Source organism: Camelus dromedarius, chromosome 9 (genome assembly GCF_036321535.1).
Source record: "Camelus dromedarius isolate mCamDro1 chromosome 9, mCamDro1.pat, whole genome shotgun sequence".
Lineage (NCBI taxonomy): Eukaryota > Metazoa > Chordata > Mammalia > Artiodactyla > Camelidae > Camelus > Camelus dromedarius.
In genome coordinates, this window is record NC_087444.1 from 5,465,660 (window position 1) to 5,609,838 (window position 144,179).

The 144,179-nt window shown below is 37.7% G+C and overlaps 1 protein-coding gene and 1 non-coding gene across 8 annotated transcripts; one reads left to right on the top strand and one right to left on the bottom strand.

The window, feature by feature from the left end:
- The first annotated feature begins 31,974 nt into the window (after positions 1-31,974).
- On the top strand, positions 31,975-102,265 carry PTBP2 (polypyrimidine tract binding protein 2). 7 transcript variants are annotated; one of them, XM_031457653.2, is made up of 15 exons: positions 31,975-32,097; positions 33,757-33,787; positions 55,821-55,896; positions 63,766-63,938; positions 64,929-65,072; positions 70,103-70,267; positions 70,359-70,469; positions 78,587-78,782; positions 79,388-79,432; positions 92,663-92,817; positions 94,286-94,319; positions 94,737-94,829; positions 100,218-100,434; positions 100,536-100,613; positions 100,783-102,265. In XM_031457653.2, the coding sequence occupies exons 1-15, from the start codon at positions 32,090-32,092 to the stop codon at positions 100,913-100,915; spliced, it is 1,659 nt and encodes a 552-aa protein (XP_031313513.1). In that variant the 5' UTR covers positions 31,975-32,089; the 3' UTR covers positions 100,916-102,265. The 7 variants fall into 7 exon arrangements, with proteins under 7 accessions (XP_031313513.1, XP_031313514.1, XP_031313515.1 ...); XM_031457654.2 differs by having other exon boundaries at positions 100,786-102,265; XM_031457655.2 differs by having other exon boundaries at positions 92,678-92,817.
- Positions 68,933-69,039, bottom strand: LOC116155055 (U6 spliceosomal RNA). Its single transcript, XR_004139084.1, has one exon. It is a non-coding gene; the product is annotated as a U6 spliceosomal RNA (small nuclear RNA).
- Positions 102,266-144,179: the final 41,914 nt, after the last annotated feature.

A 144,179-nucleotide genomic window follows, 5' to 3' on the forward strand; every position in this document is an offset into this window, starting at 1 on the left:
ATACTCTGATCTCTTGTTCTCTGCCCTCCTAACATTGGTCCTTTGGTTCTTTCTCAAAAACTCCAAGCTTGTTTCTGCCACAGGGCCATAAGGTGGCTCTAGTCACCCATGACCTTGTGTCACACGTGTTTATTGAGGACCAGTCAGAGGATAGGCTGTTTTATGACTCCAGCACCTGCTCTTGAGGAGTTTACATTCAAGTGCGTAAAGAAATGTTCTATCATCCCCCATCACGACTCCTGAAACCGCCTCCCAACCCTTCTCTCTGCTTCTTGTCTTGCTTCCTTTAAATCCCATGCCTCATGTGGCAGTCAGAGGGTGCCACACTCCAGAGAGAGGCTCTTTCTGAAGATTCTGTATGAAGCAGTGCTCCTCTCTCCATCCCAATTCCCTATCACTTTCTGTTCTTTATTTTCTTCATGGCCATTATAGCCATCTGAAATGGTATTACGAACTTATTTGCTTATTTCTTAATTACCTGTTTGCCCCATTAGACTATAAACTTTGTAGTGGCGGGGAGTTTGTTTTTTATCCCTGTTTCCCCAACTTCTTAAACAGTACCTGATACACAGTACAGTTCAGTAGATACTTGCAAGGTGAGTACATTAAGAAGGATGTCGCAATACACCACATGCCCAGGAAAGAGCCTCAGCCAGGTGGAGGTCATGTCTCCTGGAAGTGCAAACGAAAAGGTTCCAAACTTGGAGTTATCAAGTATGTGGAGCGGAAGGGGCCTTGGAAGGAAGCAGAGTTATTTACTAAAGGACCATCTATAAAACACCTGGGACAGTGGATCCCCACCCTTTCAGTGCCCCATACAAAATAACTTGCATAGCGTTTGTCCTCCAATTAGAATCAGCTATCCTCTGAAGAAAGTGAAAACTCCTTTTAAAAGTGTATCCAGAATTGTAAATAGAGCTGGTAACACTACAGAGACAGGAGAGTAGAGACAGGAGTCAACACAGACCTATAGGACAAAGGGGGAAAAGACACAGGGAAGGAAGGCAGCTCGGCCTCAGGAAAATACCCTCAGTGAAGCAAGCTTGTTCATTCCTGCACACACATCTCCAGCCTGCCTGCTCCTGTCCTCGCTCTCCTAAACTGAAGCTTGTTCATCTGCAGGACATAATTATTTACACAGAGCCAGAAATCTGCGATCCAAGTCAGGGAAGAAAACATTCAAATATAGACCTGCACAATTGTAATTAGAATTAACGTTCACAATAGCATTTGCCATGTGCTAGGCCCTGTTATATGTGCTTTAAGTATGTTAATTTATTTGATTCTTACAACTACCCCATGAGATAGGAACAATTGCCATTCTTCCCATTTTACAGATGATGTACAGAAATAGTGAACTGGCCACCCCAAGCCCTCAAAGCTCTTAGGCGGCTTAGCTGGAACTCTAACCAGGAAGTCCTGCTCCATGGTCAACACACTTAACCGCTACTGTCTTTGTAGAAGAAACTCACATCATTGTCCTGGTAACCAACTTCATTCCCAACTTATTAATAGAAATGAAAACTAAGGAAAACAATACACAACACCAAAAACAGAACCAAAGGAGCAAAGAGAACGATTAACACTGTGGGAAACAAAATTAATTCAAGATGCTAGTAAAATCCTAATAGTATCCTTAGAAAAGTGTCAAGGAGCTCTTGCATCCATAAAATATGAACAGAATGTCTTGACAAAAGGACAATCAGGGGGAAAATGTTCTTGGAAGTGTAAAATATCATTGCTGAAAAGAAACTTTGATAGTATATCTAAAGAATATAATGAACACCATATAAGACCAAACGATATAGAAGATAAAGGTAAAGAAATTTCAAGGAACATAATGTAAAAAGATAAGTAGACTAAAAAGATGATAAAAGTAGTTACCAAACATGAAAAATTGATCTCGGACACCCAACATCCGACTATTAAGAGCTCAGGGAAGAAAGAGATCAAGAGGGAAAGTGACAGTAAGAGAGTGAGAGAGAGAAAGAAGGAGGAGAGAGAAGGAGGGAAGAGAGAGGGGAAAGAGGGAATGAAAGAAATTATGAAGGAAAATGGAAGAGAAGATGTATTGTTGATAAAAGACAATGGAAGAAATGGCATGATTAAGCAATAATAGAATAAACTGAGGCATGAGCCTGTTTTGAAAGGGTGTGAGTTTCAGCAGGGGAAATTTTTTAAAAGACATATGTGGAGGAAAACTCATGAGATATAAAAATACCAAAAATTAAGAGAAAAATTCTAAAATCTTAAAGACAGAAAGAGTAAGTGCCTTACAAAGAAACAGGAAGCAGAATTGTATCAGTAACTCTGGATATTAGGAAACAATAGAAGAAGGCTTGACAGTCTAAAATTGGAAACTAGAATTTGAAATGTAATCAGGGACTGGATGCATGCAAGAACTCAAAATGTTTACTTCCTATGTATGTTTTGGTAAAACTACTGGAAAATACATTCCATAAAACAAAAAAAAAGAGAAATTTTATAAAGAATTGGAAATGGGTTTTGAGGAGTTATGAAATTAATACAAAATATAAAACTAAGAAAATTACAAGCTGACATCTATATACTAAGACTGGAAACTACTAGTCTAAATTAATACAGAAGTCAAGAGGGCTCTGTGAAGCATCACTTCAAAAAGATAGTAGTTCCTTCAACAAAAATGTGAATACAAAATGTGAATTTCTTCTGTCAATAAGGAAAAGAAAAGGCAATTGGAAACTCAGGAAAACACAAAAAGCTGTATAAGAGAGCCATGTTTCTAGAATGAGAATAAAAAATGTGGCATGATTTTCGATAATTAACTTATGTTCTGTTACAACGTCCATTTAGCTTAATCTTAAAATATTGCATTTTGAGCAGCACAGTTTTTATCACCTATGATTATATTTTTTCTCTACAGTAAATCATACAATTTGAGTATTGGTGAATGATGCTTTATAATTATTATAAATGCTGTTCTTGGTTTATAAGATTCAGATTTAACTTACTGTCAAAGGTCACAAAACCTTTGATTATAGTCATAGAATGATTTAAGTTAAATAACCCTTTAGAATGTGAGAGAAATGATAAAAATGACAGCATTTGGAAGATGGCATGAGGAGAGGTGAAGGAACACGTAAGGGATATAAAGGGAATTCTATACATTCCACCTAAATTTGATGAATTAAGACATGTAACTTTAAATATTTAAAATTATAGTAACAACCACTAGAGTAATTAAAATCATGAACTTGGTGGTGGAGGAAGAGAGGGAGGAATTAGATGGTGTAACTGTGGTCAATTTCTACTTGAAACACTGATGCAGCCAATATTGTCTCAATGAAAAAGTACTGGTACATGCATATCACTTAGAGATACAATAGTAACCTGCAGGAGAACCAATTTTTATCACTTTTATCATAAGTAAATAGTCTTATGAAAATTATGAAATTCTTGGTGTCAAGGTAACACCCTGGCTAAAATGAAGTTAATTAGCCTTCCTGTCATCTGGCAGGAAAAATGATAAACTGCTATTACAAAGTAAATATATATATATTCCTACAAATAAAAGTGTGTGAGCTGGGTAAGTTGATTTTTAATGTGAATTATGACCATTCCTTAATTCAGCTCAAGAGGAAGAAATTTGAGATACACAAAGATGAATAAATAAAATATAAAATGTGTTTAAACAGAAAGATAAGTTTTTGCTGCAAAACAACCAACATGTCTCCGCAGCATTCAACAGTCAGCTTTTATTACTATTATTATAATTGCTGTTGTTATTTTGCTTCCAGATCTGCTGCTGGTCTAGGACAACTTCAGCTTTTAGGTCCACTGCATTGGTTCAGCTCCGTACGATTCAGGAGCCCAGACTGATTGACACAACAGCCAAAAAAATGCTTTTCTCGTGGTAAAGATCGGATGTTTCTGCAGAGATGAGTGAAAACTTGTTGCCTGTTAAGGCCTAAGTTCAAAATTTACACAGTCACTGATACCTCCATTCCGCTGGGCAAAGCATGTCATTTGCCCAATCTCAACATCAATGGGGCAGAGAATATGATTCTCTTGGGAATTACATAGATATGTGTATATATATATTTAATTAATATATATATATTAATTAATATATATAATTTAAATTATATATTATATATATAATAAATATATAATGGGAGAATATAATCTCCCATTGATAGGGAGAAAATAAACATTTGTTGAACAATAATCTAAGATACCATATACACATAGATGAAATTATTTCTATTGAGCACTGCTGATTTCACAGAAATACATTTTAGGAACTTACTATTCCAACCACAGATTTTACCTATTTTTTTTTCTCAAAAATAAGAAGGCCAGTAAAAGACTTACAAGGCAAGCTGCCAGTAACACTGAGTTAACGGAGTAATATATAACCCAGCCATCATCTATCATCTCACTGTAAGCAGACACTAAAGCAAACTGCATGATAAATTACTCGCAAAAAGGAAAAGGATCATTTGTTCATTGTCTCAACACACACATTTGTGTCTACATTATATTCATTCTAGAAACAGCATTCACCATTTGTGTGAATGAGAATATGTGTAGCATTTGATGGGAAATGATCACTTGGTTGAATAGCAGTATCATTTGCAATATTACAAATCAATTAGCACATTGGACACAACATATTTTGGTGAAGGCTGACTAAGGGCAACAGCATTTCTCAAACAAAATTCTTAGTTGTTTTTCTTTTTTTAAACAATTTGAAAGCTCTTTAAACATATATATTACTTTTAACCAAAACATAGGAAATACTACTTTTAACCAAAACATAGGAAATACTACTTTTAACCAAAAAAGTTATATATATATATATATATATATATATATACACACACATATATATATGTATACATCATACAGTAGCTGAACTTGTTTTTTTATCTCACCTCAAAGAGACATTATAGTCTAAGACAAACGTTGATTTGAATTTCACAAATCAAGTATAGCTAACCATTAAGATTTTTGTACATTATTTAGACTTTGCTAAAAAGAACATTTAATTAGGACTTAGAGACGTATGGCAGTATCACTTGGATTTGGTTGATTGACCATTATGTTCAACAGTCTGAATTCATTTTAGAAGCAATTTAAGCAAATTAGCTGGTAAAACTCAAGCAGGGGCAACAATAGGCAGAATGAGAAGTAGGCCAACCTTCTCCTGATAATTTCTGTTTCTCTTTTTCATCTTCTTTTTTCCTTCTCAGCCCAGGAAATAGAGTCTTCATGCAAACTTAGTGAAAAGCCATTGTTGTCTTGCCCCGCCTTCCTGGACCTCTCAGCTGCCCCCCGCTAATTTCCAAATTGTTGAGTTGATCTCTGTACGCATTTTAATGATTACTATGAATATACGTATCTCTACTGGATAGAGTAAGAGCCCTACAAAAGCTTGCATGATCCGTAAACTCTGGAGAACCTATTTTTTAAAAAATCAATATTTCAACTGAATTGAATAATTCAGCAAAGACTTTTGCTGGGAAAAAATCTATCTGTCTATATCTATAAAATCTATATTTATATAGGTAGAGAGAGAGAGACATGCAAACACACATGTGGGTATCTTTGCACACATACATACACATATGTATTACATACATATGTAACCCAATAAACATATGTAGATGCGGTGCACTATTTTCATGATGTTCTGCATAAAAACATCTAAATAAACATCTAACTAAATGTATTCCTGACTTACACTTTAGTAACAAATCAATAATTTAGAGCAGTAGTGTCAGTGGGACAAAAAAGATTATCCATGAAATATACCTAAGAGTACTTTTATAAATTTTGTTTAATTTTTTGAAGGAATTAAGTGCAGACATTTACTATCTCTTTTGCTAAGTGATCTTTCCAGTGTTTTTGAGTTAAGCTTTTGTCTTTAATGGTCTTTCAGATCTCTACCAGTTAACTCTCTCGCTCCTGTAACTGCAGATTTTCAAATAAGTAAATAATTTGGACTTTTCACTAAATCAAATTGGCCATGTCTTTCAAAACTGGGCCAAATTTGTGATATTTCCTGGTACATAAATAGGGAAAGTAGAATGTTTAGCAAACAATGATGGCACTTAGTAGGTGCTCACTAAATCTTTGTTGAATGATTCAATGAATGACTTCTATAAAACCAGGAACTGAAAGACTAATGTGGCTCATTTTTCTTTATTTCACAAAGTTAAATGGTTAGCCATTTGTGAAATTCAAAGCAAAGTTTACTTTAAAAGATCTTATCAAACTACTCTGTTTTAGTAGCAGTCAGAGAAAGTCAAGATGATTTTTTTTTTGGTCAAAAAAATAGTATTTCTTATACCTAAGGATCTTTCAAATATATGCTATATGTTAGTTAATTTTTAAAACAGCTGCTGACTCCAATTTAACTTTCACTAGGTTGGTAGCAATGGTTTGGATATGCCTTGTCGACCCAATGTAACAATTTTTTTTTCATAATTTTACATCAAGTGTGCTTCATTGAATTGTTTCATTGTTATTTTCTTATTATAAATATTCAAAATAATTTTGAAAGAATGCCTGGAAGAGAAGAGCAGTAAGTTGCAAAACCTGTAAAAACATTAAAACATAACATAAAAACTACAATATATTAATGCTTGAATTGATTGACAAAACAGAAAACATTATTTGAAGTCATTACAATTGTATACCTGCTATCAAAGAAAAATTATCTTAGTGTGAACTGTCAAGGGACACCACTGAGACATCTGTAAGACATCTAGAAAAAGACTAAAATGGTGCTGAGAATACTGAAAGAAGACAAGAGTAAATGAGAGGCTAGTAGTGTTGCTTACAGTGGGTATGGAGTTTGCTGGCTTGTAGGGGGAGCCATTACAAAGACCAGCCAAGGTAACAAGTTCCTTGGTCCCAGCCATATCGTGGTTTCTACTTCACAAATACAAGGCTGCGTTCCCTCATCCCAACAGAAGTGTCCTTTGGAGAATGTGTAGTCATGGCTACATCACATTATGCCTCTTCTTGGCCACAGATGAGTGGAGATGGGTCATAACAGAACCAGCACAGGTGAGGGGGAGTTACGACACAGGCCAGCCATGCTTGTCTCCACAGACTACTGGCAAGGATAAACCCTGGGTTTGAATCAGAAGTTCCATCGTTTACTAATATATTTCCCTGCTTGTAAATCGCCTGTCTTCCTCCATACCACTCCTGAGAGATTATCAGCGCCTTAGGGGCAGTTACCTTTGTAGACTTGTTCACTGTTGTGTGTCCCAAGCACTAAGAATAGTGACTGGCACAGAGCAGACACTCAAAAAAGAACTGAGCGCTGAATGAATAGGCCTCCTTCCCCCAGGAGACTAAAGGACCCTTGGGAGCAAGACCCATATTGAACTAGGCTTCGTATATCCTGCATCCAGTTCACTGACTGAGACCGCTTCACATCAGTGCATACTTGTTGAATTAATTAATTGATTATTTGGAAAAAGAACTAACAGAAAAAAAATGTTGGCTTTCCAATCCAGAGATATCTTTTGTGGCTTTTGTTTATCAGGTGTCCTGCAAGCTCGTCTAGTTAGCCGCGGGGCTCAAGGACAAGGATGAGGATGTAATTCGTTTTTCTACACAATCCTCACAGAAGCTGACGCATTTCTCAGGACAGAGCACGGACTAAGGTGACATTTCCCAGGCCTCAAGCATTTAAATAAAACTTTTAAAGCTGCTGCTTCCCCTACACCTCAGCTGCACTGATATATTTTTCAATTACTTACTATAAAATGATCTTAGATTGACAGAACAGCTGGAAGGATAGCACAGAGAGTTTCTGTGTTCCCCTCACCCAGATTCCCCTAATGCTGACATCTTGCACAACCGTGGTCCGTCTGTTAACACCTGAACATTAACTCTGGGACAACGCCATTAAGTAAGCTACATACTGTATTTGCGTTTCACCAGTTTTTCTCCTAACGTCCTTTTTCTGTTCTAGGATCCAATCCAGAACGCCACATTGCATTTAATCAGAATATCTCCTTAGTCCTGTCGAACCTTTGACAATTTCTCAGGCTTTTCTTGTTTTTCATGATCTCAACTGACAGACACAAAGATTTGTGGTCAGGAATTCTACAGAATCTCTCTTAATTTGAGTATGTCTACTGCATCATGATTAGAGTGAGGTTTAGGGGAAGGACATCCCAGAGGTTAAGTATACTTATTTGTTAATTTTTTTTTTTTAATGGAGGTACCGGGGATTGAACCCAGGACCTCATGCATGCTAAGCATGTGCTCTACCACTGAGCTATACCCTCCCCCCTTACTCATTAATTTTTATATTACGAATGATGTTGCTATTTTGACAAAGCAAAGTCAGCATTTTGTATTACCTGCAACACATGTCAATTTGATGCCAGTTTTGAACTGTGCTAAGCCTAGAAATCTTGGTAGATAGTTCTTTTGTTCACCAGAACAATTTGATGCATATTCTAGACATACAAAGGTAAGCTGGACGCCTAGTCTGCAGTGGTGGTCAAGGCCTAAATTAAATGCTTGGGTGAAAACACCTGCTCCTGTTTTGATTCTTCTAGTGACTAATACCAGCCGCTTTGGGAGAAAAAAAAAAAAAATGAGAAAGAGACTATCTGGTAGGCAAATATCTAAGTTTCTTATATTGATGTCATGATTGATGACACAAAGTTTAATACATGGCACATTGTAAACATAAATTGTTGAATGAGTAAATAAATAAATGGCCAGGCCACAAAAGTACATTTCCTGGTACCAATGACAGAATATTGGGTTCTGGGGACAGTGGATCTGATCTAATATGTCTGGCAATTTTTCTCTTCAGATGTCATAGCAACCTACAAAATCAGCTTTGAAACAGTTGAAGACAAACTGCCGATAAGATCTCATCAAAGGTTACATTAGTTATAAAGGCTAGAAAAACTTAAGTTGAACCACACATATTAAGTTTCTTTCTGCTTTCTTTTTGAACCAGAAAGAAAATTCTAGGAAAAAATACTTTTGTTTCCCTTATTTTAATTATATCAGTATATTCAACAATCTTAAAGCTAAAGCACTTACATTTTTTGCAACATTAAAATGAAGTACATTGTAGGCGGTGCTGATAAGAACTTCCCTTCTCTTGCCAAGCTTAATGTAGTATGTATTATTGGTAATATTTTATTTTCATTATTTTTAAGGGTTTCACCTGGAGAAATCTAAAAATGTACATATCACAAAAAGGCAGTTTTTCTATTTCTGAAATAATTACTCCTTAAAGAATGTCCCTGGCTTAAAGAAAATTTGGGAAAGGTTTTCTCTTTGAAAAAACTCGTATGATTGAAGAGATTTCACCTTCAAAGAGGTTTACTCCAGAGGGAGCCCCCTTTGAGAATTTTAAGCATTGCATGGGAAACGTATTCTTTGAAGATTTTCATGTTAAAAAACAGTTGCATGACTCGGGTATCCTCTTTGAAGTTTTGTTTTAAAACAATATTTAAAGGATTTCCCCCTTTGAATGTTTTCACGTTACTGAGTACTGCTTTTCTGAAAAATGTTACTCTCTATTCAAGTGGTGTGGTTTTCTTTTCATTTTTTCCTTATTGCTACCATACCTTTAATTATTTTATTGTAATAAGAGGAATTGAATTTTACCAGAGTTCCTCCTAAGTACTATAAAACTAGGTTTGAATTTCTCAGCCTCACCCTGCCTCAGATCAGATTCAGAAGTACTATAACAAGTTCCCCATAGAAGGAACCAACACAGAAATGTGACCTAACATAGGAGGTTTTGTAAGAATTGGCAGTGTCTGGATGAGTTACTCACGAGCGTCATAAATTGGTCACAGATAATAGAGAACACCTCAAAGAATAATTTCATCATCATATCCCTAAATCAGATACAGCTAAAGAAGAGACAGACAAATTTTGGAGAGTAGATTAAATGAGGCATATCAAGACTAATAACAGGTTTCTTTCATTTGACTAACTTCCAGGGAGATGCTACTATATCACAGATGCCACATAAGCCAGAAAATAAACAAGATATCAGCCTTACTGTCAAGAAGTTTACCATCTTGCAAGAAGGCATAAAATGCACCCAAATAGCTATATTGTTTGGTTTTGTGTTAGTAAGTGCATCAGGAGTAAAACTAAAAAGCCCTATCAGAGCATAGAGAAGGGAAAGGCCGTTTCTGACTAGGGGGAGAAATGTCTTTGTGCAGGCGGGGACATTGTAGATAAGCACTAGAGCAGTGTTTTCAACTGGAGAACTGTAGCCCATAAATAGGTCAAGACACCAACCTAAGGGGATGAGCTTAGCATTTTCCTTTAATGAAGTAGAATAGAAGAGAATACAGTACAATCCAAAAGAAAATTGTGTGATTCAAAGAAGGAAAAATATGCTTTCATGAAAATTTTGTTCCATTTTATTTTTATGTACATGTTTTTATATGTGTGTTGGGTTGCAAGTAAAACACATTCCTCGCAGTGAGTCTCAGTGAAAAAAATAAATAGATAAGCAAACAAAACAAAACAAGACAAAAAAACATTTGAAAGCCACTAAAAATGGAAAAAATTTCAAGGAGAAAAATGAGCTAGGAGAATGTGTCTACATTCTTGGCAGAGGTCAAAAGCCAGAAAACATATTGAAGGACAAAGTAATTCAATATCAGGAAGATGGAGTTGACTAGAGGAGTGGGATAAGGCTGGAAAAGTAAAATGAGATGAGGAAGGGAGTGAATTTTGGAGGAATTTGAAGTTCAAGCCAGAGACATCAGGTTATTTTTCTAGAGTAGAAGGGAGCCATTGAAGGTTTGGGGACAGGAAGTAGCAGTATCAGAATGTGTACTAGGATTAATCCATCGGTTACAGATAGCAGGAAGTAGAAATTCTAAGTGGGAGAGAGATTAGTGGTATATTGCAATACTGACTGAACAAGAGAGATGTTTGTTATTTTGAAGATAAGAAATACATATATACACATCAAAAATATAAATTTAAAACACTAAAATAGTGTAAAGAATCATTATTATAATCTCAAATAGAGATATGTTTTTCTTATAAAGAAATAAGTTAAAAAAAACTTTCCCTTTAATTGTGTTCTTTTAAATAAGAATGAAAACTTACACTGCAGCGAACTATGACAATGCTACGCGCAAATATCGTATAAACTGGGAACGAATGCAGAGGCCTCTTCTTGTTTTTTTTATTAGTAGCATTATGCTTTTTTCCTCTAATTATTTAAAAATTAAAATTCTGAGACTTCTTTTGAAGTTATATCACTGTTACGTTTAGTATCTTATATATAAAGGTAGAACTCAAATTGCTAATGTAGCTAAGAATTACCGTAACTTAAGAAAACCACTCAAATGCCAGAATCATATCTTTTGCCTCCTATATTTCAGTCACTAGGACAATGTCTGATGAATAGTAGGTAATTTTCTACATTTGGCAAATTAAACTACAGGATTCCCAGTGAGATTTGAATTTTGGATAAACAATGAATAATTTTTTGGTATAAATATGTCCCATTTCAGAAAACAAACAACTTTTTGATATAAGTAGATCCCAAATATTGCATGGTATATATTTACACTAAAAAAAGTATTCATTGTTTTCCTGAAATTCAAATTTCACCCAGTGTCCTGTATTTTATCTGGCAACCCTAATAAGAGACGTTCACTAATGTCAAATAAATAAGTGAATGCTTACATGTGGATTATTTTTAATGTGGTAAAATATATGTAACAAAATTTATCATTTTAACCACTTTAAATGTACAATTCAGTGGCATTTAGTAGATTCACACTGTTGTGCAACCATCACCATGGTCCCCCTCCAGATGTTTTCACCATCCCGAACTGAAACTTTGTATCCATTAAACAATGACTGTCCCTTCTCTGCTCTCCTTGGGCCCTGGTAATCACTATTCTACTTTCTGCCTCTACGCATTTGTCTTTTGGAGGTCTCTCATGTAAGTGGAATCACAAAACATCTGTCCTTTTGTGCCTGGCTTCACTTAGCATAATGTTTTCAAGGCTCATCTATGTTGTATCATGTATCAGAATACCCGTCCTGTTTAAAGCTGAGTGCATGTGTTTCATTAGAGCATCTTGCTAGAGTGCCGACATAAAGACCACCCTGTGGTCCTCATGTAGCCTTTCGAGTTTTACCCCAATCCTAGCACTTTGCAGGCTAGAGCTGTGAGTCCCCATTTCCTTCTTCTGTCCCTGAGCGCTGCTGCTTCCAGCAATCATACTGTCCCCATTTTTTGGATCCTGGAGCTTATCAACCCAATCCTTCCAGAGCCAGGACTTGTGCTTTCTAGCTTGGCTGAATCTTGAGCCTGTGACACACTGTCTGACCATAGATCCCTACCAAAGCCTTTTCCCCAACTGCTACTCTGTGCTGGGGTCATAGCCCATTACAATATGTTCAGTAAGCAATTATAGTAAATATTTACTAGCATGAGTTGAATTCTTTTTTATTATTTTGAAAAATTTGCCATCACTGACACACCATTGGCCATTTTGAAATGATGTATGGGGACTATAAATTTAACTCCATGGTTCAACTTGAAAACATCTTTGGAAATATGTTTGTATAATAATATTTTGATATAGCTGAGATTTGTTTGATTTTCAGCTCTATTAAAGCAATTTTGTACTGTTCTCCATATATATGAGATGGTTGCTAAGGAGCTATTCAATGTAAATATCAAGTAATTCAGGTTTGGGCTTCAAAGGGCGAAGAACTGAATTTGAGATACCAAGGGAAGATAATTTTCTCCCTACTTGAAAATGCAGAGAGGTAGTCTAAAGTTTCCCTTTTGTTTCTGCACAAGATAAATCAACCCTGGCACGCTTGCCTCGCCCATCATGACACTCATCCCATCTTACGGTGACTGTTTAATAGCTCTCCTCTGGGCTAAGCAGCCTGCTGTGTGAGGATTGCCTTGTGTACCTTCCTCAATTCCCTGGGCCTAATAAATTCTTATTCCATCTTGCTTTAAGCAGTCAATCATATTTGAAGAAGTTTTTAAAATGAAAAAAAAAAAAAAAACTCTTAAATATACCACATATATCCCTTTTCCAGCACTTCTCATTCCTTTATTAAGATTCAATTTCCCATCTAATACAATTTTCCTTTTTGCTAAAGAACACTTTTCTTGTAGTACAGACATGCTGATAAATTGCTCAGCTTTGTTTGTCTGGAAAAGAATTTCTTTTTCTTTATCTTTTGAAAGATGTTTTCTCTGGACGTAGAATTTTTGTTGGAAAGGAGCTTTTTTCAACACTTTAAAGATGTCACTGCACATCTTCTGGATTGCAAATTTTCCTGGTAAGAAATCTATAATCATTATCTTCTCTGACTGGTTGTAAGATTTTTCTCTTTATCATTGATTTTCAGCAACTTGATTATGATGTGGCTTTATGTGTTTGTGTGTGTGTGTTTGTTAAGTTCTTGGATCCATGGATTAATAGTTTTTATCAAATTTGGAAATTTTTCATCATTGATTTTTCAAACTTTTCCAGTCTTCCCTTCCAACTCAGAACTTCAATTACAAATGTGTTAGACTATTTACTATCGTACCATGGGTCATGGAAGCTCTGTTCATTTTTTTGTCTTTTCTTCCTCTTTTTTGTGTCAGTCTGGATAGTTTCTACTGATATTTCCATCTTCATGTTCTGTAATTTTTTCTTCTGCAGTGTCTAAAAACTCCATTAATCCTGTCCACCAGATTTTTTAATTTCAAATATTATCTTTTTCAGCTCTAGAATTTCCATGTGATTTTTTAAATTTCTTAATTATATATAGTATATAATTTTATATATAATAATCTTTTTATACCTTTATTTCTGTCATATTTGTTTTTTCTTTAAATATTTGAGTATATTTATAATTGCCATTTTAAAGTATCTGCTAAAATCCATCATCTCTGTAATTTCAAGTTATATTCCTATTGATTGACATCTTTCTTAGATATAGGTCTCATTTTTCTGCTTGTTTACAGGTCTTGTAATTTTATATCGAGTTCGGAACATAGCAAATTTTATGTTGTTGTGTGTCTGTGTTTTGTAGTCTTTTAAAGAGTGTTGAATTCTATTTGGTAGGCATTTAAGTTACTTTTGGATCAATTTGACTCTTTCGTGATCTTTTAGTCCTACCATTAAAGGATGACATTTCTAGGGTCTCTATTGAATATCCAAGAAATCCAGTGAGGACTCTCCACTAGCTTACTGGAACTCAAATATCCCCTGGCCCTGTGTGAGCAGCGGGCATTGCTCCGCTTACAGCTCTTCAGTCATTGACGAGCGGCCTTACGGAGTTCCACTCTGTGCAAGGGCGGCTCAGCATTCACGGCAGGCTCTCGGGTAACGCTTGCAGATTCCGGGAGCTCTCTCTGCTCTCCTTCCTCTCCGGTTTCTCATCAGTTCAGATTTCAAGTGATCTAGCCTCTCCTAAATCTTAGATCTGTCACCTCAGCTCACTGAGACTGCCATATCCTGTTTTGCTTAACTCTGTTCTCACCGTATTTCAGAAAGTGCCTTCAGGTGCGAAGTTGGAGAGATCACAGGGCTCAACTCGTTTCTTCCCCTTTCTCAGTCAGTCCTGCACTGCTTGTTGTCTAATGTATGAAAGCCATTCTTTATATTTTTTTCAAGTTTTCTAGGGTTTTTTATCTTAACGGTAGGAGGGCAAGTCAGGTCCCAGTTACTCTAATGACTAAGGACACGAGTCAGCCAAGCTTGGATCCTCATCTGTGGTTGACTTGTCCTGACTCTTTACAAGTGAAGCTTCTGCTCTCCCTGCCATACTAGCTGAGATCGCGGATTTCCCTCTACAGAAGTATGTTCAGTTTCATTTACTTCTGAGGGCTGGGCATGGAACGTAGCAATCTTAGAAGCAAAAAAAAAAAAAAAAAGGATGGGATGACCTGCTCAGTGGACACTATTTCAACGACAGTTCAAGGGCTTTGTTCTCACTGTGGCTGGGCCAGATGCCCAAGACTGGTGAACCTTTTTGCTCCCAGGGATTCACTCAGGATCTTGACCATTATTTCTTAACCCAGGTGGTATTAATTCCATTAACATTCTTTAAACTGTTTATGAACATTTGTGTATAGTAAGTATGAAATAATTCACAATAAAAATTAAGAGTTTTGCTTACAGTAAGGTTAAAACTTTGGAATTATCCAGTTCATATTTTGGGTTTTAGCCATTGTGACATAAATATATCCCTGTGGGCACATTGCTATCAAAAAACAACAAACAACACACAAACGAACCAGGAAATAAAAACTCATCTGCCAATGGACCATCAACTCTAAAGCTAAGATATTCAGAAAAAAATATTAATTACTGTGACAAACTTGATTAAATATATTTCATATTGCAATACAATATAAGATTTGGTAGAACAAGGTGGAAAAAAAATGTAGTTTCTACCCTGAAGGACCTAAAAGGTATGTATGGTGGCAGAGTTCGGGGGCCTGGGCTTAAAGAGACAATTAGAAAATAACAGATAAAAATGGGTGCCGGAGAGCCAAAGGTGTTATTGCAGCAACGAAGGAAAGATTTTTTTTTAGTGTAAGTGACATATTAAATGATTCTAATAAAGTAAGCAGAAATTAACTAGGCAAAGGACGTGTGTGGTGTGGTGTGGGGTGGGAAAGCTGGGGAGGTCATGAACAGGCGTAAATGAGGGCATTGAGGCGAGAATACCACGCTCGGTGCAGGAACCGTTGGTGTCTATTTGTCCAGAGCATGAAGTGGGAGACTGGTGGTGTCTGAAAATGAGGCTCAACTCCATGAAGAGTTTACACAGCATGTTAACAAGCTTGGACTTTACCTACAGTGTAAGGGAGCCATTAAAGAATTTTAAGAAGGTGGGTTCTGTAAACAGCTCTGTTTTTGCATATGTCCTGTGGAGCGTAGAGTTGACATGAATAAGAATAGTGGGTACAAGAGTCAAAGGTTTTTGTAGTAACTGAGTTAAGAGAAGATGCCTGCCCCTGAACAAAATTTAGGGACAGAAGAGGGAGAGTAATGGACGGGTTACCGGATGACACAGCATCAGGGAACTGCAGGAGATACCCTTCATCCTCAAAACTAGAGGGAAGGAGCAAGCAGGAATGGTTTATCTAAGCGATTTCATAGGTGAGGGATCTGCAAGTTAAGAGAGATTATAATTATGGCCTCAGTTTTCCCAGTGAAAGGGGTCTGAAAGTGATGGGAGAATTTGATAAGATTTGTGCCGATCTGAAGGAGTAGCTGAGAGAGAGGAGGCTGCGTACAACTCAAGGGACTGATAGCAGAAACTGAGGATCCAACTAAGGTTTGGAAATATGATTTTATGGCAGCAGCATCTAAAAGACTGGGAGATTTCTCACCCGTGGGACTCAGCTGCTCAGCTGTAGGAAAGGGAACATGGTAGGTTGAAGCCCTAATCGGAGTTTTGTTGGGCTGAGTTAGGAGGATAGGGTTTCAGAGTTTTTCTGAGTAGCCATTAAGAGCTTTCTTTAAATAATCAAAACCCATCTTTTAAAAGTTCTCTCACACTCCTATAATGAAGGAGAGAAAATACATTCATTGGGATTTCTCTGGGGAAGAACACAGTTCAGTTTTATTCGGAAAATTTTTTCTTGGAGTTGGGAAGGAGGCCCCAAAGGCATGTTGAAGAAATGATACTCACTAAAACAGTATGCATGAGAGAGGGAGGATGTTTTGTGTTGCTTCAATAGAGGGGAGAAAGAAAAGAGAAAGAAAAGGAAGAAAAGAAAGTTGTCGCAGAAGTCTAACCCTCACACAATATATCTCTTCATCGACAACTCCAAAAATTCAGGGAGAATCTCATGAACACTTGGTCGAGACTGATGTGTCATGTAAACTTAACAAGTGACTGAATTTCACACATATGTTAGTGCAAGGCGTACAGATACAAGAAACATAGACATAGGAACTGGAGGCAGAGTCGATCAGGAGAATTTAAGCTCTCAGGAGTAGACATTGGTAATTCACACCAGTTTTACCTTTGGTGGCAGGAAAATCACACAATAGCTTCTCTCAAAGACAGAATTCTAACTGATCGCTCTGAATTTCCTGACTGCCAAGCTTATGCCTTACAGACAGGGAGCGTTCAACATATAAGCAAACTCTATTCTGAGTCGTCCTTCCCAAGGATGCATGCTACCTTTTCTAAGAGGAACAGGAAAGAAAAGAGTGGCTGCATCTCTGACCTTTCACTGCCTTCAAATAAACAACTCAAAGCACACCTCAGTGCTGTCATTTTCACATAACAAGGGCACGACATTTTCAAACATCAGAGTATTATGATAGCACGTGTAAATTTTCTAAGTGACTGGATAACAAGAGACATGTATATTCAGTAACTATTGTAAATCCCTGTGGCTGGGCTGCAAGTAAAGCCACCCCTATAACAATCCTGCACCAACACCTGTAGGCATTGGGTCCTAAAGATGAAGTATTGGCTCTCAGTTGTCCTCTGGCTGGTCCAGGACATTGTCCGCAAAAAGCTTGTCAGGTTGGTCACTGTAACGGCTAACACTGGATTATCTAATAATCAGGCTAAGGTCGTGCTTCGGATGTCAGCATGGCAGGGGCATCGCATTTTCTTTCAATGAAAGTCTTCCAAGTAGTCATTAGAGGAAAATGTATTAGGCAAGGTTTAGTTTTGTTTGTTTGGGGTTTTTCCCCCTAAATTTTGGATTAAATTGGGAGCTGGAGAGATGCGTAGGGGGAGAAAAAGTTTTCCTCAGCCTTCTTGAGTTCTTAGATAGGTCTGAAAATCAAACTGACGATGACAGATTAACAGGAGAAAAGCATACAAAATTCTCTGCGTTTTTACATGCACGTAGGAGACTTCACCAGGAAACGAAGGCCATAAGAGCAGGAAGCTGGTATTCCTTTTAGATAAAGAAACAATAAATGTGTGAAGAATTGACCGATCGAAGGGATTTGGGCTAGGTGTAGTAGGTGGCGAAGAAGTAACAAGGAAGACAGGGGTGAGTTTAACAAGGTTTGTTTGTTCAGATTTCTCAACCCCAGATTCCTCGTCTCCAGTGATGAGGGGGTTGTCCTTCCTCCTGGTACAGGGAGAGCATCTTTCAAGTGGGAGTTTTGTCATCTGTTTAATGAAGAAGAGTGAGGGGGTGGAAGGAAGTCAGAGTGACCTTCCTGCTTCTGCCTTTTCTCAAAACCCTTCAGTTTAAGGTATTTGATATGGCCACATATTTTGGGTCAGTGTGTCCCGAACCCCGTAAGATGCAAATCATACTTTTGTTAGTAATTATGCCTTCAAAAGTCACTCTATGGCCTATGTAGGTGGATATTTTCCACAAACATAATGGTGTTGGGTTCTAAGCAAAAAAGTATCAAAACAAGATGGGATAGTCAGCTGGAGAGAGGGGGAATGTCCAAGTTTATTTGACAAAGATGAAAGACAGAAAATATTTCACCATTACGCCTTACTCATTCAACCTCAAGTCTTCAGCAACTCAGAACTCTTACAGCTAACAGTCTGTTGACTAATAAAAATTCTTAGGGGACTGATTCACTGAATAGATAAGAATTATTCATAAATTAACCATAATTAGCATTTCAATTGTATGTAAATGAACTAGTTCTGAAGTACTTAAGGGTGTTGAAGGTGCTTAGAAATAGTTTACGGTCAATGTTATTTTAAACATTCTGCTTATACTTAGACAATTAAGTTGTACTCTTTGTAAGTAAGCAGAGATGAACTTTATTCAAGTCTAGCTCAACCTCGGAAGTTCCAAAATCCATAAAATCTGAATATTGCTGAGTTTTTTAAAAAAGGTTTCATTATAGCTTTTAAATTCTCTTTTTTTTCTTTTTTTAGTTATACCAGGAAGGAGATCCAGAAGATATGCCTACAGTTGAGTATAAAAAGAGAGTCCAAAGATATATTTCATATATTATTAAAACCTTAGCTTAAAATATATCCTAACTGGTCACTGTGCATTCCAAAGCACATACAACATCAGACTGGCCAAGCTGGTATCTTCTATTTAACTATATTCTTGTGTCCAGTGGGTTGGAGGGAAGGGAAAAAAAATCTCTTCCCCCACCAATTTTAGATTCTCTAACTTGGGCCTGTAAATCAGACTGACTAAAGCCAGATTAACAAGAGGAAAACAAGTTTATTAACGTGTGTATCTCACATACACATGAGAGAAACTCAGGGGTTAGTAAGAGGTGGCTATATCTTGGGTTTATACAGCATTTTAACAAAGGAATGATACATTTTTAGGGAAGTAACAAAACAAAGGAAAAGGACCTGGAATCTACAGGTCTCAAATTGCTAGAAGGTAAAATTTGGGAAATTAATAGCTAATAAAGGCTGGTTAGCACAGTTTGTTATGCTGAGTCCTCTGATGCTGCCTGCATGTTGGCTGACAAGGGTCTTAATTTGTCTCAAGTGGCGACATCTTTGTAAATTTCTGTCCTGCTTTTAGACAAACAGAGGGAGAGTAGAGATCTTTTCTTGTATCTGCTTCTCAATTGCCTTCCGCTCAAAGTCATTCTTACACCAAAGTGGCATATTTGGGGTGGTAAACTCTTCTACCCTTCAGGGACAGTATTTTGCTTGTTGCTGTTAAAACCCAACAAACCTTCCAGTATTGGTAGAAAATATGAAAGGGGGATCAGCTTTTGATGAGATATACAGAAATTATACTTCTTGTTAATATCAAAAGAAAGTGTCAGTCCATTGCATTAACCAACGTAAAATCCAAGTAATTATCATATTATCAGCATTAATATCAGTGGGAAAATATCCAATTGGCCTATTGTAGAAGTTTCAAATCAAAGACAGTTTGAGTACAAATATCATGAAAGAGCAACGAACATAAATATCTTAGAGTTCAAATACCTTTCATGTATTTCAATATGAAAGAGAAACTATGAATTCATTATATTGGTTTTTTCCCCCTCTTCTGAGATATCAAGAGTCTCACGTGGGCAGCAGTTTTATGAAATAGTCTTGGGATTTAAAAAAAGTTAAAATTTTAAATGTCTACTCTGACTCTCTACCCAAATATCTTAGAGGAACCTCATGTCCTCTGTTGCTTAAAACCTTCCAAAGCTTCCTACTGCATCACCTTTAGAAAGAGGTTCAAACTCACTAGTTTGGCAATGCAGACATTTCAGTATTGGGTTCCCTCTTCACCCTTTATTCCTTACAATTAAATCTTCAACATCATTATTACCTCTCTGTCCACAGGTTCAAGCACTTCATTCTCCCCTCTGACTCCCTGTTTTGCACATGCTGTTTCCTCTACCTGCGATGCCCTTCTGTGCCACATCCACTGGCAACCTGAGAGTTGAAACTTCAACCACTCAGATCACCTGATCACCAACCCTCTCCAACTCACATTCCAAAAAAGCTGTGTAGGGACCTCCTTTGTCCTTCTGGTTATACTGGAGCTGCATTGATTTTTTTTTTTTTTTTTTTGAACCAGACTTCAGTAATTGATCTTCTCATTTCTTCTGTCTACCAGAAGTCAAGTTACTTGCAGTTGAAGAAAGTCAGGTTGTGTTCTCTGTTCACCTTTTTTCATCCTTATGATTTCAGTGCCTCATGCAGAGACTGAGATGTGGTAAATTTTCAATAAATTATATGTTAAATAAGTTAACTTTCAAAAATTTTGAATAGCCACAGACAATATGTTTCCATACCTTCACATATGGCTTATTACACCTGCACTCTCATACTGTTTTCTTTATCTTCTTTCAAGTCTCTGCTTAAATGTCACCTTATCAGAATGGCCTTCCCTAATCTCCCTGTTGAAGCATATCATTCAATTCTCATTTATTACCCTCTTTCTACCCTGCCTTGCTATTTTTCTATGTAGCAATTTTCATCTCCTGATATGTACATATATATATATACATACATATTTTTTTACTGTCATTCCCTCTAGCATGTAGAGCCTTTGTTTTGTTCTCTGCTGTATTACTAATTTCTAAAATAGTGTCTCAAACATAGAAAGTGTAAATTCATTTATTTAACAGATATCTATGTTAATAATATTACTATTTTGTAGTGCCAGGGACTGTTCTAAGTGCTTGGGATACACTGATGAACAAAGTACGCTCGTTCCCTTTTGAGTGTCCAGGACAAGGGACTGGTGAGGGGAAAGGAAGACAAGAAAAAATAAACATAATAAATAAGGAAATTGTTTGCTATACTGGAAGATGTTATGAAAAATGAAAGTAGAGTGAAGAGGACCGGCTGTGCTTAGGGGGCACTTGATGCTATTAAACAGGATGGTCAAATACATATTAATTGAATAAACAAATATGTATTTTGTGACGACACAGTTGTTTAATGAATGAATAGCTCTTATTCCATATGCGCAGCTGTTTTATATATATTTAAACTTGGATTAGTTAAATAACTTTGGCTCACCATCATGAATGGGAACTTTTAGAACGGAAACTTGTTTGAACTGGATATTTCACCTCATGTCAACATGATCTGAAAATCTATGTTCTTAATAAGATACCCTGATTATTGAATCTCTTGAGTTGGAAGTAAACCTGTACCCCTCTAGTCATGTCATTTCACAACATTTCTTTTCATTTGTTTGTTTTGACAATTCTTTTTTTTTATTGAAGTATAGTCAGTTTACAAAGCTGTGTTAATTTCTGGTGTACAGCATAGTGATTCAGTTATACATATATATTTTTTTCATATTCTTCTTCATTATAGGCCATTACAAGGTATTGAATACAGTTCTCTGTGCTATACAGTAGGACCTTGTTGTTTATCTGTTTTATGTATAGTAGTTGGTATCTATAAATCCCAAACTCCCATTTTATCCTTCCCTACCCCATTTTCCCCCAGTAACTATAAGTTTGTTTTCTATGTCTGTGAGTCCATCTCTGTTTTGGAAATAAGTTCATCTGTGTCCTTTTTTAGATCCCCCATGTAGTGATATCATATCACAACAGTTCTTTTAGTGCAAAGAAGCTGTGGTATGTCCCACCCAGTGTAGGCAGCCAGAGGAAGAGCCAAGCCTCCTGAACTACAATCCAGTGCTCTTTCCATTAGATCGGGCTGGTTCAAAACCAAATTTTCATTTCTGAATCCAACTACTAGCCTTATATAAATGCCACAAATTTTATATTGGTAGGTAAAGTCTATTTGTTTTTCAGTATTTCAGTCTTCCAAACTATGAAACAGGATAAGGAAGAAAAGATTTGCCATCTGCCGTGCAGGCAGATAACTAGAAATAATAATGTTCCTAAGTGAACTTTCCTCTAACTTCCCACTTTAGCTCATTTGTCTTGTATATCTAATTACTTATTCATATATTCAAACATTTTTATTGAGTGTCAATTCCGGTCCAGGCTCTGTGCTAAGCACATCCGACATAGAGATGATTACTACTTGATTTAACAAAGTCTATTCATTAATTCATTCCATAATGATTTATTGACTATTTGCTTTGTGTCAGGCATTGTTCTAGGTGTTGGAAGAGCAGCAAAGAACAAAAAATGCAAATTTACTACTCTCATATAGTTTGCATTTGGGGATGTGAGAGAAATAATTAAACATTTAGATAAACAATATAATGTTAGGTTGTTAATTCCTTAGAAGAAGAAAGAAGCAAGGGAATCGAGTGATGGGAGAGAACTGTGATTTTAAATAGAACTATCTGGGAAGCCCTTTTGGAGGTGAGGGGTCACTTCTGAGCAAGACTTGGATGAAGGAAGGGAGGAAACCATGCAGAGGTGTGGGAGGAGAGCATTCAAGACAGACAGCCCAGCCTGAGGTTGAGGTGCTCGGCGGTGGATTCTGGATGCAGCAATGTGGCCCGTGTCGGTGGTGTGCTGGCTCTGGCTTTCTACACCCTCCAGAGCCAACTATGCTCACCTCTTCCCAAACTTCCCATGACTTCCATGTTTAGTCATATTTGTAGCCTGAAGTCAGCCGTGGTGGGAGTACTACGTCATCCAAAGCAGCAAACATGACCAATCAGAGCTTTCTCTAGTTGTTAAGCATTTGGCACTATACCACATCCTCTGTTCCCACGCACTGGAGGGGAGAATGGTGGTAGTGAAGCCATCTCAGGGGGCGGATCTGCCTTCTGTGAGACCCGGTCCCGTGGTGGAGAGCTGGCCAAAAGCTAGTGCCTGGTTCCTTGCGCATCCTGACAGTTTCCTCCTAGCCCAGCATGGGAGGCGGAGGGAGCAACCATAGCAGTTACTGCTCCTTGTAATTGGCAGCTGGTGTCAATAAAAAACCCTTTTGTCCCTTCCTTGCACTTAGGTGCCATTCTGGTTTTTTAAAAATGTTTAGTCTGTAACACCTGTTTTATCGCTTTCATGGTACCATCAACAACTAAACCTGAAAGAATAGAAAGGCTAAGTAGAGGACAGGAACACAAAACACTAAAACCTCCCAAAGTAAGGGGGACATAATAATGGCTTTAAGCCCCAAAATACTCATTTTAGAAGTGTTATCACATTTTTAGAGCTTTATTGTCAGGTATTAATATGATGGCGATGATAGTAAAGCAATTAATGCATTGCAAAAAGTGTCATACAACTTATTTTTTTCAATTAATTGACAGTGTATGCAGTTCCAATTATTGTGCAGAAAGGATCTTATCATTACCCTTTATATGTAAATGATAGATTTCATTTATTAACCCAGAGCCTATGCATACAGATAAACAATGGTTAAAAGCAAAATAAAATGTTTGCTAGGTGCAAGTAAGAAAAATAACTTGACTGGCTTACTAGCTTAAAACAGAGAGACAGAGACAGAGACAGAGGCAGATTCAAGGGTAAGAAAACCACTGGGCCTTAGGGAGTACTGACACAGGGACTGGAACGCCTGATACCCAGGCAGAATAGACTCTCATTTAGTTTCGCCCTCTCTCTTTGCATCAGCTTCATTCTTTTATTCCATCTACAGACCAGTTATCACTACTCATTAGCACATATGGTAGAACGTGGCCTTTGTCCATTACTTCTGGGTTTTCTAATCACATATGAAGACCGGCTGAGGGTCTTTTCTCCTATCTCTAAATTTCTAGGTGGGAGAATCCGATGCAGTTTGCTAAGCTGCACATTCCTGGTCTAATCAGCTGTGGCCAAAGGGCCTGGACTCTCACAGTACAAATATGGCTGCTGAAAACCCATCCATGTGAAGAGTCCAGGAATGAGGAAAGAGATAGATGTTTTTATAGGTTAAGCAAATAGCCTATAAGGGCCCACATCCAAATACTTCAGACCCAATTCTAGAGTAGAAAAGGACTCCAAAAAATCATTGAGTTCAATCCACTGCCTAATGCACTGCTCTCTTCTGTCCTCTCTCAGACCGATGTAGTCAACCTCTGCTTAAACCCTCGTAATAACAGAGAGCTGACCAAAGCATGTGGCAGCTCATTCCAGGGTGAGGCAGTTTCATTGTTAGAAGTTCCATTCTTGCACTGAGCTGAAATCTGCCTCTCTATGACTTTAATCTGTACTACTTTGTGGAATAATAAATTAGATGCCTAATTCCTTTTTTTATTTATTTGAAGATGATTAACATGCTCTTCACTGGTTTTCCCCAGGGTAAACATCTCCAACTCCTTCAAACATTCTTCCTTTGGTATGAATCCCTCGTCCTTTGCAATTTTCATAACTGGTTCACTTTCAGTTGTCTACAAAAGACAGTTTTATTCCAAATATACAAAGCAGTGAAGGGATCAGCTTGGCTCGCATCACTGGCAAATCTAGTCAGTCTTCAGAGAGTGGGTGAGCCAACGGCTCAGTTACTCATTTATCTTTCAGTGAATGCTTGGTAGGCATTTGTACCAGGCATTCAAGATATGTCAGGACCCAAGCAAACTGCCATTCTAGAGCTTATATTCCAGTGGAAAGAGGCAGATGATAAACAATAAATGCAAACAAAATCCCCCCCCCCAATTATACATATGTTAGAATATGGTAAGTGCTTTTAATAAAAAGAGTGGACAAGGAAAGGGGGCTGAGACTGTAAGGGTGGCAGGTGGCAGGTCAGAGTACGTTTCATTGAAATGTGAATAAAGACTTAAAGGTGAGGAAGTTAAGGTGGTGGGGGGTATACGAGGTGGGCAGGGGATATTTGAAAGAAAAGCAGAGAAACAACTTCAAAGAAGACCCTAAGGTGAGACAGTGCCTGGCATATTCTAGGGACAGGAAAGAGCCAGGACACTGGCAAGAAATGAGTAAACAAGAGGAGCGTCATCAAAGATGAGGAGAGGGAGAGGACCGGGGACTAGGTCAGGTCATGGAGGATTTATAAGCTTCTGTAGGGACCTTGGCTTTTACTCAGAATGAACTCAGGCTCCATTTCAGGCTTCTGAGCAGAGAAGTGACATAATTTTACTTACACTTGACAAGAATCTCCCTGGCTCCTACTGAAGATAGATTGTTGGGTGGCAAGAGTTTCTTCCTGTCTCTCTGCAGGCTGTATGTTTAGGTAGGCTCCTGTGGTGACTTGAGCGTGGCTGCCAGTCCATCAGGAGAGAGATGCTGATTGCTACCATCGTCAAACGATGGTAAATTTCATGCTGACTGGCCCACCTCTGAACCAACCCTTGGGTTTAAGGGAATGCGATGCTCTGATTGGCCTTAGATCTGAACTTAACACTGTGAAATGATCTCTATGGAAGGGGGGATGGTTACTTTGATGGGTTTAGCCCTGAAGCTGGGAATGAAGGTTAAACTCACCCAAATTGCATGGCTACTCCACAAGAGGAGAACAGCATGAACGTTGAGCTGCCAATAATATTGTTCTCCACAATTATCTTGGGATAAATATTATTGTTTTTTCTTAACACTTATTCTAACTAAACATAATCTGTGGGCAAAATATGAGTAGAACACAATGGGACTATTACATCCTAAATTGAATACTTTTATCCCATTAACAAATGCTAATGTTGTAATTGGTCTAGGTCAATGTTTCATGATTTCTTTTATAGGGTCTATCACCAAACCATGTATCCCTTAACATGCAGAGCATTTTGCAGCTGATTTTTAACACCCAAATTTGAGACTTTACATTTATATTCCTGTTGTACTCCTTTCAATATCATTTTGAATGCTGACTCTGTCTTCCTAATATAAGTTATCTGTCATTTGCAAATTTGGTAAATGTATTTCATTGTAAATACTAAATAAGGACAAAATCACATTCATTTCCCCTTTCTTAAAAAGACACTTGGAGGGGAGGGTATAGCTCACTGGTAGAGTGCCTGCTTAGCATGCATGAATTCCTGGGTTTGATCCCCGGTACCTCGGTTAAATAAAGACAGATAAACCTAATTGCCTCCCTTCCCCCCCAAAATTTAAAAAATTAAAAAAATTAAAAGGTACTTTATTTCTATATTAGAAAATGGGGGTGAAGGAATCATAGACTGAAGTGACAATGCTCCAATAGAAACATCTATTGCAAGAGAATTAAGAGATTTAACTAAATCTGAACGATTTTCAGCTCTCATTTCTCAGGTTTTCATTGTCAGTTTTAAAGAAATGTATTCAAACTACTTTGAACCCTTTAGAAATATTAAAATAAATTTTGAAAAGGCTGATGTTTTCCATTTATTATTTGGTTCCTTTCTTTGTGAAGTTACCAAAGAAGAATTTAGTTTGGAAGAGTTACTCATTCTGGGAATGAGCTTAAAAGCTGTATTTTTATTTGCATGCCATTTGTCAGTTATCATTCAGGTGGTTATTTGCATAAAGCTACACAAATTATAATGTGGCTCTTGTAATATATTTACAATATTTCATGGTTTATAATATGATAAAGCAAAATGTTGTTTCCTTTGTATTTAGCATTTTAAAAATCTTTTACTTTTCTGTATATTTTTCTTCACTTTTCTCATTCTCTCCTCCAGTTTAGTTCTTTACGCATGATCATTCTAAAAACTGCTGATCCACTCAAAGTATTGTGTTCTCTTCCAAGAATAATCTTTATTATATGCACAGTATAGGAAGGCCAGCCAACTATGCTGAGCTTTTTTCAGTGAACATGTAGATAAGCAGTCACTTTTGCAGAATACAAAAGAGGCAGTGTTTGTGCTAAGGCAGTCTTTTTGCTCGCTGCCATCTAATCCTTTCTTTTTCTAATGTAAAATTTATTTTTACCAAAGTAACACATGCACAAAGCTTAAAAAGTAAATAGCTCTGGAAGATTTATCATGAAATAAACAAAACCCATACTGTAATCTTCTGTCTCACCCTTTTCTTATCCTCAACTATTATGTCTGAGAAACAACCAGTTTCAACTCTTCGCGCCGACTTTCCCGATACTTACCTCCGTGCTTCTAAATAATATGTTCATCCGCTATTTTCTCACCTATCAATTCTAGACCTTATGTACTGGCTTCCTGCTGTGGAATATGAGAATTTATATTCCCAACACACACACATACGTACACAGCCTCACTTCTCTTCTGTCCTCCCATGAAATTGTTTTGCACTCTTAATTTTATTAATATTCAGTGTTTACCTTTTTATGAAGATGTAACTGTTTTTACAACTGATCCTCAAAGTGTACACGATTACATCTCCTTACAATTTTTTATTTATCTTGAAGTTAATTTTTGAAAAATTTCCATGTATCTTTTATTAATTTTTCCCCCAAGCTTGCCAACAGTACTATAAACCCTGCTCAATATAGTCAGACATTTTGGTCTACCAGTTCCATGTTTTCTCTTGGACTAATCTTTCCTGGGGCCCTTGCATCTCATATTGTATTGGAACCCAAGGACAGTGGTGGAGCTGTACAGCTGTTGGCCTAGGCTTCTTTCATTGATACCTAATTTACTTCTTTTATATGTTGGATCTCTGGTTTCCTGGGTACCAGATATTCTTTACTGATATAGTCCTTTGTTGAGGCATACACCTTCCAGAAGACTTCAAAGGAAAAATATGTAGGAAACAAACTTTTTTGACATTTAATGTATCTAGAAGTATCTTTATTCTAGTTTCACACACTGATAATTTGGAGAGGAACCTTTTTTCTCAGTACTCGGGAAGCACTGTGTGACGTTTGTCTGAGGTGGAGGGGGCAGGTGGGCATTGACATGTGAAAAAGAGAATCTTAGTACAGTTTTTCTTTGAATTTCTTTTAGTATAAGTGAGGCTGAATATTTTTATTTTTACTTTTCATAATGTTTGTTCATATTCTATTCATATGCTTTGCCCACTTTTTTCATTTAGTTGTTGGTCTTTGACTTTTTTACTTTTAGGAACTCCTTATATGTTAAAGAAATCTGCCCTTTTCTATGATAAGAATTGGTAATATTTTCCTGCAAAGACTCAAGGACCTGGAAGGAAACTGACAGCATCTTTTAAAATTAAAAATGCATTCTACCCAGAAATTTAATTTATAGTAAAGTATCTATCCATATATTCACACATGTGAAAAATGACTTATAAACTGAAATATTTATTGCAGAATTGTTTGTAAACAGCAAGACTGGAGACAACCTCAATGTCCATCAATGAGATCTAGTTAAGTAAATCATGACTTTTATTTGGTGGAATATTATGCAGCCATATATAAAGAATGAGGTAGTTCTAAACATACTGAATGAGAAGGACAGAGCTCTAAGATATATTTTAAGCTAAAAAATAAGTTGCAGATCAATGTGTACTGTGGTTACCACTTTGGCATAAAAAGAAAAACTATGTGTGTACCTAATCAATCTATACATTAGCACGTCTGTGGAAGAATATGCAGTAAACTGGCAGGATGGGTTGCCTCTGGAACATGGGACACAGCAGGTAGGGAGCAGGAGTTAAAGATACGTGCTTTTTCTTTTTGTAAAAGCTTTACTGATACATAATTTACATATGATGAAATTCACCAGTATTAAGTGTATAATTTTAGTATATGTAGTAGATTGTACAGCTGTCACCACAGTTAGTTTTAGAACATTTCCATTAGCCTAGAAAGAAAACTTGTATATTTTTAGTTTTTCCTCATTCCTTTTCCTAGCACTAGGCAACGACTTATCTACTTTTTGTCCTTATATTAATTTGCCCTTTCCAGGCACATTGTATATGCTTTTATCCTTTTGAATTTATACCATTTTGAATTTATATCCCCTATTCAAAAATATAACCCCTAGAATTATCTAATTGATCCTATTATTTTGCCTCTTCTCAAAGGAAAAAACGCAGCATAAAAAAGCTAAAGGAAGTCTTTAGTACATAAGCAGATGAGAAGTGAGGCTAGGAATAAAATCAGAACATTATGAACAAGATCCTGTCTCCTATTTTTATTGCATCAATATTAGACCTCATTTTGGCTTCACATACACTGAAATTTAGATTTAATTATTGTTCACATAAGTGTAAATCTCTGTAAAAGGTCAAAACATTTACCACTCAGAAAGGAAAGAACAAATCATACTGAAAAAAGATATGAGTATGAAAATAATACTGTACAAGCACTTCACTTTTTATTGCCTTATTTTGTTAGGAAGCCATAAACACTAATATGATCGTGTCGTATATTACAAAGGTTGACCATCTGCTAGTGTTGAGATTAATAATCTACTCCATGGTTAACTCATAAAATCATACAAATTTAGATCTGGATGAGGTTTTAGAAATTTATCTATGACATTTTCCCAGATTTATTCCTCTAGATACCAGCCAATCTAATTATGTTAGTGACATGTTTAACCTTTGTGAAAGTCTCTATATAGATTTATTTGTATGAATATTGTTGCTGTTAAAAATCCAAGAGTCAAATTTGTGACCTGTTGCTTCTCAAGTGAATAATAATACTTAATAACAAAAATAGTAAGGATGATGATAGCATCCTTTATTGAGTATTTACCGGAGCCCTCCACTGAGCTAGAGAGGTGCTTTACATACGTGAATGCTTTTAGATCTCACAGCCATCTAGGATGAAGGTCCTGTTTTTCATCCCATTTTCATTTTCAGTAAAGGAAATTCCCATTATTTTCAGTAAATGAAACTTTTTCCTGAAGAGGCTAATGAACATGCATAGTGTCACACAGCTATGAAATGAAAAGTGCTCAAATCTGAATCCGGTCTTTAATCACCACGCTTTTGGATATAGAGTTTGCATTAGCCTCATTACTGACTCCGTGTTGTATTTTGTCTTTTTATTTCTTATCTCACTTAATTTATTTCATCTAGTGTTTTATGTGTCTTGACTTGTAAAGAACCTTAAATCTTTTCTAGAAAGTGATGGGGTTTAAATAAGCAAGCATATTGACTATTGTTTGTTTGTAGTCTCATACCTTATTAGGAGAAAAAAAAGAATAATGTGTTTTTGTGAATACTATACTTTCTTTTGCCACCTAAGGACAGGCTTCCCCTCATGGAACAGTTTGTCTTTGCCATGATAAACCAAGAGCTAATCAATCAATGTTGGTTGTATCAATGTGGGGAATACAGAGAGTTATGCTAGAGTCCCTGCCCTTTGGGAGCTTACATATTTAATTGTTGAGTGAAAGTGCATGTTCAAAACCTCAGATAAGTGAAAAGTGATTATTAATGGCATGATAATGGGTCCTTTATGTATCATAAGTCAATGGTTAAGGCAAATGGAAGGCACTGTAGGAAACGGACTTTTTTTTTAAGGAATGCCAATCTCTGAAGCAAATCAAGAACTTCTGAGTGCTTTGAAGAGTTCTATTTGGACAAGATGCGCTATAAGGTCTGCCCAACTTGAAAAAATATAATTTTATAAACCATACAGTAAGTACCATTTAGTACGGTGAAATTCCAATAAAAGGATGAGAGGTTTGCATGAAGGAGACACAGGGAAACCCAGATTGGGCATTGAGAGTAAACTGAAAGACAAAGGGGCTATTTTTCATTTCCCAGGATTAAATGTGTGTGTGTGTGTGTGTGTGTGTGTTTGTGTGTGTGTTGTGCTTGGGGGTGAGGGTGGAGGACAGGGAACATTGCTGGCAAAGCAGTCACCCACTGAGCAATTTTTCAAAAACAAATGCCTTTTCAAATTTTGTTGAATCTCTGATAAAAAACACGTTGAAGGAAATGTCCAATATGGAAGTAAAATTAAAATGGAGCCCATGAGAGACACAGAAGAGAAAGTCAATTTGAGCAGGGTATTTTCATGTTTCTTCCATCTCTAACCAGTGGTGAAGACGGCGCCACCACTCCCACCCCCACTTGCTCATTCAAGCCACCAAATAGGTAGAGCCTGACTTTTGGTGGCAGTTTTTGTACCAGCCCTTTCACACCTCGCTCAGCCTGTGCTCTCTCCCAGCCAGAGTGTTGTGACTATTCCCCACAGGTGCCCACTAACCATCAACTGAGTGAGGTGAGAATCACATCTTCCTTCGCGTGGAACGTGAAGTGCCTGGAAGCAGAAGCCTGTGTTTCAACCTGATGATGTGTACTTGGTTGGGAAATACTGTTTTTACTAAGCAGTGGTCTTGATTAATAAAGTTTTTTGTTTGTTTGTTTGTTTGTTTTTCGAGGATGCCGAGGTCTGTCAATAAAAAGATGGCATAGGAAAAAAGCTATAAATTAGTTCTTTGGCCCCTGGATCGAGGATAGCCAAGCCGGGACCTGGTTTGGAGGGAAAAGCGGCGGCTGTCTGGGGGGCGCCCAGCGGGCCAGGGCCCACCCTCCTGAGGTCCAGGGCGGAGGGTGCGGAGCGCAGGGAGGTGTCCCACCCACACAGCCCGAGGAGGGCAAACGGGGTTTTTTCGGGGGAACGTACAGGAGCAGCCCAGCACGCGCTGCCCCGCGGCAGCAGGCCGGGGCCGGCGCGCGGAGGGCGGAGGGCGGAGGCCCCGGGTGCGCGTCGGCGCGTAGGAGGCGGCGGCGGCGGCGGCGCCCACTCCCCCTCGTCCCCGCGCCCCGCCGCTCGCCGCCCGCAGCCGGGCGCCGGCGCGCTCGGCTCTTTCCGCCGCCGCCGCGGCCGCGCGCTGCCCCGTGCGCTCCGGCACCTTCGGCAATTTCCGTCGGGCCCTGGCCGCCATTTTCTCTCCGCTTGTGTGTCTCGCTGGCTGCGTGGCTCGGTTCTTGTGAGCGAAGCTTTGTCCGGTTCGGCAATGGACGGGTAGGTAGCGGGACCGGCGAGGCGGCGTGTGAGAGGGGAGCGGGGCCCGCCCTGGGCCCGGGCCGGGGTCGGGCCGAAAGCCGCCGGCGGCCCCTCCCAGGGCCGGGCTGCCGTTACCCCACCCCCGCCCCATCGCACACACCCCTCCCCGGGCGTCCCCCCGGCGGGCTCCGCTCGCGAAAACGGGCGGAAAGCGGGCTCGTGGGCGCGGCAGGCGTGGGGGCGGCGGCGGGGGCGACGAGCGCCGAGACGGAGCGGGCCCCGGCGGGGCGGCGGGGGTGGGGCGGGGGCCCCGGAACGGCGGGCCCGGCCCTGCCCCCTCTAGGAGCCATTTCGATCCGTAACGTGGGACCCGAACCCGGGCGAGCGGCGCCTGTGGGAGCCCATGTAGCGGCCGGAGAGCAGGCGGCGGTGTGGGGGTCCCCGGGGGAGAGGAGAGAGGCGCCCCCGGCCCGCCCCGGCTCGGGGAGATGCCGGTGGCGGGAGCTCCCGGGAAAGCTGAGCGGGAGCCGCCGGGGAAGGGGGGGCGGGGAGGCGTGCGGCGGCGGGAGGAGGGGAGGGCAGATGTCACCCTCCTTTGTTTTCACTGGAGTCCGCCGGTGGGGGCGGGAGGCTGGAAAAAATGCCTTTTTGTGGGGCCTAAGAACGTTCAAGACTTGGCAGAAGGGCCCAGAAATTAAATCATCCAAAAAACGGAGTGTTTGTGGTCGACATCAATCACATGGGCAAAGGCCACCAGCCATGGCAGGAACCAGAGCGGCTAGTCAACACAGGGCCGTCTTTTCAGCCACTTTGACCAGTTTCTGGCAAAACAAAAACAACTTCCAAAAGCCAGAACCTTGCTGCATCTTTTGGGAGTGGAGATAGAATGCTGAGTTAGGTGAGGCAAGGGCTTTGGGGAGTGATACGGACCAGGGTCTCCCTGGTACTTAATGCTCCACATCTGAAAACACTCTGAATAATTTAACTCAGTGTTTGAAAGGAGGCACCCTTTAGGACGAACGTGCAGCTGTATTCAGCTCGTTTGTGGAGACATGGAAACAGTATCCTCTGAAAAGTACATTTGTGATAATCAGAGACAGTATTTGAAGGGTCAGAAGTAAAATACGAGTTTATTTTAAGCGTCTGGAGTTCGGTGTTTTTTTTTTAAGATGTTAAATGAAAATCATATAAAAGTTTACAGGGTAATAGAATTTAAAACATCCTAGAGGTTCTCTAGAGATTATTTGCTAAATGAAACATAAATCCAGAGAAGTTCCTTACTCCCCCAGATCAGTGGGGAAAGGTGGCAAAACTTGCGCTGGAATTCATGTTTCCTGATTCTGTTCAGGTTACTAAAGAGTTGAACTAAGTTTTAAACTATTAATCTAAGTGTACCATCTCTATAGAAAGGCCATTATAGGCTTTGGGGTTTTGTTCTTTTTGCTGTTTGAAGTGTTAACAAAATACAAAAGTGTGAATTTTGTCTCACGTGTGAAAGTCATTTCTAGAAAGCCAAGTTGATAATGTGTCACTGACCATCACTGTATTGTTTTCCACCTGCATTGTGAGTGGAAGATTTATGAATGATGAATTACCCTAAAAAGTTTCAAACAGTGACCGTTTGAAGAAGCACCAAAAGGTTGAAACTTGTTTTTTTGTTTTTTTTTTTTATTACAGAATTGTCACTGAGGTTGCAGTTGGCGTAAAGGTAGGAAAAAATTGAAACTAATGAAAATTGGTTGTATTGTCATTAATGGAAGCTTTCTGTTGACGTTTGAAAACTAACACAGCTGACAAAACTCAGAACTCAAGGGTAAAGTGGTTTGTTCAGGTTTTAAAGGTAGACTGTGTAAATTATTTATAACTTAAATAGACAACCATAAATTTTTCTAGAAAGGTAGTCTGAGAATATCATTTTAAAGTAGGTATGAATGGTGTTCAAAGAATTAAAGGTGCTTTCAGACATGGCTTCTTGTGAATAAAAAATGATAACCTAATTTTCTGAGGGGAAATTACAGTTTTAAAAGGACAGATAAGTGATTTGACCTAAATCATAGAATTTTATTAATCTAAGATGTTTTCACTCGTCTTTTGTCTTACGGAGACTGAATTATATTTTGCCATTAATAAACCTCATTAGAAATCAGTTACCTTGATCTTTAAAAAGAAAAGAAACTCGATTAGGCAATGAGCTTCAGATTTGAGTCAGAAGTTAAGAGCTGGTTTGTGGGTGTGTTAAAGGAAGATAGGCCTCATGGAGAGATCTTTTGGAACCTTTCCTCACTCACTCTGGCCGGGAAAACTGCTCATCCTTTAAACCTTAGTTCTAATGCTTAGGCCTTTTTCCCTTGGATCCTTGCATATTTTAGCGTCGTGATGTATTGTAAGCCTTTCTGCCCTGTTGGGGCCCAGTCTTGTAGTAACTTTTTAAAAACTTCCCGAGCGTGTCACGTCCGGTACTCAGGTAGTTCTTGGAGGCGTTGACATTTCCCCCTTCACGTTCAGCGATGCTGACTGTCCCGGACAACTTCACCCAGGACAGTGTGATACTCTTTAGAATACTTTTGGAGATATTTTATGTTTTCTTGGTTATTTTCTGCCCTCTGTATCTAGTATAGACACTTGTCCTTGCTTTAATATTTAGGCTTTTGTCAAGTTCATATGATGTAGATTGGGGGAGAAATAATGAGTTTTTGTGGGAAGGTGTATTTATTCTTATTAGGCAATGATACTTTCTAAGGAGAGTGCAAGATGTAGATACTGTAGTTACAATCCAAACAGGTGTACTCTGGAAGTGCATTTTATAAAAGAATAAGTCATGCAAGTCTGAGTTGTCAGCTGTCAGTGTGTGAGGAAAGAAAGAACCCACAAGACTCAGAATGAGCAGAGAGAAATGAGGGGGCTTAGAGGATGCCCAGATTTGGTGTATTGGCTGCATCAGTTTTCTGTGTTAGTAGTTTGAAGAGAAAACATAAGATAGAAAATGATACAAAAGTCATTTCTAACCTCTTTTGTTCTGTTGTTTAATATAAAAGTTTTGATAACTAAAAGTTATGTTTTATATAATTTTCTAGGATAATAAGTAAGAATTTTTGCTTTGGCATCAGACCTATGAATGAGTAATTAAGCTTTCATGAAATTTTTTTAAAAAATGCAAGTAACACATCTGCATGGTTAAAAAAAAAATTGAAAATGGGAAGTATTTCTCCTTGATTTCCAGTCATGTTTCTTAGGTGTAGGTAATTTATCTTAAATTTTTTCTGGTGCGTTCTTCCTGAAATTACTAGTTTATATATTACCACAGATATAAACATGCTTGTTTATTTACACAGATGGATTCATGCCATGTGTACTGGCCCATATGGTGCCTTTAAAAAAAAAAGTTTTGAGGTATGATTTGACCCAAACTGCATATATTTAAAATATACAGTGTTTTAACATGCATACACCTGTGAAACCATCAGCACAATCAAGATAAGGAACATCCATTACCCCAAAGGTATCATTTTGCCTTTTTGTAATCCCTCCCATCTACCTTTCTTTCCCCAAGCAACCATTGATCCGCTTTCTGTCACTATACATTAGTTTTAAACAAAGAGAGTTATACAATATGTACCCTGGACTGTTCCACTCAGCGTAATTATTTTGAGGTTTTACTCATGTTGTGTATCATTAGTTCATTCCTCTTTATTGCTTGTAATACTGCATTGGGTAGGTGTTCAGCAGTTTGTTTAGCCACTGAACTCTTGGTGGACATTTGGGTTGTTTCTAATTTGGGGCTATTATAGATAAAGCTGCTGTGAATATTCCTGTGCAAGTCGTTTTGTGGGCATAAGCTTTCATTTCCCTCTGGGAAATACCTATGATTGGAATGGCTGGGTCATCTGGTAGGCATATGTTTAACTTTTTAAGAAACTGCAAACTATTTTCCAAAGTGGTTACACTATTGTACGTGGCCACCAGCGGAGTATAAGATTTCCAGTCTATCTCCATCCTCTTCAATGTCTGTTATCTGTTTTCCTTGATTATGGACAGTCTAATGGGTATGGAGTGGAACTCTCTTGTCGTTTTATTTGCATTTCTCTAGTATCTGTGGTGTTGAACATCTTTTTGTGGGCTTTTTGCAAGCTGTACATCGTCTGTGGTGAAGTGTCTGTTTACATCTCGTGCCCACTTTTTAAATTGACCTATTTCTTTGAGTTTTTAGAAGTCTTCATTCTAGTTACCAGTCAAGTCTTTGGTTTAAAATATTTTCTGCCACTTGTGTTTTCGTTCTCTCTTGAAGAGAGCAGTTTTTAATTCTGATGAACTTCTGTTTACCAGGCTTTTTTTTTTTTTGGTATGGATCACACACACTTTTGGTGTCATATCTAAGCCATCTCATGTAACCTAAGGTCACAAAGATTTTCTGCTTTGTTTTCTAATAGAAGTTTTTAGTTTTGCATTTAAGTCTTTTTGAGTTAATATTTTGATTATGGTACAGTGTATTAGTCCATGTTTTTTGGATTTGGATAGGGACCTCCACTTTTTCTAGCACCATTTGTTGAAAAGACTACTTTCCCCATTGAATTGGCTTTGCACCTTTTTCCAAAATTAGTTGTGTATGGATGTATGATTCTGTTTCTGTACTGCATTCTTTCCCATTGACCCATTTTTGTCTGTCTAGTAGCCAAAATACTGTCTTAATTACTGTAGTTTTATATTAAGTCTTGAGATCTAGTAGAACTTTGTTCTTTTTCAAAATTGTTTTGGCTCTTCTGGGTCTTTTACAGTTTTGTATGAGTCAGTTTACAAAAAGACCTGATGGGGTTTTATTGGAATTAACTTGAATTTGTAGAGCAATTTGGGGAAAATTGACATCTTAGCATTGTTGAATTTTCTCACCCATGAACACAGTTTCTCTCTCCATTTACTTGTATCTTTCAGTTCTTTCAGCATTGTTTTTAATTTTCACTGTACAGAATTTGTGTTTTTTGGGGGTCAGATTTATCCTTTTTTTGTATTTTCTGGTAAGATTTTAAAAAAAATTTTGTTATGAATGTATAGAAATACAGATTATTCTTGCTGATTGCTCTTGTATTAAGCACCTTTGCCAAACTCACTTACTAGATCTAACATTTTTTTTGTAGATGCCATAGATTTTCTACATTGACTGCTCATGTTTTCTACCTGGATGCTTTTTTTCTTTGTCTTGTCTATGGCATCTAGTACAATGTTTGAATAAATGAGAGCAGGCATTCTTTGTCTTGACATCAGGGTGAATACCTTAAATGCTGTTGTTTTTCCTTAAATGTTTGGTACAATTCACCCATGAACATGTGTGAGCCTTGTGTTTGTTTTCTTTGTGGAAATGTTTTCAAACCACACATTCACCTTACTGAATAGATAGAGGACTATCCACGTTATCTGTTTCTTCTAGAGTGAGCTTTGGTAATCTTGTCTTCTGTAGGATTAGTCCCTTTCACCCAGGTTGTTGAGCTTATTTCACATGGGCTTGTTCGTGATACTGCCTTCTTACATTTTTTTACATCTGTTGAATCTGTAGCGATGTTGCCTCTCATTCATTATAAATAATACAAAAATCAGCTTCCTTGAGTTTTTCTCTGTTATTTTCTGTTTACCATTTTATTGATCTCTACAGTTTTAATGTTCCCTTTGGTTCTAGTTTGCTCCTTTTCTGCTTAGTTAACGTTGAAATTGATGTCATTGACATGATCCTTTTCTAATACAAAGGTTTAATGCTGTGTTTTCCACATAATTATTGTTTTCATGGCATCTCTCAGAATTTGAAATAACATAGCATTATTTCTATATAAATATTCTTTTCATTCAGTTTAAAATACATTTTAATACATATTTTTTATTTCTTTGACCTATGGGTTATTGAGACGTGTTAGTTAACTTCCACATATTTGGAATTTTTAAAATATATTTTTCTGTTATTTCTTATTTAATTTCATTGTGTCTAGAGAACATATTTTAGAAGACTTTAATCTTTGTAATTTTGTTTTATTATTTTATGGTTCAAATATCATATATCCTGTTAGTTTTATGTGTACTTGGTAGAGATGTGCATACTGCAGTTGGGTGATGTGTTCTATAAATGTCAGTTAGGTCATGTTTATTGATAGAGTTGTTCAAGTGATCTGCTTTCCTGATTTTCTGCCTGTTGTTCTGTCACTTGTTGAGAAGACGATATTGTGATCTATATTGTGCATTTGTCTGTTTTTCTTTACAGTCTTGCCAGTTTTTGCTTTATGTTTTTTGAATTTATGATTAGTACATAAATGTTTAGGATTACCATGTCCTCTTGATTCACTGACTTGTTTATTATTATACAGTGACCATTTTTATTCCTGGTTATCTTTGTTTTAAAATAAATTTCTTCTGGTATTAATATAGCCATCTTGTCTTTTGAGTAGAGTTCACATGGTGTATCTTTTTCCATTCTTTTACTTTCAGCCTGTTTGCATCCTTAAAGTGTGTTTCTTGTAGCATAAAGTTGAAACCTGATTGTTAAATCCAATCTTACACCCTCTTCTTTTGGTTAAGACCCTGCACATTCGATGTTACATTGTTAGTTTTTAAAGTACTTTTTGCTGTTTTCTGTTTTTTTCTTGGGTTATTTATTCCCTTTTTTCTTTTTTTCTGCTTGCTTTTGGATTGAGTATATTTTTAAAATTGCATTTTATCTTGTTAGCTGAAAACGAGATAGCTTGTAACTGTTTTGTTGGTAGCTGTTTTAGGATTTATAGCATACATCTCTAACTTACCATTGTCTTCTCTGAAGGGATATTTATGCCACTTCACATACACTATGTGGATAAGAAAAACATCCCCCCTCTTGGCCTGTGTACTATTGTTACCGTAACATTTTACTTTTAATGTTATAAGTTCTACACTGCATCTTGTGTTTGTTTAAACAACCAATTATCTTTTTAAGACTTAAACAGCAAGAAAAATGGCTTCTACATTACTTACAGTTATGCACATATATTGAATACTCAGGGAGGATTCTCTGCAGGTTTCCAGAGTTGTCTCTCTCTGCAGCTCTCTTTGGTACTTTGCAATACAAACTCTAGTTGCTTGGTCTTAGATTCTTGGCTCTTAGGGAATTTTTGAAGCACAGCCTCATGGCCTGGTTTCTCTATGTGAGCTATGCTGTGACCTGGACTTTTTCTCAAGGGAGTAAGCTGGAATAGTCATGGGCTCACTTCATTTCTTTTCTGACTCTTAGGGGTCACTGTCCATCATTGTCTGATGTCCAGTGGTCTTGAAAATCATTGTTCTATGTATTTTGTGTGATTTTTTTTTAAGTTGTTTTAATAGGGTAAACGGGTTCATGTTATACATTCTTGGCTGGTTTGTGAAAACCACAATGCCAAAATTACTAATTTGTTTTCTACAATGGTTTGTGAGAGTGCCTGTTTATCCACATCCTTACCGATTCTGGGTTTTATAAATAGTTAGAATATTAGCTAATTTTAGGGTAAAAGAAATTTTGTAATTTATGTTTTGCAACATGTGAGGCTTTTAAAATTTGACTTTGTGTTTCTATTTCTGTGAACTGCCTCTTTGTATATGTGATCTATTTTAATGGTTGTCTTTATTTTGTTTGTTACAACGCTATATAAAAAGAAAATTGATTCATATGCATCATAAATACTTCTTTTTTTCTTTTTTTAATTGAAAGATTCTTTAAATTCTATAGTGCTTTATAATTTTGAAGTTTCTCACACATGATTGCATATAATCCCATATTGACCCTTTTTCCCCCTTATCCTGATCACTTTCCTCTCCCCACTGGTAACCACTAGTTTGTTCTCTGTATCTGTGAGTGTGCTCTTTTGTTTTATTCACTAGTTTTATTTTTTAGATTCTACATACAAGAGATACGATACAGTATTTGTCTTTCTCTCTCTGACTTATTTTATTTAGCATAATACCCTCCAAGTCCGTACCTGTTGCTGCAAATGGCAAAATTTCATTCTTTTTTATGGCTGAGTAGTACAGAGATACTTTTCCTTACAGTTTATTACTTTTTTGCTTTCTTCATAGTTTTGGACACATAGATAAATTTGAATTATTAAGTAGTATAATCTCATTTTTTGTCTATTAGATATTTAAATTTTTTGCCTCAGTTTTTAAAAATTGAGACTGTAATAGTTTTGAAGATTAAATGTGATTATAAATAAAAAGCATTTTCCATGAGCTCAACCCTCTGTTAATCTTAACTGATTTATATTACATATAGAATATCCAATTTTTTGTAGCTCTAGGGTATGTTGAAATCTCATTTATTTCCCTTAAAAATGTGCTGTAGTTACTCAGTCCTCATTGATTTTAGACTCCTTTCTATTTGGTTAGGTCAGTGAGACTATAAAACAGTGAATTTTTAATATGAAGTGTTACGTTTCTTCAAGTTTTTTTTTTACATTCTTTGATATTTTTATTAATTTCAGGGTTTGCTTTCTGTACTCTTAGTCATTTTACCACTGTGAAATCCTTGGAAAATAATGGGTATATAACTCGGGAAGATAGAAATGCATGAAATGATTGCAGAATAATACCAGGTGATACTTAATATCATAAAATGTTAACTTCTTGGTTGCAGGTTTTAAGTATAATGAAATTTGTGGCAGTTCTGTTTTTAGTAAGTTAACTAAATGCAACCTTTATAACTGGACCATAGTGAAGGACCTGTTTGTTAAAGTAAGTTGTTGGCTTTTTTCAAGTTAAATTTCACTAGTGTTTTGAAAGTGCTGGTTGTAAATTGCTGAGTGCACAGACAGTTTAGAGATGTCACTTGGCTGCTTTATTCACCATCATTGGCTTCCTTAGATAAATGCAGTGAAATAATGCTAAAAATAACCTTTTTTTTGGTAGTAGTTGAGCATAATTGACTTATAACAGGTATGTTACCAAAAACTGTGTTTTTTGGGTTTTTAGATTTTGAGTTTTCTTAAAATGTTACATAGTTCTTGCTGGGGTATTTATATGAGAATTTCACTTAAAGACAGTGTTTACTAAATGACAGCACTGAGTTAAAGACTGGTGATCCAGAGACGCCAAGAACAGCGTGTGCTCCTTGAAGGCAGAGACCTCATTTGCTGTTCCTCCATCAGTAGTGCATGCTAAGTGGTGCAGACTCAGAAGATATTCAGTGACTCTTGAGGGGTCTCTCGCTTCAATTATGTGCATAATCTCATGAGCCACTTATCAATAAAAAGATAAATACCAATTTTATTGCACAACATTCTTTTTGCTGGAGATCCAAAAGAGCTATATCTTATAGGACATCATCTAGTTGAAGAATTAAGTATACAAGATTTCAGCAAGTGCCATATGGCTATAGTAGGGGAGATTAGTTTTGGTAGATACAGTTGAAGTAGATTTTTGTGGAAGTGGATTGTGACCTGTGCATTGTAAGTGAGCAGTGTATGTTGAAGGAATGACATGGCCGGAGGTGGTTAATAGGCTGGCACAAATTCACAGCCATTGAACAATTAGTTGAATGTTTTGCATTTTATAGCAAACTGTTTGTACATGAGAGTGAGAGGAAGGGTAGAAGGGCAGATAGGTTGGAAAAGCCTCAAGTGCAGGTTATGAATCTTGAACTTCATGTGGTAGGCTCTAGTCTGTACACCTGTAAGCGTCCATACAGGAAAGTAGCTCGTTATTCTGCTGTCTTTAGAATGTGGAGACTGAGCTCCAGAACAGTGGGCTTTGGTTATTATATGGAGCACTGTGAATTACAATCATGAGTCTCTATATAGTCATTAACTGTTCTGATCTCTTACTTGGTCCATTTGCGATGCTAAACTGTTACAGCTTTATTAATTTAGTTTTAGACATACTTCATTAGGGGATGAGATGTTTAGGTAGTGTTTTTACTTTAAAAGTAATGAATGACAAAAATTATGAAAAGTTATGTTTTTGAGCAGTGATTCTTTTTATAACTATTGTGAATTTTGAACACAGAAAAAACACGCAATAGTACTCATGAACCATGACAGTTACCTGTTACTCAGTCCCAGCAATCGTCAACAAACAACTCATTGCTAAATCTTAGGATGTTCACATTCTCCTTTTCTCTTTCTGTATTATTTTGAGAAATTATTTCATTCATAGATGTTTTGGTGTGTCCCTTTAAAAGATAAAGTCAGTCCCCTCTCCCCTTTAAGGAAATACAGTCACAATACTGTTAGGACATCCCTCCCCCCAAGAAAAATTAGAAACAATTACTTATTGTTCTCAAGTGCCATGTTTGTGTGAAGATTTCTATTTGTCTCATGAAAATCATAGTATTTTTGTAGGGATTATATTTAGTGGGGGGTGAGGGATCAGGATCAAGTAAGAGCAACACTCAGTAGATTGATAAGCCTTATAAATTTCTTTTGACCTACAGATTCTCCTTTTATTCCTGTGGGGTTTTTTAAAATTACATTTTATTTTTGAAGAAAACTGGTTGTTGGTCTTCACAGAGTTACCCAGAGTCGGCGTCTACTGATCATATAACTTATACTGATCATATAACTTAACATGTTCTCCATGTCCGTCAGTTGGCAGTTGGATCTAGAGACTATCAGATTATCTTTGTTTTAGTAATATTTTAAAAGTGATGGTATATTTGTCCATTAGAAGACAGACGGTATCTAATTTTGTTTGCATATGTCTGTGTGTGATATTTTTCCCGAGAACATTCTTTGTAACTTTTTCTTCACCTTGTGCTCAGCATAGTTTGTGCTGAGTAAACCTCTGTTCATCAGCATTCTTAAAGGCTGCGTACAAAGGCGCGTGTCTTAAAAGTCCAATTAAAATTCATATAATAGAAATACAGTATTAAAATTGAACATCAGTTGGGACTGTTGATGGTGGATAAGAACATTTTTTCAGTGGAGGTCTTGTCAAATTAAAAAGCACATGATTTAGAATGAACAGATTTGGGTTGGCCTCTAACACTGAACAAAGTAACCTAAGTTTTAGTCTTACAGATTTTTAATGGGTTTAATAGTACCTATCTCAAAAGTTATTTTGAGGATTAGGTAATAGGTAAAAGACTTAGCACAGAATGGTACATAAGTTTTCAGATGATGATGGTGCTTATTTTTGTAGTTCTTTCATCTGTAAATCTGATTTGGAAGGAGCACTTTACTAGAAGTCAGCTTTAAAGTTATTTTTTTCTTACTGATTCCTAGGAGTTTTTATGTATGGTGGATAATAAAGCATTCTTAGTTATACATGTTATGGATAACTCCTTACTGTCACTTGCTTTTTATATTGAAGAACAGAATTTGGAAATTTTAGCATCGCATTTATGTTTTAGTTTTAAGAAATCTTTCTTTAACTCAAGGTCTTATATATAGTCTTCTGGATTTTATTTTGAACATGTTTAAATCTTGATTTTCACATTTAGGGCCTCAGTCTACCTGGAATTTAGTTTTTGTATAGTGTACTGTAAAGGCTTAGTGATTTTTGGTTTCTCTTCTGGATAGCAGATACAGCACCAGTTCCATTGACTAGTTCATGTCTTTTCCACGGATCTGCAGTGTCAGCTGTCAGCTTTTCATACATGTATGCAACTTTCCCTGGGCTGTCTGTTCTGCTTCATTGTCTGTTCCTGTCCCACTCACAATGTCTTAATTTAATATAGTAAGTCTTAGATTCTTGCAGAGTGAGTTTTAGAACTTTTTTTCAAAATTGTCTTGGCATTTTCTTTACTAAAATATATATATTTAGGATCATTTGGCTAAGTTGCATGAAGACTTCTCAGGTTTTGATTATAATTGTACTAAATTTATAAGTCAGTTGAGGAGCACTGTATTTGCATTATCAAAAAATAAGATGGCAGTGCTTGAGAGAATGGTAATATTTCTTTGAAGAATTTTTTCCATTACCTCCTCGTATTTTCTTTATTTGTGAAAGACATGCTTAATTCAGAGAACTTAATGCTTTAGGCAAAAAGGAAAATAAATCACGGCAAATTTTACCAAAGCTAATCAGCATTGTATGTACTTCTAATCATTTACCCTGTGTGTATTACAGGGATTTTAAACAGCTTATGTATAAGGCATGAGGAAAGAGCGATGCTTTTTTTGGTAGATAGTTTGATTTCTTTCAAAGTTACTGATTTATTCAGTTATTTAGTACTTTCCTAGGTGATTATCTGTTTTACTGAGTTTCAGATTTCTCAGAATATTTTGGCATTTTTGAATTCTCCCCGTTTTTATTTTTGTTAATATTCCTTTTTAAGTTTATCGTTTTTCTTTGTGTTTCTTGTCAGAGACTTTATTTTACTGGTTTTTTCAAACTACCAGCTTTTGTAATTTTTGTTTGTTTGTTTCATAATATACTGATTTCTGTTTTTATCTTTCTTATTCTGCCCACAGATGTATTTTATTCTTTTGGTCCACTTTAAATTACATCCTGAACATGTTTATTTTCTTGTTTAAAAATGCATTCAAGATTGAGAAAAATCTATTGATACATTTGGGAGTAAGCTTTTGACTTTCAGAGTATACTTTTTCCTTTGTTTTTAAAAACTGAGATATAGTTGACATAAAACATTAATTGCTTTCAGGTGTACAGCATTATGATTTAGTGTTTGTATATATTGTGAAACAATTACCAGAATAAGTTTAGTTAACATCACAACACATAGTTAAATTTTTTTTTCCCTTGTGATGAGAACTTTTAAGGTTTACTCTTGACAACTTCCAGACATACAATATTTTAACTATACCATCATGCTATACATTACCCCCTAAGGTCTCATTTATGTTATAACAAGTTTGTACCTTTTGACAATTGCCTTCCCATGCTCTGCCCTCCACCCCGCCCTTCCCTTACTCCCCACTTAACGCTCCTGGAAACCACTTAGTTCTGCTTTCCTGCGAGTTCAGTGGGTTTTGCTTGGTTGTTTGTTTTTAAGATTCTGCATATAAATGGGATCATACAGTGTTTTCTCTCTCTGTCAGACTTACTTCAATTAGCCTAGTCCCCTCAAGGCCCATCCATCTTGTCTTTTTATGGCTGAATAATATTTCATTGTATAGATTAACCACGTTTTCTTTATCTGCTGATGGATACCTAAGTTGTTTCCTTATGACTATTGTAAATAATGCTACAGTGAACATACGGCTGCAGATACCTTTACAGATACTGATTTTATTTCCTTGACATAACTACCCAGAAATGGTATTGCTGGATCGTATAATTACACCGTGTAAACTTTTTTGAGGAACCTCCATATTGTTTTTGTTAGTGGCTATACCGAAATTTACATTCCCAGCATCAGTGCACGAGTCTTCCCTTTTCTATACATCCTTGCCAAAACTTGTTATTTCTCATCTTTTTGATAACAACCTTTTTAACAGATGTGAGGTGATACCTATTTGGGTCTTCTGCTCATTTTTTAATCAGACTGTTCATTTTTTTAGTTGTATGAGTTCTTTCTATATTTTTTGATAATAACCTTTTGTATATGACTTGCAATATTTTTTCCCAATTGGTAGGTTGCCTTTTTATCCTGCTGATGGTTTCCTTTGCTCTACAGAAACTAAAAGTTTGATATAGCTCCACTTGTTTATTTTTGCTTTTGTTGCCTTTGCTTTTGAAGCTTACGACCTGTTTTCTCCTAGGAGTTTTATGATTCCAGAACTTGTGTTCAAGTCTTTAATCCATTTTGAGTTAATTGTTGTGTAGGGTGCAAGATGGTGGTCCAGTTTCATTCCTCTGCATCTAGCTCTTCAGTTTCCAACATTTATTGAAGAGGCTATCTTTCCCCATTCTATATTCTTGGCTCCTTTGTTGTAAATTAATTGGACATATATGTATGGGGTTATTTCTGAACTCTGATCTGTTCCATTGATCTGTGTCTCTGCTTTTATGCCTAAACTGTACTCTTTTGATTTATTCATAGCTTTATAATATAGTTTGAAACCAAGAAGTGTCCTCCTCTACTTTCATTGTTCTTCCTCAAGATTGCTTTGACTCTTCAGGGTCCTTGGTTGTTCCATAGAAGTTTTAGGATTGTTTTTTCTACTTTGTGGAAAATGCTGTTGGAATTTTGATAAAGACTGCATTGAATCTATAGATTGCTATGGGTAGTATGGACATTTTAACAATATTTTTTCCAGTCCATGAGCATGGAATATCTTTCCATTTATTTGTGTCTTCAGTTTCTTTCATCAGTGTCTCATGTCTCAGTGCTTCATTTTTTTAAGCTTTATTTATAAAGCGTCACGATATACAAAAGTAGAGTGATGGGTATAATAATACACTTCTTTTGCCTTCCTGTTGTAGAATGTTAAAACAAATCATAGAGACCATTTTTTATGTCATTCTTACCTTCTTCACTTTGTATCTAACAGATATAATCTTTAAAGATGACATTTATGTCATTACACCTAATACAATTTAAAATAAAAACATTTTCAAGTATAGTTGACATACAATATTATATTAGCTTGAAGTGTACATGATTTGACGTTTATGTACATTACAAATTGATCATAAGTCTAGTAGCCACGTCACTATGCAAAACCATTGTAATATTGACTACATTCCCAGTGCTATACATTACATCCCTGTAACTTACTTATTTTATAACTGAAAGTTTGTATCATTTATACCCCTTCACTTATTTCGCCCAATTCCACCCCCACCCCATTACTAACATAATTTCTTAATCATTTAATCTTCAACAGTAGTCAGAATTTCTCAGTTGCCTCAAAAAAGCCCTTTGTATTTTCCTTTTGAATTAGGAACCAAGAAAGTCAACATCTTGATTTGGTTAATGTCTTTTAAGTCTATTTATAAGTCAGTTCTCCTTCCCACTCCCCTTTTCTTGATTTTCTTTGTTAGAGAAACTGGGTCATCTGTTCTGTACAATTTTCAGAAAATTGTACTTTTAGTGATTATGCCTCCCTGTTGTCACTTTATGTGTTCTTCATATCCTGTATTTACTGGGTGCTTGTAGTTAGATGAGGCTTGATCAGATTGAGGTTTAATTTTTAGCAAGAATATTTTGTAAATGTGCTCTGTGTAATTTCTGATGTAACACATGGGGAGGGAAATGTCTAGTTACCTCTTTGTGATGTTGACATTTATCCATGGATTCAGGTGTTGTCAGCTTGATGCATCCAATGTAGAGTGCTCCATCATCCTTTCGCCTAGTGGGTTTTAGTAACTAATAATTGCAGAATCTCATTGGGTATTGCAAAAACGCTGATACTCTTTTTTTTTTTTTTTCTCCTGTATGTATTAGTATTCTATTCAGGAAAACTTCTTTCATCAAATATTTGGTCATTCTGAAACACCCTTATTACAAGAAAAGCAAGATAGATGATCACTTAAAAAAATTCCTGATGAGTTAGTACTCTAGCATTTCCAGTGTAACTAATGTGAGTGCTTTGTTGCTGATGTTAGTGTCATTGTGAAGGCAAGGATTTTCACATTTATTTTCCAATCTTATTGTAATGATCATTTATTTAAAAATGTTTAAATTTTCTCACCTTGTGCCAGCAGCACCTCATAATACCAGTACTTTTGATACTTGCTTTAAGTATCATTTCTTGCTCCCAAACTTTAGTTAGCCATTTCTTTAAAAAGTCTTGTGTCCGTTGGTGGGATCTGTTCATTAAGCACAATAATGTACGTGCAAAGGTGCGGATTGCTTGTAGGTTGTTACTGTTTCAAGGCCTTATCAATGGACAAAGCTAACAAAGTTTTTTTTAAGGCAAATATATTTTTGTTTGTATCTCTTATACATTGAACACTAGCTTGCTAATGTTAACATCATTGCATATATACTAGTTTTTTTTAAATCAGTATTATATTAATATTGTAATATAGTTTTGCAATTTGTTTGCAGTTATTTTTGTCCTCAAAATGTGTTCTGCAAAGAGTATATAGTATAATTACAGAATTTTAAAGTTTATTGAGAGAATTCTGTGTGGTTCTACCAGCAAGCTGATAGTTAGGTTTGTTACATTTTATTTTGATTTTTAGGAAATTATTTTTTTCAGTTTGATTACATTTTCCAAAAGTCAAAACTGTAAAACAAGCTACATTCGTAGTAGTCTTTCACTCCTTTCTACTCTGCTTTTTCTGTCTCGTAAGTATCTATTTGCATTAATTCTTGGTTTATCTTTTATTTTAAGCAAAAGTTAATTTCTACATCCTTCCTCCCACCACCTTAGAGAAAAGGTAGCACAGTATACACAGGATTTTTATGTCTTGCCTTTTTTACTTTATGATAAATACACCTTGGAAATCACTTCATGGCTACATATGGGAAATCTTTACTTTGGACCGCTGTGTAGAAAGTGGGAGTGCCTCGATTCCTCATAGCCGGTGAGGTTTATTGTCAAGTAGTTGAGATTTTGCCAGTCTGATAGGTGAGCTGGCATCTAAACGTGGTGTTAATTTGAGTTTGTTTTTAATGTGAGCAAGATATTAAACAATTTTACAGTTTAAAGATAATTCCCATTTCATGTACTAAGAACTAATTTTATGTCCTGCCTGTTTTTTTTTTTTATGAGTAACTGGTCTTTCTAAATTTTTATAATAATCTGTATTTGAAGTTTAGGTTCTCTTTCTGACCCAAGTTTTTAGGAACTACTTCAAAATTTTATCTGAATAAACTACAGCAATTGAGTTATTCTATTTTTTTTTCCTCTTCAGATATCCTTTTGTGTTTGCTCAGATAATATGACCTGTATAATTTCTTCTTTATGGAACTTACTGAGGTATTCATTACATAGTATGTGATCTTTTGTGACTTTCGTGGACATTTAAATACAGTGTAAATTGCACATAACTGACATATACATCAAGTGGAGAATTAAAAAAACTGCGGGACACTAATATACTGGAAAGCTCTGAAGCTGTTGATAAAATAAAATCCATTAATATGTGCTGATTTTTTAAAAATCAGTAAGCTATTTTATCAAATAAAAAGAATAATAGTAAGCAACACGTGGTGTGATCCTGTTTTGTATGAATATTAAAAACTTGTACATATATGTAAATTTGGGAGAAGGAAATGTATTAAATTTAAGAATAATAAATTTTGGACTGAGAAGAACTTTAATCTTTTTGGATTTGAATTTTCTGAATTAATATTTGGAAATAATAATCAGTAGTGAATGTTACCAGTACCGTTGCATATACCTTTATGCTCCTTTTTAGCCCTCTTATTGCCCTGCCATGGATAGTGACTGCCATAAATTTTATGTCTTACTTTTTCATACATGATTTTGTCACATGTTACAACAAAAATATATTGGTTTTTTTAAACATTTTTTATTGATTTATAATCATTTTACTAAAATATTTTTTTTGAGTTTTTAAAAATAGTAGGTCTCACATTTCTGTGACTTATGGGGGTTATTTTGGTATACATGTATTTTTATTGAAGTATAGTCAGTTTACAATGTTGTGTCCATTTCTGGTGTATAGCACAATGCTTCAGTCATACATGAACATATGTAGATTCGTTTTCATATTTTTCACCATAAGTTACTACAAGATATTGAATATAGTTCTTTGTGCTGTACAGCGTGAACTTGTTTATCTTATGACTTGTGTTTTAAATTCAATGCTGTTTAAATAGCCCTATTTTTGTATGTAGTTGTATAATACTAATTGCTGTAATCTTTTAAGTAACCCAGTTTGTTACTTTCATGTGGATGGATGTCTGTCATTTAAAGTTTTTGATTTTAAGAACAATTTTTATACTTACTGGCACTTGCAAGAGTTTTTGAGAGTATATATAAAAGGATATTTGTTACTGGAATGTAGAGAATGTTAAGCTTTACGAAGTAGTACTAGGTTATTTTCCAACGTATGGTTCCATTTCGTGTTCTTACCAAGTGCGCAAGAGTTCTTGCTGTTTCAGATCCTCATCAGCGTTTGGTTAAGAATTAAATTTCTTAATTTTTGCCCTTCTGGTGTATAATATCTGCTTTAGTTTTTCCTTGTATTTCCTTAATGATTCATGAGGTGTTAATCTTTTTTTCCCTCCTAACATATTTATGGTCATTAGTGTTTCTTTTTTTTGTGAAATTCTTTCAAATACCTACTTGTGTCTGTGCCTAACAAAAATTTGAATTTAACTAATTTTGTAGTTTTTTATGCATTGTGGGTATTGATTGTTTGCTGGTTATTTGTGTTACTAACATCCTCTTTTAGTTTGTAGGTTGCTTTGTCACCACTTTTGATGAATAAGAGTTATTAATTTTAATTTATAGCGTTTTAATAGGGCCACGAGTTCCTTTGCTATCCTAGTTGACATTATCAGTGTGTTCCCATTCTTTATCCACCCATTTTAACTTTTTTCTTGTTCTTCTGGATGTCTTTCATGTTGATTGTTGGAAAATCTTGAAAATAATCCCTTTTAAGTTTTTATCTGTTGTTGGAACACAATATCTGTTTTTTTCATAGAGATTTTGTGGCCACTTTGTGGTAAAACTTAGTAGTATTTTCTGTTATGGTTAGTTGTCTTGTATTTTTTTTTTTTAAGAAGTCATTACATACTCATAAATAGGAAGATACTTCTGAAAAATTTTAGTCTATTATGTTTGACTCTAATTCATCAGAAATCTTTTGAATTCGTTTATTATATTAAGTAGGGATCCAGTTTCTTTAGTCATTAAATTAAAATATGCAGTGTGTTTTTTCACACTACAGAGGTATGTATCTTAGGGTAAAGGCTAAGCTACTGTAACAAAATGCAGAACATAGTGCCATAAATAGCCTAGGAGTTTATATTTTGTAAGCAAAAGTCCTGCAGATGTGAGAAAATGGTATCAGTCTGCTGCTCTGTAAAGTTATTCATTGGCTTATCTTTTTCATCTGGTTTGCTTTGTGACTCCCTGAGCTTTTCTTGTCTGCATGGTCTGATGATGTATAATTGTTGCAGTCTTTTTTTTTTTTCCCCTGTTGATAATTCTCACCCAGAGTTTGCTTGTTTTGTTGCCTTTGTTTTCAAAAGATCAGGTTTTGGTTTTATTGATCCCTATTCAGTGTGTCATTGTTATATGTATTTCATAGGTAGGGATCACTCATGCACTTCCTTGGCAACACCTTTGTTTTCAAGAAAGCCAGGAATACTCACATGAGTGAGAATCTTCCTTTCTCTTTGAAAATCTAGTTTTCCTGAGAAAGTTGATAATTCATATCCTTGTCCCATGTCTTTCTGTCATGGTTCCCTCTTCTCTAGAGGAGAAACTAGTTTCATTGCTTTCAGTCCTAAAGACTGTCGGTGCCCAGGGACTGTTAGCCTCCGGTCTTGCTTGCTTTCCTGATAGTTCCAGCAGCTCTTCCATCTGGGAGAGATAGATGGTAGTTGAACCATCATGATGAACAGAATATCCAGTAAGCAAGGAAAGAGAAAAGGAAGCAATTTCTGTTACTGGAATGAATGCCAAATGTTTAAACTACTTTTTTTTCTCACTTATTTCTTTCTCTTGTTGATACATGGATTATATTTTCCTAAGTGTCTTTTTGCAATGCTAGTTTTAGTGAAATCGTCATTGTTAGTACCCAGAAGGAAAAGTTTCTGTGGTCAGATTTAGATAGACAGTGCCCATCTATCTTAAAACTAAATCTTTTTAACTGAATCTCAGATCAGTTGCTTAGATGAATTCAGTTTTTTAAAAAAATACATAAACATGTATTTGGGAATAGTACGGTGAACACCACTGTGAGCCAGGCACTTTGCCTGAGTAATATAATATCTCATCTCAAGGATTATGATACAGACGTTATTTCTTATTTTATAAATGAGGAAGTTAAGGCTTAGAGTAGTTAAGCAATTTGCCAGTTACATGGTTAGTAGGTGGAAGTGTAACTACAGAACCTTTTTTTTTCAATGCCATATTGCATACTTGTCACAAAAACAAAGAAAACTAGGTTAATCCATCACATCAGTTGATGGACTAAAATAGAACTACATGATCATATTACTAGACTGATAAAAAGCTTTTGACAGAATTCAGCACCCATTCATGATAAAAATTCTCAGTAAAGTAGGAATATAGGGGGACTCACTCAACTTGACAAAGAACATCTACCATAAAAAGTACAATTCACATCATGTTAATGGTGAGAAATTCAGTGCTTTCTCACTAAGATCAAGTACAAGGCACCATGTCCCCTCTCATCACTTCCATTTAACATCTTCCTAGAAGTCCTTGCTGATGCAATAAGGCAGGAAAAGGAAAAGGTATACAGATTGAGAAGGAAAGGTATGTATCTGTTGTTTGTAGATGACATGATAGTCTATAGAAAATCCAAAACAATGGATGAAAAAAGCTCATGGAACTAATAAGCAAGTTTTGCAAGATTATAGGACACAAGGTTAATAAACAAAAGTCAACTGCTTTCCTGCAGTGATGTTGAACAAGTGCAATTTGAAGTTAAAAGCAAAATACTGCTTACATTAGCACCCCCAAAACTGAAATACTTAGATATAAATCTAACAAAATATAGACGATCTACATGAGGAAAACTACAAAACTCTCATAAACGAATTTGAAGAACCAAATAAATGTGGATAGATACTCCATTTTTATGCATAGGAAGACTTAATGTTGTCAAGAATTCAGTTTTTCTCAAATTGATCTGTAGATTAAGTGCAATCCAAGTCAAAATTCCAGCAAGTTATTTTATGGTTATCAACAGACTGAATCTAAAATTTATATGGAGAAGCAAAAGACCCAGAATAGCCAATATGCTATTGAAGGAGAAGAACAGAGTTGGAGGACTGATGGTACTCAACTTCAAGACGTACTATGAAGCTGCAGTAATCAAGACGGTCTGGTTTCGATGGACGTATAGACAGGTTAATTAGTGGAACAGAATAGAGAGCCCAGAATAGAGCCTCCCATAAATCCAGTCAGTTTGTCTTCCGTAAAGGACCAAAGGCAATACAGTGGAGCAAAGGTAGTCTCTCTGACAAGTGCTGCTGGAACAACTGGACATCGTCATGCAAAGAAGTGAATTGAGGCACAGACATTACATCCTTCACAAAATTATTTCAAGATGGATCATAGACCTAAATATAAAACACAAAACTATAAAACTCTTAGAAAATAACAAGAGAAAATCTGGATGACTTAGGTATAAGGATGCCTTTTTAGATGTAACACCAAAGACATAATCCATGAAAGGAATAATGTGATAAGCTGAACGTCATTAAAATCAGTAACTTTTGCTCTGTGAAAGGCAGTATCAAGAGAATTAGAAGACAAGCTCCAGATTGGGAGCAAATATTTACAAAAGATTCATGTGATAAAGGACTGCCACCTAGAATATACAAAGAACTCTTAAAACTTAGCAATAAGAAAACAACCTGATTAGAAAATGGGCCAAAGACCTTAACAGACACCTCACCACAGAAAATATACAGATGGCAGATAAGCATATGAAAAAATGATCCACGTCATATGTTGTGAAGGAAGTGCAAACTAAAACGAGAGACAGTTTATTAGAATATCCAAAATCTGGAACACTGGCAACGATCAAAGCCCATGAGGATGTGGAGCACCAGGAACTGTAGTACATTTTGGTGGGAATGCAAGATTGCATAGTCACTTTGGAAAACAGTTTGGTTGTTCTTACAAAACTAAACATCCTTTTACAATACGATCCAGCAACTCCTTGGTATTGATCCAAAGGAGTTGAAAACTTATGTATACACAGAAACCTGCACATGGATCTTAATAGCAGCTTTATTCATAATGGTCCAAACATGGAAGCAACCAAGGTGCGCTTCAGTAGGTGAATGGATTAATAAGCTGTGGTGCATCCAGACAGTGGGGTGTTTATCAGCAGTAAAGCAAAATGAGTTTTCAAGCCATGAAAAGACATGGGAGTACCTTAAATGCACGTTACTAAATGAAAGAACCCAGTCTGAGAATGTTACAGGCTGTGTGATTCCAACTATTTTCTGGAAAAGGCAAAACTGTGGAGACAACAGAAAGATCAGGGGCTTGGGGGTGGGGTGTGAATGTGGATGAATAGGCAGAGCATAGAGAATTTTTAGAGTAGTGAAAATACTCTGTATTATATTATAATGATGGCTATATGTGTCATTACATATTTGTCCAAACTTACTGAATGTACAAAATCATGAATGAACCCTTAGGTAAACTGGACTCTGGGTGATTGTGCTGCGTCAGTATAGGTTCATCCTTGGTAATGAAGGTACCAAACCGGTGGGGGATGTTGATAATGAGGAAGGCTGTGCATGTGTAGGGTCAGGCAGTATATGGGATATCTTTCCCTTCTCAATTTTATTATAAATCTAGAAGTGTCCTAAATTTTTTTTTAAACTAGGAAATATTTTTCTTGTTGATAGTGAACCAGTGATGCTTATCAGCCGTTCTTAAACTTGAGCATGCGTCAGAAGCGACTCAGGATTGCTGGGCCTGCCCCCAGCGTTTTATTCAGTAGGTCTGGGATGGATCTGAGGACAGAGATTGCTAACAAGTTTCCAGGTCTAATGCTGGCCTAGGGACCACACTTTGAGAATTTCTAAAGTATTTAATTCTGTATATCATGTCCTTATAAAACAGGGCCAGCTGAATCTTCCATACTTTGATAAAAAATTAAACTTGATACAAATATGATACCAACATGACTTGATAGTATGTTTTAATTTTTCTCATGCATGTATTTCTCTGAGCATGATGCTAAGGGATAGAAAGCTTTGAAAACAACTAGGGAGATGATGTGTGAATGTTTGTTTACCATTTTGAAGTTATAATACAACTTATTAAATGTGAGTTTAAACACAAATTAGCATAAAGTTTATGGTTAATTTGGATTTTTTTGGACTTTATGAAATGCTTTGGTAAATTGTCTCCTTTATACATTTTTTCCATTTTGGTGGTTGCATTCAACTTTGTACTGATTGATTGTTTAAATCAGCTAGTCTTGATTTAGTTATTTTAAATATTAATACCCATGTATGTAAATATACACATACTTAAAATAGGCAAAACAAATGATTTAGCTGTTTTAAATATTAGTCTGTTCACACATACTTTTGTAAATACACAGATTTTTTTAAATTGCTGAAGCAACATTGGCTGGTTTGAACAGCTGTGCGGTTCTTCGACCATGTGACTTACAGCCTTTTCTCTAAAAGAATTAAAGACATGATTCAATCTCTTTTTATATTGGCAGAAAGAAATTTCTCATTCCATCGATTTTGCCTTTGCTTATAGTGTTCTAGATAGTGAAGTATATACCTAATTGTTTAATTTGAATGATGGTGCTAACAGTGAGTTGTCCAACTCACCAGTGTAAAGTTCTCGTTTTCTAAATACCTGAGTTACCTGGATGAATAAAGGGCTCTGAGGTTGGAGGATTCACAGAATGTCTGTGAGAAAGTCTGGCTGCTGTGACATTAGTTTGTTTATTTAAAAAAAAAATGATGTAATTCTCCAAAGCTTTGATTATGGAACCTAGTCATTTTTCCTATCGTCGTTTGGATTTAGGTGAAAGAAAGGAAGGAAACACTGTCGATTTTGTGGAAAAGGAAGAGAGATGAATAGGAAAATGGAGTTGACTTTTTATTTTAGGGATTAAAATTTTTATTCTTAATTGTGTAACACCTGACATTGGTTTTTCAGTAACTATTTGAAAAGTTACAGGTAAGTGACAGACTTCCAGATTAGTATTTTTGAATTTAAAAGGAGTCTTACGCTATTTGTTTTTGTTTTTTATAGAGAGGATCTGACGAACTACTCTCAGGCAGTGTTCTCAGTAGTCCAAACTCTAACATGAGCAGCATGGTAGTTACAGGTAAGTGTTCCTCTCTTGTAATGAATGTTTGGGTGTCTGTTTGCCATTTTACAGGGCAGAACGTTAAAACTAAAATTGAGTGTGTTTTACCAGAACAGCCTTTAGTTTTAAATGTTTTATGGAAAGACATTTTAGATGAAATTTTACTAGAGTGTATATCTGTCAAGTGAAAAAGCCTGAAGGTTACTTTTGTGGGTAAGTAAATCTGATTGCTTTTTTTGAAAAATCACAGAAATAAAATTTTTTTCTTTCATGTTACCAGTTCCCTCACTCTCACCCTTTTTGTACTTTGTGTTTAGCTTTTATATTTGTGTATTATAGAATATTTTTAAGTATTTCTTTTCTGTCCTACAAATCCTAAAGTCTGAACTGTAAATATGTACCAGAAGATTCAATTACATAGTTGTCTTTTTGTGCAGTCTTTTTTCTTTGCTGTAACAATATTTTAATTCTTTGAATTGATTTCCTTTATGTTATTTTCTTGGAAATGTAAGATGATTTATTTAATCTTCATAATTAAAATTTTTTTCCTTTAATTTTATGTCTGAAACAATGTTTATTGTTCGTAGTATCTGTTGGTTGTTTGTAGTGTCTGTCTATAAATATAGACTAATTTTTAGACTTTAGTTTTATGATAGATGGACTAAATTTGAATCTGTTGATGACTGAATTAGTTTGCCTTATAATCTGATATTTTACATTATTTACCTAAAACCAAAGTTTCATTTTTCTAAACCCCTTCCTGAATTACTTGTTTGAGGAATTAATTATATTGGGCAATACAGAGACTGTAAAAGACTTGGAAGCATTTAAATTTTTTTTAGGTAGCCATTGCTTATGTAAATGTACACACATACACGTCCCTGACAGTTAAATAAAACATATAATGAAGTACTTACCAAATATAGTTATAATGATGTTAAGATGAATTGGTCCACATATCATTATTACTGAATTTTCTGTGTCATGATTATGAAGGAAAATCACTAGGCCATGATTTTGATAGTCAGGGTACTATGTACAAATAATTGGGCAAATAGGATCGAATATCTATCTCTGCTTTACTGGTTTCATTTTTTTTGAAATAGTACATATAATGATTGATAATGGAAATGTTTTTAAAATTAGTGTGTAGGGCTATGACAGAGTACTGGTAGCAGCCTTTCCTTCTCTCCATCTTCCCCCAAAATCAGAAACTATAAAACTGAATAAAATACGTGGGACAGCTGTTGTTTGGAATTGATGAGTAAACAGTACAAGATCATCCTTGAGATACAGGGAGCATATGAGGTGAGAGTCGCATGAATACTTTGGCTTTTCTGCCTTGGGTACCCTGCTGTTGTAGCACAGGGGGGTGGAGCCCCAGCAGAGCAAGGAGGCCTCATTGTGATGAAGAGACTGAGATTGGAATTCAAAGCTGCTGAGACATGTGGGATTTGTGGAGAAAGACCCTGATAAAGGGAGTTGTGCAGGGGTTTGGGCATAGGTCAGAGGGAAGAATTCAGTGTGGGGATTCTCACTTCATTCAGAATTTTGAGTAATGGCAGGGCTGCGTATGTGCAGGCTAGATTCTGATGGTCTATCAGAAATGACCTGCTCTGGGGCTAAGAGCCAGAATGGCATTTCCATAGGTTGTGTGATGTGAAAAGTCAGAATGCGGACGTCTTGCAAGGTAGTGTCTCAGACGTTCAGTTGAGACTACAGAAAGCTCAGGGCTTAGGAGAAAGAATTGTACACTATAGTAGTGACAGCCTAAGTTAAGAAACTATGATAGTGTAGCCTGACAAGACATAAAGGTTTCACCGATAATTTAATTGCCTGCCTAAATAAAACAGCACCCCTTAAGGAAGACAGCATGATTCAGTCTTCCCACAACTGTCATCCATGATATCTTGGATACCATCAAAAATAACAAATCACATGAAGAAGCATCAGTAGGAATAGACCTCAGTATGATACAGATTTTGGAATTCGCAGGTAAGTGCTGTAAATATTTTTAAAGCTATAAAAGAAAATATTGAAATAATGAGTGAACACATGGAAGAATGTGTTAAGAGAAAAGAACTATAAAGAAAGCGTAAAGAAATACTAACTGAAAAATACAGTGTTTGAAATGAAAAATTTACTGGTTGAGACTAACAGCAGATTGAAGTCAACTGAAGAAAGGTTAGTGAACTTGAATACAGTTTGATAGAAATTATTCTGTTTTCAAGAAAGAAAAAATGCATCTTTAGGACAATTAGGCAGGCTCACATATGTGTAACTGGAGTTTCAGAGAGGGGGTAAAAGAATGGGCTAAATATACATGTAATTGAAGCTGTAATAACTGAAAACTTATAAAACTTGAAGAAAAATACCAAGTTAGATTAAAAAAAACATGCTAAGGCATGTAACATTCAAATTATTGAAAACTAATAATAAAGAGCAAATCTTATAAACAGACAGGAGAAAAGATACCTCACAGGAGGCTAACACCTTGCATTGAAATGAAAGAAGAGTGCTTTAGACTGAATGGAATGACACTAGACAAAAACTTGACTCTGCAGGAAATAACAAGGAGTACCAGTAATGGAAATACATAAGCACAAATTAAAAAGGCTGTGTCTTAATTTTTTACATTTCTTTGAAAGATTGTTTATCAAAGAAGCCTTTGGAATATGTGATTCATTCTGTACATAGATGTTTATATGACAAGAGCACAAAGTGAAGATAAATGAAATTTTACAGTTTAAGTTTCCTGTATTTTACATGAAATGATAAGAGTGTTAACTCTTAACATAAGAAAATTCTGGTAAACTGAGGTTGAATATTGAAACAGTTTCTTTGAAAAGACACAAAGAGGTATAATTAAAAACTAATAGAAAGTTGGAGGGCTGGTTCAGTGTTATCAAAAGTTACTATAAAGCTTACAGCGATCAAAATTGCGTATTAGCGTAAAGAAAGATAAACAGATCAGTGGGACAGAATGGAGAGTCCATAAATAAAGCCACACAGCTATAGACAACTGGTTTTTGATAAAAGTACAAAGGCAATTCAGTGAAGGAAAAAAAATACGATTTTTTAGCATATCCATATGCCACCAACAACAGCAACAAACAACTTAGATCTATACTTCATACAAAACTCAGCTCCAAATGGTCTGTGATATAAATGTAGAACCTAAAAATTATAAAACTTCTTGGCAACCTAGATCAGATTCAGTGCAATTCCTATCAAATTACCAATGGCTTTTTTCACAGAACTGGAACAAAAAATTTCAAAATTTGTACAGAAACACAAAAGGTCCCAAATAGCCAAAACAATCTTAAGAAGAACAGAGTTGGAGGAATCATACTCCCAGACTTCTGACTATACCACACAGCTACAGTAATTGAAACAGTATGGTACTCGCACAAAGACAGACACACAGATCAGTAGAACAGGACAGAAAGCCTGGAAATAAATCCACACACTTAAGGTCAATTAATCTGTGACAAAGAAGGTAAGAATATACAATGGAGAAAGTATAGTCTCCTCAATAAGTGGTTCTGGGAAAACTGGACAGCCGCACGTAAAAGAACAAAATGAAAACATCCTCTAACACCATCTACAAAAATAAACTTGAAAAGTATAAAACTACTAGAGGAAAACATGGGCAGAGTACTCTTTGACATAAATCATAGCAGATTCTTTCGGATCCACCCCCTTAGAGTAATGAAAATAAAAACAAAAATAAACAGATGGGACCTAATTAAACTTAAAAGCTTTTGCACAGCAAAGGAAACCCTCAACAAAATGAAAAGACAACTTATAAAATGGGAGAGAATATTAGCATATGATGCAACTGACGATGGACTAATTTCCAAAATATACAGACAGCTCATACAGCTTAATATCAAAAAAAACAAGTAACTCAATCAAAAAATGGGCAGAAGATCTAAACACATCTCTCCAAAGAAGACATACAGATGGCCAACAGGTGCATGAAAAGCTGCTCAACATTACTAATTGTTAGAGAAATGCAAACCAAAACTACAATGAGATAGCACCTCACACCAGTCACAATGGCCATCTTCAAAAAGTCTACAAATAATAAATGCTGTAGAGGATGTGGAGAAAAAGGAACCCTTCTACACTGTTGATGAGAATGTAAATTGGTACAGCCACTATGGAAGATAGTATGGAGATTCCTTAAAAAACTAAAAGTAAGACTTACCATATGATCCAGCAATCCCACTCCTGGGCACATATCTGGAGAAACCTCAAATTTGAAAAGATACATGCACCCCACTGTTATTTTGCAGCCCTATTTGCAATAATCAAGACATGGAAATAACCTAAATGTCCATTGACAGATGACTGGATAAAGAAGATGTGTGTGTGTGTGTGGGGGGGGGTGTGTGTGCACACACACACACACTGGAATATTATTCAGCCATAAAAAAGAATGAAATAATGCCATTTGCAGCAACATGGATGGACCTAGAGATTATCATATGAAGTGAACTAAGTCAAAGACAAATATATACCACTTACATGTGGAATCTTAAAAAAATGATACAAATGAACTTCTTTATAAAATAAATAGTATTCACGAACACAGAAAACAAACTTAATCCAAAGGCGGGAGGGATGGATAAAGTAGGAGTTTGGGTTAATGTATAAAATAGATAACCAACAAGGGCCTACTATATAACCGAGGGAACTGGATAGTCAGTACCTTGTAGTGTCCTATAGTGAAAAAGAAGATAAAAAGGAATGTATATATATATGTGTATATATGTATATATATGTAGAACTGAATCACTATGCTGTACACTTGAAACGTAAATCAACTGTACATCAATTAAAAAAATATAAGTTTTTGTTGGTTTGAATTTGTGAGTGGAACAGCATCCTCCATAAGCAAAAGGTTTTTAAGAAGACTGAAAAGTATATGAAAAATGATGTAATTGAACATTTCTACAATTTATATGCAACTAGTAAAAGCATTGCAACATCCATTATTGCATAAATTCTTAAAATTTATTTTAACTGTTCCTTGTTTTACATACCCAAACCAAAAGTTTCTGAATTTACCTGGGAAATGAATGGAAAGGGTCATGGAATGAAGTCCGAATTATTGTACTTGGCCTTCTAAAGGATCATAGGTTTATAACCCAGAAAGACCTCGTCTTGCATACCTCTCTGACAGAGTAATAAATGGCATACATGTTTTGTAAGCTGAGGGACACACGTTTTGTGCCCTTTTTCTTTCCCAGGGTTGGGGTATTTTTATTTATGAAAGTAGGCTTAATTATATAATTAAAGAAGTCATTTCCGAATTTTATATTCTCATAGTACTATTATTTAAGATTAAGACTGTCGTAATACATAGCACTAAAATATGAGTATGTAGTAGCCGCCCTCTCTGAAGCTGTCAATAACTGAGAGGAGTATCGGATAGTATAAAGAGCGAGAATGTAAATGTTGGCAGTGGAGTTGGAAGAAAGGAACAGGTTCTCCTTAGGCCATTATATATTATGTGAAGCTTTTCTTTGGGGTCCTCCTGTAGTGTAGTGTGTTGAGAGCACAGGCTGTGGAGTCATACTCCCTGAGTTTTAATCCTTTTTTTTTTGCCACTTCCTGTCTTTACCACTTGGTAGCTCTCTGGCCTTGGCTAACTTGCATAGCTGTGGGCTGTAAGTGGGGTTGATGGTTCACAATAACAACCTTAGAGTTGTGAAGTACCTGGCATGTAGGCTACCCTCAGTGTATGTTAAGTATTAGCACAAAAAAAAGTAGAATCTTATCTATCTCAAAAAAAAAAAAGTTATCTTCTCTGTTAAAACTGTCTCCCCTACCTCTGTTTCTTTATTTTCAGCTCTCTTATTCAGCATTCACTGTCTAGAAATAACCCAACATAAATTCAAAACAAATAACCCTTGTATATCTTAATAGGCTTGGGCAGGCTTTTGTCTTTGGGGGTTCATATTCTGAGAATCCTTTGAAAAGGGAAGCCTTTTTTCTCCCTGTATGTGTTGTGATAGGTAGTGTCTATTGTGTTTTTTCTTGCCTTTTACCCAGAAGGAAAATGACTAAATTAGGAAAAACTGAAATTTGCTGTTTTGAGTTTCCTGATACCATAAGCTGTAACTCATAGGAGGACTAGGTTGAATTATGAAATGCTTGTTCTTGTTGCTCAAACAGATGAAAGAACAGGAGCACAAGCTATCAGGAATCTGTACTCAGATTGCTTTTCTAAGAAAAGGCTTTTAAAAGAATGTGCGTCTGTGTGCCAGTTATGTGTGTTAAGGTACATGTGTATTTCTGATTACCTGCTCTGGTTTACATTATCATTTAGCTGACCCAGTGAAGATTTTGTGAGATAGATGCCGCAAAATACGAAATTCAGTCTCTTTCTTCTTTCTGACAAGTGTGGGTGCCTGTGCACACACTAATCTTCGTTACCTATGAAAGGATGTGTGGAGAGCTTTTTGAAGTTTTTGGTATTTCTGGAGTGAAGAAGAGCTAGATAGCAAGATTTTTCTGGTAATGTGTTCAGAAACCAGAGCTCACTACTCTTCGTGCAAAATCAACCTAAGGGGATTTTTAATTAATTTGCTGTCCGTTCATGTGTATAAACTTGAGGGAAACTCTTGGACTGTGACTATTGACACTTCAAGGTACACCTATCAAGTGAGTTCACGTATTATCTCTTGATGATCTAATAAAATCACTATCACATCACCTTCTAATCCTCTGCTAAGTTACTTTTCGTGACATTCCTCTGCTTTATTTTCTTCATAGACTTAATCACTATAAGAAACTGGTTCGTGTCCTAGGCAGTCCACCTCTCCCATTAGACTGCAGGGGAGCATCGGAGATCATCCTGCTTTCAGTTCACTGTTGTACCCCCAGAACCTAAAACAGCGCCAGACACATTTTTGATACTCAATAAGTGTTTAAAGAATCAATGTTTGAGTACATTTTTAAGACACTTAGAAGATCAAGATAGTCTTAGTGTTTAATAGTGGTGAATGTTTTAGGGGATATACCATAAAGTAGCAAAAATTATATGCAAAATGAAGTATGTTTCTCCGTGTGTAAGGATTCTTCATTTTAGTTACAGTCTCGGAAGTAGTCTTTAGTTCTTAGAAGATTAAGAACCACCAAAGTACCAGTTATTGTATTGCATCTTCAGTAAATTTGATTTTTTTCATTTTGTTTTGTTTTTTGTTTTCATTTTTTGGTGAAGCTTTGGAATAAAAGGCAACTACTTTGTTGGTTAAAATATATCAGTTTACTTTAAAGCTCAGAGTAACAGAATAAGATAATTAAGTCCATGAATGATTTACAGTAGGTAGATGTTGATAACAACAAAATATTTAAGTAGAGGATTGTAAGCCATAATGTGGAATGACTGCGTAATTATTTTTACCGCATCGCCTTCTTTGATCGCATTTTTTAGCATACCTTCCAAGTTGAACAGTTTAGAATTTCTCAGGTAAAATTATAATCTCTTATTTTTGCTAAGTCAGATTTTTCACTTTTTTTGGTGTTTCTCTTAGTCTCTAGTAAGCTGATTGAATTGTAAAATAATTGTGTTCTATAGCCATTGGGCCATTCTTTGTGAAATTGTATTTTAATATTTTTGATTATCACTTATTACTCCTCACATACACTGTTGAGAAATACAGTTGCCCAATAGTAATATAATTGATAATTTCACTTAGTAGTAATTGGTGGGTATGATTTTCTCCATTACTTTGAAAGCTCAGAATTGGACTTTTCAGGAGTTACTCAGGTATGTTCAGCTATGTTTGTAAGTTCTTTGTTAAAGTTTTTTTGTGGTTTTTTTTTTTACACGAATAAGGAAAATTAATAAAGACTTTTTTAAATGTCTTTCAGCCAATGGTAATGACAGTAAAAAATTTAAAGGAGAAGATAAAATGGATGGTGCTCCTTCTCGTGTACTTCATATTCGAAAATTACCTGGTGAAGTGACAGAAACTGAGGTTATTGCATTAGGCTTACCGTTTGGTAAGGTGACCAACATCCTTATGCTGAAAGGAAAAAATCAGGTATACTTCTTTGAGAATTTACAAAACGTTAACCCCGAAGCTATCCAGCAGGTGTGAATTAGCTATCGCCTGATTAGAAGGTGGTATATAGTAAGTTGCTTTTCTCAGAGAACATGACAGAAGTCTTACTCTGACTTTCCCTGGTAGCTGTGTTCGGGAAGCTAATGCTAGGGAGCTAAAATGAATAAATCACCATAGTTTTCAAATTTTACCTTTTGAATTCACTTTAGGACTCAACTCTAATTGAACCATTGTTCAGTGACCTCGTGGGAAGTACAGATGAAGTATTTCTTTTATTGTGGCTTTGCTGTTTGTAATACCAGAAATCAGTAGGGACACTAGTAGCGTCTTGTCCTCTAAGCTTATTCCAGGGAAATACTTATCTGATAGCATTAGGAAAAAAATGCAGCCATTAATTCTAGATATTCTGTATTGAATAGATGCACTGGTAGCAGTAGGGCCCAGATATATTAAAAATCAAATTTTGTTTTAAAGTTTCTAATGATGCCATATAGAAGAATTTAGAGAAGTTTAATATTCTCTTAAATATAGTTAATGTTGCTAATAATCTGATACTTAATTTTTTTCTTTGTCTCTATTAAATTACACTGCTTTAAAAATGACTTGGAGATCTCTTATGTACTCTTAAGTTAGGAGTGGTAAAATTTTGGTGCTAGAAAATGTTTAGATTTTACTTCCTCTAGCCTTTGTTGGGGGAGGTATGTTTGTGGTGTGTGAAAAATCAGAAGTGGACGGCAAGTCTTCCATGATGTGCTCAGAGAGCTTTCTTTCGAAGTTAGCTTTAATTGTATACTTAAATTTCAATAAAAGATTTCTACTTCTACCTGCTAGGGCATCTAAATGTAACTTGAAAGGCTATATGCTAGACACTGATCTTTCTAATGAGCTAAGTAGATTACACAGACATTGAAGTTCACCCTACTTGAGTTTAATTCACAGTATTAAAATTTTTGCTATTTGAATTTCCAGGCATTTTTGGAACTAGCAACAGAGGAAGCAGCTGTTACTATGGTTAATTACTATTCTGCTGTGACACCTCATCTTCGTAATCAACCGATTTACATCCAGTACTCCAATCACAAAGAACTAAAAACAGATAATACATTAAACCAAGTGAGTATGTGCAGCACACAAATAAAATGGCCCAGAACATACTAAGAATCTCATAAACATGGTAATAGAAAATAAGAATGTTAACCATTCAGAAGATCTTTCTGTGGGCAGTTTTAAAAACTATTTTTACAGTATTTTCTTGCAGTATGTCCCTACGTAGTAAATATTATGTTAATTTATAAAAAGTATATACAGCCTGTTATTTCTGTATTTCAAGTTGGTACTGGATACTAGTTAAATAGTATTTTTTCAGAGCTTTTAAGGTTCTCTTTCTTTGTGCAAACTAAAATTTTCGTGTAGACACTGTCTAGGAGGTAGGACTTAAGCATCAGCTGTTCATATAGCTCTGCTGCTTAGACTTGAGTGTATGCAGTTCAGTGCCTTTGGTTATTTGACTTTTTATAGGTCTGAATTTTTTATGGAAAAATTCTTATGAAGATGTATTCATGGTTTTCCTGGAGAAAAAAATAGAAGAATATATGAATATATTGATCTTTTAAAAAATGATGTAGAAGATATTATTCAAAATTGATTTTTTAAGGAAAAATATAAGAACGGTTTTAGATGTAAATACATAGGACTGCAGTAAAAACTGGTCTGAAAATTTAAGCTCTTTTAATGTAGTTTTTAGCTAGTTACATCTTTCCGTTTCAGTAAAATCTAAACTGTGTCTAGCTTTTGTCTTATTCAATATTTAATGGAAAATAATTCCTTATAGATTTTAACCTTTATAAAGGGTAACAAGATATTTTGATACTTTATGAAAAATAATCTTGTAAAACTTTTTGCTTCAAAGATAAGGCTAAAATTTCAATTGTTTTTGTTTTTATAATCTGGTGATAATTTTCATTTCTTTTGAACCAGAAGTTGTACTTCTCAGAATTTATCACAAGGGCAAATAGTAAACGAAAATATTTATTCTTTATTCTTTTTACATGGAGTTTAAATAGCATTTAATATCCCAACTTTATTCTGCGTGTTAGTATTTCCAGTAAAGTAATTCATGAATGCACTCTCATTCTAAAAGATTCAAATGGAATGATGTGTAAAGGATAAAGATAAGGCATCTATAGATAGATGCGTGGTTGAGGAGGGGGAATTTGTAATTTTAAATAGGATGAGCAGTGAAAACCTCATGAGGAGGTGATGTTTGAGGACCAGACTTCAGCGTGGTCAGGGACTACGGCACTTGCTACAGACACAGGGATCAGTTAAAGCAATATTCCCTCTGTTGGAAAAGCAGTTTTTGGTAGCCATATTTTTTATTTTCAAAAGCCCTTTAATCTTCTTTGATCCTCCTTTTTACATTGCACTTGGTCATACTTTGTGACTTCACAGTTCTTTAAGAATACTGATCAGTGGTGTTTTTTTAAATACTTCACTGTATCTCTTTCACTAGTCTTAGTTGTTATGTTTATCTTGTTCTCTCTCCTCTTCCAACCCCCCCCCATTGTCTGTTTATATTTCAGAACGGACAGTTAGGTTTTATTGGACTTGGATGCTTTCCTCTAGAGAAATGAGGAGTTGGATACTAAGCTGTGATTCCCCCCAAATGCCAGAGATCTTTATTCTTGGCAACAGAACTCCCTTTGAAGTTCATTTTAAGGAAGCATTTAATTGTTATTGTTGTTTAATTATGGGGGGTATGGTTGAGGGTGGGGAGGAAGAGGAGTTCAGCTGTTTGTTAGCAGGACTTTCTGTTAATCCTCTTGTTTTCAGCTTCTCTCTCCTCTTGGTGTGCCTCCTAATTTCTACTCTGATTCCTGTGGCTACCGGTGCAAACCCTGTATGCTCTGTGTTCACTACGTCTTCTGTCCATTTGGTTCCATTCATTTTCTGTGTTCCAGGAATTTGATTAAATTATTCTCAGCTAGTGATGCCCTTCTGTCTTCAGTGTCTGTATTTATTCCATTTTGTATTCGTTTATAGGCATTTTAATAGGTTTTTGTAATAGAAGAGGCAAATGAGTGTGTCAGCCATGAATTCTTCCATAACCTTTGGTCAGATTATAGATTATCAAGTCCTGTGAATTCACTCTTCTCGGTATCTGCCCACTTTTCTTCATCTTTCTGCTACTTCAGTAGCTCTGACACAATCATACCTTGGCTATTTTACTAAAATAGCTCTCTTATTTGTCTACTCTGTTACTTCTTCTTCTTAAATTCTTTCTCTCTAGTACAGCCAAGTATGTATGTGTATATACACTGTCTTTCTAGAATGCACAAATCTCACTAAGTTACTCCCTTGTAGCACATCCTTTTCACGCTCAGGATAAAGGCCATTTCTGAGATGACTGCTGTTTACATCTGAGGAATCCTCTCACCCTAGCTGCCAGCGCTTCTTATTCCAGTAGTAATTGTAGATCCTGTAACGTGGCACGCTTTCTCTTGTTTTGTCTTTTGAGTCCATTTTGTTTCTGTGCTGTCACATTTGCCTGGAATATTGTGGCCTGCTTGCCTTTGCACCATCTTTCCATCCTACCCTTCATATGCCCCATTGTTAGACACCTTCAGGTTTCCCGTTAGCTAGTTTCCTTCAAAGCTATGCTCTGATCCACAGAGTGGATTAGGTTTGGATTAAGAACCTTTAATACAAATTAAAATCATGATGAGATACTGCCATCTACTACTATATTGGCTAAAATTTAGCCAGGTAATACCAAATGTGGGAACAAATGTAGAGAAGCTTGAACTCTCGTAAATATGTGATGGGAATGTAAATTGGTAGAATCATTTTTAAAACCTTGAAATAATCTACTAAAGCTGAGCATATACATATTCTTTGACTTAGTAAGTCTACTGATTACATACCTGAAAAAACACATACAGAAGTGCATCAAAAGATGTATATGAGAAAGTTCATGGCATACTGTATGCAATAGCCCAAAGCTGTAAATGATCCAAATGTTCAGCAGCAGTAGAAATTGTTGTGGTATATTCATTCATTGGAATACTGTCTGGCAAAAAGAATGAACAAGCTACTGGTGCCTCCAGAACTTGGATGAACATAAAATAATGTTTACTGGAAGAAGCCAGACCAAAGTAGAACAGGTACTATGTGATTCCATGTATATAACTGGAAGAAAGAAAGCATGTATATGGCTCCTGGAGAGTTGGTAATGTTCTGTTTTTTACCTAGACTGTCCTTTCACAGATAAATTCGATTTGTGATGTTTTATGGCTTGTATGGAGTATGTATATACATACGTGCTTGTACCTGTAGATGGTATCTGCGGAAGGATACCCAGGATAATACTGGTGGGGGTGAGTAGGGCAAAGCAGACGGGGTGACGGGGGTTGCAGAGGAAGCTACAGTATTGTTCTAAGTTGTGATAACTTCCATGCTTGTTATGTAATACACGAAGGTATGTAAAAATGTGCTCCCTCATGAAGAAAGGGATGCTGCAATGAGCTACTGAGAGTATTTCATTTAAATATGTATTGAGTTAAATATATTCAAACATTTAAATGAATAAATAATTGCTATAGAAATCTTTATCCCTTTTTTTATAACTATGTTCTCCATAGTAATGTAAATGCATCAAATATTTACCATGTTTCAAAATGTTGGACTTCAATTAATGAGTCACTTTAGCTAAAATACATTTATAGGTTATGTTTTATTTAATTAGTATATAAGTGATGAAGTTTGACTAGATGAGTATGTGATCTCTTTGAGTTACAAGCTGTATTATTTCCTGGTTATATGTTACATTGAAATGATCACCACCCGCCCCCCCAGCTTTTTTGAGATATAATTGACATAAAGCATTGTGTGAGGGTTAAGGTATACAACTTGTTGATTTGATATATTTATATTTTGCACAATGATTACCCACCACCACATTAGCTACTAGGTCCAGAAACATGTAACACTTCATGAATTTGGGTGTCATGTTTGCACAGGGGCCGTGCTCATCATCTCTGTATTGTTCCAGTTTTAGTGTATGAGCTGCTGAAGCGAGCACTGATCATTCTTTATTCGCATAAGTGTCCCAATTCTTTTGTGTTCTCCTTCCTTTTCATTCGTCACTGTGCTCTGTTTATATTCCTGCTCATCTGCCAGTAGACTTTTTTCAAACTATGAAGCAGTGTAGCGGTATTTGTCATTATTATATATTTAACAGTTAATTCGCCTTTACATAGGTTTTCTGACCTGAGATAAGGCAGAAAGAAAGTATTTCCTTATCAGTGAATTTTGTCAGTTTTGTCCTGTTGTTAAATAGGAAAGGCATAATAGAATAAACGCAATATTTTTGGAGCATTCAACATGAGTTAGTAGACAGGTTTCACAAAAAAATGCTGTATTTTTTCAATTCCATATGTATATTTTTTCACATTTTAAAATCTCAAATTAACATGTCATGTCAACCTATAATAGTTGATGTCATGATTCAGTTAGCAATATCTTACTAGTCCTACATAAAATAATAATGTTTTGTACTTAATGGTGTATTAGATACCATAAAATGTATGGGAATATACTTTATATTTTATCTTGAAGTGTTCCTGAAAATTTTTTGGCTTTGTACCATGGTATACATCATTTTCTGTTTTAAAGATTCTGATTTCAGAATTTACACTACTATGAAAAAAGACTTAATTTGTATCTGAATATTTCTCTTTTAGGATTTATTAGACATAAGTTTTATTGGAGTTTTTCGATAATCTTATAACCCCCTTGTGGAAGTTCACTATGTGCCTTTTTTATGAGTGAATATGTTAAAGTTTTATTGTTCTCTCAAAGTTTCTGTTTAAAACATTTTATGAATTACACATTTTATGATTATATGAATCTGTCAGACTAAGTCTTGTTCTTTTGAGAATAAGCTACATTGCCTGTGTTTTCCACAGGTCTCGACCCCTAGATAATTGTTTTGAAGTAAATACTACTAGAATTCTTGAATTATAAACAGACAATACCTGGTCCCTGGCAGGTGCTCAGAAGTATTTGAGTGTTAGATTTTATTTGATCTGTATATGTTGAAAATACCAGGGAAGTTTCTAAGGTGCTTATCTTTCCATTTTCAGCGTGCTCAGGCCGTTCTTCAAGCTGTGACAGCTGTCCAGACAGCAAATACCCCTCTTAGTGGCACCACGGTCAGTGAGAGTGCAGTGACTCCCGCCCAGAGTCCAGTGCTTAGAATAATTATTGACAACATGTATTACCCGGTAACACTTGACGTTCTTCACCAAGTAAGTGTAATCTAATTGGCATGTTAATCTGTAAATTGGAGAAATAATAATACAATAGATAAAATTTGTTTCGATTTTAATGTTTTAACAGATATTTTCGAAGTTTGGTGCTGTATTGAAGATAATCACATTTACAAAAAATAACCAGTTTCAAGCTCTCCTCCAGTACGGTGATCCAGTTAATGCTCAGCAAGCAAAACTAGTAAGTCTAGCTGTTTTTAAGATGGTGATATTTTTGATGGCGGATGGAGATATCTCTATATATATAATATTAATACTGGGATAACTTAGTAATACCATATACAGAGCATTTTAGGTGGCACAGGTTGGTTTCAGTAAAATAATACTATAAAAGCTTAGTATTTGTAATAAAAAAATGCTTATTTTAACAATAATTATATGTTTAGTTACCTATGATATAGGCTTATTTTGCATTTTTGTTTGATTTAGGGCCAAAAGTTTCGTGCTCTTGAGGCTAGAGCAGAAGATTGTATTGTGCATGCCTTTCTGTATAAAATTTTAAGTTTTCCAGTGGGAGTTTCAAAGCAGTTAATTTAACTGTAAAATAGTTTGGCTGAAATGTATCAATACACATGTGGCTCAATTGCTATGATAGGCTCTCAGCTTATTTTCAATATTCTTTTAAAATATTTTTTTAAAACACAGGTTTTCTGTGTGGGTTCTTTTCATTCACATCATTTACCTTTTTGTTGTTGTAACATATGAGGGTAAGAAACTATTTAAAGAAGTAAAATCTACCCATGACATGGCTGCTGTTGAAAACTGTACCACATCTTTGCTTAGTAAATGCCTAATCTTCTGTTTGTACGTTGATTTAAATCTACCTTTCTCTGTCTCATTAACTTCTTGTGCCGTATTATCTCATTGTTACTATTATTCCATTATTAAACTATTAAATATTTACGACGAAGCCATTGTTACTAAACCATTTTAAATCTGCTCTCTCTACTTGTATTTGTCTTACTTCTTTTTCTCCCTTTCACTCTTTCACTTTCAGACTATTATGGTCTGTTACCAGTGCTTCCTCCAGATCAAGAAGACTTGTATGGAACCGCAGCCATTTAAAGTTACTGTTCCATTGCGTTCCATCCTTAGAATATCACTTGGGGCGCAGAAATAGCTTCAGGTAGCAGAAAAGCTATACTGGGAATAATAGCATAGTTGAAATGGTTTTCCAAATTCTGTTATCTCTTTTTTTTCTATGTTATAATCAGAACAGGAATGGTTCTTATACACAGCTGTGCTAAGATTCAGAGAGGTAAATTACTTATAATGTACAGTATTTTTAAGATAGACATTTTTTCAGTTTACTTTTTTCCAGTATGTTGCTCTCACTGGTTCTCAGTTGGCATGATCTAATCATATTTTATTTCCCTTTTCAGGAATAAATTAACAATTAGAATTTTTTTCTTTTCTTCCTTCCTTCCTTCCTTCCTTCCTTCCTTCCTTCCTTCCTTCCTTCCTTCCTTCCTTCCTTCCTCTTTCTTTTCTTTCTTTTCTTTCTTTGATTTATTTTTTAATAATTATCTTTGTTAACATGTCCCAGCCCTCCAACTTTGGAGATGTTTTATATTTAAAGAGTTACCAAAATCATTGCAGTATGAGCCTTTATCAGTAGCAGACAATCTGAAGCCATCTTCTCAATGGCATTTTTCACAACTTCAAAGAAATTTAAATACAGTGAACATTTTTTTTAATGCGGAATATTTTCTTTGCCATTCCCTTCTGATCCAGAGGAAGAGTATTTGGTAAAGGACCAGTGGAATTTGATTTGGAATTATACTGCATTTGGGCTATATAGTTCAGTGGAGAAAGTAGTTTATATGTATATCTTTAAATATTTGAGGTTTTCGTTTAACCAATCCTCTGTGCACAGAAAATAAGTATTAAACTATTGGTGTCTGTGAATGTTCATACACACTCTCTCAGGTCTCTGTGAAGATATACAATCGTAATTTTAAGAAAGGTAATTATTTTTTTAAGCTTTAATTCTGTTATCTGAACTCAACTATATTTTACATGTTGGAGAAAGAAAAAGGAGTTGGTTTTTTACTTGCTTGCCCCATTATCTTGTAATCCAGACTCCTTATTAAAACGTACACTTTTGATGGCTCCAGTAATTTTTCTTCATGCTTTTATCTAGATTGTTGAGTATATACCTAGGGAGTATCACATAATCTAACAATTAGTACCAGTTTAACTACAAATAGACCCTCTCCTCTCCTTGAAAAATCTCACCACATTTCTCCAGTCAGCATGTTCCCCTATTTTGCACAATTACTGTGTCAGACATTTCTCCTTCCACCAAGTCTCTCTTCACTCTTATGACCATACTTACTGCTTCTCAGAAAAAATAGAAACCATCAGGCGAAAACTCCAACTTTTCTCGCAAAATCTGCTTATACCCACACATACCTTTCCCTTCTAAATGAAAGGAGATATTTCTGAGACCAGAAAATGCTAGATCCCATCCCTGCCCTGCCTCCTGAGAGCCTTTGCCCTCTGTGGTCTTCTCTGTCTCATGTGTTTCTTTCTGTTGGCTGCTTCTCACTAGCATTTCAAGGGTGCTTAAGCCTCTCTCACTTTTTTAAAGTGAATTTACCCGTAACTCCACATAATCTTACCACGTCTCTCTTTTTTTCATTTATAACCAGACTTCTTAAATAAGCTGTTTTCGTTTGCAGTTTATACTTACTATCCCCTTCTTATTTCTCTACCTACTGTAACTTGGTTTCAGCTCCCATTTACGTGAATTGTTCTTCCCATTTCAGTTCTGTGATCTCAACAGAACTGCTTGGTCTTTATCTACCCTAACTTCTGGGTAACATTTGACACTGAACCGTTTCCTGTGTTAAAACCCTCTTTTCTCCAGGTCTCTGACACTTCTCATCTGCCTCTCTGATGGCTCCTTCCCTACCTGCCAGGTGAACCTCACTTGACCTTACAGCTCAGTTACACCTTTGTGATTCTCACAGTACTCACATCACTTTTCCTAGTTCACACCACATTTGAGAGACACAGGCTAGGAAAGCATCAGACCATGGGGCACCTTCAAACTTTAGCATGTTCAGTTCAACTCCTGTCACACCTCCCCCACCCAAAAAACCCCCACCCACCAAAAACCTGTTCAACTTCCAGTATTCCCTGTGTCAGCAAAGGTCAAAGTACCAATTAGTCTAAGAATCAAGCCAGGAAACATTGAATCTTCTTTGTTCTTCTTCCTTTCAGCCTGTCACCAAATTGTCCCAATTCTAGATCCTAAATTTTCCTTTAATCTACCCTTTTGTCTCCAAGTCTCTTGCTATCACCATAGTCTGTCAGTGTTATTCAAAGTTTTGATCTCTGAAGCTACAAGGAGCTTGTAGCAGAATGCAGATCGGCGTATGTTTAGTGTCGATGTTGCTATAAATATAAATGCTGATACAAACTCCTTTGCTTTACGAGGTGACTCGGGCTGCTAATCCATGAACCACAGTTTGAGTAGCACAAATCTGTCATCTCTTAAATCCTTACTTCATTGGCCTTCTGACTAACCCCATCACTTTTGAGTATTAAGAGTGGATCTCAAAGTCGTATTTCTTCTCTCTCAGTGCCCTTCACTGACTGATTTTTGTCCTTAGTATAATGTCCTCCATCCTTAACAGAGCTTACAAAACTCAATCATTTGTCAGCTTGCTTTTCTGGTCTTACCTCCCACCTTTTTGACTGTATTGGACTGTTTAAGTTGCTTGCATATGCTCTATTCTCTTATCTCACAGGCTTACAAGTTGCTGTTCTGTTCGCTGAAACTGTTTTCATCTCTTTATGCCCAACTCCTGACCTCCCTCTTTCAAGTGTCAGTTTAGAAGTCTCTTCTCAGAGAGGTCTTCCATAACCTTTCAACTGGATTAGATCCCTCATTTCTTAGTTCTCACCACTACACATCAAATTTATAATTATTTGTTAAATGTCTGTATTTTCTGTCAGACTGTAATTATAAAAGAACGGGTACCATATCTGCTTTGTTCCTAGAACCTGCCGTGGTGTGTGGCATACTATAGGTGTTAGGACTTTTTCAACCCATGTCACAACTTTCCCAGCATCTAGTTTGCTGTCGACCCCTTCTTTTCTTTCAGCCACCCACGTACATCTCAGTGTATTATGAAATGAGTTGGTTCTAAACTTTGTAATTCAGTTGCTATATTTTTATGCTCATTAAAGCAACAGAGGTTACATAAAATTTATAGGCAAAGAATATGAGTTTGGGAAGAGAATCTCAAGCATACCTCTCTGCTTCTGTAGTGATAGTTGTTCAGATGAATGAGAAATGAAAAAATATCACTCAAGCACTGGGAATGCATTTAGCAGGCGAAATGGACCTTTATGTTTTGGGGAAGAAAGTTTATAGTGTTCTTTACAGAGCCCACCTACGGTCTTGTCATATGGATTGCTCATAAAAAATAGGACTCTTAGGCCATCCTGAACTAAGTTACAATCCTTGGGGTTGGGAGCCCACTACTCTGTGGCTTCTGTTTTGTTTTGTTGTCCAAGCCCTGGGAATCATTGCTGTGTAAAGGCAGCTTGAGTGACAGAGCCAGCCAGACTCTTTCCATACTAGTTATGATCTTTGTCAATTTCTTTCAGTTAATTGGAATTCTTTCCCCCTAGCATTTTGCTTTATAAAAGAGAACAGCATCAGAAAAAAACATTAACAATGGAGTTTTATTAGTGAGAGTTGGAGGGAAAGATAGAACCATCTCCTGAATTTGTCCTGAGGTTGGTATATATTGCAGTCCAGTCTCTTTAAAAACCTCTAAAGTCAATAAAAAAGATAATACTGTGTATGTTGAGGGTTGACACGTAAGGTGATACTTACGACGGTTACTATGACTTGTGATTATCAAATAAAAAGTAAATTGTTTTAAATGATCCTCACATTTTATTAACTAAAATACCCTAATGCTTTTTTCAGAAATCTTTTTTTATTGGCAAGCAGTGTGTTGGACAACAAAGATCTGCCTTACTATGGCTTTCTAGTTTGTTTTCTGTTTTCAAGAAATAGACATAATCTCCTTTTCACCTGTACTTTGAAAAATTGTTTTATACAGCCTTGAAATTATAACTTGCATGGTAGAAAATAGCTGTTTTTGTTTTGATGTTATTAGAAACAGCTTTTCAGGAGCATTATTTCTGTTAGGAATGTGTACAGTTGACACTGGACAGTAACGATGTATCGTTAACATGGTCATCCTGTTTTAGCATGCAAGTAGATTGTTTCTCATTAACCATTCTTTCCAGAAGATTGTATTTCATTAGTCACTAATAGTGAAAATAAACATGAGGTAAAATATTTGCAGCAGTAAGATCATGTCATTAATTCCCTCTCACCTAGTACTTACTGCTTTGTGTAGATTCTTTGAGACACCTAATGAAATTGCCTTTTCTGTTTTCTTGGGCAAAGATTATCTTTGACATCTGCTTAGTTCTACTTACCTTTTTAGTGCTTACAATCTGTACATTCCGTATTCATGTCATGGGAAGATTTATGATGAAACTAATGATTTTAGGATGTTTCAGAAAAATCTTGCATAGTCTGCTGACCGGGTTTGTTTTATGTTGGTAAATAATTGGTCTGAAGTATTTTATTAGTACAATAAATCTGTTTCTGTTCTTGATTTTGATATTTTTTTCATGACTAGCTGAAGTTAAACATTTAAAGAATATGGAGCTTATGGCTTCTCTGAGCTAGTGTTAAATCTATGACTCCCAACAATCTCTTATAAACAGTAAGATACAGAGGTTAAAAAAAAACCATAGAAATCTAATAGGAATAGTTTTATTGTGGCTTTCCCTGTTTTCAGTCCAAATGCAGTTTTTCATTATGTTAACTATGCATTCCGTGTCTGACATCTTTCCTGAGTTTATCATGTGTTTGCCATAAATCTTACATTTACTATGAAAGTATTTTTCCTGAATGTTTTCTGTTCACTCTAAACTTTCCCTTTGCTTAGACACATTTGAGAGGTCTTTTCTGCAAATTAACTTGAGCTTTTACTATCAGAAGTCTTTGTTCCAGCAAGATCACTGCAGTCCTGATTGCTGAACACAGACTGATTTGTATGCTTGTATTATTTCCTGGAGTTTTACTAATACGTGAGCTTGAAGTGAGCTTGCATAGACAGTTTGATTTGATTTTTCGCCTTACCTCCTTTGGAGTCCCCTCAGCCAACTGTAGAAAATGCCTGGATTCCTGTTCTCTGCCATCCTCAATTCTTGTCCTCTCTTAAGTTGGTGACAGGTGATTTTAATTTACATATTGTTTGCTGAATTTTCCAGCTCGTGTACCATAGGTGTACTTGTGTATCTCCCACCTACATAAAGGTGGTTTCTTTTTTTTTTTTTTTAATTAAAATGATAATGTCAAGTGTTTCTAGACGGCGTTCTAGCAGTTGGCATTATTCATTGTAGCTGTTTGGCCGTTGACCTCTTTGAAAGATCTCAGCCCCAAAGAAACTCCTTATTGTGAAGTTAGTAATTTTATATCTGAACTTTTTGCATTAATCTAGCTACTGTGACCCCAAAGCCAGGTAATTTTGTACAAAATAGTATTTTTTTCTTTAACATTATTGAAATAGTCACCTGTGAGTGAGTTTTGCAGCTCATCTTTAGATATTCACATATTGGGTAGAAACGTAGATCCTATTACTTGTTTCAACATTTTTCCTATAGAAATGAGTAAATGGAGACCTGTTTTTCAAAGCTTTGTTTGCCTTTACAGCAGGATATTGAATTAAATTTATATTACTCTGGCTGAGAGTAGATGCTTGGCTTTCATTCTCATATGATAGGTGCCTTCCCTGGTTCGAATATAATACAAATCCTGGTGTAGTCCCTTTAAGTGAGTTTTCACCAATCTTGTATTCATTTCAGAGTGAACTTGTGTTGAATTATTTTTTAGGTTAGTTTTTAGCTTGGTAAGTATAGTCACATAAAGCTTAATTTTGTATATGAAAGGAAAGGGTTTTCTTTCAGAGAGTGGGAATATTTGAATTATAAGCTTTATTATATATTTAAGCAACTATAGAGGCTTTTTCCATAACAGGATACTCTTGACTATTTTTAAGTCTGTTTCACTTACTTTTCTTAGTGAACAGTATGACAAAGTAGTTAAATGAGGTAGTATAAAAATTCTCTTTCAAACATCAAGTGTGAAAAATATGTTGGTCTAATTTTAATATAATATAGTTCCAGATTTACACACCTAATAGATCTTGGTCTACATAAACATCAGGCTTGCTCTGTTTATGTTTTGTTATTAGAACAACTGTTACTTCCTTTTCAAGGTGATCTATAGAGCTAAACATGTCAATTATTTTATATGGTAAATGTTTATTCTTCTAATGAAAAACTAACAGTGTATTCCCATGTTCTTTAGTTTGTTCCAGGCGTCTATCCAGCTGGAGTAGAAATCGTGATTATATAGGAACAAACAAAAACATAATAATCATAACAGCACACAGTCCTTTATAATTCATGATGTACTTTTTACATATGTGATCTTTTTTCCTAATCCTCGTAATAACCCTATGACAAAGCACGGAGGCCATTGTCATCTCTGTTTTCCAGATTCAGAGAGATTCTGAGATTCAGAAAAGTTTAATAACTTGCTCAGGATGACCTAATTGTAGATTTTCAACTCTCTAGCTTGTACCCTTCTAGTCCAGAACTTCCTGGGATGACATTGGATTTGCCTGTTCAACAAGTTATTCTGATTCAAGTTGGACATCTCAGGTTAAGGAAGATAATAGGTTTTGCCCTATTTCATGGGAGTTGCTGTTTTGCATTCTAGTGATATTTATTTGTCTTGAGGCAACTCATTTAATGTGGCATCAAACAGCAGTTACCGTATAAAATATTACCAGTTCTTACATTGCCATCCAGCAACAAGTATATGTATAATAAAATTAACTTTAAAGTATTGTACAAAATATTATGGTCCTGTTTTGGGAAGACTGATATATTTGTGACCCTTGTTTTTATTAATTAAAATGTTGGCAGATTTTTTTAATTCAAAGTATTAGCACATATGTTTAACTGGTTGTATTTTAGATTTAAGTAGTACTTCCTATTTAAAGATGATAGTGTTTGTGGAAACCAATGTATATTCAGCTGGGATAGCAAAGAACACGGCATGGAATTTCATCCCTTTCCTGGTGGCTTTTATGTGCAGGTTTTCATTGTTGAATTTTATTGTTACAGTGATACTTTTTCTAATTTTTATTTGTGAAGATTGTTGATATACTTTGTTTACTTTTACAGGCCCTAGATGGTCAGAACATTTATAATGCTTGCTGTACCCTAAGGATTGATTTTTCCAAACTTGTAAATTTGAATGTAAAATACAACAATGATAAAAGTAGGGATTATACTCGGCCTGATCTTCCATCTGGAGATGGACAGCCCGCACTGGACCCAGCTATTGCTGCAGCATTTGCCAAGGAGACATCCCTCTTAGGTAGGATTTTTATTGTCTGTACTGCTTTTCTCCCACTTTGCCAAACGGGAAAAGTGCCTGTTAAACTCCAGTAAGTATGATGAATCTATTTTAGAATATATGAAATTATATTAGGTTTTATTTTTCTCAGGTATGAATCTATTGTGAAAAAAACCCTAAATTCATAACTATAATTAAAATTATATCAGTTACATTTCTTTCACCACCCTCATCTTCTCTCTCAAAATAAAAGAAGTAAAGCTTTGATGAAGAAATACTGTTGAGCTCTTAAAATAATTACACTGTGAATTTGATGTCATGCTGCTTAGAGTTAAGTCTAGGTCCTTTGTGCATATTCTTTAGGGCTAATCAGATTGTTTTAATTTAGCCCTGCATAAAAACAGCAAAAAGTTAACAGATACAACATGTAATGGGAGTAGGTGTATGAGTTTTTTTAAAGCGTATTATATAGCCTCTCTTTTAAAAAACAATTTTCACTAGAAAAAGTTTTATGTAAAATTTATTTTGGTATTTATTTGCATTTTGTCTTCATTATATTTCACCTCGTTCTACAATGGATTTGACTCGCCTAACCAAAAAATCCTACAAAAATTTGCAACTAATAGTTGATAGAGTCAAGATGAAGAAAAAAGAAGGGCAAATGTTATTTTGTAAGTAAAATAACTGATGTGATTTATAACATAAGATGAAATTTTACGGTTTGATTTGATGTGTTCAGGAAATTTTTGGTTTCTGAAATTTATAAGATTATCTTTAAATGACAGTTTCTATACATATGGAACCCAAGATTGATGAGTCACAAACTAGCTCTTAGTTTAGTTTATGTTCATCAGTTTAAAAAGAAAAAGCATTATAATGAAGTAATTCTTGGAAATAGATACTTGTTTATTGTGTGTATGTAACAGTTGTGTTGTCCATTTGTAAACGTGTGCTATAACTGTTTCATCTGTGAACAGAGACACACTAATGCGCAGGAGAAGCAGTTGATACTTGAAATTAATTCTGGTAGTCTGAGACAAAACTGACCCTTTATTCTAATTTTCTGATTCATCTAGCACAAGTCATAGCAGTTTATCATGATAGATTCTTTAGGTTGATAACATTCTTGAGAGAATCTGTACCACTTTGTGGGCCTAATTTAAGCCTTTATTCCCTCAACTCAGCTTACAAGTTAATAGTTTTGTCACAGTATAGGCACTTGGATTCTTCTAGAGAATTCATCATCGTTTTCCTTGTAATCGCATGGTGAATGTTTTAAAACAGTCATAATAAATAGAGTCTCATGAAAGATTATGAAGCCTTGGCATAACTATCTGCTATCTTATTCAGTACTTCTATTATTTATTTTTCAAGTGTTCTGCGCTTTTGAATTAAAAGAATGTGAGTAAAGTTGCTTAGTTCTTAATAAATAAATTTGTCTGGTGTCTTCTTCCAGCTCTGTGGTGAATATTTTAATATAATTTACTGGTATACCTTGTTATATTGTGCTTCCCAGATAGTGTGCTTTTTACAAATTGAAGGTTTATGGCAACCCTGCATTGTTAGGTACTGGTTAGCATTTTTTAACAGTAAAGTATTTTTAACGTTGTTATTTTAGATGTAGTGCTGTTTGTGCACTTAAGACTATACTACAGTGTAAACATGCTCTACGTATGTAGCGTAAGCAGGAGCTGCTACATGCACTGGGAAAACAAAAAACTGTGTGATTCACTTTGTTACGATGACTTGTTCTATTGATACTTGCTTTATTGTGGTGGTCTGGTACTAAACCCACAATCTCTCTCAGGTATGCCTATGTTTTTGTTCCTGCACTCTGCCTGGTAAGGAAAGGAAAATATTTTGTGGTTAAAATACATGAATTTACATTCCTTACCTATTTTAATGGTTTTGCATTTTGTTATAACTGGGTTTTTTATTTTAAATGTTGTCAAATAGTTTTTGAAAGTGGGTGAGTTTTAAGTTTTAAAATAATAGAATTTACTTATAATTTATAAGGGTAACAACTTATATTTTGATGTATTTTCCCTTGCAGTTTTGTGTGTTATTTGAATTGTCATTCTAAGAATTTTTTTGGAAAAAATAATTCTAATAGCTGCGTAGCATGTTATAATGGATATACAAATGCTTTTGAAAGTATGTTTGTTGGACAGTTAGTCAACTTTTATACTGTTTATTAATATAAGCGGCATTGTGACCAACACCTGTATTTTTTGTTTCTCAGACTGTTTCCTTAGACTAGATTCCTAAAACTAGAATTACGGGGCCAAAGAAAATGTTAAAGCTTTCTGATTCTTCCTGCAAATTTCTTTCTAAAATGGTGATACTAATTTATATTAACATGGATGGTAAATGAGACTGGCTCTCCTACTTTTCCCCCTACCAGCATTGAGTTTGTTTTTTTTTTTTATTTGCTAGAATATTAATTTGATTAGAATATGTCATGTTATTTTAATTAAGTCTCTGAATTAGTTGTCTGGATTCTTTCTGTTGGGATGTACAAACGTAAAATGTGTTAATACTATGTTCGTATTTGTTATGAGCTAAGCCTTTAACTTTATACATGTGTTTTAGACTGACCAGTTATAGGAAAAATATTGTAAAATAATTCATCTCAATCCAAAAATGTCCATTTATAGGACATTAAAGTAACCCCCCACACACACACACACACACATGTGCACACGCGTTTGGTGGATGCTGTGATCTTTATGAGGAACCTCTTACTGCTTTGCTTTCTAACATAGTCTTAAGACACTCTTTAGAGTGTCACACAGTATTGCTTTAGTGAGATCATGCCTTCTGGAATGGTAACCAAAATATTTTTCTACATTTATTTGCCCCCAGTGATGTTTAAAGTCAGGTTACTTCAGAGTACAAGAAACTGCAATCAGTGGTACCCATTTCCTGCTTGAGTCTTCATTAAGCAGTGCTGTTCAAAATGAAATAATTGATTAGTCTTTATTTCAAAAAAAACTGTAAGAACGTAAATACCAGGTTATAAATCTCTGATGTATATGTAGGCGGATTCACTTTACCATGTGTGATTTTTATACTTAAACACTATTGATTAAATTGAATTACTTTGGAATCAGTGTTAAAAATTTTGATTGATTTATACAGTATTTTTTTTTTGAGATTAGAATTTATGCCTGGCTTCTCTACTTTTTTCTTTTAGTGCTAGAAAATCAGTGTCTGAAAATGTTATTTATTCAAGAATGGAGACTGAGTGATTTGTAATTAGTTAGAAATCTGACATCTAAAATACATAATCACAAACCTGGCAGACTAATAGTTACTCATATATTCTGCATCAATGAAGAAGGTGATGAAAAATTCTTGAGATTATAAATTGAGATGTTATAATGATCATTTTATCATGTGTAAGAAGTGTAGTTAATTTATTAAGGGGTGGATCACTTTTAGAAAAATTGCTGTAAGTAATTTTTCATGATCATGTTGTCTACATTTTAAAAACTGGTGCAGACAGTATGTACAAAGAATACTTTAGAGCTTTCCATGTATTTTGAGTTGAATCAAGTAGCAGCCATTCTCATATGATTTTAACAATAAGGCAAAGCAAACTTTGTATAGGTTATCTGTTGACATTAAGATAATTGATAACAGATACAGTAAGCACTTATCCATATGGGTAAATACGTAGTCCTCATAAAACAGTGTTTCTCAAACTTCCCTGCACATCAGAATCACCAGGTACCTTAGACTGAGAATCATTAGGAGTGGGTCCCATGCATTTGTAATTTTTTAAGATTCCAAGATGGTTTTACTGTTTAGTGGGAGTTGAGAATTATTGCTGTAGAGAGAAGTCTGTAATTTTTCAGATGTCATATTTTAACTTTTTAGCAAGTTATCAGTGTTCTCATAAAAACATTCTTTATAGCTATTGAGCAGTATTTTAATGTTTTTCTTTATTCATGCCATGTAAATCTGTTGGTACAGTTTTTCTGATAGAATATTGTTTAGTTTAGCTGTTAAATTGAATTTACTTTGGTTTTCTTTTCTATGTGTTTATGGTGCATAAAATTAACAAGTAAACCTGTTTTTAAAATTTTTTAAAACTTGTTTTAAACTTAATATTTTAAAACTTATTTCTAAATGATTTCCGAAAGTTTTTTTTTTTTTACTTTTGAATGGGTTATTTACATGGCAATTATTAAAAAAAAACTTTATCAGAGATTTTGCTTGTCATATACTAATACAATGAATCCCACATATCCATTATCTCAGTTCACCAGTTCACACACTTGTTTTATCTGTTCATTTTTTCTATTGTATTTTGAAGCAAATCCTTAACATCATGTCATCTCAAACATTATCATAATTTCTCTAAAATAATGACGTTTTCTTACCAAGCCATAATATCATACCTGTCAAAGCTGACAATGATTTCTTAATGTTACTTAATACCCAGTCGATCTTCAAATTTCCCCAACTGTCTCAAAAAATGTTTTGATTTGTTTAGAATAGGATCCTCTCAAGGATCGCAAAGGACATTTAGAAGTGAAGTCTCCCAGTTGTCTGTTGCTCTGTCCCTCTGCTCCCACCCTCAGCTCCATTGACTTGTTGAAGAAATCTAATTATATCCCTTTAGAAAATGCTGCAGTTTGGATTGGTCTGGCTATTTCCTTATAGTTTCATCTTGTTTTATTCCTCCATTCACTGCATTTTTTATATGAACTCCAAAAGCTTGATTAGATTCAGATTTTGTTATTTATATTTTTAAAGCAAGAATATCTACATTTTAAAGCAAGATATTCCTTGTGATGTCAGCTGGAAACATGAAACATCTGGTTGTCCCACTTCGAGTGATTTCAGTGATGCTTTAAGATTGATTTTGGTTCCAGGTGATGGCATTCTGATTCTTCCATTATATTTTTCTATTAGTTTTAGTGCTCACTAGTAATTGCTGCCTTAATTTATTTTATCTGGAGGTTGCACATGTTGGTTCCCCCCCCCCCCCAATTTACACATCCTTCTGCAGTAAATTAGTTGGCAGTGTTTGTAAAGTAGTGTTCCTTATCAGCTAGCTATTTAGTTTGTGCAGGACAGTTAAGTCCTTATTTTTATTTACTAATTTTTAGTGGAAGTTTGTGCCTAGTTTTGCTTGTTCTTAGTTAATTACTTAAGCTTGTTAATGAATGGGCACAGTCCAGATTCTTCCCAGCTTCTCCTTTGAACTTTTGAAACCTTGATTACTTCAGGTGTTGGTAGCCCCACACTGCTTAGAGATAGTGACTTTAGTCTAGGGGTGAGTGGTTTTATTGAGTTATGTAATTATTATTTTTTTGTCTTATTGGCCTAAAAAAGTAAGAGGGTTGGATCAAGGACTGAAGAGAGCTAATAAAAACGGAGACATGTGTATCTCAAAGAAAAAAATTCATCCCATAAAATAACCTGGAAGCATTCATATTTATTCATTAGAACTAACAGACTATAAATCACTTCTCTCTTAAAGCTAACTGGGAGAGAAAATAACCTCCAAATACGAGTTTGAGTTATCTATTCAGTCAGAAGATTAACATTCCTCAGGTGTTTTTTCTCTTGTATCCATGTGTATGTTCAGTCTGTGCCTGCTTGTTCTTTTTAATTTGATTCTGTAAGGTGTGCAGTAAAAACAAATATCTTTTGTGAAACATTACTGTCTTATATATGGTATTATAATAGAGTGATGAGTGGGAAAAACTAGAGAATGAGACTAATTGGAAGTTAATTGTTGTAGCATTGAGCTAATAGAGCAGTAATCGTATATTTTCTTACAGTGTGTGTGTGTTTTAGAAAATAAAATATATTTACTGTTATCTTCTAGATACTATTTAATAAATTTAGGCTGTTCAGGGCTTCAGTATCCTCTAAAAATGAATGCTATTTGGATATTCTTGTTTATTATTTTACTGAACCATTCAATAGCCCAGAGCTTAGGAAGAATAAAATTGCCACTTGGAGTTTTCATGAGTTCGTAAGGCGACTCCCAGTTAATTTTTGTGATGTAGGCCATTAAATAGACTACTCTAAAAAAAAAAAAAAATGCTGGTGAAAAGAAGTCTTAGAGATGCACATATACCAGTTTCTATGGAGTGGGAATTTTGGGGGATGATTGATAATTGATAGAAGGGATTTAGCTGTTTCTCCTTCCACCATTTGCTCTCCCTGTAAAAGTTGTCTCTACTATCAAAATGCCTCAAGATCCCTTTGGGGTAGTTCCTACCATAGGAATAATTATTAAGAAATTTATTACTTTAAAAGTAGTAACTTAGTTTCCACTTGTGTTGCTGACAGTTCTTCATTTTATGTATTTTTGTGGCAGAATTTGAAATACTATGCCTTAAAATGGAATTGTCTCAATCCTAGGAACCAAAAGGTTGTCTGCTGTGTGTGAGTGTTAGTAACAGCTGATCACTTATGAGATGTATTGTGTGCCAGGCATCCTTCTTAGCCCTTTACTTGTGAGTTAATCTTCACATCAGTCCTGAATGAAGTTAGTTGCCCCTGTTGTACAGATTTAGAAACTGGAGCACAAAGAGATGAGCAGTTTACTCAGATTCCAATGATTAGTGAGGGGCTGAGACAGCCAGGCAGTCTGGCTCTAAAATTCATGCTCCCAAATAATAAGCAATAGAATAAAATGTGCTATAGATAGCTAGGCCTTTTAGCCTTCCTTTTTTCCCCCTTGTGGAGTTAATGTAGCATAATGTCATTTATACAATAAATATTTAAACCCTATAGTTTTAATTTCCTTCTCTTTTCGTATAGTAATATGTTTTCTGTTGCCATGACAGATTTTTTTTTTGCCAAGTCCATTCAATGTTTATATCATGATTACAAAACCAGATTTGAGTATTGTTCATGTATCCATCTAAAATTGGATCCAAAAGAGAGAGATAAATATAAAAGATCATATATATATTCATAATACATAATATGCAAAACACAATATAGCAAACTGAATTTGTTTTTATCTTTTCATAAATATAAAACTTACATAACAAAATCTTTAATTTAGCAAAGACAAAATTTATGATATTCCATTATAAGACTAATTATAGCAAAGAAACTTATGGCCATAAAATCAAACCAAATAACTCAGCTAATGTAGACACATTTGAAAGCTGTCCTCCAGGAGACCAAAGTAATTACTCACAAATTAGCAAACATCCTAGAACTATTTCCTGGAACTGTTAAACTACATAGATTTGTTTTTTTAAACTGCATTGATTTTTAAAGCATATCACTGAATGCCATGGTAAAACTAAAAGTTTTAAAAATCATGTAATTAAAAAGCAGTATTTTATCATGTTCAAAATAAATCAGAAATATTTGGCCCAAAGTTCATGAAAATACCTGTCTGATAACTTTCGTTTTCTCATTTTATTGCTGTTTTAACAACTAAGAATTTAGAAACTATAGTTAAGCTCGCCTACGTCTGTCTGTGTGCGCATTCTTAGAAAATGATGTTGAGTTCCTTGGATTATTGAAATATTCTTTATTTCTCTATGGCTGAATTTTAAATATATTAGTTTTTTCAGTCTTTAAAATGTCTCAGAAAAGTTGTAAGGGCTGAGGTAGAATTGTTCATTTTAAAATTTGGGTAAAATTTTAAGTTGTGAATCATAAATTAGCTTCAAGCAAAAACATATAGTTTAACTCTTTGAGTACATTTTAAATAATATGTTTAAATCTGGAATTTCTTGTCTTCTTAGCAAAGGAAATGGTTGGTGGTAGTTGCATATGTGATATAAACATAGAAGAAACATGTTATTGCATCCATTCATACTTATTTACTCACCAGCATTCATCAGTGGAATAAGCTTGTTACTGTGAGACTCAGATGTTATTTGTAGGCTGCTTTTTAACTATCCAGGGTACAGATTTGCATTCAAAGTTCTTAATGGATGATTGCAAAGGCTTTGCTTGAGCTGATGTGGTATAGTCACCCATTATATTTTTATCAGCTGTAGCTTTAAGAAATTTCTTTTATTAACCTATTTTTACCTTCTTTTCCATGATAGCTTGTCATGTGTGTGAAAACTTCTCTCATGTTCATGTTCTTAAAAGTTAAACAGCCTGAAATCAGCAGGAATCAACTCCAGCCTTTGGATTATAGAAGAAGATAGATTTAAATTAAATCAGACTGTAGATTTAATCTTGAAAAAATGTTGCTTTTAAGAGTTGACAGTTTAAATATGTTATGGCTAAAACAAAGAAGAGCCTTCTCAAGCGTATTTACTTCTACTTCTGCAGTTAGTAGAAGAAAAACTATGTATTTGTGACCATAGTATAAAAATATGCCTCTATCTAAGGGGGTAAAAATTATGCAGAAGATTTTCACACTCTATAAACACACACCAAGAAAGCAATGATATATCCAGGAAATTTTATTTAAATTTTTTTTCTTTCCAAGTTCTTCCTAACTTCATTTTCTCTTCCATTTAGTGTCTATATTTTCTTTTTCCTCTTAATCTTGATTTTAATTTTAAAATGATATTCTCCTTCTGAATCTACCTTTCCTTTTTGCCCCACTTTCTAGAGTTTTCTGATACCCATCTTAAGTAATTGCCATGAGCTTTTCACATTCCTGAAGGGATTCTGCCTCACCTCAGTGGCACCCTGGTTTATTCATTTATTGTATTACTTTTGTGCTTATGATCTGCTTTATAATCTGGTGGAGACAGCAAACATTCAAGTAGTTCTAATGTGAGGCAAACTGAAATATATAATAAAGTTAGTGTAATATTAGAGCATAATGAAATGAGTAATTCATCATGCAAAAGAAAAAAAATGCAAGGGTTTTATGGGCCAAAGTCCATTTGATTTGGATAAGAATAAAGAATTTTTAAAATACAACATGAGCAGATGTGATAAAGAATATATTACGCATGTTATAAGGGAATGACAGATATTCAGTTGTGAATGAAACATTAGGGTAACTGGGAAAATATGAAAGGCAGTGATACCAGAAAAAACTAGCTTGGGGCTGGATCTTGGAACGGATGCTGTCCCAAGGAGTAGACTGGGGACTCTTAGTCTCAGTAAGATACAATTGCCAGTCTGAAGTAGGGATAGAAATGAGAATAGAAAGAAACAGATACGGGAAAAATAAAACATAAAAGTAATAGGGCTTGGCATCTTATTGATATGGTTACTCCTGAAGAGTGAAGCTTATGGGGAGCCCACCTAGCAGGGACAGGAGTTCTGTGGGGCTGAGGCTCTGAAAGGCCAGAAGAGTGATATTTAAAACTTTGGTTAAAATTCCCGGGTATAAGCCTGCAGGAAGGTTAAAGACTTGAAACTTTAAGCAGTGCCCATTTATATTGTGGGAAAAATAAAGAAGCAAGAAATTGAGGGGTGAAATAGGATTAAAATGAGAAGTGCCTATTCAGTTCAGTAGTTACCATAAGGTTTATCCTTATTCACAGGAGTAGGTATAAGTCGAATTATAAAGGATTAAAGATGTAAATATGATAGTTTTTACTGCTCATTGAAGAAGTGTGCTGTAGGAAGGAAGGAGAAATGGGATGGTAGTTGAAGAGCAAATCAGGGCCCAAGTAGAAATGTTGGCAGCGAGGAAGTATGCTTCGTCATTAAGTGTGGGCTCCAAGTCCAGACGTCCTCAGTTCAAAAGCTGGCTCGGCTTCAGTCTCAGCTTTCACATTTGTAATGGATATAATGATGGTAATGCCCACGTTCTAAGGCTAGTGTGAGGGTTAAATGTGTTAATAATATAAGTAAAAGAACCTTGCACAGTGCCTGCTGTGTAAAATGAATGCTCACTTCATACTCGCTAGTATTTGCTTTGAAGGCTAGCTTAAGTCCTAGACTTGATTGTAGTGGGTTGAATCAGGAGTATAGTGGAAATGTTGGGGCCTATGAAATACAGAGATACTTCTTAGGACCTTTGTGAGAACTAATCGATTGAAAATTTTGAGAGAATTCTGAACCTAGTCGTATAAGATACTTGATGAACATAAAGAGATTGAAAATAGGGTGCAAGACATACGTCTGGTGGAATTTTCGGGAACTCTTGAGAATAGACTAGAAAACTGCTGACACTGAACAACATCATGTTTGTGGAATCAGTTTTGGGGGTGTGTGTGTGTGTGTTCACTGTAATACTTTACAAATCCAAATGAAAAGCATAGCCCAAATGTAAGCCCAGGTTTACCTGGGCCTGGCACTGCAGAGCATTAAAGGGTTCGCAGCAGGCACTGCAGCTCGCTCGGGCTGCATGGTCAGGTCTGGCCCTGGGCGAGCAGGAAGGGGACTGGTCATCACACCGGCCGCGAGCAGGCTCAGCGGTTGTGTGGGCGTAGGAGGATTGAGATGCTCCGTGAGAATGGAGTCAGGAAGGGGAAATGAAGGACGTTAGATGCAAATTAAGGAAATTTGAATACTTCATGGACTTCAGTTAATAATAACATATCAATATTGGCTGATTGCAACAACTATATCATACTATTGTAAGATGGTAGTAATGGAGGGGGGAAGCGTGCCTGGTTTATGTAGGAACTGTGTAGAATCTTTAACTTTTCTGTAATTCTAAAACTGTTCTAAAATAAAAGTTTATTAAAAATCATAGGTAAAATTTGTGAATGATTTAAGGTAAGTTACCAAATTTAGTTGAAGTGAACAAGGTTAGGGGTGTCAGTGTGCCTAGGCAAAATGTGACCTGAGGGGTAAAGGGGTAGATACACAATTTATATCACTTCATCCCCCGGGCTTTCAGTCTCTATCAGATAGACATGGGGCTTTATGTCCACCCATTTAGTAAGGGAAGAGAGAGCAATGTATCAGACCTAGTAGAAGAAATTTATAAAATTGCTGAATCCCTCACAGTGTCTGGGTGGCCCAGCTGATAAAGATCATTTCACATAGAAGGGATCTTTGTGACACCTTTTTTTTCCTTGCGTTTTTATCCTCCATCATCAATGTATGCATAAAGTGCTTTTTTTTTTCCAGCATACCTGCTACCTTAGCTAAAGATGTAAGTCATCGAAGTTATTTCTACAGCTGAAAGTAATCCATTAGAGTCAGTGTTGTATAACATGTTTTATATAATTTTTACAAAGGGAAGATTGTAAATGTATCATCATCTCTTATGGCTAGGAGTTAACATTAATACGAAAAATACAATAGAGAATTCCTTTTCACAGTTTATCATTATGGTATAAATAATGCATCATGAAACATTTTGTAGGTTTTTATATTTTTGTGTAGTAGACAGCATTGAGATTAAACGTTAAAAAATTTACCTGATTGACAAAGTAGTTTTTTAGAGAAGCGTGTACTGAGGGAAATTGTGGGATCTGTCTTCTGAGACTTCAGTAAGAACCTCAGACTATCCCAGTGATTGAGAACTCCGAAGGATAGCCGAAGTAGTTTTCCTAAGTTACCAGCCTGGGAGAAGAAATAGTGGAAGAGAAGTACATGCTAGTGGCATTAAGGACAGTGCCTGCCCTCATCTCTTAAAGTCCTCTTGCACCGTGCTCTGGGCTGCCTAGAATGAAGAACGATCATTTGACAGGAGAATAGATGTTCTGGCTCAGCGCAGTGGCCCAGCCTAGTGAGGGGAAGTGGGGAGACTGTGAAGCAGCGTTTGGACAGTAGCAACATAGCTTACATTCTGCTTTTTGCTAGGCTTTCCATTATCTCCTTACTTGGAGGTAAATTGTGTCTACTTTGAGCCACAAAATTTCACTGATTTTTTTCCCCTAGAAAATTAGTCTTATTTTTATACTAAAGTGTAATGTTTATTAAAATATGGTATTTTTTGTTTTAAGTCTTTCAGGTCCCTCACACTTAAAAAAGGGCTTTAGCCTAGACCTTTAAATTCATTTTAATTATTGTTTTAATTCTCAGTGATTATTTTTCCATGATAAGGCTTGAAATGTTTTAAATAATACCAAGTTGCTCCATTATAAATCCCAGATTTAAATTTTTCATCTTTTGAATATTTTGATAAAGTTTTGAATATTTTGATAAAGTTTTGTGATTGTTTAATTGTATATTGGCATGGTAGAAATGTATTTTAGAAGAAACCATTTTCTGCAGAAATGAAGTGTTAACCTTAGGCTGTTGTGTTTAGACTGATGTGTCAAATTTACTGATATTTTATATGTTTCATGAATTAGTCATTTTTCTTGAAATACCAACAGGGAAAGACAAGTAATAAGTAACTTAGAACTATACATTTTGGAATCTAACTACATGTCTAAGAGTATGCAAGAACAAAATGACTGTGAGTACATGCCTGGGAGTTAGGAATATATCTTTATACTTGACATTGGCAGCGTATTAAGTTAGCCATTCAATGTTAAATGGAAACTGCCTGTAAAGTGTACTGAGACCTGTGGTGTTTAATGGGGAGGATTCAGTGCTGCCACAGTGTAGTTAAAAGATCCACACCAGTGGGTCCTAAAGGGCACTAGACACTATTGTGCATCAGTAATTACCAGACATGAGAAGTTTCTATTTTAAAATTAGATCCTTATTTCTGGATTTACTTTAAAAATAAAATTGGTGAGTAGATGAAACAAGATTGGCAGTGAGTTAGTATTTGTTAAATGATTGTGATGGATACACAGGGCTCATTATTCTAGTCTCTTTACTTTTGTGTATGTTGGAAAATTTCCAAAACAAAAAAGTAAAGTCTAAAAAAAAATAGAGAAGTTAGGGAAAAAGGAGGGGGATTAAAAAAAAATGGCATGAGAAAGCTAAAATAAACCCATACAGAGAAATAATACAAATAAGGAACGTCATTTCACTGGTGAGAGAAAAGGAGATTGGAGGGGAAAATTTTATAAGTCAAAAACTAAAGAAGTTAAGAAGAATTATCAATCTTTGAGAACCCTTCAGACTACCAGTGAAAGGTCATAGTAGTTTCTGTAAGGTAAAAAGACAAGAAAAACTTGGCTAAAAGTAAGATCTGAAACCAGAGGTAACAGAACATCCTTATGACATATACAAGAAGGCTGGAAAGAGAAAAGAAGAAATAAAACATAAATTTATGGGACAACAGTACTAAGGGCTTCTACCCAGGTATGTCATGAATTAACTTTATGTAGATTGAAAATGTCTGTCTCCTTTATCATGAGAAGGGAAAAAAGGGCGTATAATTTGTTTCTTTAGTGCAGTAATATTTATTGAGAAATAAGCTAGTGTGTAAGAATTAAGAAGAAAATGTTAAAACTGGTAGGTAAAAGAGGGAAGTACTGAAAGAGAAAGCCTGTGTGATACAGTGACTTTCTCATTATTCTGGGCAAGTGTTGTGTTCGAGAAACTTGAGTTCATTATAACTACTTGAGTGTGTGGAATGAAGAAAAACAAATTTTGGTAAGATTTTCTTTAGGTCACTTGAGTAAATGAAATAATGATCAGGGTGATTTGTCTCTAAGAATGAAGGATTCACATATGTTCTTTTAATCTATAATTTGTCTGATTTCAAATACGAGTTTATGAAGAAGATAGCACTTGTCTAAAATAAATTACTGTTATGTTGAAGATGATTTTTTTTTTAGATTTGTCTCCTCATTATAAACCGTGGAAGTGAGTTTTTCAAGTCTCTGACTTGGAAATACATCCTTTATGCTTGGTTTGCTTTTCCAAAGGAAATGGAATGTTGTGTATTTAATTTTTTTAACATAATACAGGTATGTACCTTAGTTCTAATATTTAATGATTTCATTGAAACCAGTTAATTTTCACTAACTTAACACTTATCAGCAAACAATTTTTCTAAATGTTATAAAAATTAACTTTCAGGAACCATTTGGAACGGCCAGCCCTAAACCATGCAGCCATCGTGCTTAAATTGGTTTTTGTAAACGACTTGTGTGTGTTTCGTAAAATATGCTTTATTTTAAAATTAGGGCTTCCTGTTGCAGCTGTTCCAGGAGCTCTGAGTCCTTTGGCTATTCCAAATGCTGCCGCGGCGGCTGCTGCGGCGGCTGCCGGCCGAGTGGGTATGCCTGGAGTCTCAGCTGGTGGCAACACAGTCCTGTTGGTTAGCAATTTAAATGAAGAGGTTAGTAAAATGATTTGGTAGCGTTCGTTCTGTAACTTCATTTCATTTGTGAAAGTTTTTCATGTTTATTTCATTTTGCACTTGCCTTTCTTTTTATGTACATTCATTAGTCAGAGTATTTTCTGTATGTTTCTACTTCTGAATAAAATCTATGTACTTGTTTAGGTAATACTTTATTTCCTTAGACGGTCATATCTTTTTATATATATATATATATTTTTTTTTTTTTTAACCTAACTACCTATTTTTCCTAAGAAAAATATGGTGAAGTACCATTGTTTGGCTTTTTATCTTTTTGTTATTCTTAAAGGCAAATGTGATCTAATTTGCAGATTTAACTGTAAAACAATTTTGCTCTTTGCCTTTTCTAATTATTTGCTTGTTCATTTCATGCTTATGTGTCATTGCATTTTTTTTAAATCTTATTTTATGTGAACTACTCTAATACATTTTTCTTTGAAGGTTCTTCCAAAGATCTTGACGAGGCACTCTTCCAGTCTTTCTTAGTAATTTTTTCTTTGCAGTTATTAGTCATTGTCTTCTAAAAATATTTTTCAACTTTATCCCGTCCCCCCCCCACCCTGTTAAGTAAAATTTATTGCTGAGTTATTTTCTTTAGTTGTACATTTTATGTCTGGTATATTTTATTTTGATTGCTATGAAAGCTGGTATGAAATGTGGGAATCTCAATGTATCAGTTTATGATGTCTAATTTGAATATTTGTTTCATTTTTAATTGGCCTCTGTTAATACGAACATTAGGCTTATTTTATCATTTAATACTGTTGTCATTCACAGTTCTGCATGCTAAAATGTTTGAATCAGAGTGCCTTTATTTTTTATTTAAGAATTTTGCCTGCATTTCATAACCAGCCATGCTTATGCAGTTAAAGTTCAAAGTTTAAAATTCCTGTGCATGCTTTCCTTCCCTATGTTGAGATGAAATGCTGTAATTTACTCTTTGATATAGATGTACTTTACCCATATTTGTCTTGGATGACTACATTTTACTCAGTTTTTCTTGTACAGTACATAAACCAACCATTTTCTGACCAAATCCTGCATTTCCTATGTACTGACCTATATTTTATTTTTTTTTTTGTTCCCCGATTCCTTATTTTTTTCTTCTGCATTGCTGTTTCCCTTCCCCATTTCATCCTTTTCCCTGTGTGTTCACCTCCCCTTTCCTTGTCTTCTCCCAAATGCCCATTCCCTTCCCTGTCTTATCCTTTATTTTCCTTGTCCTTGTCTTCATTCCCCGTCTCCATTCCCTATGTTCATGCTTCTGTGCTTGAACAAATGTTCCTCGGACCAACTTGCCCCAATTAACCGCCTTGAACCATGATCCATGACCACCTCACCATTCTGCGGGAACCACCCTTCGTTATGGATGATCTGTTCATCTCCGCTCTTCCTCGACTCTTCTCTCTTCTTGTCTTACGCTGCTTGCTCTTCTCTCCTTCTAAAGATGGTTACGCCCCAAAGTCTGTTTACCCTCTTCGGTATGTTATTGTTAGCACTATACTTTTATTATTGATTTGATTTTTGTTTCACCTTAATTCTTATTTGTAGCTAGCACTTTGGCTTAAAGTTGAATAGTAAATCTTTTGCTATTTTTCTTTGCTATTTAAAACTCTCCATAGACACAAAATTTGTTTTAATGCATGCTGATTTATTTTGCATGGTCTTTAATTTAATATCATTCACATAGCTTTGAGGGTTTATCAAAAATTATTCTTTTCAAAATTCACTGTTCAAAATCTTGATCTTCTTTATTCATTTGTGAGAATGATGAGTTTGAATGAGTGATCATGTTGATGTCTGAATGTTTCATTAATATGTCAGAAAGATAATCTTTAGCTGACTTGCACGTAAGATTAATTCCATTTTTGGATTACCTCTCTGTGGCTCCGAAAAAGGTGTTTATGGAGATGTGCAGCGTGTGAAGATTTTGTACAATAAGAAAGACAGTGCTCTAATACAGATGGCTGATGGAAACCAGTCACAACTGGGTAAGATTAAACTCTATACAGCTTCAAATCTGATTTCAAATTTGTAATGTAAATCTGTGAATAAAAACAAACCCCTTTTTGTCAGTAAGAAACCATTTATTTTTTTAATAGTCAGGGCTCAAAATGTCATGTTAATTTTCATATTTTAATGTGAATAGTTGTACATAATGAACATATTTGTATTTTTCTGCTATCCTCTTAGCCATTTCTCAGGTGCAGTCTAATGGAAAAAGGTTTTGACTCCAAAATTGCAGTTACAATTTTACATAATAATTATGACATTTATATTAAAGATCCTTAGTATTTTTCATTCCTGGTTACTCCCTGTAATTGAAGTTAACTGTTCATAGAGTCCACAGAATTCTGATTAATGCTATGTTATTTTAATTCTTCTAAAGTAATTTCTAAGTATTTGACTAAACTTAATAATGAAAAGAGTCACACAGAAAATGTATCTTGGATATAACCAGGTTCCTACAAAATTGAAAACTTCTACCAAATACCCCACTGTTAATCTCTTTTGGAATCTTAAAATGTGCTTTAGACAAGTTACGCTTACATTAATAGATAATTTAATTAAATCATCAATTGTTTAACATCTTGTTTGACTTCATGCACAAAGCTAAATCATAAATCTAGACTATAGCTGCATGTTTACTCTGATTGACTGTAAATGTCAGTATGTTCTTAGCATAAAATTCTGTTAATTGAGATTCAGGGAAGAAGATACCTCAGGCTGGGTGTACTTACATTGTTCATTTTGAAATTTGCCATTTTGGATGTAAAAACTCTTGTATTTTCTTTCTTAATACCAAATAAGACTTACAAACTAACAACATGATGAACTGGACCTTTTAGTGTTTGGAGTCAGATAGAAGTAAATTTGAGATTCAGTGTTTCTTACCAGCTGTTGTAGTGGCTCAGTGTCTTAACACTTCATACATCCGGCTGTTGTTTTAAATGGAGATAGCCATCTTTAACGGAAGTCACATTGGTGTTGATCGCATCATAGGTAGATGCTCACTAAATCCTTTGACCTGCCTCTGCTTGTGTCCCCGTCTGTACTCGGGGGGGGTGCTGGTTCTTGCCGTTGTCTCTGTACACTTTGAAAGCAGCGTTTTACAGTGCGTCGTAGCTGGCCGCGCTCATGTAAATAAGGGACACACGGGCATTACGGTTGAGAAGTACTTGAAGTAGAAGTTAACCGAGTTCTTCTGGATTTTGGGGGGTTTTGTTTTACACAAGGACTATTTTAAATAAATGATATTTTAATTTTTACTATAGTTATATTTGCCTGCTCGGGCTGTGATTAAAAAATACCACAGACTGAGTGGCTTAAACAACAAATTTACTTCCTCCCAGTTCTGGAGGCCCGCAGTCCGGTGCCCGCAGGTTGGGTTTCCGGTGCGGGTGAGGCCTTCTCCCTGCTTGCGGACAGCGCTCTCCTCCGTGTGTCCTCGGCGTGGCCTTGCCGCTCAGGCTTTTCTCAGCCTCTGAGGCTTTGGTGTCTCTTCCGCTGCTTCTCAGGACACCAGTCTTACTGGGTTAGGGCCTCACCCTTGTGACCTCATTTAGACCCTGCCTCCAGATGGTTACATTGGGGGGTTAGAGCTTCAACGTAAGGAATTCTGGGAAAATATGGCTCAGTCTATAATAGTACTTACGTTTATAAATCTTTTACCCCTAATTTTTTATAAGGTTTTTTTAACACTAATGCTTTGACTCACTAATAGCATGATTTATAGTTTTTGGACTATATGTAGAGGCAAATAACTATTTCTCACTGCTGTTAGGGTAGATTTTGCTTTCTTGGAGTGTATGACCATAAAAGTACTACTCGCACCATTGCCTTTAAAAGACACATGCAGACACACAGGCACGTGAAACTAGGGTGTACTATTGAAAAAAATTAGTGAAATTTTAAAAAAAGTAATAAGCTTTGTTTCTGGGCTCTGTTCTTATGTTTTGTTTTCATGGGACTCTATTTGGAAATAATGTAGGTAGATGTCTTCATGCTCAGGCAGTAGCATGGGAGGAATAAATGGCAAGGAAAGTTGAGATACAGCCAGTGGCATAGGAGTGTGAATGGGATTCTTGCAGATCTTAGAGGCTGTCTTAAATCATTTTAGACCAGAGTTTTAAAATTTCCCAGCATTAAAATGTTTCTTTAATAAAATTTCTACCATAGCCTGTTTAATTGATGTACTAGTATTTTCTTAAACTGAGTATTTTAGAAATACTATGACTTGTAAATTAGCCTTAAAAATACTGTACTGATCGTAAATGATTAAAATAAACGAATTCTAATGAAATGCCAGAGTAGTTTCTTTGAAGTGATTATCTAGTTTATCCAAGTCATATTTTCAAGAACTACTACAAAAACGCTTCAACTATGTTTATTTAATATGTTGCTGCCCTCTTAAAAGTAAACTTAGTTCTTCATAGAATAGACCTTTACCTACTAAACTATATCTAGCAAAGTATGCTGTAAAGTGAGTAAAAATCATGTAACTCTAGTGTTAACAGTATTTGAGTAATTTTTAAGTGTGTTAAGTACACACGGGCTTTCACTTCTTCATGAGTGAATAATGCAGAACTCTCAGTCACACTTTGAGGTATTGCTAATCTGACAGAGGAGAGATTTCAGTAGACCTTCCCCCAAAAAAAGAAAAGAGGGAAAATAAAAAATGATACTGAGAAAATGGGGGAAAATGTGCAACACTGACTTTTCCCTCCTTTATCATTGATTGCTTTGTTCACTGATGCCGTATTTCTTGAAACAGATTTCAGGATATTCAGAGTCCCGTTATTTAAACTTGACCCATTTAAAATTATTCCAATAATTTTCCTCTGCTTTGATTTGTTTAATCAATATATATACCTTAATTTTTGACAAGCTTTTTTTATTTTTAATACACTTAAAAATCCTGGTATTCAAATTACCTCACCCCCGCCAATCCCCGTCCACTAGGTTACTTCAGATCCTTTTATCAGCAATCAGCTGACGAGAATTAGAATCTCTCTCATTACCTGGCTGCTTCCTGAGGTAGCTGTTTGGTTATTTTGCTTTATTTTAGTCCCATTTCTCTTTCATCCGTCTTCTCTTGGTAGATTACTATGCCTAGAACTTTTTATTGTTTTCTTATTTGTGCCCTTCAGTATCTCAAAGCTCAGCTGTTGGTGCAGTATTTTTATAACTTTTCAAAGCTGAACTAAAACAGCTTTTCTTACGACCGCCTTAGTCTACTTCTTTATGCCACGTTACTCCCAAAACTCATTCCTTATAACACATTTTGTGTGAGGTAATAGCACTTTATCATAAGCAAAGTTCTGTTCACTTATAACAATAGAATTATGGAACTTTAAAAAATATTTTATATTTCAAGTAAGTTTTAAAGGAGTTTACATACCATAATTTTGGGTAATTGAGTTGATTTTTTAAGTGTAAATTTGTAAGTGTATGCGAAATACAGTGTAAGCAACTAGTGAGAAAAAAAATTTAGGCCTGAGAGATGATTTTTCTCTTTTAGCCTCAGCTGAAGATCTAAGAAAAAACTATTACAAATATGCAACTGCAATAAAACAATCAGGAACAGTAAGCTTTTTTTCCCTTGCAGTTTTGTTGAGATATAGCACTGTGTAAGTTTAAAAGGTACAGCATAATGATTTGACTCACAGACATCATGAAGTAATTATCACAATAAATTTAGTGAACATCCATCATCTATAGATGCAAAATTAAAGAAATAAATAGAAAAAAATTTTGTGATGAGAACTCTTAGAATGTACTCTTAACAGATTGTATTAGTGACATACAGCAGCGTTGATTATATTCCCTGTGTTGTTCTTTGCATCCCTAGTACTTAATTATCTTACAACTGGGAGAGTAAACTTGTTTTTACAAATTAGGGAAGCTGTAAGAGAAAAAAGATTTTTCAGAATGGTACCTTACACTTTTATAGCATTTTCCTTTTCAGACCTGTTTTATATTTAACTGGTTTATACTATGCAAGTAAGTATGACAAGATGCATGGATTTAACAGATTCTGGGTATCTCCTGTGTCAGACTGCGTACTGTAGAATACTAATCCAATTAAAAAATACTGGAGAGGAGGGCTTTTGGTCTCAATTCCCTGCTCTTCCATCCTGCCTTCACCTCTCTGTTGTTAATACCTCTAATACTTTGATCTGAGTGGTCAAATAGACTCCAGTGTAGCTAAACTAGATGACTTATGAAATGGTTTTCTTCAATTGTGAATAAAACATAAAATGTATAACTGTTCTCTAATCTCAGACCAATTCATTTAGTTCAAAAATAACCTAACTGCTGCCTCAAGAAGTAGCCCTGTGATGTTCTGTGTTTAGGCACTGTGGTGTGTGCTGGGATGGAGACACTGGTCCCTGCTTTCATGTAGCTTACAGTCTGAAGGAGGATGTAGATAATTAAATTGTGATGAACTTATAAAAAGTAAAGGACACTGCATGGGGAATGGCTAGAGAGGTTCTGAACTTTTCTAGAGGAGGAAGCAAAGGCCGTCCTGTGAGAGTAACACTGAAGGATGAGTAGACTAGGAGGGATAGTGAGGGAGATGGGAAGTGGTACAAGGAGAAGAGCACGCACACCAGGCTAGGGGTAGAAGTGCAGTATTCTAGCTGAAGGAAGTAGGTTTTCTCCAGCTGGAACTTGAGCACGGGGGAGTAGAGTACTGAGCTACTGGAATGAAGTTCCGTGAGCGCTGGGATGGTTCTTGTCTTACCACTTGATTCTCAGGACTAACGAATACTGTGTATCACCAATAAACACCTGTTCAGGGAGGCTCGGGAGGGATGTCGGGGTCAGACTGAGGAAGGTGTAAGCCATGTTGAAGAGTAAGTTCAGGGCTTTAAGCAGTAGAGACATGATCAGACTTGTAATTGAGAGTCCTCTAGCTGCTGTGTACAGGATGGATTGGAGAAGACTCCAACCAGAAGATAAAAGACTGACTGAGTTACCTAGATGAAAAAAATGGCAGTGCAAAGCGCAGAACGGAGGGAAGATGAATTTGAGAGAGAATTAGGAGGAAGAGTATCGTGAGACTTGGCAGTTAGGATACCGAGCAGAAGGGAGAAAAGTTACAGGCGGGTACTTAGTTTCCTTCTTGGGCATTATCAGGACTGTCAGGAAAGAGATACTCATAATCTGGATTTTCATTCTGTGAAAGAAGCTGGCTTTTTTTGTGTAAATGCCTTGTCTAGTGCAAAGGAATTTGTCTTGTCACCAGTGGCTATTGTAAATTCATGATTTATTCTAGAATTATGACAATTCAGGCATTTCAGCTATTCTAAAAGAAGAATTATTTTTGCTTTGAACCTTGATACTGTTTTTTAATAGGCACTCTTTCTTTATAGCCATGAATCATCTTAATGGACAGAAAATGTATGGAAAAATTATTCGTGTTACTCTGTCTAAACATCAGACTGTTCAGCTACCTCGAGAGGGACTCGATGATCAAGGGCTAACAAAAGATTTTGGTAATTCCCCATTGCATCGTTTTAAGAAACCTGGATCCAAAAATTTTCAGAACATTTTTCCTCCTTCAGCAACCCTTCACTTATCCAATATCCCGTAAGTATGAAAGCTAGAGTGTCTTAAGGATGTACATTTTAGGAATAAAATGTAAAATTTGTTACTAATCTCTACTCTTTTTTTCCATCTGATCTCCCTAGTCCTTCAGTAGCAGAAGAGGATCTGCGAACACTGTTCGCTAACACTGGGGGCACTGTGAAAGCCTTTAAGTTTTTTCAGTAAGCAAGCTTTCTTGTTTTTAAATTGGTGATTTGATAGAAGTAAAAATTGTCTTCAAATAGTTTTGTTTGTTTATAGAAATCTTTAATTCTGGAATGGGCAAAAGTTAAGTATTTAAGCCTTTCCTATATTTTTTTTAAAGTTTCTAATTTTATAATTTTGTTTCAGAAGAGATCACAAAATGGCTCTTCTTCAGATGGCAACAGTGGAGGAAGCTATCCAGGCCTTGATTGATCTTCACAATTATAACCTTGGTGAAAACCACCATCTGAGAGTGTCTTTTTCCAAGTCAACAATTTAAAAACAGGGGGAGATGAAGATTGGAGGTGAATCACATTGTTTGGTGTCATCACCTACTGACTGTTCAGAAAAGTGGGGACCAGAGTTTGATTTTTTTTTTTTTCATGCTGTTGTCATTCCTTGGTTATGAAATGAAATGGCATACGTAAAGGCAGAGTCATTAACTGCTCTATTTCATCTGTTCTGTAGGGAAGCCATTTTTATTGTCTGTTTAAAATTTTAGTTTAATTTTACTTTCCTTTTTCAACTTAGTTGACATACGTGCCTTAAAAAGGAAAACTAGTGTTGCTATTGTGCATTTACTAGGAAAAAAGGCATTGGTTGTCTAGGGCACATTGTTACATGGGAATTATAATCTGTTTAGGCAGGGGTGTGTAAAAAGGTTAAGTTTTTGTTTCTCCTGCTTGGAACTTATTTTGAATTATTGGCTTGTCACATTTATTTCTAGTTAATCAAATAAGATACATGACACTGAAAGAATAAAGCAACGTTTTTTAGTTTTTACTACCTTAGGCTTTATTGCTTTGAAAAAACATTGGCCTTTTGTATCTCACAATTCTGGTCTAGATTCAGTTATGAATGTAGGCATTAGTTACAATTAACAAGATGCAGAGTATTAATTTCTTAAGACAACAAAGTGATTTCTGTAAGTTTGAGCCCTACGTGGAAAGCATTGTGGAATCTTAACCTTTTTGTACACACTCTTGTGGGACGTATCATATAAATGTCAGCACTAAGTAATGTCTTGTTTGTGGCTGAATATTTTCCGTAGATGTTTTTGAAGTTGACATGACTTACGTGCATTTAAATATATATTGCCATCCTTAGTTTGTAATTAAGATTTGGAACATGGTTGTGGATTTCTGAGCATGTGCAGACTGGTCTAGCTAGTTCAGGAACTGGTGCATGTATTTTTCAAAGATAAAGAAAGTGTACTGCAGAAATTTGCAGGAAGGTTAATTTTGTGGCAGTTTTCTAAAACTGACAACCAGGTGGGACCAAAGTTTATGTGCCTTTAGTCTTAATTTACCTTGCATTGTAATATTCAGTTTTAATAAATCTTCAAAATATTTTGTATTTAGGAATAGATCTGACTTTAATAAAAACATGGCTCAGAATCTACAGGTCAAATTACTTTGAACAGTTCTTGTCAATCTGAATTGTTGATTCTGTTTAAATGACCAATACTTTTTGAAATTGATGTACTTAGTTTCAAGATTCATAGATTCTGTTATCTATGTAGACAGAATGGTCATGTATATTTTCTATTAGTTGAGTTTTTACATCTTTAGAAATGTAAAATTCAGTATAGTTTGAAAGCGGCACAATTAAAAATTAATTTTCTAACAAAGTTGGGAGGTTTGGTGGTGGTTTAATTTCCCTCTGTGTGTACTCTGCTCGCCTCTGTAGCATGCTCAATAAACACTTCTGTGGCTCTGTAGTCACCTTCTCTGTCTTTCTCTGCTGCCTTTTCTCTCTACTCTTCTTTGTTTTCACTCCACTGTGCTTCTGAATTCATGTTTATTCTCTGCCAGGGTGGGAAAGGAATACTACTACTACAGTTCTATGGCTTTATACCATAAATAAATCTAGATGCTGTGGAAGTATACCAGCTGTTTTTTTTTTTAACTTGAAAGATGGTAACTGCTTTTCAGGAGGACACATATTAAACATTTCCCACCCTGTTATAATCTACTGCTTTAAAGACATAACTTTTACTGTATCTTGTTAATTCTTTCTATCTCTTCTGTTGCTGTTGCTGTTTTCCGGTGACTTGCGCACTAGTAGGTTTGTTGGATTTGCCGTGCTCTCTTGCTGCGGTCTCATCTTCCATCTTTTGTTTCTGCTAAAGGTTTCCTACTAATCATAGACCGCCTTGTGAGTTTTAAGAAAAAGTACTTAATGTTATTGGGAAGAAACAGGATCATAGAAACTTGTTTGTCTTGAGTGGGAAGGAAGACACACATTCAGGTTTTTAAAAACTTAAGGGTAATTTGTGATGTTACGGTTTTCCCTTTTTAAAGGATTTCAATTAGGGTGCTATTCGTATTACTCACGATATTTTTTTGTTGTTGGAGGGGGTCCTTTTATAAAAACATTCAGGCCATTCTGGTGTCGAATAACTTTGCAGTTATCCGTGTCCCCTAGGTTTGTTCTGACAGTTAGGCAAACTCATACATTGGGAAAATAAAAAATGAAGGCGTGTGAGGTATCTTTAGTGTGCTGTATTAATACAGTAATTCAGTCACCTCCAAGAAAGAAATATAGATAAAAATGTTTACGTTTGAATCAACATGGGGGTGATGTGGAAGCCAAGCCATCAAATTTTTGCTGCTTAAACCAGCACTGTAGTACAGAAGAACTTGAGCCACAGCAGATGTGCTTCGGTCTATGAGAAACAAATACCATGAGGGGATAGTGACTGAACAGTTTTTTTAAGTGAAGCTTTTCTCAGTGTTGGGCGGTGGCTTAAATATCGGAAAGTAGCCCGTCCCTGTTCAGGTAGCTCCCTGTGGCTGAGGTTGGCTTGGAAGAAGAGACAGAAGTCCTGAGAGAGGGTGGGCGCTGGGGTCGCTCCAGTTGCCGGGCTGAGGAGAGTTCGCAGGGCCTCTGGCGGGAGAGTGCGCCCTGCCTCCCCGGGGAGCGGCAGACTCTCCGGACCCCGACGGCGCTCCGGCACAGCCTTCCCGCCACAGCACCGGCCGCTGGAGCGGGGGTTTAACCTTCCAGAGTGTTCTACTTTTCATACGTTATTTTAGCCCAGCCTTAGCATACAGGAAATTGTTTAAATGTTAGGTGAGAATTAAAGGCTTGCCATCACTATTACCACTGTGAACCTCAGAGTCTTCTCTCTCACAGTGAACTAGCTGACGGGAGAGTGTTCGCAAGATGCAGCTGTTAATAGAGGCCTCACCTTGACTATTAAGAGAGCTTGACTTTTTTCCTACAACTGAGAGAAAAACTGATTTTTTGACATTAGGATTTATTTCAGAAGTGGGTTTCAAAGCACCTACTTAAGGAATGGGTCCCTCGAGTTCATACTGGATGTTAGAGATCTAATTTAGTGTGGAGCAGCCACGAACACCCAGGCTTGCCCAGGAAGGATAAGGAGCCATGCTGCCTCGTTACGTTAGGAATATTTTAGCTAATACTTCTGAGGCATTTTTACTTCAACGTTAAATATAAGGTTAGTATAATCAAACTTTGGTAATTCATTCATGTAGTTCTTGGATCACCATATAGTTTCCAGGAAAAGGACAAGTCACTTTTCTAAGCCCCAGTATTCCTTATCTATATGGGGTTGAGTCAGTAAATCCTGTTCTTCCCACATCACAGGGTATCGTGAAGCTCAGACAGTATAGATGCAGAAACGCTGTGCAGTTGATAAACTGCTGTATAGGAGAAAAAGTTGCAGTGCCAGAGTTTCACGGCTGACAGATCTAGTCATCCACAATAAGTATTACTCTATAATCTCTCTTCACTACAAAGAAATTTCCTTAATGTTCTAAAATTACTTTAAAAGCAAAAAGATGTAGAATGCAAGTATATAATGCAACCCAAAGCCAAGAGAAAGGAGATTCTGGGTTTACCCTTGTATTTTCTGTTCAGACTATTTAATAGCCCAATAATAAAATACAAACATTTAATAATAGACTCCACTTAAAAATGAGATCTTCTATGTGTACACTTTTAAAGGTTGCTGTGAAACTTGGAAGTAACTCTAACACGTAAAAAGTCTTTGAAGGCTATAAAATGAAGAAATGATATACTTTCATGAGTAGCTCAGGACTTCAAACAAAATTTCTTCTTTGCCCTAATATTTTTAAATGGAGCATAGATGTGAAAGCACGTTTTTTCATTCAAGAGAAAAGGGTACAGAACTGTTCAGTGAAACTGAACGTAACGTAGGATTCTATCTTGGCTGAATACTTGTTTTCAGAAAATCTGTTGATAAGAATTCAATAGAAAAATCTCAGTTCGAAGCCGTAGTATTAGAATACGTGCACTGGTCGTCAAAACCCTTGGTTTTTCAGTTATTCTTTAGTCCCTTAAATACACTTATTCCCTCTAAGTTATCTTTTTTTTGGTTTAGATTTTGCAAATGAAGTATAAATAGAAAAGTATCAATTACCCACATTAAGGACAAAATGGAGCGTTCAAACGGCACAAAAATACGAAGAGCACACAGCAAACACCTGCGCGTTTACTCTTTCGCCACCGCGTGCTTTCCAGCCTTTACCCCTTGTAATGTGTGAAATACACACAGAACAGCGCAGATGGAACTGTTACGCCTCTTACGTTCTCCCTGGCCTTGGCCCTACCGCGCCCCTTCTCCAAAGGTAATCATTACCTTGAATTTAGTGGGGTTTTTTCACCAGTGATTGCTTTTCAGAGGCTATTTGTTCCGTATTCTATGGCCTAAATCCCTTTTTCTGCCTTGTAAAAAATAAACTGCCGATATTCATGTTTTTTACATGGCACAACATTTTGTTTAACACACTGTATATCCTTGTTTTTAAGGTTAGGTGGTCTGGACATTGATAACATTATCAAATCTCATGCCACTTAACCAATTTAAGGTTTTTAAATTGATTTCTTCTCAAATACTGAGTAAGTTGAGTCTCAAGTTTGTCCTAAGGCAAAGATGTAAAAAGTAAACAAGCAATTTTGTATTTTAAAAGCTGAAAACACGTGTGAGATCCTCAAATACAAACATACCGTTTCTAGCTTCACATTATAGCCACCCTTCTTGCAACTTAATGCCTCCGTCCTATCTCAGTAGACAGAGTATTCCCCTTAATTGGTGTTTGTGGTTAGACAACTGTATTAACGAACTTCCATCATTCAGCTTCAGTTATCAACGTAAGACCTTTCTCGTTCCTCCACCCACTTCTCACCTCCCAGATGAGCACAAATCCCAGACACAAATCTGGAATATATTCCCAATGAGTGTTTTATTCCTGGTCATAGTCGCCATTCTCCCATAATACCCGGGCAAGCCTAGCGTTACAGTTTCTTCAGATCCTTGAACCTTACTCCTCAAGGTGCGGCCCCCAGACCAGTGGTGGTTACTGTCACCTGGGGGCTTATTAGACGCTCGGTCTCTAGCCCCGTCTCTGATCGCCGAATCTTATGTTTTGACAAGATTGGCAGGTAAGATCCATTTGGACATTGAAGTTTGAGAAGCACTGTAGTAGAACGTGTTTTTTTCAGTCCGATGAAAATCAAAAGCTCCCCCCCCCCCCGCCCCGGGTGTGAAAATTGTTACACTTTATTGGTAATTTTAATTCAAAGATACGTAGTTAACAACACTAAGGAATAATTGTAGAGCTGAAAAGGACCCTATATATATGGTTTTAATCATTTTAAACAATTCTAGAGAGGTCAAATAAATAGTTCAGCAACAAATTTACATTGACTTGTAATTAGAACACAGGTCCCTGGGTTTCCAAGTCAGTTCTCCACTGTGTTACAGTAATTAAAGGAAATAGGGGTCTCCCGTTAGTTACTCATAAATTAAAACTGTAATTTAATGTACAAGTTAATAGGTAAATGCCTAATGAAAGAAGTCAATATGAGTTTTTTATTTAGTACTAAACATCAACTACAACCTGATGGGGAAGGAACTTCCACGTGAATTGATCTTGTTACCTGACTGGGAGTTCACACTCTCACGCCCTGTCTCTGCTCCAGCGTGTGGTGTAATGAAACGACCTGTGAGTCACCTGAGTGATAGCTTTCCTGCTCGCTGGATGCTGCTTCAGTTCCTCTCCCCCTCCAGTTACTTCAGGCTGTTGTTTTAAATTGTTTTAAAACTGTTCCACAGTTTTAGAGTCGAAATACCTAAGCTTTACTGAGTGAGGCTGCTGATGGACGGACTTAGCTGTGCCACACTATCTTCAGCAGCTGTCACCCATACCCTTGGCTTCCTTTTTGTGTGTCCTTGTGGCCAGCAGTTTTCTCTCTCGTCCTGTCTGCTGAGTGTTTCCTGCTTAACACTCCCATCCCTGCCTCTAAACCTTGTTGCTTTAGCCATCTGTCACTTACACTTCTACTCATTTTTCACCCATCTTCTTTGTCATTAAGTTTCTTGCTCCTGTGACTTAACATCGTATAACCGTAACCAAATTAGATTAGGTTGTTCTAATAACATAACAATTAGATGATTCCTTTCTGCTGGCTAATGGACTGACATGATAGTGCATCGTGTGTAACAGTCACACGTGTTCTCTTTTTGTCTGGTTCCACTTGGAATCCCTTTCCCTTTTTTTGTTTCGTTTCTTAACTTCTGAGATGGTAACAATTCTATGTGGCTGACATCACTAAAAGCCTCCAGCAACCTGAAGTATTAAGGTATTTATCACTGGTGTGTTCAACACTAGTGGAGGGGCATTTGTCAAAGAATTGTGGTTAAAGAGCTCCTTAAAGGACACTGTAAAATTCTAAAAGGTGATTCCAATTCATTCAGTCATTCCTAGAACATAAAGTGCATATGTTTAAAAGAGTAATTATTGCTATTTTTAAAAGATGTAAGTAAAAGAGCTCCAGGGGGAGCATGGTAACATTGCTGTTGTCTCTTCCCTAAGTTTGGGATTTTATAATGTAAAGTATATTATAAAATATTAAATTATAAATTTTTTTGTTTGGTAAAAAGCAAAGATGTTAGGCTAATCTGTATTCAAACTTTATTCTGCTGCTCACTAGGTACCAGAGCTTTCAAAGCCTTAACTCTCCCATCTGTAAACCAGAGAATATCTACCTCGTAGGTGGACTCTGAGGATTCTGTCAAATACAGTTCTGTTCCACTGGTGGTTTTTCTTTTTTTCTCTTGCTTCAGGAAGATTCTTGGCATTCCATTTATAGAATTTTTTCCCCTAAATGTTAATTTAGACCTCTTTTCAGAAGACATTTGTTGGACACTGGCTGTGTGCATTGGAGGGGATTCAAAGCTATGTGGAACCACAGGACAATCAGCTCCTTTGTAACACTTTGAAAAGGCAGATTTGTTCCGACATCTTTGATACATTAGGGAGTGATTTAAGCATTACATGCATTTTACGTTTAATGTGCAGTTTCACAATGGGAAACATGGATGAAAGCAGAAAGCTGCACACGGCCAGTCCAGGCTGTGTAGACACGCGTGAAGTGCACGCATGCACGCACTTCCGACATCTGTCAGCGCCTTCAGCTCTTCACGTGTGTGAGGCGCCGCCTCGTCTGGTGGCACCAACTTTCCGACTTCAGACAGCCTTCCTTCCAGCGCTCCACAGTAACTCAGCAAGCTGCGACACCTGCGAACTTCAGATCTTTCTCATGATGACGCAGGGCTTACATATTCCTTAACCATCTAGCATGTAAAACTCTGCTGCCGTTGTTTATTATTTCTATTTTTGTTTCATTAATGACGTTTTTGAGTGTTGTGCCCTTAACCCCATTTTTTCCCATAAGCTCTGTGGTTTTTATTGTGTGATTTTGCATAACGTGGCACTTGCTAGAAGAGTTTATCCTTCGTTACCGTAGAACGGACTGTGCTTTGAAGGAGCTTCTAGTGCCATTCACATTATGACAGTAGGTAGCAAAATGTGACACTGGACATCAGAACGCAGGGCTCGAGGCTGGACAGCACAGTTCACAGATCGTGGCAGCTTGAACAAAGTGCCTCAGTCTGAGCCCATTTTCTCATCCACGCCCTTTCCGTCTTCCTATGTTTGCAGGAATCATGCTTAAAAATAATGCCCAATGTGTTTATTTTTAGATTTTGTTCATCGTAACTTCTTGAGCATTAGTTTGGAATCTGGGTATGATATTTATTCCTTTCTTGAGATAACTGCTAATTTCAGTGAGTTATGAATACTAAAAATACTATACTTTATGTAATAGTAGCATATTTATTATTAAATCAATGTATGTATTAATGGCACAGGCTACAAAAATGGGAAGTATTAAAATAATCTAATTACCTCAACCTTCTCCACCCCCCCCCAAAAAAAGGAAAAAGAAAAAGAAAACCAGCATAGCCTTAAGAAATACCTTTAGCTAATTCAAGCAGAGTTACACGAGCAAGGTGCTATCGAGTTTACAGTCACACCCAACGCCAGTTTTGAAAGTTCAGCGTACTTCTCTTTGCCGTCTGTGCCTCTGAATTTGCTGTCTGCCTCAGCTTATCATTCTGTACACGAGTCACATTATTGGAGTTTAATGAGAATAACTTGAATCAAGCAGACAAATTAAGATGTCTTTGGGAATACTGAGCTTTATGATAGACAAACAGAATTGCTGAAAATATTTGTTAGCATTTGCTTTTTTTTTCTGATCACTGAATCACTATACATAACCTCGAACTCCAGAAGCTCCTTACCAATGCGTTGTCTCCTCCTCAAGTATATTTCCTTTCTGTGTCTCTCCTCCTTGTTTTTATTAATCATTCTTAACTGGGATGATGTACAGAGTTGATATTCAGGTCAAATCCCATTTTAGAAACTCCAAAGACTGTCACATTTTTGACATACACACTTTAAATGAATTGTTATTAAACAGATGTAATTTAGTTTTAATTAGTTTAATAGTGTTTAACCTAAGGATACCAAAGAACTCTCTATCTATATTTAACATGTTTATTGCATAAATTTTATACCACCTTGGTCTAACTCGGTGTAATAAATACAAAATCCAAATTCTGTTTTCATTTGCCATCTCACCATTTTTACTAAATTCTAAATCTGAACACAGGTACTCGTATACTCGTACAGGAAGATTTTCAGTTTGTTGTTTTCAAGAGTAGTTAGGATGTCTTCTGTTAGGTAGGAGAGCTTGAGTACATCGTTTCTTACAAATGTGTTGAAACACATTACAGGAAACAACTCAGATGATTAAACAAGACACAGAGCAGCAAAGTCATATAACATGTGACAGGATTTCTGAAAGAACACAAACAATTAGGTGTGTCCTTTCCTCTTTGTATCTGTACTCAACAGTCAACCCTTCACGCACAGAGATCTGGAATCACAGTGAACTCCTTTCTTTCCCCGCTTTCCTTCAAGGGGGAAAAACGTATTGCGTTCTCTAAGAACCTAAATTCATAGTTTTATATGCTGTGGTGAAGACATCAAAATCAATCGTGGACCCAATCTAGCTTTGTTAGATCGCAGTGCCAGAAGAAGTCCAACTCCTTTAATTTGTCTCAGCAACCGACACTAAAAGCGAGCTGCCCATATGGTAGCCCTTCGGTCACAGGAAGATGAAACTCTTTTTTGAACCTTATTCTTCTTGGTCCTACTTGCTTATCTATATAATTCTTATCCCTGACACAATTTTACATTATGTAACAATTCTTCTGTCCTTCGGATGTAAATCTTGTACATTTTTATCGTAAGATCTAAATGCATGTTTGCCCTAGGGAGCCAGAACCTTCTGTCTGCTGTCCTCCATCTTCCTCCTTCAGGATGAGCCAGAGACCGCATTTTCCTTTTGTTCAGATAATGGAGGGGGTTTAGTAAAGCTTCAGGAAATGACACACATGTTGAAGCAGTGGCAACAGGAAACACAAATCTCATGTCCAGTAGGTCTGGATTTACAGTTGTGGTCCTGTAGTCAAGTAGCTAGAATTTAAAGAGTATTTTATAGCAGTGCTTACAATGCTGAACTCTGTACACAGCGGTGCATATCTGTCCTGTGGCAACTGCGGGAGGCAAATATTATTTCCGTGTTGGAGAGAATGAGGCTCAGAAGACCTTATGACCAAAGTCACACAGTAAAGGGCAAAGCCCTGAGGCCACGTTTTACACGCTAACCCTTCCACTCCCGCCTCAGTCCGCACCTTTAGTGAGATCACACACCTCTACAAACAGGCATGGTTTTCTTTTGACACGTCTATTCTTTATCCTGTCTTACTGCCTACCCCAGGCTCTCGGGTTTAGCCAAGTGGTGGGACAAATAAACACAGAGCTAGGCTCACTTTCTGGTGGGAGAATGTTAGGAGAGACCACTGGGGATGGTGTCTTTGCCACTGAGGCTTTAAGTTGGGTGTTTCTGTTTTTATCGATGTCAGTGCACTGAGTCCGACGTCAGCCCACGCTCAGCTTCTCAGTACACTGGCCTCCAGTTCCACCAGGGACCTCCCCTCGGACTGGCTTCAACATCAACAGATCGGCCCTCTTTCCCAGGGTGTCAGCTACCCACCAGCTCCATCCAACTTCCAGCACTTCCGTGGGCTTCCGCACATCAGTAATAGCTAATAATTAAGAATTGCTATGTGCAAGCTCTACAGGAAGCATTTCACAGAACTTCGAAGTCATAGAGTCTATGACTGGTGAGGCTGGAAATCTCACTTGGGAAGTCTCTCTAAAATCTGGACTCAACCTGTTCCATCTGTGCTTATGGTAACATTTGAGTTGGCTACGTCCAGTCCTTGATCGCTGCCCAAAACATAACTCCTCAGGTCACCTGTCGCCCACCGCACACCCATCCTCACCGTTCTCTGGGCTTTCCCTTTTCTGAACCAGCTTCCCTCTGCTGCTCGTCCTCTTTTACCTTTTTCCCAGGCTTGTGGCGCCCTCACTCACCCCGCGGTTAAACACCGCCCCGAGAGGGCTCCTAAAATGCCTTCTCCACTTGCTTAACTACAACCCGCCTCTTCTCAGTCTCCGTGTGCCCTGTGGGGTTAGAGGGCAGGGCAGGCTCTTTCCTCTCAACTTCCGCTTCTCGCCATCTGCCTTCTAGTAAGCACCCCTGCTCCAGTGAAGCTTTTGCATCTGCCTACACCTGCCTCGCCCACCTTCACCTCTACGACGTGGCAGCCTCCTGCTGACTCCTGCACATTCACTGAAGACTTCTGCACCTGGCTTTTTTTCTTATCATCCAAGTGCTGACAGCGTCCTGACTGATTTCCTTCCCGTGTTTATGACTTACGTAATACATTCTCCTGAGAGTTTCTTGCTCTCCTAAACTCCAGTGCCCCATGCCTTCGCGTGCAATGCTTCACGTACAATGCTTTCCCACGGCAACATACGCCTTCTGTATCTTCCAGAACTGCTCTACCTCTGAAAACGTGAACTTCAACAAGCATCACAGGGATTTTTGACTTTCCCCTTCTGCTGTATTCCCAGGGCCTAAAACAGTATTTGCACATAGTAAGTCCTTCATAAATACCTATTTGATCCATAAATTACAAACTTTCAATTTTTCGGCCTCAGTATATCCGGTTTTTGAAAACAAGAGCCTATGTTCCTTGATTCTTCCCAGTTCTTCTGCCCAGCCTGCAACTAAGATCTGTCATCTGAACCACTCTTCGTAAAATCTCTGCTTCCCTTGTACCACCTGTCTACTTATGTCCCACCTACCCAACAAATGCCAACCCAGATCAGTACAAAAAATCTAAATTCTTTGCTTGAATTGCTAAGTACAGTTGAATGAAATCTTGCATCCTTGCACATTAGCCCAACTCATCCACATACTTGGCAGCATCTTAAAATTATTTTTAGGATCAAGATCAATTCGCTTTTTATATTTCCCTTAGCTTATATATACGTGTTTCTAATGTTACCACTAGCCCGTACGTAGGGATTACTGACCGTAACAGTCCTTTTCTGTACATGTTTGTTGTTCTGCCTGTAACGGTCTTACTTCTCTCCTTCCTAGCCTACTGATTTGTAATTATTCTTAAGACTGGATTGTGTCACTGGAGTAATTCCCTGATTTCTCAGCCTAGACTTGGTAAACTGTCTCCCCTAACAAACTGTTTCTCTGAATCACTGCCCTTGTCAAATTTGTTCAATTCAAGCAAAAGTTGCAAAAATGACCCAGAGTCTAGCAAAGAAAACGTAAGACAACCATATTGCCATGGTTATAACAGAGACGTGTATGCAGTTGTACTATGAGAGCACATGGGAAGGATAAATTAATGCCACAGATGGAAGTGACATTTTACTGGAGTATTGAAGGGTAAGTAAGTGGATAAGAAAGACATCTTAATGCAGTAAAAGATATGTGTAGAGGCACAGAGTAATGGAAAGACATTATTTTCAGCTCTTATGAACAGTTCAATGTTGATGGGATACAGTATGGGAGGTGGGAGTGGTGAGAAAGAAGACTAGAAAAGTTGTTAAGTCTTGTCTGTCATGCTGAGGATTTCAGTCTTCCCTATAGATAGAAACTGTGACTATTTAAATAAGGGCTCCATGTGGTCAGATCTGCATTAGATAACTGGTAGCAATGATGACGGTGGGTTGCAGGAAAGAGACCCTGGAGTAACTGAGATTAGTTGGGGAAACTGTTAAAACAGGGCAAACCAAAGATGATGCTATGAACTCAGGCAGTAGGAAGGGAGAGAATTAAGGAGTATTTCAGAGGTGGGCTGGGAGTCTAATTAAATGGGACGATGTGAAGGAAAGGGAAGAGTCGATGACCGGAGGGTTACGCTACAATTTGTATTTTTTGTAAGGCAGAAAAGGAAGTAGCTCTTGTCATCTGGTTTTAGAGATCGATTTAAAGAACTGTTGGAATACCAGCGTGGGCTGTAAAAGCACATATGAGGCACAGAAAAGAGGTGGGAGTGGAGATAATGTCCAGGGAGTTTTTGGCCAAACCATACAGATAATAGCTAAGCAAGAAGAGTGGGCGAGATCATCCACAGAGAGTGAGTAGAGATTTTTCATTTTTATCTGTTTCCTATTGTACCAGTCCTCTCTGCCTGAGTAGAGTGCGTGCTCACTGAGGGCTGAGATTGATTCCAATTTCATATGCTTCTAAGAGGCCAGCAGAAGACAATGGGACTTTGACTGTGAATGAGTATTTGCTAAAGAACTCTTGTCCCTCTTTGCTTTTTTATCTCTAAAGCACTTTTCTTTCTTTGCTTATGCACTCTCTGTTCAATTCAGCACAGAGAGTAATTTGGAAAGTAATTTCTGGCGAGGTGTATAATATAATGAAATTCCACCACAGGGTAAAATTTAAATGCTCTGTGGAACTTACTGCGTAACTCCAGACACAGTTTCACCTTAGAGGCTTTTCAAGCATGTAGGAAAGTTATTACTGATTTTTTTTGGAAAGTAATGTTAATGCTGTATTGTTACTTCTGTTGTTCTGCTTTGAAGTTTAAATATATGCTACTCAGAAAGGCTACAGCATACAAACAGGCCCATGTACTGTATGGTTTTCACCAAATGTATGACAAAGGGTTTAGAATATCAATGCTTGTTCTGCAATTATATAAATTACTTACAGATACACCATCATAGAGAATTTGCACAATTCTACATCTGTACACACACTCTGTGACATTAGCTGAATCTCTATTTGTTGATACTTGTTAAAATTTTATTCCTCTGGATTTGGCGGGGTTTTCTTTATATGTTCATCTCTCTATATGGTTTTGTGTGTGTTTTTTTTTCCCCCTCTCCTCCTTTACTCCCCTGCATCTTCCTTGTTCCATTAGAACCTCAGAGTTAAATAAGCAATTCTCTAAGATGTCCTTGTCAGGCGACATTGTGGAAATTATTTGAATATCATTGCTAAGCCAGGTGAGCCATTTACAAACGTAAATAGTTTGCAATACCATGAATCCAGCTGATGAAGAGCAACCTTGATGCTGATTGATTTATTAGAATCTCTTCCTGATTAGTAATTGCTTCAAAATCATTTTTCTACGGTTCAGTTTATCACTTTTGTGCCAGTTCTTAATATATATCTGTATAACTATCCAGTCTGCAATAAGCACTTCACATCCTTAGTTACTCCATACTTCGCAAGCCAGTAACGGGGGGCCAATAACTGTCCACTCCTCACAGCTACTGACTACTTACCGCCCTTAGTTGGTGTCCTTAATGATCTGATCTGTACAAGGCTTTGCATTGTTCGTGCTCAGCACGATTCTCCCAGGATGTTATATTTTTGAAAGTATATCATGGCACCAAAACAACATGCAGATTACAGGCTTTCAGGTTTTTATCCATTCGTTACAAGTACTTTGGAGGAAAAGATATTATCATGACCTTGAGGCATTCTGAACTCGAGCTTTGTTTGAAATTCACAAACATGATTATAATTTCAAGAAGCACTGTCTTAAAGTTGTCTTATTGCTGTAATGAAGCTGCTAGAAATTTCATTTATTTTCAAGTTAAATCTCAGGAAACCTATTTTATCATAGGAAATGAGTCAGTGGTAAAATACTGCTCTGGCTCTGAGGTTCAAATTTATTCACACAACTCTCGAGGAATGCCTCGCAGTCAATCACAGATGTTTTATTGCCTATTATATTTATTTTTTAATATAAATTTCAGGTTAGCATTCTCTGAGGATAAGTACTCTGTGGTTTGCTGCCTTCATCATATGTGTATCTTCATTTGTTTAGCTATAGACACATCAGGAAGTCTGCCATACCCTTCATGTCACAGATTTTAGATGTGCGGGGATAGCAGAAGGATTTCAGCACAACACATACTAACCCCAAAATCTGCAATTACGGCTGATTTACAGCCTTCAATTTCACAGAGATAAGAGACACTACGATGTGCTATATAGAATGTTTTCCGCTTTGAAATTAACTTGACTGACATTATTTTGGCTGATTTTCAAAACTGTGATTTACTGATGCAAATCTAATACTTGATAGATCCATGACAATGTTAGGACAAACCATTTACTAAAACAAGAACAAATGCCTATCCCTTTGAAAACTGTTCACAGGTAGCGCAAATTCTTATACATTGTTTTGGTTCAAAAAATACCCTTTGGTGGAAACAAAAAGTCCTCATTATTTTTAGTTTCTCAAAATGTGACTATTTTTCTTTTTTTAAAAAAAGCTTAATTATAGAAACAATTTGTGTGCTAGTATCTATTACATTTAAAGTATTTTATTCCTAAATGGAGGAATCTAACGTGTTTTAAAAATCCAGAAGATATACACCAAAATATTTTAAATAAAAAATAACTTATTTTTGTATATTCATCTAAATGTTGTTTTTGCACCTACCGGCATGTCTAAATTTTTTTTTTTAATTCTAATAAACCTTTTCTTATGACGTGCAGGTTAGTTCCATTCTATTTATATTTGATCCAGCAAGAATTTGTGAGGGCTAAAAAGACTACATATTTGAAATAACACTACTTTAGCATTTAAAATGAACATATTACTTTCTAAAGTCAGTGGGGAAAGAAAGGAAAAACTGGAAGGATTCCATCCAGAGTAAAACTTCAGGGCATTTTCTCCCATAGATAATTGTATAAACTAAGCTTTTTCTTTCAAATGATTAGGTAAGATACAGTTCAAAAATGATCAACTGAACTTGTAAGTAAGTAAACACTTCCTAAATAAAAACTTACTTATTTAGACATTTAATTTGTTTATTCTGGTCTATTTATACAACCTGAAGACTTTGTAGCCTCTAATTGACTATATTAATTTCGTTAACTCTATTTTTTCATCTAGAAAATGTTTATTCTATCTTGAAAAATTCTTAGACTTAAAACTGAAGCCTCATATATAAGGGAAAACATTGAAAAGTCCAGGAGAGTGAGCCAGTATTGCCACAGACTTAAATCTTTGAATAAATCATTTAACCATTTAGGAAATAAGTTTTCTCATGAATAGGATTACTATAATTAATTGATGCAATTTCAGAGAAAATAACATATCTTTCCACTTTGGAAAAGTAGGAAATACCACACATTAAAAAAAAAATTCTGACAACAAATAATTTTTTTAATGATAAATTAATTGGAGCTTTGACCTCTAGGAGGAAAAAGTACAAAAAAATTTAGTATGTGGAAGAAAAAACTTACAATACAGTGGGGAAGACACTGATCTGGGTTAGCAGAACTAAGTTCCTAAGACGGGATCTATCCTTAGCCAGCATACGGACTCGGAGCATCATTGTTTTTGTCTCGAAAAGCATGGTTGGCCTAGAAGATCTCTACATGAATTTTGAGATCTAACATCTGTGATTTAAGATCCGCAGCCTTATTAAGGCCTAGGATATGTTATACATAAAATGATGATGGGGAGATCCTTGGAAAACTACTACACTCGCTGTAGAGAGATGGGATTCTTTAAAGAGTACATTAGACAGGATCCAAATGGCAGTCTCTCCAAAATGTGCTATAGATACCAGTTGTTCGTGTTTTACCTATGCTGTTAGTGAAGTCTTATCATCAGACTTCTCCATTCACATACCTGGTTTAGAATTCAAAGATGAAGACAGGCTCACAACCATCAGACTGAGGCCACCACACATCTGGGTTCTACTCCTACGTGGTCCTCACTGCTCCCTATGAGTCATTCTAGTTGAACCTTGGTGAACCCCTGCCTCCCTTTTCTCAGCACATGCTACTCAAGCCCCCTATGTAATAAACATGCATACACACACACACAGCCCTAATGCACACCTGCATGGGCTGTTTTACTCAGGACGTAATCATGTGATACACTTCCCCTCACCCCACCACATTTTATAATCAAACAGAATTTATCAAGTGAAAACTCTCAACTCCCCGCCTGCATACTCATCACGTACACCCTTCTCTGCAGTCTCAGAGAACAAGCCTATCCTCTTCAAGGATAATTCTTCTCAATGCCTTTCTTCTTGCCCTTTTAGAAATTCCTCTGTGAAGTACTCTTATCTCTGACTGTCCCTTCAGATTTCAAGCTCTTCCAAAAAAATAGATAAGGGAACACTTCCAAACTCACTTTACAGGGTCAGCATCACCCCGATACCAACACCAGATAAGGACACTACAAGAAAAGAATGTTACAGGCCACTGTCCCTGATGAACACAGACGCAAAAATCCTTAACAAATTATTAGCAAACCAAATTCAATGATACATTGAAAGAATCATACACCACGAGCATTTAGGATTTATTCCAGGGATGTAAGGATGGTTCAACTTCTACAAATCAATCAGTGTGAGACACCATGTTAGCAAAATGAAGGGTACAAACCATATGGTCATCTCAATAGATGCAGAAAGTGCATCTGACAATATTCCATATCCAGTCATGATAAAAACTCTCAGCAAACTGGGCACAGAGGAACCATACCTCAACGTTAAAAAGCCACATATAACAAGCCCACAGTTAACACCATACTCAATGGTAAAAAGCTGAAAATTTACCTCCAAGATCAGAAACAAGGCAAGGATGCCCACTCTCACTTTTATTCAATATTGTACTGGGAATCCTTGTGAGGACAATTAGGCAAGAAAAAGAAAAAAGGCATCCAAATTGGAAAGAAATAAAACTGTATCTATTAGCAGATAACTTGATATTATATATAGGAAATCCTAAAGGCTCCACCAACACTGTTAAACAAATTCAGTAAAGGACACAAAATCAATGTACAAAAATCAGTTGCATTCCTACCCACTAACAAGGAACAATCAGAAATAAAAGTTAAGAAAACTATTCCATTTACAATTGCATTAAAAAGAATAAAGTACCCAGGAATAAGTTGTGCCAAGGGGGTAAAAGATCTGTACACTAAAAACTGTAAGCCATTGATAAAAAATTAAAGAAGACACAAATAAATGAAAAGCTATTCTGTGATCATGGGTTAAGAGAACTAATATTATTAAAACATCCACACTAACCCAAAGCAATTTATAGATTCAGTGCAATCCCTATCAAAACTCCAATGGCATTTTTCAGACGAAAGGAAAAAACAATGTTAAAATTTGTGTGAAACCATAAGGGAGACCCCCACCCCCACAAATAGGCAAAGCAATTTTGAGAAAGAAGAATAAGCCAGGAGGCCTTGCAATTCCTGACTTCAGATTATATTACAAAGCTGTAATAATAAAAACAGTGTGGTACTGCCTTAAAAAGACACACAGATTAATGAAACAGAATAGAGAGTCCAGAAATAAATCCATGTATATATATAGTAAATTAATTTATGACAAAAGAGTCAAGAATATACAATAGGGAAAGACAGTGTCTTCAATAAATGGTGTTGGGAAAACTGGACAGCCAGGCAAAAGGATGAAACTAGACCCCATCTTACACTGTACACAAAAGTTAACTCAAAATGGATGAAAGATTTGAATGTAAGACCTGAAACCATAAAATTCCTAGAAGAAAACAGGTGATAAACTCCTTGATGTTTGTCTTTGCAGTGGCTTTTCGCATTTGACTCCAAAGCAAAGGCAACAAAAGCAAAAATAACATGCAGGACTACTACAAAAACTAAAAAGCTTCTGCACAGCAACGGAAAACATCAAAAAATGAAAAGGCAACTTAGGAAACGGGAGAAAACGTTTGCAAATCATGTATTTTCTAAGAGGCTAATATCCAAATTATATAAAGAACTCGCACAACTCAACAGCAAAAAAAAAAAAAAAAAAAAGAAAAGAAAAAAGAAAGCAATTCAATTAAAACATAGGAAGAAAGATTGAACAGACAGTTTCCCAAAGAAGATATACAGATGGCCAATAGGCACATGAAAAGGTGCTCAACTTCACTAATCACCAGGGTAATGCAACTCAGAACCACCATGAAATATCACCTCACACCCGCTGAAACAGCTGTCATAAAAAGAGGTAACAAGTGTTGATGAGCATGCATTGAAAAGGGAAACCCTGTGCACTGCTGGTGGGAATGTGAAATGGTATAACCACTACGGAAAACAGTATAGAGTTTCCTTAAAAAACTTGAAAATAGAACTACTATGTGATATAGCAAACCCACTTCTGTGTATATGTCCAGAGCAAATGAAAATAGGGTGCCTACACGATGCCTGCACTGCTATGTTCACTGTAGCTCTATTCATATAGGCATGAGATGGAAACAACCTGAGCACCTGAGCATCTGTCAACAGATGAATGGATTATATATATAATGAAATCTTATTCAGCCGTGAGAAAGAAAGACATTCTGCCATTTGTGACCACATGGATATGGATGGACTCTGAGGGCATTACCCTAAGTGAAGTAAGCCAGACAGAGAAAGACAGATACTACATGGCATCAGTTATATGTGGAATCTAAAAACAACAACAACAACAACAAACAAACTCAAACTCATAGAAACAGAGTAGACAGTGGCTGCCAGGTTGCCAGGGGGTGGAGGACGTAAGGAGAGGTTGGTAAAGGACATGAACTTTCAGCTGTAAGATAGATAAGGTCTGAGGAGCTAATGTAAAACATGGTGACTATAGTTGGTAACACTGTATTGTATAATTGAAATTTGCCAAAAGAGCAAATTTAAATGTTCTTACCCAACCCCAAAAAACCACACACACACACACACGCACACATAAAACGATAAAAATGTGAGGTGATAAATATGTCAACTAGATGGAGAGAATCCTCTCACAATGCACAGTCAACCTTCCTGATCTGTGGGTTCCACATCTGCAGAAATCAACCAACTGTACAACAGAAATACTAGGAAAATAAAATCCAGAAAGTTCCAAAAGACAAAACTTGAATTTGCCACATACTGGCAACTATTTACATAGCATTTGAATTGTATTTACAACTATTTACGTAGTATTTACATTGTGTTAGTTATTATAAGTCGTCTAGAGTTGAATTAAAGTATATGGTGGGGGAGGAGGTTACAGATCAAGTGGTAGAGCACATACTTAGCACACACAAGGTCCTGGGTTCAATCCCCAGTACCTCCTCTAAAAATAAATAAACTAAACCCAAGTACCTCCCCAATCCTCCCCCCCAAAAATAAAATAAAGTATATGGGAGGATGTGTGTAGATCATATGCAAAGACTACATCATTTTATATAAAGGACTTGAGCATCCTCAGATTTTGGTATCTATGGGGGTCCTGGAACCAATCCCACACGGACATAGAGGGACAAGTGTGTAAGTATATCACATCACCACAATGCACACTTTAAATATCTTATAACTTTGTCAATTGTATCTCAATAAAGCTAATTTTTTAAATTAAAAAATAAAAATTTTCATTGAATTAGAGAAAAAAAAGTGATCCTTCCCCACTCTCAAACAAACTTTAAATCGAAACAGAAGTCATCAAGTGAAAACTCTCAGCCTCTTCTTGTTAACAGAACCATCACATACGCCCGTCTCTGGAGTCTCAGAGGAGGGGCCCAACCTACTCAATAATAATTCCTCTCAGTGCCCCCTTCCTGCCCTTGATTTAACAAACTCCTTTGTGAACTGCTCTCTCTTCTCTGAACTGTCCCTTTGGATTCTGTCTCGGTCTATAAACATATTCAAATTGCATAGAACACACACACACACACACACGCGCGCGCGCGCGGGCACTCCTGACCTCATACCCCTTTCTGTGACTGACTCTCACTCCCCCTTCACGGTCACACTGCTCACAGGTGTAACCTACACTATCTCGCGGGACTGAATCCCCTTCCGTCAACTGCAGTCCGATTTCTGCCACCAACGTTCCACAGAAACGTCTCTCACCAAACCATTAACGCGCACGCATCATGAATGGCTCTCTGACTCCCAAGTTTACGACACGAGTAGTTTACATGCGTCACTGCATTTAATCTGCTAGCATCTTCTCAAGAGTACACCCCTTATCCCAGTTTTGCAGATGCAGAACTTCCCTTCCTATAACCCCTCAAATCTCAGAAATTAGCCTGGTAGCCTCCGCTTGAGTCACCTGCCGATTCATGAGATAATCGCTGGGATCAGGGCACAGACTTGCCCTGACCAGACAGGCTGGGGCTGCGTGCCCACCTCCGAGCCAGCGTGGCAGCCGGGGGAGGCTGATGTCTGACTGGCCAGGATTGACTCACGCGCTCCACCCCCGCAGTCCTAAGCACATAGACTAAGAACAGGGAAATTTCCTAAAGGAAAAGCTTACCACCTTTATATGTGCTACGATTTCTTTTATGTTATGAATTTTTCCACCAAAAAGGACTTTTCTGCGTTTTCTTCTAGTAGCAGATTTTCCATAAAAAGAATCTTACTTCCAAAAATTTATGAGATGTATATATACCATGTCTTGGGCATTGCATTAGATCCTAGAGGCAGTACAAGAACAACACACAGACAGCCTCGACTATGAAAAGCTTGTAACTATGGCCTTCAGTGTTTTTTGCTCATATGCCTCCTAAAACAATTTTGAAAGGTGTGTATCCCTTGGTGTACTTAAAATTGACATCTAAAATTTTATTATAAATTTGAATGATAAATTTAAATAAATGATTTAATTCCCAGATTATACATTTTTTAAGAATAAAACTATATGTTACTTTAAAATAAAACTAATGGTATTTGAAACCCATGCTCATTGGACACCCACCATCTTTCACCTAAAATTGATTTGCAAAGCTTTTCTTTAACATTTAACATTTTTAAATTTTCCTTTTACACTCTCTTTGCATTTTCATTCCTCCTTTTCCCAAATATTTCTGTCCTTCTTATTGACTGCACCTCCATCATCATTTGTAACCAAAATATTTATAAGAATGAAAATATCAACTGTATGCATTTTGTTGTTGTTGTTGTTGTGAGAAAAATGGCCACAAGATTAGCAGCTTAAAACAAGTCCTATTAAGTGTCTCAGTTTCTGTGAGCCAAGAACCTAGACAGGGCTACCACAGTCAGATTTTCAAACCTCCAACAATAAATCACAGTTATATTGAATATGCAGGAGAGATGTGCATTATTTAGTAAAGGGCAAAGGGTCTTTTATGAACCCAGGCAGGTCCTCAGGCAAACCAGGCTTGAAGGAGTACTTGGAAGCTGAGGGCAGAGACCGACTTCCCTAAGGCCATCCACGCTCACTTCCCTGGCAAGGTCTTTGGGCGCCATGGGTGCTGGCATCCCGCCTTGAATTCCATTGGTCTGCTTACAAATCTTACATCATACTCACGTGATCTTGATAAAACTGATGCCTTTGCCACTCCCTTTATTTCCTGAGTCCCACACACACAAAAGAGAGTGACCTGCCCACTAAATTAATTCCCTAAAATTACTTTCTATAGAAATTTCCAATGGGACCTTTAATATATTCATCTATTTTGATACATATTCTCTGAATATCCATAAAGAGAAAAAAATGCCATGCTTTTCCAACAGGGCTAACCATTCCTACAAAATCTCTCCAGCCTTTTTGGGTTTGAGGACCTTTCATTATGTCAAAAAACAATTGTGATTTTATGAAAATTCTTCCTCTTAGTACCTTTTGATTGAGACTACAAAGCAGTGGAAAACTCTGATTTTAAATGGATCTGCTGCTTTATTAACCACATGTAATTAAAAATATTTCAGTACCACTTCAGCCAGTGTTTGTATACTTTCAAAGTCTGCAGGCTTCTTACAAAAACCACCAGGACTTCGCGAGACACAGGATGAGAACCCCTGATTTACACCCACTTTCAGAAGGATTCAAGGCAAACAGGGCAATGAGTGTTGGTTAGGGCCAAAGCAGAGAACATGGTGTGTGTTTATTTTTACTACGTCTTGCCCCAAAAAGGGTTAAAGGCAGTGCCTAAGGGTATAGCGCATAAATGATAGCGTAAGGAAAATAAAACCAAAGGTGAAGGCAAAGGGGAAATGGGGTTAAAAGCTACGCTGTCCACGTCACATGCTACCACCTCTTAGGACTTCTCACACACAAGTTCTCAGACATAAAAATGCAGAGCCGCACGTCCAGCTCCTCTAGGATTTGGATCTCTTCCTTGATCTAAAATTACACTCATTTTCTTCTCTAATTGTCCCACTGATCGCATCAGATTAATTTTCCCTCTGCCTCTGCTCTCACCACCCCCTGCAAGCCCTCTCCTTCCTGCTTTCTTTCTGAAGTGCCCCCTCCAGCTTTCCCTCCTTACAGCCTACCCCACCCTCCAGAGCGGCTTCTGTAACAGTCATTTGGGAAAATACTACCCAATTTAATCTTGTTCCTTTTTTTATCCCAGACCTTTGACCCATTTGTATGTGTCTCTGTCCCATATTCTGAGATACTTTTGTGCAAGGGGCATCCTTTTGTGCACGGGCCTGGAAATCAGAAGGCACTATGTAAATGCAAGTGGCATTCTTTACCTCCAGGCAGGAAGCCAGGCATTTTTAGAGGAGGAACTACTGTGGCCGATTCTACATGGGAGCCTCTCTCTGATGCGTAACATTAAACGCATGTGGTATCTTCAGCCAAGTGTATGACATAACTTTGGGAACACCTGTTTGAGAACCGTGGCAAGACTCCCTCTGCCATGGTTTAATTCACAAGCATTTCTTCCAGGCTAAACCTCTCTGCTGATTTTATCGAACTGCTCATTCATCACTATCCAGTTTCCAGTCCTGAAGAAAATGGGCAGAGGGTCTCGGCGACGTCATCCCAGAGCTTCTGCCAGCCTCTTTCCTCCTGACACCACCCCCAGAAAGAGTCCAGTTTCTTTTCTGGTCTGTAACTCCCACCTACAAGTGTTCTTCAGTGTGAGTGGTAGAAGCCTATCTGCTGGCCCTCACCTGACTGAGTGAGTGAAAGGCCTGCCACACTGTGGTTCACAGCGACTTCCATCCCAGGGGACGTGGGAGCCCGAGTGGAGCCCACTGTCACGGCGCGCTCCCCCAGCCACCCCACGGATGGCCGCCCGAGCCTTTTCCCTCTCCCTTCCCCCTTCTCCCGAGGAACCACCTTATAATAAAAAGCTAATGATATTTTCAAACATCAGCTGATCTGTCTTTCTGGAATATCCCATTATTTTTTTTACTTTCTCCCAATTGGACAAATAATGCCTTGTTCCCACAAGAAGAATAGATAAGAGAGTCAAATTCCTGGCATTTCTCAAGCTGAGGTACAAAAATAAAATAAGATTTTGGGGAAAAAAAGTCATTTGTCAAAGCCAGCTTTTTCTCATCCCCTAGACTTTTATCTTGGGAGAAAGAAATGATTAAAGGGAAAGTAAAGAGGTTACAATGTTGGGAGGGCTGAGTAGAAGCTATACATCCTGTCCCCCACCGTGGGCTGAGGCGTGGGGGGAAGTGATCAAACCTTGATACATCTGTGGACCCAAGAGGAGGGAAGGCCTATCTTCCATTCCTTAGGAGAGCGGAGCGCGGGGCCAGCACACCCTGACGTCCCAGAGGCCAGCTGCCTGCTGCTGTAAACACATACCATCCATTTGTGTATTACCTGCGACTCCTTTGGTGTTACAGTGGCAGAGTTGAGTCGTTGCCATAGACATCTTGAGGCTTGCATAGCCTAAAATATTTACCATGGAGCCCTTCACAGAAGATGTCTGCCAACCCTTGCCCTAGGGCACTGGCAGGTTCTAGTTCCCCAAACAGAAGTGCGGGAGCCGTGTGGGAGTAGGAGAAGGGGCCACCAGCACAGCACAGCACAGCACCGTCAAAGGCATCGGGCAGCTCCCCGTGCAACTCCAAGTATCAAAAAGATGGAGAAAAAGCCGAGACAGTCCTAGTGAGTTTTTTGCAGCTTGTGTGCGGCTTGGAAGCAGCGGAATGATGATGATTCAGAAATAACCAAGAACCCTCAGGGCTTGGAGGAGCCCTGAGAACATCCAAGAGCAAAGGACGGGCCCATCAGCATCCTTCAGGATCCAATGGCCAAGGACCCAAAGGGATGACTGATGGCATGACAGAGGCCGTCTGGACTGAGAACCTGCACCACCACCAAGGTGCCAGATGCGTAGTCCCCTCAGCAAATTGCAGGAACCAGAGGGTGGAGACCCTCTATCCATTCCTTTGCTCATTCATCCATGCTACAAATTTGCACACAGCACCTATTATCTTTTCTATTATTGGTCTAGGCAGAAGAAAACAGAATTAGACAAAACAATGTTGATTTTCCCCAAAATATCAGCAGACAACCTATTAATAAAGCAAAGGGCATTGACTGGAACCTGCTGAGGTAAGGGAAGAACGCCACCTTGGCGGAGTTTGAAGAGTGTCTCAGAAAAAAGCTGAAAGTAAAATGCTGCAGGACTCTGGGGTCACGAGCTCAAGCCGCTTAAGGAGGGCCTTTCAGAGTGGAGAGCTGGGTGGTGCTGACTGAGACCGGGCCAGAGCCTGCCAGGACGCGCCGGCACGGAGGCGGGAGAGTCTCACAGTGAGTCTTTCTAAGCAAACCATGGCTGATGAGCAAACTGTGCCGGTGAGCAGGTCGCTGCCTTTGATAAACTGTTCTGAGGGAATTTCCTGAGGTAAACAGTGGAGTTATTTGTTGCCTTCCAGCCCTGCCCTTCCTGGGCGCAGGCTCTCTGTCGCAGACACTAAGTCAGGCCGTGTGGGTGGTCACAGGCCACCGCAATCACAGGGTCTCGATTCTCGACCACGTCCTCATGGGTCTTCCATTCTCGTGGGGGAAGACAGACAGTAAGCATCTTCTACAGAAAGCAGATGTGACAAGTGCAGTGGAGAAAAAAAAATAAAGGTGAGCAAGGTAAGGGATCGGAATCGGGCTGTCAGTGGGCTCTGTACACGCGATGCGGCGTCTGCACCCCGGGAGCTGTGGACGGCTGCTGCAGGGGTGAGTGTGACTCACAGAGATTGGGACGGGGGTGGCTGGAGGCCATCGCTGCCACGTGGAAACAGGCGCGCAGAAACTAGCGCAGTGAGAGGACAGCAGAGTTGCGTTCTTTCTGCCCTGGGTGGACAGACTGAAGTTTGTCCCTGTGCTGCCAATAAAAAGGGCCGCCTGCTGTCTGCCTTTGTCCTTCCCTTGCTCCTTGAGACTCCCCGTCCCGCCCCCCAGGTCCATTTCTGCTCTGGGCGGCTCGCGCCGCCCCAGGCCGGCTGCCGGCAGAGCAGCCCCGGCCGCAGACCCCGAGTCCCCCCCTGCACGTCCCACCGCGCGTCACTCTCCCCCGTCACCCCCGGACCGCCTGCAGGCTTCCTACGAGGCAAGCACGCCGCTCGCCCAGGGCACAGGGGCCCCCTTGGCTGGGCAGGTGGCCCGGCAAGGCGGTGGGAGCCACGACGCCCTGGAGCGTAGTCACGGGCCCGGCGAAGCTGGTGAAAGTCTCCCGGCAGGCGGCCCCGGGGCGGGACAGGCGGCCGTCCTGAGCCCCGGCCCGTCTGCCGAACAAAGGAGCCCTTCCCAAGCCCGCTGGCGTGTCCTGCGTCAAGCTGAGAGCCCCTCCGACGGCTTTTACGCCGTCTGGGGTGCCTCAGACTCTCAGGACCGGACCTTCTGTTTAAAGTACTCGTAACTCACATTCCCGCAGTTCTGTGTAGTCGGCCATGAATTTCTGCACTCGCTTGGGCTTCACACAAGTAGCCTGGAGGGTGACGAGGACGGAGATGCCCGCGGCAGCTAGCCTCTAACGGACCCTAACAAGGGCCCCTGCCAGTTCTGAGTGATGTATACACACGGTCGTTTCATCCTCACAGGACCCCCATGACCATCCCCGTCCGGCCTTACTGGTGAGGACCCGGCGAGGGGCTCAGTAACCCGTCCCAGGCGCGCCAGCTGCGTGCGACTCTACCCCGAAGGTCGCAAGCCTGCACGCGCCCCGCTCTGCTGTGCGCCCCGGCGGCCTCCCGCTTGCACGGGCCTGGCACAGAGGTCTCGCCGGCGCTCTTCGGGGGGGGGGGGGAGCTAGACGTAGAGCCCCGAGTTCCGTCATCTTTCCACCTCCTACAACCTCCCTTTCAAAAGCTAGTGCTTTGGGGCTAAATTCAAAATGGAAGCCCGAGGCAAACCTGGAAGGGAGGATGACAGAGGACACAGAGGGAAGGTAATTTTTCACTATTAAAGCCAGTGTAGGAAGTTGCAGACTTCACCCTCCAGCCCCGCTCATCTCCCGCAGCCTGTGGCGGTGGGTCCTTGCTCAGTGGACCAGCGCAGCATCTGAGCTCCGAGTAAGGCCTGGAGCCTGGGAAGAAGGACCAGTCACCATGCATATCTGGTCAAGATGCTACAAACTTTCTTCTCCTCAACTGACACGAACGAGTACATTTCCCCTTGAGGACCGCTTGCTCAGTGAGGCCCAATACCCTTATTTTCTGCAGTGTCTCTTTTCCTGACTTGTGGACAGTTTGAATCTAGAAGTTTAAGCCAGAAAGCTGGGATCCGAAGAGATTTAACGGATTCACCTGGATGTTAGCTGTGGTTTGAAAATAAACAGCTCTCAGCAAACAACTCTATCTTTATTTAGCTTATTCTCTGGAACACTCCATCGCTCATCATGGTCTGTGAGCGGAAATACTGAATATGCCCTGAGCAGCTAAGACCAAGTGAGCGCCAAGTATAGAGAATCATTCGTGTCCGTGATGCCCCATCCCCTGGTGTCCTGTCTCCTCCCAGCCCTTTCACTCATAGGAGAAAACACAACATCGGCCCATTCTCATCTGCAAAAAATTCTTCTGGATAGTTGGTGATGAATCTTTATAGCCCCCGGTAGAAATATTTGCATGGTCTCTCTTTTATGAGTGAAGAAACTGAGATAGAGAAGTCAGGAAGTTAAGAAATTTGTCAAAAGCTCAAGAGGGTGTTTTCTGAGGGCTGGGATTCAGGTGCGGCCAGATTTTGCCTCAAGTTCCATGTGCCCAGTTCTCCTGCTCCATGAAAAATACACGCCATTTCAATATTTACATTTTGCTAACAGTAGCAGAAATAATGCCAACAATGTTAATTAAGCAGCCACAAGCTGATTAAAACACTGGTACGGGCCTCCCCAGCGAGAGTAAATCTATTAACATTTCCTTATTGACTCCCAGAAGCCTCTCTGTGATCTGTCTCCCTGAGCTGAAACCAAACAAAATTTCTGATCAAAGGGGTTTGTCCCGGGGCGGGGGGGATCACCTTAGCCAGCAGACACTCACCACGTGGCTGGTAGGGAGCAGACGCTTCACTGATGACAGCCAGACAGGGTGGCGTGGCTCTCGGAAAGGGATCTGTAGGCAAGAACAGTAATCCTCTGGGGTTCAAGTGCCACCCAGGGCCACCCCGCTCCTACGTCTGCTGTTTCTCCGAAAAGGGCCATCTCTGCTCGCTGCTTCTGTGGGTGAGGCCTCTGCAGCTGTCAGCCGTCTTGCACTCCTCACCTGCAGCCTCAAGATGCCAGGTGATTGTGTGTGTGTGTGTGTGTGTGTGTGTGTGTGTGTGTGTGTAAGGGGCTGGGGTCAGCTTTACCACGCTCCCATCTGGTTCTTTCTCTGCCAGACTGGGGACTGTCTGCATCGCCTCCATTAAGCAGAGAGGCTGGCGGGGTGCACTCCATTTGCTGTCCGGCGACTGCTTCCCCAGCCCTCTGTTGCGTCCCCACGGGTAACACTGACATCTCTGCTTCCCTGCTCCCCCTGCCCTTCCCGGCAGGGGTGCCTTTCCTCCTCTAGGGGACTCTTGTGCACGTTGCCGGATGGACCAGGGCCCCGTTTCTGGCCTGGGTTTTCACCAACTCTGGGCGCTCTCTCCTTTTTCCCACTAGAGAGCATCTCTTCTTTGTGGTCTCACTGCTGCCACTGAGAGCTCGGGCGTGTGCTCGGCGGCAGCTGGGCAGCCTCAGTCTGCATCCCGGGAGTTGACTCAGATGGTCTCTCTGGCATCGCCTAAGGCTCTAGACTCTAGTCATAAAGGGAAGGGGAGCTTTTCGAATAGAAAAGATTTCAGTTACTAGTAAGCATCTACAGTCAGAAGAATCTCAAAACAAGCACCTCCTCATTTGCTCAGTCTAAAAGTATTCTCACGGATGTTGGGACTGGAAAGCCAGGCTGCCTCCACTAAAGGAACTCAGGAGGTGATGGGAGGGACACAGGGAGCCAACACTCAACACAGAAGGTAAGTGCCCTGACACATATCCTTAAAGTGTACTGAAATCAGACTGCTGAGTCTAGGAAACCTGCATGGAGGAAGTGGTCCTGAAGCTGAGTTTTGGAAGGTGAAGGATAACTGCAGGTAGGACTGTACTCAGGAGGCTGTCACAGTTATCAGGCGAGAGACTAGTCCACATGGGTAGATTACAGCAGTTAAGTAGAAAGGATATACAGGATCTGATGACTCACCGCCTTGGGGAGGAAGTGGGTTGGGTGGCGAGAAAGATGGAAATATTAGAAATCGCTGTCAGGTTTCTCTTTGGAGTGTCTTGGTGGATGAAGGAACCGGTCACTGAGCTGGGAATGCAGGAGAGAGACTGGGCTTATTGGGGAGGAAATGAGTTTGGTTTTGGACCTTTTGCCTTTAAGGTGCTTGTAAGTCATCCAAGCAAAAATGACACGCGTGTGTCTCCCAAGCGCAGCTGCAGAAGAAGCAGTGAGCACGCTGCCAGGCTCTAGCAGGGCGCTTTCCTACTGGCAGAGCGTCTTAGCATTTCCTGAGCAGCAGAAGACTTTCCCAAGTTCCTTATGGATGCGCGGACTTTTAGGGATGGAAGCACTTTGGAGAACATCTGGCCTAACTTTGCAGACCTGTCTAACCTTAGTAGCCAACTTTGTGCATCCTTGGAAGAAACAACGACTGCTAGAGGAAGAATGAAAAAGGCCAGAGAGGATCTCTGGGCACCTAACACAGAGTGCTTGCGAATTACAAGGTCTTTCTTGGCACGGACTGCTTTATTCACACAGGAATAAGAATCAAGAACGCACACACATACTGAACCACGTCATGGATAGATGACCTTCTCTGGGAAAAAAGACCCTGTTCCCCTCAGCGCTCTGAGTCAGAAATCCTCCGTAGCCTAGGCAATCCCTGACCCCCTGGACAAGGTCAGGGAGAGACTGGAGTGAGGCTCTGAACACCTAGGACAACCTCCCGTCACACTTCCCACTCACATGCAGCTCTATAAAACAGAGCAGTTCAGCACCGAGTGAGAGTCTCATCCGTACCAGGAACTCTGCTAAGCACCATGACTTTTAGAGGCTGGAGGGAAAGTTACAATGTACTGCCTAAACCTTCAGGCTGCTTCTGGCCTCGAGAAAGAAACACCTATTTAAAGAAAACAGGAAGACATAAGTCCTTGACTTGTTCTATTGGCAGTTTCATCTCTCGGAAGGTTGAGAGAGCGAAGCGAGGAACCCGCGCTTCGAGTCTACCCGTGAGAGACACGCGGCAAAGAACCATTAAGCGAACGCTGTCATTTCCTCTCGGAGAAAATGATCTTCAGCAGAAAAGAGCACGTTGGACATACATGTGTAAGAGGGAATCAGGCCGTGAAGGAAGGCGAGGTTGAGGTGTCCTGGTGGGGAACTTCGTCTCAGATCACTCTCAGAACTTACAGGGATGACCCTCAAATGATTTTTGAAGAAATGAGAAATCCTGGGGAGGTACCCCAAATGAAGCCCTAGTCCTGGTTTTCAGAAAAAGGGGGAGAAGGGTTACATTTTTCAAACTACAAGCAGTTGAGCTTAATGGCAATGCAGGCCGATGTTCTAGACTGGGTTTGCTTTTTAAAACATGCTTACAAATACTTAGAAAAGGAAGCACAATGAATGGGAATCAACCTTGTTAATTATGAGTAAGTCATGCCAAACACACCCCACTTCCCTTTTTGATGCAGCCGCTACACTGACGCATCATGAAAACACAGTAGACATTGTGTATCCAATTTATTTGGGAACACCATATGCGGTTTTAGAACCACGATTCCAAAAATTTTGCAAGAACATTAAAAATTCTCAGAACATAGCCCTTGAGAGCCCATCTTCCACGCGTAATTAAATTCCCCTGTATTTGCGGGGTCCCGGGGCCCAGCCAGCTGAGAGCTATGGTGCAGGCCAGCCGGCTGTGTGAGAGGCTGGTGGTTACTTTAGTTATTTATTCACTTTATCTCATGCGACGCTCTCTCTCTCAACTCTTCAACCTTTCCATTCATCTGTTAGCCTGTCTTCAGACTCTGCTTTAAGTTGCTTTTCTCAGACCCTGGAACTTGATTAAGGAAAATAGCTATGCGATTCATCAGAGCCAGAGGAAAAGCCAAGCGGTCTTCCAAGTTTTAAGTATAAAGCCGCCTTCTGCTTTGTCTCTGTATTTACTGACTAGGTCAAGAAGTGGATGTGGCCCCAGGGGTCCCTGTTTGACCTGGACTTGGGTCTGCCTGCCTTGAGGTAAACAACCTGGACTTCGAGGATAGCTCGTTTTTGATTTGGGTGACACTCGATCAATGGCTTTCCAACTTTTTCCTGCCATGGCGCGTATAAGTGCATTAGAGATGGCCCTTATAAGTGCATCACATCCTCATGGTTACACCCGGATCATAGGGTCTGGTAAGGATCACATTGGGTGCCATTTACATGCAATTCTTGGCAGCCTAGTTCTAAGTCCGCCTTTTTCTTTTTTACTCCAGAGACCGCATGGAGTTGTGAGTGAAACTCAGGTTATTACAGCGGTATAATCTTGATTCTGGTCTAATGTTTATGAAAAATCCAGGTGTCCCTATACCTTGGAATTTATTAAAGGTGACAAATTACTTACAGCAGCTCATAACTGATTGTATCACACCAGTGAATTGTTTCTCTGGGACTGAGAACTGGATTAGAGACAGGGACACAGCCAACAGTTTAAAGCTTCAACACAAATTATTTATTATATTGAGGGGAAATGTAGTTTCTGAAGGCCTTTGTGCTTTTGATGATTGACACGTTCCCAACAAACTGGTGAAAAATGTCAGTCTCAGTCTTCCACGTTGCAGCTAATTGTTTTTGAGATCTAAACAAACAACAAAACCCTTCGTCTGTGGATTTTGTCACCTTTAAGTACCTGATAACTTTGCTCCCTTTTTCTTCCTCCTATCAAAACGTACTCTCATCACAATGTCAGATATCATTCATTAACACTATAGTATAAATTTCATTGTGTTTTGTTTTTCCAGAAAAGGAATCCTGTTTGCATCTGTTGTTGTATTTCAACTGTAAAATTAAAAGTATTTCTATCCAGTGGTTGTAATTTTAAGTACCTGCCTTAAAATCAGACAGTTGGAGGCTTCAATCTGGAGGGAAGATGAGTTACCCCTTTCTGAAATCATACAAAATAGGCCTCTGCCAAGGAAGGCAACACTGATTCCCAGCCTCCTCTGCCAGGCGTTTGCAGAGTTTGCTGGCCTACATCAGTTATTCCTTCCCACCACTGCAACAATCCCTTAATAAGGTCTATTTCACTGAAATTTAAAAATTGCCCCTCTTTATAGGAAGAACAGTTTGATTCCGTCCATTTTCATGGACTAACACTTTCAGATAAGAGTATTATAAATTAGATAATAAAACCCAATCTCAAAGAGAAAGAAAAAGAAAGAAAAACGGGGCTTTATATCAACTGCAACCCATACATAGTAGAATCCATCCTCCACCATTCTTTCGTAATTCCATCTACACCCTTTCTGAATTAGTTGTGTACACGTGGTAAGCAACTAATCAGGGTTTTGTTTTTTAATTAAAAATTAGGACACAATACTGGGAAAAATCTCCCATCGACTAATCTAAGCAGTTAGACACTCAAATGCTCTTTAAACAAACCCTACCCTGATTAGGGATTTGCTACATTTCAATTTCTTTAATTTGAAAAGTCAAACTGGGGATAACCACCATCATTTAAAATAAAAGAGCCTAAAAACTACCACAGACATTTGTGAAGGAGATAAACACAACATAGAATTTAAAGGACTTAGTGTCAAACTTTCCCTTCCGGTGTGTTACTCTCAAGCCCACACACCTGCGTTACAATCAGGTTAGCATAAAGAACAGGACTGTTTTACTGGCAGTGTTGCTAATCTGGAAACTCTGCCCTCTCTCTGTGAACAGCCATGGACCACCTTCTCTGTGCTTCAGCCTGGAGACCGGGAGAACCCGGAAGACGGTGCCTGGTTTCTGTCTAATGGCGCTGGGACAAGCTTCCTAACCACAGGTGTCTTCATTGCCTCCGTCGGAGCTCAGGACGCTGTAATAAGATTCCAAGACTGGGCGGGTGAAACAGCAGTTCTGGGGCTGGCATTCTGAGATGGTGCCATCTGAGGGGCCTGCATAGCGGGGCTCTGGTGAGAGCCCTCTTCCTGGCTTGCAGGTGACTGCCTCCTTGCTGTGTCCTCACGTGGCCGAGAGAGGAAGCTCTGGGCCTCTTCCTATGCAGGCACTTACTCCTTCATGGGGGCCCCACCTCATGACCTCATCTAAACCTAATTATCCCCCAAAGGCCCCTCTAAACACCATCTCATTAGGGGTTAGGGCTTCCAGATACGAATTTGGGGAGATACAAACATTCAGTCTGTAACAACCTCCTCACCGAAAAGCCCTTTAAATTATTTCCCATCTTGAGTTGGAAACCTTTCCACACACTGCTCCCCGAGTCCCCCGCCCCCCGCCCATCTCTTGTCCCTCCCCTTACAGGCTGCCCCTCATCTATTCCAAACCACCTGCCATCTGTTTTTCTGATGCCTTTTTATACATTATGTCCCATCAGCCTGGAATCTCTTCCGTGTCTACCTGAATAATTCCTACCCTTTCAAAATAGCAAGTATAACCTCTCTCCCCTCTGGCATCTTACCCCGAGCCTTACCCCGTATTCACTCGGCCACGGCATTTACTCTCCGCAGTAAGTGGTCTCAGGCACTCTTTTCTCGGGGAAAGCAGAAAACAAAAGACAAAAAAGTCCATCTTTGCCCTTTGATTTTTAAAAGCCTCAGGCCCTCAGGGGAAGAGAGGCCACAGGTTTGAGAAAAATAATGAAGCCTAAAAGCAGTTTTCCCCCAGCACAGACGGAGCCACCAGAGATGCATTCTCTACTCTTTGGGGAAGAAGGAGCTGGAGCGGAAATGAGCAATGAGTGGGCACGGGGGGGGGGGGGGGGGATGCGGCCGGGAGATGCAGCCCAGAGATGCAGCCCTCTTGGAGCAGCGCGTGCGCCCGAGGGCGCGGGAGGCGGCACCGCACCCTGGGGGGAGCGGCCCCGAGAGGGACCAGTGAGGGCCACGCGGCCCCGGAGCCCACGCGGAGCCCCCCGTCCACAGAGCGGCGGCATCTCCGGGCGAGTTCACGAAAGAAAGTGCCGTAGGGTTTGAGCAACATCGTTTCCCGCAGTATGGCCGCGGCGGCCGCGGGAAGAAAGCTGCGCAGAGATGTTCCAGATCGGACGTGGCCTTTTGCACATCAGAGTTTATAGACAGAGAGTCCAACCCACACAAGTCTCTCACGCTCCGCTTTGACACACTCAGCTTCGGACGACTCTCCTAGGGAAGGTGAAGGCGCTGTATTTTTATAAGAGAAGAAAGAAGCCCTTCTCCATAAGGTTATTACGAGGATTACCGATAGCAGAAGACTCCACGGAGCGCCTGCTTCGTTGACGGCCCTCAGTAACCGCTGGGTCGCATCCAGTCTGTCTGGCTCGGTTTGTTTGCGTGGTAACCGGCGCAACAGACACTCATATGCGTTCACTGAATTGAACCATGATCGACAACCTAGTTATACAAAAGGCTGGCACATATGAAATATGTTTATTTATAGATTACGTACCACCCTCTGTATTTGCAGAGGGGCCCCTAACCTGTCAGTGCAGGAACAGTCCAGAAGGGAGGGATAGATCACTTTTGTTAGTTGTCTAGCTTCCTAAAATCTGAACAGCAGGGAACAGGAATGTTTCCTTGGCAAAAAAAAAATAAACAAACAAAAACCAATCAACCAATCAGATACCCTTATCCGGAATAAAGATTGATCTCTCCTCTCTTAGACCACCGCAAAGTTTGGCTCTGATTCCAGCTTAAGGAGTGTACAGTGACTCCCAGTGCTACTCGGTCCACACATGGATCTCAACACCCAACAAAATCCATTATTTTTATACCATTTGGAAGCAATCCTTAAACAGGCCACTGAGAACTGCAGGGGTACATCATGGGAGGAGATGTCAATGGCTGTTACAAGATGACAAGAAGCAAAAGTTTTCTTTCTACACGAGGAAGGGAAGGAGGACTGCGTTCACAGGAGGAGGGAGCAGCAGAACAGCCCCTCTCCCCTGACGGCACCGGCGCCCCTTCTGGCTCCGAACCACAGGCCACCCACCTACTGGGGGAGCCGCTGGGACATCAGACCTCAGAGCGCGATGCTGGGCTCCTTGGAGAGGTCGGTGGCTGGGACTGCTTGGCAGCATTACGGAAAGTGACACCAGCATCACTAATCAGATATTTGCATGAGGCAGAAAATTAATCGGGGATCAGACTTACCATGAAGGTGTGAGACCACCAAGCGGGTGACTTGATGCACAATGCACTTGGCTGGAAAAGAGAAATTCCGTAAATTAATTACCAGATGAGAAGGAAATGAGATGCCCTGTCTGACCCAGCAGTCCTTCTCTTCCTTGCTCCCCACCCTGCCCCCTCCTTAATCTCTTCCACTTCCTTCTTTTCTCACCAACGAGCCCCTCCACCCCTTAGCAGATATTCACTCACTGAACAGCCTTGGGATGGCCATGAGTTAGGGGACTTTGGTCCAAGGATGGCATAAAAACCCCAAAGCTTCCATGGGAGTCAGAAGGGAGAAAGGGAACAGAAACGATTTTTGTAAGAGGTCCCCCATCTCGAGAAATGGAAATTAATGGACTCTTAATGAGGCTTCATTGCTATGAAAGGATTGTGACCAGGTAGAGTGGTGGTGTCTATTTTTTCCACAGAGGTCAGAACTGGGATTAATAGACAAACTGGAGTTGGGTGGAGAGGGGAATATGCGTTGGGGAAAATATCTCAAGTTGACTGCAAGGCACTGAGACCCAGGCAGCTGAGGTGTGTGGAGTCACTTTACTTGTCTTATGTGGCGCTTTCTTTGCTTGGAGTTGTGTGATGCAGACCAGAGTTCTGGCCCCTGACGTTACTGATGTTTGGAGGTGTGGGCCTGTCCTGCGTCCTGTAAGATGTTCAGTGGCACTGCTTGTCTCCACCTACTACGTGCCAGTCGCCCTCTCCCAAGTTGTGACAACAAAAATGCCTCCAAACATGGCCAAATGTCCCCTGGGAAGCAAGCCCCCCATGGCTGAGGGGTAGACTGATGTTTTTAGCCCTGTGATTTCTGGTGTCTAACACTGGAGTGGAAAACTTTTTGGCACTGAACCGACACTGATTCCAGATTGTCCCACATTCCAGAGTGGAAGGAATTGGAATTTTATGACACCTGTTGAGAAAGCCCTCAACTCTTCTGCATATGCCAGGCACACTGGTAGCTCTCACTTGGGGGTGCATTTCTATCAAAACAGTTACTGGTGGGGAACGCATAGCTCAGTGGTAGAGTGCTCACTTAGCACACACGAGGTCCTGGGTTCAATCCCCAGTGCCTCCATTAAATAAATAAACCTAATTACCTCCACAACCACAAAAAATTAAAAATTAAAACATTTCTTTAAAAAGTCTAAAGAAGGAGAGTGTTCATGGAGATGCCAGAGAGGTAGAAGTTAAAGGGGGAATAAAGGTAGAAATAAGAGCCATTTCTTTTGTCAAAAATTAGAATAAAGATAATCTCCATAGAGATGAAATTTCTAAAAGTACTTAAAAAATCAGTAGAGCAAAAGCAAATAACCCAATTTAAAAATGAGCAAATGAACTGAACAGACATTTTTCCAAAGAAGACATTCAAATGACCAACAAATACAAGAAAAGGTACTCAACATCACTACTCATCAGGGAAACGCACGTTAAAACAAGACACCACCTCACACCTGTTAGAACGGCTGTCATCAAAAAAAAACAAAAAACGAGAGATTAATAAGTACTGGCAAGGATGTGGAGAAAAGGGGATCCTTGTGTTAAAAACCCTGTAGGACTGTAAATTGGTGTAGCCACTGTGGAAAACAGCATGGAATTCCTTAAAAAAATTAAAAATAGAACTATCAATTCTATTTCTGAGTATACACCCAAAGGAGATGAGATCACTGTGTTGAAGATATTTGCACCCCACATGTCCCTTGCAGGATTATTTACAATAACCAAGACAGGAAAACAGCCTAAGTTATATCACACATACACACACACACACACACACATACACGCACACGCACACACGCACATGATGGAATACTATTCAGCCATAAAAGAAGAAAATCCTGCCATCTGGGTAAACATCACTGGACCCTGAGGGCATTATGCTGAGTGAAATCAGTCAGACAGAGAAAGACAAATACCGTATTATCTCACATATATGTGGAATCTAAAATAACCTCTTTCCCACAAAACCCCCCAAAAGAGATCAGAATTGTGGTTACCAGAGGTAGGGGGTAGCAGGTGGGGGGACTGGATGAAGGTGTCAAAAGTTGCAAACTCCCAGTTATGAGATCACGAAGTACTAGCGACGTTACGTGTAACACAGTGACTACAGTTAACCCCGTGCGCGGCATACTTGAAAGCTGCTGAGAGAGTAAGTCCTAATAGTTCTTAACACAAGAAAAGAAACACTTTTTTATACCCGTATGAGATGATGGATGTTAACTCAACTTGTGATAATCATGCCACAATATAGTGAAGTCGTCCATTGTGCTGTGCAACTTAAACATACACAGTACGTATGTCAATTATATCCCAATAAGCCTGAAAGGAAAAAATAAATAAATAAAATGAAATGAAAACACAATTTTAAAAACACCGCAAAATTCAGCTTAATGGCAGGGGAGAAGGAAGGATGAAGATGAACTGATTGATGAAATGATGAATCAAGGTCACGGCAGTACTGAGTCACTGCCCGTTGTCTGTGACCCCTCCGGCCGCTGACCCCAGACCAGAGCTCTGCTTCCCATTCAGGGAATTCTGAGTCACACATTAGCTGCTCTCTTTGGAGTCCAAACACCACAGGGGAGGAGCATTTGAGCTGGGTTTGAAAGTTTAACGAACGATTTGAAATAAACCTGAGATGAAGTGGTGATCACAGGTAAACACGTTTGGAAATGACACATAAATAAACATTCAGCTTCACGTAAGTCCCAGGAGGGACCCTAAGAAAAGACAGTACAGGTGTTGGGTTCAAAAGCAGAGAGGAGGGTTAGAACCGCTAACACATGAAGTGGTGGCTAAGGCAGCCTTCAGCTCTTAACTAAAGGGTGTTTGTCCCTATCTTATCTGTATTTGAGAGATTAAAAAAAGTTTGGACATTGTATTCCGCTTTGCCCTTTCCACCTTGGTGCTTTCAATAGGCCTGATGCTTTTCTTTTTTCCCCAGGGCACTTGACTCCGGATCACACACAACTCACAGAGAGATCAGATAACCATTGTCCGGAGGACAATGAGAGTGGGTGGATAAACGGGAACTGCTTACAAAGAGGACACAAAGGGTGGTTATCACCAGGGTAGCAGGGATTAGGACGTGGGTCCTGTGTGCTCCATTAGGGTGTGAGCCTGAGCCCACCATTACCATCCAGTTCTATTTACAGCCTGACCTTGAAAAGAAGGTCAACGCGATATTGACCAAATTTGCAAACAGCACAAAGCTTGCAGGTAGGCGAGATAAAGACGATGACATATTACAAACCCAGCAGGACACAGATAATTCAGGGCACTGGTTGAACAAAAGTGAGATGAGGTTTAATATAAAGACATGCAAGATAATATATGCACCTGAGAGAAAATAACTCTCAGCCCAGATTCAAATTATGGGGGTATTACTCAGGAAGCTGTCATGCCGAGTGAGATTTGGGGAGGACGGTGGATAACAAATTGAATAGGAGTTCACAGTGCAGTGCCACAGCGAAGGGAAGGACAGTGCTATTTTGAGATGTGCAGACAATATAAAGTGATCTTTGAAAATACAAGAGGGGACAGAGTGTTGCTTTGCACCATCTGGGTAAAACCTCACCTTGAACTCCCTGGTGCCCTGCCTTTAACAAAGACGGCAATAAGATGGAAGATTTAGCAAAGACAGTCATTTGAATGCTATTCAGAATGATGCACAGGTCTCCGCAGGAGAAGCTGAACTGTCTTCTCTTGCCAAGCAAACACACATTTATAAAAAAGTTCTCTCATGGTAAGGTCCTTCTGCTGCTATCTTTCCTTTAATGCCTTGTTGACTTTCAGGAAGGAGAAAACAACCACTTAGGGAAAAAAGAAAGAAAGAAACAACCAAATACATTCTTTAAGGGAACGGAAAAATATGTGTTGAATTTTTGTGTGTTCAGTATAAATTCCTGCCTGCCAAAATCTTTGACTCTAATAGGAAAAGAGGTGATAAAATTTTCTATGAGGACACATTAGTCCTTATATAGAGACTACTATTATTGAGCTAATATTAAAATAATAATGTTCAAAAGGAGGGATCTTGTTCCTTGAGTCAGTTAGGGAAGTTTTCAGAGAGCTCTCTCCCCCGTTCATACTACTGAAAGGGCAGGAACAGCAGGAGGGGGCAGGCGGTTGGATGGGGAGGCACCGGAGCCGGAGCCGGGGAGGCTGGCGAGAGGGGACTGATCGGACCTGAGGCAGCCCGTGGGGGTGTCGGGAACAGAAGTGAGCCGAAGGATAGGAGAGCTCTGGGAAGAGCAAAGCTTCACAATCAGACACACTGGACTTTAATCCAGACTCCAGCACTTTGTAGATACATACGTGCAGTGTATTTAATCTCTCTGAGCCTAAGATATTTTCTTAGATTATAAAAACACTTTGAAAGAGTATGATGGCAATTCGAAGTAAAGTATATGCATGGAGCAATTAGATGTTAAAGCCTGTAGTAGGTCCATGATAAACGTAAACAATTTCAGTGACTGTTTAGTTGTTGAAGCTATAAAGGGGGAAAAAAAAAAAAGACTGAGGTTTTATTTCTGGAGTGAATTTTAGCACTATTTTTGAGAAATACAGCAGACAGTAGGATAGTCTATTAGCTTGGCGAGGAGCTAGGACTGAGTTTCACCCACGTTGAGTCTGAAGAGATGACAGAACACCCAGGCTTTTCATTTTGCTGTTATTTGCCCCTTGGGGGGTTTTATGCACCACTGAATATGGGGAGAGCAGAGTCACCGAAATAGTACAGTTGTGTAAAAATTCTGAATCCGGTTTTCAACACTTAGAGAAATTGCAATGTGTTAGCGTTTCTGTGGAACAGATTTTGAACATTTTGAGGGGCCTTCGGTCAATCAGACAGAGAGCTCAAGACTAAATATTCTCAGCTCATTGGACCATATGTATTCCTTTTTTTTTTTTTAAACATAAGTACCTAGCAAAAGTAACAGGAATTACTCATGCTCAGTTTCTGATTTGCATTTAATTTCACACAAATAATGGCAATGTTTTTATGCAGATCAAGAGTGTGTGCTGGGGAAATTTCCATATGAGGGAATGTGGATAAATGAATAAGAGACAAAATAAACTAACAAAAACCCGAGGAGAAGGTGTAGCATACCCATCTTGGGTCTGTGGTGCTTTGCGTTAAGATTTCTCTCATCTTCACCAGTTTCGTCTACAGAATGTTACCAGTTATCGTTGCATGGGCTGTGGCCACATGAACAAAACATGAATATCTGGTTAAAACAGTCCCTGTATGATGCCTCTTTGCACACTCATTTATTCCATTTTGCCATCATTCAAAAGACATTTTTATTTCTGCCATTCAAACAATAATCATCTCTTGAACTTACAATGATGTATTAAAAACTAAAATATAATTAGCATCATGATAGCTGAAGTATACCTAATTTTACTGGCAACAACTTGCTAATAAAGGAGAGAAAGGCTCACATTAATGGTTACGATCATCTTTCCAATCACCCAAATTTATTTTCATACTTTAATATTCCGGAACAGAGGTTGACAAACTATTCTGTAAAGTAGCAGATTTTGCCAGGAGGCAAAAATCTAGGATATTAGTCACTTATAAAAAGGAGAGAAAACAAATGTGCACACATTAAAAAAAAATAATTAAATAAATTAAATATTATTAATCAATATAACAGTTAATATAATAATTTTTGAATACATTTTTAAATAATATGGGTCTATTAATGAGAAGAATGGAGTTCTTTGCAGGAGTCGGGGGATAGCATTTTGCTTAATTGGGTTTCAAAGCTAGTGTTCCCTGTCGTCCTGGTAGGAACATGGCCTTGCTCTCCTCCAAAGCCTTCCCTCGCTTCTCTGAAACACAATGATCTTTTCTCCAGGGAACACTCCAGAATGTGTTGCTAGCACCGCTCTCTTGGCACTCAATGTACTAACCTCATAGCATTGGACTCTTTTTGAAGTGGGGAGACAGGTGTGGAGCACAGGCTCTTGGGTAAGATGCCCTGAGTATTAATCCAGCAGAACTGAAATTCAGAAGCTGTGTGATCTTTGACGACTTACTTCAGTTTGCTCATCTATGTAATGAAAAGTACTTCAGAGGGCTGTTCTAAAGATTAAATAAAGTAATAAATGCAAAGATTTTGTATAGTGCATGACATATGGTAAAGCACTTGATAGAAATATCCTTCATTTGATTTTTAAAAGTCCATTTAAAAATGTAAAGACATTCTTAGCTCATGAGTTGTGCAAAAAGAGGCAGTGGGCTGGATTTGGATCATAAACTATATTTCGCTAACATTTTTTCTTTCCCTTAAACTATCATCATCTGTGTGTTAGAACCAAAAATCCAAGAGCCAGAGTGGACTTGAAGCTGTTGTCACAGTTACCTCACTCACTGTACAGATAAAGAAACTGAAACCAGTAGTCAACTGACCCCATGACAACCCAGCTCACGAGTGACAGGTCCCATATCAGGACTCCCGTCCCTGGGACTTCCTACAGCTGCAAGTCACAAAGTGCAGCCTGAGTTGGGTGCTAAGAACAAGGCGGAAGCTGACTAGGGTTAGAATCGGTGAGTTCAGATGATTAAGTCTTACTCAGCTGCCTGAGTCATAGCCGTCATGAGGACTTTGGAATTACTCCTTCAGCTGACAAGAATCCAGGGCAAAGGCGGGTCTTGCAGAATGGAAGCACATGGACTGTCATAATCAAGTCTCCCAAATATTCCACAGATCTTAGTTTTCTCATCCATAAAACAACAACCCTGACCTGGCTTACAGAGGCAAAGCAGAAGTGAATAAATGTTTGTGAAGTATCTTGCGGTCCTGGAGGAAAGTAATTCTATCTGCCCAAAGCATTCAGGTTATGTATTACAGTTTCAGAATTATATTTTTAATCAAGTAATATTTCACAGGGATAACATAATCACCTAATGAAGTCCCCTTGAATGTTAATTACAGAGACGTATTGAAATCCACCAACATGATTTATTTTGTCTGAAACATCCTTTACGTTTTCACACGATGTAATTTAGAGAGCGCTGTGCCTACAGCAGTCCATTCAAAGTCACCTTGCCCCTTCACAAAATCCTGTCCTGCTAGAATGTATTTAAATTAGTGCATGCTGTATGGATTGTCACCATACAGAAATTTCTGAACATTTCTGAACATCAAATATGGCTAGAGATAACTGTTTCTAGGAAAAGCATTAAAAAAGCAGAATTTATTTACATTGCTGTGCACTTCTCCTTTAATAAGAATCCTTTATTTTCGTTTAAGTATATGTATCTTCATTTGCAATAGACAAGGTAGCTATATCATAGATGAGGAAACTGACATTCAGAGATGTTTAGTAATTTGTCCAAGGTCATACAGTTTGTAAGCAGTGGAGTCAAAACTAACATCTAACTTCATCTGACTTTATTAGAATACTTTTATTATAACGTTGCTTTCTCTTTCAGAATCCTTTTAACCGTAAAACACCTCGTAGCCTCAGATACAAAGAGTTTTGTATAACATACTTTCTGTATCTGTTAGCCCACTTCTGTCTGTAAGTAATATGAAATTAACTCAAAGTGATTTAGCTCCTTCTCAATATGGCAGCTAGATGGCTGCCAGTAGCAATGGAACCAAACTGGGCAGAAAAGAGAGATGGCTCTCTTTTTAGAGTAAAGGAAAACTGACTGTGAAGAGTCTAGCAAATCTTTATTATTGGCTGGAATTAGCACACATGCCCTGAACCAATCAAGAGGATGGGATTAAGTTTGAACCAATCATGTCTAGTTTTTGAGCTGAAGGGTTAATTCCTTAATCGACATAAATGTTGCCCTGTGGAAAAGCTGTGAAATGAAGCTTGGAGAGTAAATCGCAGCTCTGCTCCTTCCTGAGGCTCAGGTAACACCAGGTTTTCAATCTTTTAACATTCCCTTTTAGTGTATTTGAACGTACCATAACTGCAGCGTGTTTGTTTCCTCAGGACCCTGTGCTTTTAAAGAGTGAGTTCTAACTCGTTACTTGTTGGGTAGACTAATCCCTTTGCCAAAGCAACATCTTCTCAGTGAAGAGAATGCTTTTACCAAGCTAAAGCATGAGTGACGGGCTAAAGCACTGGGGCAACCTGGCTGAAATGTACCTGTCATTCCGAACGTCTCTTCAACCATACTACCTCTGTGAGAAGTTATCCTTGTCAGCTAAGGGAAAAAAAGGAGAGATCCA

What these genes read in the sequence shown, in the direction of transcription:
- PTBP2 (XM_031457653.2), top strand. An exon ending in CACTTGACGTTCTTCACCAA is followed by an intron (nt 70,268 to 70,358) that starts GTAAGTGTAATC and finishes ATGTTTTAACAG; the next exon opens with ATATTTTCGAAGTTTGGTGC. An exon ending in CAAGGAGACATCCCTCTTAG is followed by an intron (nt 78,783 to 79,387) that starts GTAGGATTTTTA and finishes TGCAACTAATAG; the next exon opens with TTGATAGAGTCAAGATGAAG.